The sequence below is a fragment of the Macaca nemestrina genome, chromosome 1 (genome assembly GCF_043159975.1).
Source record: "Macaca nemestrina isolate mMacNem1 chromosome 1, mMacNem.hap1, whole genome shotgun sequence".
NCBI lineage: Eukaryota > Metazoa > Chordata > Mammalia > Primates > Cercopithecidae > Macaca > Macaca nemestrina.
Genome location: NC_092125.1, coordinates 148,859,804 through 148,990,119, shown reverse-complemented (window position 1 = coordinate 148,990,119; position 130,316 = coordinate 148,859,804). Strand labels below are relative to the sequence as shown.

General features: G+C 40.0%; 1 protein-coding gene and 1 long non-coding RNA gene across 13 annotated transcripts; both read right to left on the bottom strand.

Moving 5' to 3' along the window:
• Positions 1-40,289: 40,289 nt before the first annotated feature.
• Positions 40,290-43,146, bottom strand: LOC105482756 (uncharacterized). The gene is made up of 3 exons (XR_011618399.1): positions 41,130-43,146; positions 40,883-40,930; positions 40,290-40,407 (listed from the first exon to the last, which is right to left on the bottom strand). It is a non-coding gene; the product is annotated as an uncharacterized lncRNA (long non-coding RNA).
• Positions 43,147-47,927: 4,781 nt separating this feature from the next.
• On the bottom strand, positions 47,928-101,985 carry SSX2I (SSX family member 2 interacting protein). 12 transcript variants are annotated; one of them, XR_011618365.1, is made up of 18 exons: positions 101,637-101,792; positions 82,290-82,421; positions 81,751-81,920; positions 80,780-80,992; positions 77,236-77,346; positions 75,543-75,678; positions 73,261-73,336; positions 73,004-73,181; positions 69,101-69,251; positions 67,111-67,247; positions 66,594-66,767; positions 66,222-66,343; positions 65,976-66,102; positions 62,432-62,546; positions 60,906-61,071; positions 57,056-57,294; positions 54,810-54,893; positions 47,928-54,147 (listed from the first exon to the last, which is right to left on the bottom strand). XR_011618365.1 is itself a non-coding variant. In XM_071088897.1 (16 exons), exons 2-16 carry the CDS (start codon positions 82,330-82,332, stop codon positions 57,120-57,122), a joined length of 2,094 nt encoding a protein of 697 aa, XP_070944998.1. In that variant the 5' UTR covers positions 82,333-82,421; positions 101,850-101,985; the 3' UTR covers positions 54,165-57,119. The 12 variants fall into 12 exon arrangements, 8 of the variants coding, with proteins under 8 accessions (XP_070944998.1, XP_070944948.1, XP_070945104.1 ...); XR_011618336.1 differs by having other exon boundaries at positions 54,810-57,294; XR_011618368.1 differs by lacking the exon at positions 54,810-54,893.
• Between the last annotated feature and the right edge of the window lie 28,331 nt (positions 101,986-130,316).

Sequence of the window (130,316 nt, the reverse complement as noted above, 5' to 3'; positions counted from 1 at the left end):
GGTTGCAGTGAGCCGAGATTGTGCCACTGCACTCCAGCCTGGGTGACAGAGCAAGACTCTGTCTCAAAAAAAAAGCTAGACAGATTTTAAGTTAACAACCTAACATCACAACTAAAAGACCAAAAGCAAACAAACCCCAAAGCTTAACAGAAGACAAGAAATAACAAAGATTAGAGGTGAACTGAAGGAGATAGAGACATGAAAAACCCTTCCAAAACATCCATGAATCCATTAATTTTTGAAAAAAAATTAATGAAATACATAGCTAGACTAGTAAATAAGAAAAAATAGAAGATTCAAATAAACACAATCAGAAATGATAAACGAGATATCACCACTGACCCCACAAAAATACAGCCATCAGAGTTGTTTGTATAAATCCTCTATGCACATAAACTAGAAAATCTAGAAGAAATGAATAAATTGCTGGAGACATACACCCTCCCAAGAATGAATCATGAAGAAATCAAATCCCTGGATAGACCAATAATGAGTTCTGAAATTGAAGCAGTAATAAGTAGCCTATCAGCCCCCAAAAAAGCCCAGGACCAGATGGATTTAAACCTGAATTCTACCAGAGGTACAAAGAAGAGCTGGTGCCATTTCTACTGAAACTATTCCGAAAAAATAGAAAAGAAGGGACTCCTCCCTAACTCATTCTATGAGGCCAGCATCATCCTGATACCAAAATCTGGCAGAGATACAACAAAAAAAGACTTTAGGTCAGTAACCTTGATGAACATCGATGCAATAGTCCTCAATAAAATACTGACAAACCAAATCCAGCAGCACATCAAAAAGCTTAAGCCGGCTGGGTGTGGTGGCTCATCATACCTGTAATCCCAGCACTTTGGGAAGCTGAATCAGGTGGATCATTTGAGGCCAGGAGTTCGAGACCAGCCTGGCCAACACAACAAAACCCTGTCTCTACTAAAAATACAAAAAAAAAAAAAAAATAGTTGGGTGTGATGGCATGTGTCTGTAGTCCCAGCTAATCAGAGGGTGAGGCATGAGAATCACTTGCTCCTGGAAGGCAGAGGTAGCAGTGAGCCTAGACTGTGCCACTGCACTCCAGCCTGGGGGATAGAGTGAGACTCTGTCTCAGTGGTGGCATACTCCTGTAATCCCAGCTACTCAGGAGGCTGAGACAGGATAATCATGTGAACCCAGGAGGCAGAGGTTACAGTGAGCCAAGATTGCACCACTGCACTCCAGCCTGGGTGATAGAGTGAGACCCTGTCTTTAAAAAAAAAAAAAAAAAAAGCTTAGCCACCACAATCAAGGAGCTTTCATCCTCAGGATGCAAGGTTGGTTCAACATATGCATATCAATAAATGTGATTTATCAACAGACCTAAAGACAAAACCCACATGATTATCTCAATAGATGCAGAAAAGGCCTTTGATAAAATTCAACATCCCTTCGTGTTAAAAACTCTCAGTAAACTCAGTATTGAAAAAACATACCTCAAAATAATAAGAGTTATAGATGAGAAACCTACAGCCAATATCATACTGAATGGGCAAAAGCTGGAAGTATTCTCCTTGAAAACTGACACAAGACAAGGGTGACCTCTCTTACCACTCTTATTCAACATAGTATTGGAAGTTCTGGCCAGGGCAATCAGGCAAGAGAAAGAAAGAAAGACTATTCAAATAAGGAGAGAAGAAGCCAAACTATCTTTGTTTACAAATGACATGATCCTGTATCTAGAAATCCCCATTTTCTCAGCCCCAAAACTTCTTAAGCTGATAAGCAACTTCAGCAAAGTCTCAGGATGCAAAATCAATGTGCAAAAATTGCTAGCATTCCTATATGCAAACAGCAGGCAAGTGGAGAACCAAATCATCAATGAACTACCATTCACAATTGCCACAAAAAGAATAAAATACCTAGGAATACAGCTAACAAGGAAAGTAAAGGACTCCTTCAAGGAGAAATACAAACCACCGCTCAAAGGAATCAGAGGTAATACAAACCAGTGGGAAAACATTCCATGCTCATGGATAGGAAAAATCAATATTGTGAAAATGCCCATATACTGCCCAAAGCAATTTATATATTCAATGCTAATGGTAGTTTAATTCCCATTAAACATTCTTCACAGAATTAGAAACAACTGTTTTAAAATGTATATGGAACCAAAAAAGAGCCCGAATAGCCAAGACAAGAACAAAGCTGGAGGCATCATACTACCCAACTTCAAACTACACTACAAAGGCTACAGTAGCCAAAACAGCATGGCACTGGTACAAAAACAGACACAGAGGCCAGCGGAACAGAATAAAGAATCCAGAAATAAGACCACACACCTATAACCATCTGATTTTCAACAAACTTGACAAAAACAAGCAATGGGGAAAGGATTCCCCATTTAATAAATGGTGCTGAAAGAACTGGGTAGCCATATGCAGAAAATTGAAACTAGACCTCTTCTTTACGCCATACACAAAAATCAACTCAAGATGGATTAAAGACTTAAATATAAAACTCCAAACTATAAAAACCTTAGAACAACCCTAGAACAAAATCTAGGCAATACCATTCAGGACATAGGCATGGGCAAAGATTTCATCATGAAGACTCCACAAGCGATTGCAACAAAAGCAAAAATTGACAAATGGGATCCAATTAAACTAAAGAGCTTCTGCACAGCAAAAGAAACTATCATCAAAGTGAACAGACAGCCTACAGAATGAGGGAAAATTTTTGCAATCTATCCATCTGACAAAGGTATACAAGGAACTTAAATTAACAACAACAAAAAAAAAAAACATTAAAAAGTGGGCAAGGGACATGAACAGATGCTTCTCAAAAGAAGACATACATGTGCCCAACAAACATATGAAAAAAAGCTCAACATCACTGATCATTGGAGAAATGCAAATCCAAACCACAATGAGATACCATTTCATACCAGTCAGAATGGCTATTATTAAAAAGTGAAAAAACAACAGATGTTGGCGAGGTTGTGGAAAAAAAGGAATGCTTTTACACTGTTGGTGGGAGTGTAAATTAGTTCAACCATTGTAGGAGACAGTGTGGCAATTCCTCAAAGACCTAGAGGCAGAAATAACATTTGACCCAGCAATCCCATTACTGGGTATATACCCAAAGGAATATCAATCATTCTATTATAAAGACACATGCATGCATATGTTCATTGCAGCACTATTCACAACAGCAGACATGGAATCAACCTGAATGCCCATCAATGATAGACTAGATAAAGAAAATATGGTACATATACACAATGGAGTACTATGCAGCCATAAAAAATGAGATTATGTCCTTTGCAGGGACATGGATAGAGCTGGAAGCCATTATCCTCAGCAAACTAATGCAGGGACAGAAAGCCAAATACCACATGTTCTCACTTATAAGTAAGAGCTGAAGGATGAGAACACATGGACACATTGTGGGAAACACACACTGGGGCCTGTCGGAGGGTGGAGAAGATAAAAGGGAGAATATCAGAAAGAATAGTTAATGAATGCTCGACTTGATACCTAGGTGATCGGATGATCTGTGCAGCAAACCACCATGGCACACGTTTACCTATGTAACAAACCTGCACATGCTGCACATGTACCCCTGAATTTAAAATTAAAAAGAAAAAAAAAAACTCTCCCAAAGATTTGACCAACCCAATTATTTTTGAGGAGTGTGTCTTCCTTCAAAATAAGAGATTATACTCTCAAAGCTTTAAAAATAAAACACCCACACTCATACACACAAACTGTCAGAGAAACATTTCCAGACTGTTAGTGGCACTTCTATAAATTCTGTGAAAAGATTTTGTGTCCTATTATATTCTTGAAAATTATTTTGGTTTTTTAGGATTCAAAAAATGAAAGGTTTCAAAAGCAAAGACAGCAGCAAAAGCAGCAGCAGGTCAGTGACACCTCGAGCTCTGACACAGCAGCAGCAGCCACAATAGCAGCCTCCATGGCCACGAACTTGTGTTATGTGAAACATAATTTTCCATATAAAACTATATTTAATTAGAGACATGATAGGGAATATTAGAATCCAATTTTTCTACTTGAATTTTTCTTTTTCATTATAGAGCCCCATGTTCTGGTTGAGCATGAGAAAAATGGTTTCATATTAACAGCCCCTGATTACAGCATTGAACTTTATGATGAAAAACCATGCAAGGTCCTCCTTCCTGTACTACTTTACTCCAAATAACTATCACCTCTCTTTGGGCTGGCTGTAATAGCCCCCTATTTGAACCTCTTATTCCCTCAAAGCAGCCATAAGTATCTTTCAAAAGCATAAATCAAATCTTACCACTTTCCAGGTGGGTGTGGTTGTGCACCCCTGTAGTCTCAGCTACTGAGGAGTCTGAGGCAGGAGAATCATTTGAACCTTGGAGTTCCAGTCCAGCCTAGGCAACGTAGAGAGACCTCATCTCAAAAAACTGAAACAAATAACAAAAACAAAAAAAAAGAAAAAAAAATCTTACCACTTTCCATCACATTCCAAATTAAATACAAAGTCCTTGCCATGGCCTCTAATGCTCTTGAACTCTGGCAGGTCTGGTGTCTGGTGAGGGTCCAGTTTCTGCTCCCAAATGGCACCTTTGTGCCACATCCTCACATGGCAGAAGACTGAAGGGCAAAGAGGGTTCAAACCATGTGTGAAGGCTCTTCTTTAAGAGCTTTAATCCCATCCATGAGGGAGGAGTCCTCACGACTGGATCACCTCCTAAAGGCCCCACCTCTTAATAGGATTGCATTGGAAATTAAGTTTCAACATGAATCTTGGAGAGGACACTTTCCAGTCATAATGATGAGGAACAACGAATACTTCAGCAACAGTTTCTTTGGGCCACAGACACAAATCAACCGATTTGACCACGTTTTTCCAATGAAATGACTGATGACCTTAAATTGATCATTTGTGATGTCAGGTAGACTTTTTGGGATATTTATTTCTTGCAATAACCTTTTGATGGAGTTATTATGACTCCCATTTTACAAACAATACAACTGAGGCCTAAAGAGGCAAAATGAGTTGTTCATAGTCACACAGCTAATAGCAGTAGAGCTGAGAATGAAAACCTCCTGATCCTTGATGTTCTACCATCCTGGGTCCTACTTTAATTGGGAAATGGCAACCTCATTCAGCTCATTGAACGCTGGGTCACTTGCTAGGTTACAACTTCAGTGATCAGGGCACTTCAGTGGCTCTTCAGAGTTCATTCGTATATAAGTGAAGCTCTCTCTTTTGTAGACTTCTCTCTGTGTAAGTACAAACCAACCAGAGGCATGGCTATTGCTTTCCTATCACTTAGGAATGAAATTAACGACTCCTTTATGTCCCATGCCAGGGAATCATCTCAATAGTTTCTGCAAGCTTAGCTTATCCACACAATATCATATCCACACAATATCAAACAGGCAATCACAGTTCCCACATGATGCCGGGCAAAACCGAACTTTGTTTCTCCTACACAAAAGAGCTCAAAATCACAGGTTTAGAAACCTCTCATGCTCAGTTTCATCTCACTATTATTGTGTTAAACATGCTTAATGGAAAATCTGGGCTGAGTTCTTTTCTGTTTTCCCAAATGAAAGTCACAGGAATGGAAACTCAGTTCCAAATGTTTCCATGTGGAAATTAAGTTGAGAGAAAGCAGTCTCATAAGTATGTGTTAAGTGCCTATGGAAGCAGCACCTCATGTTAGATGCCGTGATTTTCAGGAACAAATCAAAACACATATTCTTGGCCTCCTGAGCTATCATTGTTGTTTGAAGAATGGAGCATTTACCATCTAATAAAAAAGTGAAAGCCTAACATACAAAATCAATTTTAAGACAAAGACTAGGACTTCTCAATTTAGAAGAGGAGATACTTGAATTTGTCTCACACATCATCCATCACCAGGGCTCCTAAGTAGAACATCTCAGACAATGTAGGACATAGTTTGAAAACTACTGATCAAATCAGTACACCACTGATTAAAGAGTAGGCATTGAGTGCCATGCCCACTGGGTGTTGATCCAGGGAAGAAGCTGGGAGCCCTAGACTGGGAAACCACCTGAGGATAGCCTAGAATGTACATAGTTTCAACCTTTTTTTTTTTCAAGAGCTGAGGTCCCTGGTCTTGTTCACAATCATCCTGCTGTACTTTTGGTCTTCTTGGATGGCATATCTGGTGGGCAAACTCCAAAACTGCCAACTGCAAACAAGGAGAGAGAACAATCCCTCTGTCATCTGACCATCCTACCCTGTAGCTGAGGGGAGTGTCAGCAAACCTGGAGCACCTCCTACAGTTCACAGACTAGTTATGTTTTCTTGATGGTCACATGCAGCATGTGGAGGATACTACAGAATATGTTGATGATGGTTTTCAACATCTTTTCAGAAGCATAAAGTTTCCAACCTTCCGTGGTACGTTTAAATTTCACAGAGTCAGAGAGGTGGGCGCCACCATAGCGGTTTGGGGGCCAGAAACATTTATATTCATCAATTTGAGGAGATCAAATCTAGAAGCAAGATTTTGGGAAATGCTGACATTTTTCAAACAAAAGCGTTTGAAAGAAAACATGAGAAAACATCCTTAGTGTTTAAGAATTGTATATTTTTAGTTTACTCTAGCAGTCCATTTATTCTTTTATCCTATAAATATGTAGCAAGTATCTGCCTTGTGTTAAGTCCTGTAATGTGCTAAACCTTGGGATCACTTTCAAAGAGCTGGATGAGGTTTCCATGATGTCACACCAACCTGAAGATTTTCCAGACCATTTAAGGCCTTAACTTACTGTAATTTCTCCCCAATTCCCCTCCACTCCATTTCTGAAAAAAATACAAGCCTTTGGGAAATCCACCAGACCTGGGCAGAAGCGTAATTACCCTTTTGGAGACTCCCCAGTGGCTCCAATGGTCCTCATTGTTTTGATCTCAGCCTCCTGACCTGGTTTAAAAGCAAATCTGGTGTTGCGTGGGGTAGCATTTTACCATCTGCAGGTAGAGATCTGGCTAGTTCCTTGCACATGAGAAAAAGAGAACTGAGAGAGCCAATTTCAAATTGAGTTGGCAGAAACCAGTGTGCAGGAAGAACTATTCTGGCAGTTTTTAAATGACTTCCAAAGTATTTTGCATTTGAGAGAGCAACTAAACTGGTAAAATAAACACTTGGATTTTACGGAATTGACTCAAGTGTAAAATAATGTGGCTAATTTTCTCTTTTGATTTGGGATGATTGATGGAGTTGTGTGGAGGAGTGTGAGCAGAGAGACAGCCTCTTCCTCTCCTTTCCCTGCCCTCCCCCAAGTTCCACCTTACCAGACCTCTCTGGGCTCCCTTTAGGAATGCTATACAGGCTTAGCTCTCCCTGCATACTTGGGGGTGAGTTTCCCCCTGTGTTAACTCTGAAAAATTCAGGAGGAGAGCATGAGCATTTAAGACCATAGGCTTTCTGATCTGTGACTCAGATCTGTGTTTAAAAGAGGATTTACTCATTTTAAATAGAAGTCCATAACCCTAGAAGATTCTGATCATGATGGAAGAAGAATTTGTGCTATTCTCACTGATTAGACATGGAAAATCATTAGTTTTGCTTCTAGGGAAGAATTTAAACAATTGAGAAAGCTATGGATTTTGCAGTCACAGCAGGGAGAAAGTGGAGGAAAAACATTTAAACAAGCAAAATTATTGATAAGAAATGGGCCCCTGTCTGGTTTCTGTAATTTAGTTCTTCTGACTCATAGATGTTATAAAAAGCACCCTGCCTGAGTCAGAAATTTATTTTGGAGATATTACAGCTGCTTCTTTACTGTTGAAAGGCACTTATGAAAAAACTGTATATGACTAAAGACTTATAGCAGCATTAGAAATGGTCGAGGCCGGGTGTACCCGTTATACCAGCGCTTTGGGAGACCAAGGTGGATCACTTGAGGCCAGGAGTTCAAGACCAGCCTGGGCAACACGGCAAAACCTCATCTCTACAAACACACACCCCCAAAAAGAAAAATTAGCCAGGCATGGTAGCACACACCTGTAGTCTCAGCTGCTCAAGAGTCTGAGGTGAGAAATTCACTTGAGCCCGGGAGGTCAAGGCTGCAGTGAGCCATGATTGTGCCACTGAGTAACAGAGTAAGACCCTGTCTCAAAAAAAAAAAAAAGAAAGAAAGAAAAAGAAAAAGAAAACAAGAAAGAAAGAAATGGTCCAGAAGAAAGGTGAAAGTACAAAACAGAAGTGTGGGCTCTCTGGTTATTACTAATACTCAGAAAACGGCCTATTCGAGAATTAGGCCAATTCCTGTTATATATCCAAGAGCTTGAACTATAGTCAATGAATGTTCTATATTTATTTAGAATGATTGGTTGAGTGAGGAATTCTTTAAGAATAAGATTTGTTTATGCTCCCAGGGCTTGACAAGCCCCATTTTTATCTCAGGTCTCTCAAAAAATTTTAAATGTAGACACAAGCAATGGACAATTCATTATAGTATGCTCCATTATAGTACTTGATACGAAGGTAGATAAATCCTGTTTCTAAGGAGCAGACAAACAGACCAGGAAAGTTAAAACATACAGCTCTAGGAATTATACTTTACTTAAGCCTCATTTTAGACAAATTAGACTATGTTAGTTAAGTTAGGAACAATAATATATTCTCGTCACATGTGAGTCTTCTGTAAGCTGTTTTGAAATAGAAGGTTAATAAAAGCTTGGAGGCCTAAACATTCAATTCTGTTCTGGTATTTTCAAAATTTATTAACTATTTTTACTGGAGCCCTTCATATGGAGTTTTCTTAAAACACTTTGGTGGTAGTAGGGGTGGTGAAATTAAGGTAAAAAAGAAAAACAAGTTGCTATTTCATTATAGGGTTGGTGACAGAATGAGACTGAAGGGGTAGGAACCAAGGGTAAGGAAATGGGGCAGGCAATTGACCACTCACTGAGAAGATTTTGGTTAAAAAAATACCAATAATAGCACACAAATGGAGTAGCTGGGTAGTGTGACTCGTGGAACTCTGTGTGTGTTGAAGGTTTGACTTAAAACTATGCCCTTGGGAGGCTGAGACGGGCAGATCACGAGGTCAGGAGATCGAGACCATCCTGGCTAACACGGTGAAACCCCATCTCTACTAAAAAAATACAAAAAATTAGCCAGGTGTGATGGTGGGCGCCTGTAATCCCAGCTACTCAGGAGGCTGAGGCAGGAGAATGACGTAAACCTGGGAGGCAGAGCTTGCAGTGAACGGAGACAGCGCCACTGCACTCCAGCCAGGGTGACAGAGTGAGACTCTGTCTAAAAAAAAAAAAAAAAAAACTATGCCTAACAGAAAGAGCATGGGGCTGGGGCAGGGTTGGGGGGTGGGAGGCAGAGGCGTTGTGGGGAAACGCTGAAGGCTGAAGTTGTCTGGAAGAGGGTGAGACCCGAGGAAATGAAGTCATGAGATGCAGGGCATGGGTGGAAGCTTTAATCCTGTGATCAGGAAAAAGGAGCAGCTTAGGGGGAAAGGCTTGGTCTTAGAGGCTGGGAACTCAGCACAAGCCTGCACTCTGTGCCCAACAGACCACCCAAAACTCACTTGGACTCAACTCAAGTGTCTTCCCTTCTGAAGCTCTGTGCCCTTAGAATTCAGTTTGGACCAGGTATGGCAGCTCACACCTATAATCCTAACACTTTGGTAGGCAGAGACAAGTAGACTGCTTGAGGCCTGGAGTTCAAGACCAGCCTTGGCAATATGAGGAAACCCCATCTCTACAAAACCTACCAAAAATTAGCCAGGTGTGCTGGCATGTAGTCCCAGCCACTCAGGAGGCTGAGGTGGGAGGATCACCTGAGTCTGGGGCAGTTAAGGCAGCAGTGAGCCATGATCATGCCACTGCACTTCAGCCTGGGTGACAGAGCAAGACCCTATCTCAAAAAAAAGTCAATTTATGCCACATAGATCTGATCATATGCTTTTCTCCTTAAATACTTCATTGCTGTTTTTTTTGTTTGTTTATTTAAGACGGAATCTCACTCTGTCGCCAGGCTGGAGTGCAGTGGCACAATCTCAGCTCACTGCAGCCTCCACCTCCCGGGTTCAAGCAATTCTCCTGCCTCAGCCTCCCAAGTAACTGGGACTAGAGGCGCATGTCACCACATCCAGCTAATTTTTGTATTTTTAGTAGAGACGGGGTTTCACCATGTTGGCCAGGATGGTCTCGATCTGCTGACCTCATGATCCACCCGCCTTGGCCTCCCAAAGTGCTGGGATTATAGGCGTGAGCCACAGTCCCCAGCCCATTGTTTTTAAATTATAAAGTCTAAACCTGTGAGCTAGCATGTGAAGCCCAGTTCTGTTTCTCACCACTTTCCTCTAACCAATTCCACTCACTATGCTCTGGCCTTCCAGTGGTTTCAGAGTGTGGTCCCTGGACCAGCAACATGAGTATCACCTGAGAACTTGTTTAAAATGCAAAGTTTCAGGCCCTACCTTAGATTTAATGAATCAGACACTCTGGAGAAGGGATCCAGCAATCTGCTTCTTAACAAGGCTTCCAGGGCCTTCAGGTGCAGGCTCAAGTTTGAGAACCACTGGGCAGGTTCTGCTGAACCACTGACTCTTCCCTCCACCCCACTGTGTGACATCTCCCTGCCTTTGCGCATGCTGTTCTCTCTGACTAAAAGTCTTTTCTCCCTTCCACTCCTTTTTTTAAAAGTTAAATCAAGGATTATTCCCTCTATACTTCATTTCCTGTTCAGCTCTTTCTTTCCTGATTATGGTGACTGCCACTGTCACCCTTGCATCCATGGAAACCAGTGAAAATGTCTATCATTCATGTGCCATGCTTTGTTGTCCTCATGGTTTATGTGTCTGCCTCCTCAAAAGACAGCAAGCTCCCCAAGGTAGTGACCATATTTGTCCTGGCACAGTGCTAGGACTCAGAAAATGTTCATTGAGTTGATATGTTACTAAAAAGCAAAGTGCAGAGAGGGGAAGGAAGAAAAGGGAAAGTGAAGAGTGTGCAAATGATCAACAACTACCACAATTAGAAAAGCTGTCACTGATTGAGTTCTATCTGTGTGCTGGGTTCTGTGCTAATGCTTCGCAGGGACTGTGTCATTTAATCTTCCCAACAATTCTGTAGGTTTGATTATCCTCAATTAACAAGAGATGGAAATTAAGGCATCGAGAAGTTACAGAATGCACCCAAGTTGCCCCTGGGTGTACATAGTACAGCCAAGATTCACACACATAGTTTTTTCCTCCAGGGTCTATGTTTTTTTTTTGTTGTTGTTGTTGTTGTTTTGTTTTTTGAGGCAGGGTCTCACTCTGTAGCCCAGGCTAGAGCGCACTGGCATGATCATGGTTCACTGTAGCCTTGACCTCCTGAGCTCAAGTGATGCTCTTGCCTCAGTTTCCCAAGCAGGTAGGACCACAGGTGCCACCACGCCTGGCTAATCTTCAAATTATTTGCAGAGATGGGGTCTCACTTTGTTTCTCAGGCTGATCTCAAACTCCTGGCCTCAAGCGATCCTCCTGCCTCTGTCTCCCAAAGTGGCGGTGTTATATGAGATAGAAAGAAATTATTTAGGTAGACAGTTAGGGTAAAGTGAGTCCCAGCAGAAAACGTTCCTTCTAACAAAAAGCAGCTCAGAAATAGCTCCCTTTCTAACCTCATACAATTCAAAGAAATCACTTCTCTTCTAACAAAGAACAGCTTGAAAGATCAGGCTGTATAAACACAGATAAACAACTCAGGCACAGAAGGAGGTGGGGAGTCTCCTAGGTAATCACCAAACTTCACACTTATAAAATGGACCCCAGTAAAAACAGTGGGCCTTAATAAGCACATTCCTTTCCTTTTAGGCACACTAAGATAGGGAAACTAAAAGCGGATTATGGGGCGATGCCTGCAGCTGCAGGAAGATGTCTGGGAACAGACACAGAAACTCTCCCTCCCAGATAAGCAAAACAAAGCAGCACAAAGCAGCACAAAGCAGCACAGACTGAGAGTCTGCCTACATGATCGAGGAGTGAGGTGAGAGCTGATAGAAAACTGCTCTGTGCACATAGCACACCTGGTCCCAACCAAATCTTTGGGCCTCAGTAAGATAAGACACCCCCTCCTCACTAGCCCAATTATAAAAACTCTGACATTTTTACTGCAACTTGGCAACCCGCTCAGGATTCCTCTCTGTGAAAGAGCTGTTCTTTCCTTTTGCCTATTAAACTCCTGCTCCAATCCCACTCTGTGTGTGTGTGTCCGCGACTTCAATTTCCTTGGCCATGAGACCAAGAACCTTGGTATTTACCCCAGACAATCAGGCTGCTTCATTTTGGGGGCCCGTCCAGGATTTGAAGGTGAATTTATTGGAATGGTGAGTAAAGGAGTGGACTCTCTACTTTCATTTCCAAGGCTTCTCATCCCCAGTTGTTATTCTCTCAAAGAACTATAAAAAAATGAGGCATCTGTTGGCTAACTAATGAGTCACAAGGGCTAGCTGCCAGTGTTAAAGACTCAGATGTGAAGCTTGCTGGGGAGGACTTAGTCAATCCCCCAGTGCCCTCAGGGTGCTGGGAATGTTGGCTCTGTCCAAACCAGTTTCCTTTCACGGAGAATTTTGCCATCACATGGGGCTGGAATAGGTCCTGGGGCAACTGAGGATTTCTGGCCAGGGCTACACCCTGGTGTTGCCCAAAGGCTCCTGGACTGACACCAGCCTCCGACTGCCCGACTGAGTGTCGGCCACAAGATTGCCAAGCTTTCCTATTGCAAATCTCATTTTCCTCCTTTCCTTTCAAGGTCACCATGTCTCCCATCCCCTCTCTGTATGCAATGCTGCGGGAATTTTACAGCCCAGAGAAATAATTCAGTTAGGCAGGCTTAGCAACCACCTTAGCAACCAGAAATGCAGGTCAAGGGATTGCTGTTTTTGTGACTTTCTACTGACAGGGGGATTTCATGATCCAGATCTGAAAGGCTAACTCCTAATGATAGCACTTCTGGGGTTGGGTACAAAGTTATCTCCCCACCAGTGAACATCCCTCTCTCCACCTAGGCTGTTTGTTCTCCCATGTGAGGAGCCAGCACTACCCAGCTGGACTGGATAGTCCCTCTATGAGGCGAATTAACTTTCTCCTGCTAGGAGGCATGCCATAGGGATAACCTGCCACATGTCAGACTTTCCCTCTCCGTCCCTATGAAGGCCAAGTTACTGCCGGGTATGTCAAAGCTTGCAGCGCCACCTAGTGGAACAGGAATCCTCTCCATTGGCAACCTAGTCTGCCCTTTGCCAAAAGCCTCTAGCTTTCCACTTTTTCTCCCTTTTACATCCCTCTAATAGAGATCAAACCTTATGTCCCTCTGACAGCGGGAGAACTCTGCTTTCAGCAGTGAGGAGAAAAATGTCCTCCAAAACCAAATTTTAGTCTCAATACTCTCTCCATTAGCACGACGGCTGCCATTTGACCCTCATATTCTCTTGAGACACCTATTCTGCTTGCAACTAGTATTTCATCTAAATAGAAAGGGGATTTTCTGTTTGGAACCTAACTGGAACCACCACCTAAAAATAAATTCTCTAGTCCGTTCCATAACAGCAGAGTATAAAGCTCAGTACAGTACACTCCCATTAAGGGGCCTTGCTTAAATGCAACTGTTACATAATCTCTCCCGATACCCATCCATCAAGGAGACACACAGATCACACAAGTCTGAGAGGTCAAAGGGCAATTATCAGGCAGAGGACTAAGGTCACATGGGTAAGTGTGACTATCCCCATTACTTAGCTACTCTGGGACCATGGTTTGAGGGTCACGCCGGCAACCATGAGGAGGCACACACTGTGCTGGGACCCAGTGACCAAAGAGAGAGAACAGTCAGGGAGACACTTCCACTGTCGTCCCCTCCACCCTGGGTCACACCAAAAAGAACCAGGAGACTGAGGGATGCCTCTCCTCTTGTCTCTTTTCTAGGATGGGTAGCAAGCCATTTTGACTTGCACTCTGCTGGAGTACATTTTGAACTCCTTTGACGCCCAAACTCTGAAGAAAAAGCAACTCATTTTCTTTTGCACAAGGGTGTGGCCTTTTTACCCTCTCAGGAATGAACACACCTGGCCAGCTGAAGGGAACCTTCACTTTAATTTTATCCAGCAATTAGATCTCTTCTGTAGACGGAAGGGCAAATGGTCCAAGGTTCTCTATGTGCAGGCTTCCTTTGCCTTGCAAGACAACCCAGACCTTTGCAAGCATTGCACAACCGAGTCAGCCCTCTTAGCAATCATATCAGACAGGTCTGTGGAGAGTAGTTCCCCTAAGTCAGAAGAGCAAGTTTTGGAGGAGCTATTGGAGGCAGCTTATAAGTGCCCCAGTCCTTCCAGTTCCCTTTATCCAGGGCCCCTTCCAACTGCACCATCAGCTCCTCTAGCTCCACCATCTCCAAAGCTCCCCACTGCCCCAGCTTCACTCCTACCCCTGCAAGAAATGCCAGATGGAAGGGGCACCATTAAGGTACTTGTTCCCTTCTCGTTGCAGGACCTTAGGCAAATAAATGGGCTGATTTCTTGACAACCCTAATAGATATATAGAGGTCTTCCAAAATTTAACTCAAGTGTTTGACCTCACATGGAGGGATGTTATGCTGTTTCTCAGCCAAACCCTCACTGCAGCTGAAAAGCAGACAGCTCTGCAAGCAGGAAAAAAGTCTGGAGATGAACAACATGTTCCCTATAGTAGACCAAAAAGGAAAAGGGGAGATAAGGAAGGTAAGGAAATAACAGAAAAACCATTCTCAATAGGGAGAGAGACTATACCTCTTGACAATCCTGACTGGAATCCCTGTGACCCCACAGATGAATGGAAAGGGAAACACTTTTAATGTGCATATCAGAGGGCCTAAGAAGGACTAGGACCAAATCTCTTAATTACTCTAAACTGTCCTTGTTGAATCAGAAACCAGATAAAAATCTCCCTACCTTTTTGGAAAGGCTGACAGAAGCTATAATAAAACACACCTCCGTGTCTTCCAATTCAATAAAAAACAGGTTCATTACTCAGGCAGCCTTGATATCAAAAGGAAGTTGCTGAAACAGGCCATGTCTAAAAATCTTTCTAGTTTTTCTCACTCTCAAGTTGAAACTTTGCAGTATGTAAATGACACTCTCCTCTGTGCCCCAATCAAGGAAGTCTCAGGAAGGCACTAAGACTCTCCTCAATTTCTTAGCTAAAAGGGAATATAGAATCTAAAAATCTAAAGCTCAGCTCTGTCAAACTTCAGTAAAGTACCTAGGCCTAATCTTATCAGAAGTGTGGGGGATCAGCCAGAGTGGTGACAAAAACTGTAGGGAAAGGACACAAACCTTCTGAAAGGTCAGAAGTTTCTGCAGAGAACCAGAGGAGAATGGCTGAAGCCAGCTGTTCTATAACCCAGAGGCAGAGGGCAAGGAGTAGGTACAAGGGAGTGTGGGGGAATTTATCTTAAACAGCTTTGTTTACTTAGGTTGACCAGGAACTGACCTTGAATCATCCCCGCATGTGACATTCTCTGGAAGGGGAACAATAAATGTTAATTACCTGCAGGTTGTGTTGGCTCCAGGTTTTCGGCATTGTGCCTGCACTGAATAAAAGCAAGCAGCTTCAGCTTCTCAGGGCTGCTGTCTGGCCACTAGAGCCAGGCAGTCACCTAGCTGCTCTTAAATTGCATACCTGTGTCTGAGTACTCATTTCATCCATTGGCCAGGGTCTGTGGGACAGACACGGCACTGAAGGAACCAGAGTACCAGGTGAGGAAAAGATTAACCCCGTTTCCTTTAACAGTTAAGAAAATTCTTGGGCATTACTGAATTTTGCAAAATGTGGGCACCTGGGTATGGCGAACTAGCTCATCCTTTATACCAACTCATAAACTCAAGCAGCTCCCTAACTTGGGATCCTAAAACACAAACACCTTAGACCAGCTAAATCAAGCTTGCTTAAAGCACCAGTTCTCAGTCTTCCTGTAGGGAAAGTATTTAGTCTTTACATATATCAGAAAGGAAGAAAATAGCCCTGGGAGTTTTGACTAAGACTGGAGGTCCAGCTCTACAGCCAATGGGTTAACAATGGGGAATAACTAAACTGTTTAACTCCACACAATATAACAGGACTACTGTACTCTAAGGAAAGTCTCTGGCTAACAGACAATTGCCTCCTCAAATATCAAGCTTTGCTGCTAAAGGGATCCTGCAGTCCAGTTGAAAACCTGCCCCTGCCTGAGCCCAGCCACTTTCTCCCAGAGAAAACTGGAGAACCTAAACATGATTGTGAAAAAGTAGTGGTGCAAACTGGGGGGAAAATGGTAAGAATCACTGTTTATCTTCTCTATAAAGTTTTATTTATGATAAAGGATTTTCCTAAAGAGCGCTCAGCTTAATCGAAAGTAGATATCAAACCTATGGGTATATTTAAAAGGTCTTTATGTTTTTCTCTTTATAGATCTTGTTTTCCTGGAAAAGGGAATTTTTTTCTCAGTCAACTGAATTCTTTTTTTCACTGTGTCTTACCACTCTTGGTGCATGCATGAAAGACCCTGGAATGACTTCTGGTGGCCTGATACTCCTTGGGAAAACAGAAAAGGTGCCACAAATCCCATTTTGGGAAAAATCTGTTTTCCTCATGGAACCCCTAGAATTCAAGGTGAATAAGTAGTTCTCAAAATCTATCTTTGTCTTCCAGCTTTGCTTGTTTATTAGGCCCTGGAAACTGTATTCCTAGCTCTGTTCTTAAAGGTCTCACCAGGAGGCCAATAATCCATTGGGAAATTAGCAAATGAAAAATTTTATAACCACTGGATCTTTTTCTGTTTGTGTGGTTATATATGTGTTATGTGTGTAATGTCTATTTGAAAAGAGCTATAATTAATTGGCCTAAGAAAAATAATCACTTAAATAAAATATTTTTAAAGAAAAAGTAAAAGCTGTGGTACCTTTCAGTTCACACAATTTTAATCATCAAAAATAAAAACAGTCTTAGAAACTGTTGGTAAAATACAAATGTCTTCAGGGTGTAAAACTGTGATCTAAATTATGCAGGTCAGATACTAGGTTTGATAAATGTTTTAAGGTTGTAACTGCCTTTTTAGCCTTTAAAAATTGCCAACTTGCCTGCTTCACAACTGGTAAGGCCTGGGAACATATGGAAGTAACCATGCCCCTAACTATGCTGAAAGCAGTCAAACTTTATCTGCATCTAGCACATAATTAAAACAACCTACCAGGTTTTACATCAAAGTTAAAAATTGCTAAGAGTTACCATTATGACATGTAATTGAGACTACTGAACATGGATTTGCATGCAAAGTGTGTGAAAAAATAGTAAAAGCTGTTTTTAATTAAAGATAGGAAGGCATGGAAATATACATTTTGCCTAGAAATAAAGGATTATCTTAAATAAAATAAAGCAGAAGGTTTAAGCAAATTGTAAAAAGATTGTGAAAATTAATCTTGCAAAGGAAACTCTGTGTATGAACATATTAACTAATTTCAAAGGGGTATTATATAGTTTTATAAATTAAGGATTAAAATACAAGCACAAGGTTTTCTTAAAATGCTAATCTTTAGCAAAATTTGTAGAGGGTCATAAAAGGTTTGTGTAAATCTCACCTCATGGTCAAACTGATTAAGATTGAATAGGATTGTCTATAAAGTTTCATTTAAAATCAGGGTTAACATCAATAGCAAACGAATGCAAGGGTGAAATTTAACATTCTCTCTTGGATAGAATTTTCATGTAATAGAAAGGGCTGATGAATGGTTTTTGCTTTTTCAAATTTTTGACTCATCATTTTGGCAAAACAAAAAACTTATGGTAATCGAAAATTCTATTTCATAATATCAAGTGTTTTAAATGTTGAACATATTTAACAGGCTTCCCAAAAATCAAACTTTAGTTTCAAGGTTGTCTTTCCTAACCCCTAGGTTCTGGTTCTGCACAGGGCCCCTGGAACATCCGGAAGAGAGGTAAATAGGATTAGTTAACTTGTTTAGGTTCATCGAATTGCCAAAATGATGTCTAATACTCTTCAGGTTATATTTTAGGAAATAATATTAACATATGTTCCAAAACTCTATGGGATGTCTAAGGTTCTAGTGTCTGAATAATACATGCTGTTAATCACAATTAAGGTTGTTATGTTAGGTTATTGTAAGCCACAGAAATAACCAAATTTATCAATCATGTTCTTGACTATAACCACCCTGGACATTTTGTCATTTACAAACAATTGTTGTCTTGTTTGAATCTTCTTCTTAAAAAAAATAGTTTGTAATCGGCTATGGAACTTTAATAGGTGCTCTTAAATGCAGGTTTTTGATAAAAGAAAATGTATAGGACTCATACAAAGCTGAAATGTTTATGAATAACAACCAGACCAAGAGTTAATGGAATGGACTGAACTAATAGAAAACTAAAGCAATATTCTTGATTTATGCTTGTAACACTGGTGATCCTTATTTTGTTTTTCAGAGTCAAAGAAACTTTCTTAAAAGCCTTTAAGAACTAAGTAAACTATACTCCTGTAAACAAGGTTTGGAGCATGTTTGTTTCTCTCTGCCTAGTTCCTCTAAAATTTGGAAATTAGTCATAAGTATTCTTGAATTACAACGATACGGTTATTTGCATCAGTGCAACAAGAATCCATTTTCTTTTGCAACAAAACACAATTGGAAAAACTGGTTGTTTTAGCAAGGCTTTCACTGCATAGCTTTGACTTGCAGAGCCAATGAAAGCCTCTTGGGAAAACTGGCTTCATACCTTGTCTACACAGTCTCTGTACAGGATTCCTGACCTGTGGTGAGTAAAGAATGTCACTTCCTAACAGGCCTGGAAACCCCATGCTCCTGGAGCCTCAAGAAGAAAGAAGTTTATCCAATTCACGGGTATTTGAGTGTACAAACCCATGGCTGGGCTTGGCTTCAAAAGGTCCTATCCAAGATTCCTTGTGGAACAGAGTTCTATCAAAGCCAATCAAAAAGACCTACACAGGGGTAATTATTCTCGCTGCACTTTTTGCAAATAATCAGGCCACGTATAAAACTAAAGTTTATTTTGCAACCATCTCAGTCCTATCATAAGTTGTTTTTAATAAAAATGAGAACTGGAGAGAGAGAAATTATGTTCCAAACTTATTGTACATCTGTGATATGGTTTGGCTCTGTGTCCCCACCCAAATCTCATCTTGAATTGTACTCCCAGAATTGTGGGAAGGACCCAGTGGAAGGTAATTGAATCATGGGGGCAGTTTCTCCCATACTGTTCTCATGGTAGTAAATAAGTCTCATGAGATCTGATGGTTTGATAAGGGAAACCTGTTTTGCTTGGCTCTCATTTCTCTCTTGCCACCAACATGTAAGACATGCCTTTTGCGTTCCACCATGATTTTGAGGCCTTCCTAGCCACGTGGAACTGTAAGTCCATTAAACCTCCTTCATTTGTAAATCGCCCAGTCTCAGGTATGTCTTTATCGGCAGCGTGAAAATGGGCTAATACAATCTGTCATTGACTTCTAGTCTCATTTGTTGTTTTTAAATTCTTGCCAATATTTTAAACTAATCATGCTTATTCCTGTAGACCAACCATCAGTCTCCAGCTGTGGCTCAAAGGAGACAGAAAGGAATGGGTAATATAAAAATCTGGAACAGTGTTCTAGTTCTGGGCACTTATCCTACAAATCCCGCTAGGTAACCTATAACCCTGAGGTTTCCTTTTGCGGGGGATGCAGGGGAGTAAGACCAAGGAAACTAAACAAAGGCAAGCCCCAGACACCCACTTAAAACAGCACAACTCATCTAAATGGCTCACAGGTATCAAACAAACTCTGTTGTCATGGTTATGGCCTATAGTGCCTCACTAATAATGGTAGTCTTACATGTATTTGGACCCCATATTCTAAACCTCCTTGTAAAGTCTCTCTTCTCACCTAGAAACCATCAAGCTTCAGATGGTGCTGAAAATGGAGCTGCAAATGGAGCCAAAAATGAAACCACCCTTCTACCAGGGACCATTAGATCGACCCCTATGGTCGGAGCCCTAGCTGCTGTTCCCATACCACGTCCCTCTCCAGCGGGAAGTAGCCAGAAGAAGCTGTTGCCCAATTCGCCCTAACAGCAGCTAGGGATTCCATTCCTGAGGGGGAAATATGTTATATGAGACAGACAGAATGTATTTAGGTAGACAGGGTAAAGCGAGTCCCCAGCAGAAACTTTTCGTCTAACAAAAAGCAGCTCAGAAATAGCTCCCTTTCTAACCTCATGCCGTTCAAAGAAATCACTTCTAACAAAGAACAGCCTGAAAGATAACGCTGTAAAAACAGATAAACAACTTGGGCACAGAAGGAGAGGGGGAGTCCCTGGGTAATCACCAAACTTCACACACCTACAATGGACCCCAGTAAAAACAGTGGGCCTTAATAAGCACATTCCTTCCCCTTTAGGCACACTAAGATAGGGAAACTAAAAGCGGATTATGGGGCGATGCCTGCAGCTGCAGGAAGATGTCTGGGAACAGACACAGAAACTCTCCCTCCCAGATAAGCAAAACAAAGCAGCACAAAGCAGCATGGACTGACTCTGCCTGTGTGATCAAGGAGTGAGGTGAGAGCTGATAGAAAACTCTGCTCTATGCACATAGCACACCTGGTCCCAACTAAATCTTCGGGCCTCAATAAGGTAAGACACCCCTCCTCACTAGCCCATTTATAAAAACCTTAACTTTTGTTTTTTTTAGACAGAGTCTTACTCTGTCGCCAGGCTGGAGCGCAGTGGTGCGATCTTGGCTCACTGCAACCTCTGCCTCCCAGGTTCAAGCAGTTCTCCTGCCTCCACCTTCTGAGTAGCTGGGACTACAGGCGCGTGCCACCGTACCCAGCTAATTTTTGTATTTTTAGTAGACACAGGGTTTCACCATCTCTTGACCTCGTGATCCACCTGCCTCGGCCTCCCAAAGTGCTAAGATTACAGGTGTGAGCCACTGTGCCCAGCCAGCCCTGACATTTTTACTACAACTTGGCAACCCACTCTTGGACCCCTCTCTGTGACAGAGAGCTGTTCTTTCCTTTTGCCTATTAAACTCCTGCTCCAATCTCACTCTGTGTGTGTGTGTCTGTGACCTCGATTTCCTTGACCGTGAGACCAAGAACCTTGGTATTTACCCCAGACAACAAGGCTCTTTCAGTGAGATTAGAGGCATGAGCCACCACATGGCCAGAGTCTATATACTCTTAACGCTTTGGTCTAAGAAAGGAGGCAGCTTTGGAGCCATTATCAATATTCATGAGTTCGACAAACATTGCCTCAGCAACTCCACCTTGCCAGACTGAGAATACAAATAGAAATGCAGAAAGGGTCGGATGCAATGACAGCTGCTTATATTCCTGCTCTCAAGGAGGGTACATTTTATCAGGAAAGAGAGATCTGTAATCAATAAATATGATTCCTCTAAGAATGTTAACCAAAGATTGTTCAAAGTGCTACTCAGAGCCAGCAGTAACCAGGGTGGATTTGCTTTGCTAGGGATGATGTTGGATTTGGATATTGAGAGAGTAGCATAAGCTCACAAAGCAGAGAAAGGAGGGAGGGAGGAAGATAAGATTCAGGGCAGTAGGAAATGCAGAAATGACTTAAAGGAAGCCTTACCATCTTAGGAAGTCTGGCAAAGAATGACTTGTCTCATGAGGCTGGATTGAGGGATGTTTGCCAGACACTCTGGATCGACTCACTCAACATCTGTTCCCAGTGTTTTGCCTGTTCTGCAGATCTAGAAATAAAGCTACATTTCCAGAATTCCTTGAAGCTGTGGTTCTGGATGTGATTCTGCCAAACAGATATACTTTGCAAGGCCTACCAGTCTGTGGTACGCAGTGACAGAACAGTTATTTAAATTATCACTTGCAGACCAGGCATGGTGATTCATGCCTGTAATCCCAGCACTTTGGGAGGCCAAGGAGGGTGGATCACCTGAGGTCAGGAGTTTGAGACCAGCCTAGCCAACATGCCGAAACCCCGTCTCTACTAAAAATACAAAAATTAGTCAGGAGTGGTGGCAGGTGCCTGTAATCCCAGCTATTCAGGAGGCTGAGGCAGGAGAATCGCTTGAACCCAGGAGGCAAAAGTTGCAGTGAGCCAAGATCGCACCATTGCACTCCAGCCTGGGCAAGAAGAGTGAAACTCCATCTCGAAAATAAATAAATTATCACTTGTAGTCACCTGGGAGAAAAAGTATCCATGGAAATCAAAACGTTGGAAGGTCAAGTGGCTATGGTAATAAATCTTCATGGCAAGAGTGAAGAATTCAAAGATTGTGGGGTTGGCTAGCTTCTTGAATTCTTATGAACATAAAGAAAGAAAAAGGTAAGCATGGAGTGACCTGTAGCATCCCAGATCTGATACCAAATTCTTTGTCAATTAGGATTAGGCACAGCAGCAAGGGACAGATACTCAGAATAACAGTGGCCTGACCAAGTTAGAGGTCTTTTTCTTTTATGGAAACACCAGGGGTTCAGTCTAGGTCCTGCCGCACAGAAAGCCAATCACTGAGACAATAAGTATTGCCAAGGAAGAAGGCTTTAATCACATGCTGCAGCCAAGGTATGAGAGCTCAGTCTCAAATCCATCTCCCTGACTGACTAAACCTAGAGGCTTACATAGCAGGGAAGATATGTAACAATGTTTAAGAAAACAGGAACTAGGGAGGGACAAGGAGGCATCTGGTGAGTGTCAGTTCTCTGATACTTTTTTGAGAGGACTGAAGGTCCTTTCCTGAGAAGGGAACTCAGATAAAACAAATGCAAATTTCAAGCTTTAACAGCAGAAGGGGCCATTTCTATGTTTATCCAAAAACAACAGTTTATGGGACTGTTGGGCCCATTTCATTTCTCACAGAAAGTTCCAGAGGTAGGTAGTCAGGCTGTGGCAGTTCTGCTCCATAGCACCTTCCAGCTTGCTGCTTCTCCTTCCCTTGGGTGTGATCCTCATGTTCATAGTCCACGATGGTAGCCATCATGTCTGTATTCCAGGCTATAGGATGGATAAGGGAGCAAACAAAAAGGTAGGGCAAGGACATGTGTCTGCTCCCTCCTGAAAAAGTTCTTGGAAACTCTCACATGATACTTCTGTTTACATTCCACTGTCCAGAACTTTGTCACCTGGCCACATCTAATGGCAAAACAGAGTAGGACATGTACTCAACAATTGTTATTATTTTAATCAGGAAGATGAAGAGAATGTAAAATTGGGGGGCAATCATAGGATGCGTGGTAGAGAGTGTCAGAGGAGGTAGCTGGGATGATGGGCACCAGATGGGGAAGGACTTGACATGACAAGCTAAGGTGTTTGGACTTTATCCTGCTGGCAATGAAGAATCATCAGATAAGTTTAAACAGCAGAGAGATATAAACTGAGCTGTTTTACTGCCATCTCTGACAGCTATATGAAAGGGTTCTGGTGCAGTAATACCAAGCCCCAGAGACCTGTTAGAAAGCAGTTACCCCAAAATGACTGTTTCTTCAATAAATGGTGCCGGGGAAGCTGGACATCTACATGCAGAAGAATGAAACTAGACCCCTATTTCTCACCATATACAAAAATCAACTCCAAATGGATTGAAGATGTAAATGGAAGACCTAAAACTATAAAACTACTAGAGTAAAACATAGGGGAAATGCTTCATGACATTGATCTGGGCAAGAATTTTTTGGATAGAACCTCTAAAGCACAGGCAACAAAAGCAAAAATAGACAAATGGGATTACATTAAACTGTAAAGCTTCTGCACAGGAAAGGAAACCATCAACAAAGAGGCAACCTACAGAACTGGGAAAAAAAATGTCTGCAAACTATGCACTGGTTTAATGGGTTAATATTCAGAATATGTAAGAAATTCATTCCCAGCACTTTGGGAGGCTGAGGCAGGCAGATCACGAGATCAGGAGTTCGAGACTAGCCTGGCCAACGTGGTGAAACCCCCTCTCTACTAAAAATGCAAAAATTAGCTGGGTGTGGTGGCAGGCACCTGTAATCCCAGCTATTCGGGAGGCTGAGGTAGAAGAATTGCTTGAACCCAGGAGACGGAGGTTGCAGTGAGCTGAGATCGCACCACTGCACTCCAGCCTGGGTGACAAGAGCGAGACTCCATCTCAAAAAAAAAAGAAAAGAAAGAACCAGAATATGTAAGAAACTCAAACAACTCAATAGCAAAAAAAAAAAAAAAAAGCCCATATAATCCAATCAAAAATGGGAATAAGACCTGAATAAACATTTCTCAAAAGAAGACATAGAAATATATATATATATATGAAAAAATACTCAACATCAGTAATCATCAGGGAAATGCAAAGGAAAACCACAATGAGATATCACTGCACCCCAGTTAGAATGGCAAAAAAAAAAAAAGAAAAAGAAAAAATAACAATTACTGTTGAGGATGTGAATAGGGTTTTTCATATGCTATTGGTGGGACTGTAAATTAACATAGCCACTGTGGAAAACAATATGGAAGTTCCTTAAAAAGTGAAAAATAGGACTGCCATATGATTCAGCAATTCCACTACCGGATATATATCCAAAGGAATTGAAATCAATAAGTCAAAAGAGATATCGGTACTCCCATGTTCACTGCAGCACTATAGTAAGGGCTTAGCACAATAGCCAAAAGATGAAATCAAGCTAAGTATCAGTGCATGAATGGATAAAGAAAATGTGAGATATATATCGATCGATCGATAGATAGATAGATAGATGCAATACTATTCAGTCATAAAAAAGGACAAAATCCTGTCATTTTCAACAGCGTGGATGAACCTGGAGGACATCATGTTAAGTGAAATAAGCCAAGCACAGAAAGACAAATGATCTCACTCACATGTGGAATCTATAAAAGCTGATCTCATAGAAGCAGAGGGTAGAACAACAGTGACCAAAGGTTCCGGAGGGGATGGGAGTGGGAGGGCAGGGTTAATGGGTACAAAGTTACAGTTAGATAGGAAAACTAATTTGTGGAGTTCTGCTATATAGTAGAGTGACTATAGCTAATTAACAATGCATTGCACATTTCAAGATAGCTAGGAAAGAAGACCTTGAAAGTTATCACAAAAAATGATAAAGGTTTGAGGTGATGGACAACTATTCTGATTTGACCATTACATTATATATATATATATATGTATTGAAACATTACACTGTACCCCACATACATGTATACTTATTATCAATTATAAATAAAATTTTTTAATGGAAAAAATAAAAGCAGTTGCCCCAGTCCAGATGAGAAGTGATGAGAGCCTGAAATAGGGCAGTGCCAATGGGATGGAAGCAAGAGAATGGAAGGGTGAGATATGCTAGGGTAGGAGGGGACAGACTTTGGTGACCATTAGACAATGGAGGTGAAAGAAGAGTGTGGAGTTTAGGCTGACACCAGCGCTTTTGGCTTGAGCAGTTTGGTAAATGACACTGCTACTAACCAAAATAAAGGAATAAGAGAGTGAAGAAGGCTGCCGATAGCGAGCAGAATGTGATTAGTTTGATTTGGAATATGTTGAGTTTAAAGTGCCTGTTGTGTGGAAGATGTTTGGCAAGCAGAAAAATACACATGTCTGGAGCGCTGAAGAGAAGTCAGAGCTGGAGGTACCAATTTAGGAGGTGTGCGGCTCTAAGTGACAGCTGCAGCCACAAGTCTGAGAGGGCCTGACCTAGAAAAGAATGAGGGAACAAAGGCAAGGATGAAGCCTACGGAAGCACCAATGTTGTGTGAGTCTTCTGCAAAGTCCTTTCTGATGGTAGCTTCTTTGAGAATCGCAGTTCAAGAAATCTGAGGCTGCAAATGCACGCTGTTCCCAGACATCCAGGACCTGGATCAAAGATTTCCATTTCAAGACAATATAAAACTGCTAAAGGGTTTTTCTTTCCCTGGTTGAAATACTTTAACATCAACTAATTTCAAGTTTGGAAAGAAAGTCATATTTAAGGTTGAGGTTGTTATTTCTACTCTGTAATACAGTAGAGCCTGTGCCCAGAAAACCTCCTGCCTGTCTCATCCTCCACGGAGCTTCCTTGTATTTATTCTACCAGGCTTGTGTGCGGGGACAATGTCAGCAGGTTGAGATATGAGCTACGCGTTGCAGGCATTGACAAATCAGGAGAGCTCTCCTACAGACTGCATGCCCTTTTTATTGTTTTTAAGGCATGAGAAGATGAATGTTGTCCTAGTATCTGCTTCAGTTCTAGAAAAGGTTAAAAAAATTGTTTGTATATAGTACACCTTTCGTTTCAATGGATTCTTACTGTGCTTCGCCTCAACTCATTTAAGTTGTTGGCTAGTACAACCCACCTTCAAAGCATTGCTTGCTTGAAATTCAATGATTATAATTCGAAAGAGACTTTAGGCCAAAGAGTATGATATCAAAATTCTCTGTTCGTTGGGTGGTCACTAGCAGAGCGCCTTCAACAGACAAGAATCCAAGTAAAAAGACCTTCAATTATAATACCTAGAAAGTACTGTACAACTCAACGGAAACAAAAACAATCTCATCTAAATTAAAGTAGTATACTTATCTAAATTCAAAAGTGTGCTTGCAGGATTCGTATAAGATCCCGGAATTAGTATGAAGTCAGTCAAATATCTAACATTTCTCACCTCAATGTTCTTGATACTGTTCAATGATACTCAGTATCATGGCCCTAAAATGTTAAAGACTAGGTCCCATCAAATAAAGATTCAATGATAATCACTGGGCTATAGTGACGAAGTCAGGCAAATGGGCAAAATGCAAGTTGGTAACAACATTTTCATTTTGGAAAAATGAAAAATTAAGGAAAATATGGCAAAATATTCTATAAGGTGAATTTTTCTTTTAAGAGACAGTCCTTTATTCTGAGATCATGTCCATTTCTTGTGGTCAACATGTCTTTCTTTTGTAAAAAGAGTAGTGCCAGTAGATGGCAGGTTCCTAACAATTTCATTTGACAAACTAAAAGCTGGCATTCCAGGGCCAATTCCTAAAGTTGTTTTGCAATTTTACTTGTTGGTGAAATGTTAAAGTCTGAGAATGTCCCTGGAGTAATGGCTCCCTGCTGCTGATCATACTGGCTGGTGAAGTAGATACTCTACAGGAACTTACTAGAAATGGTTGATCCACAGGGAATGAAAGGCTTACACAGGGCTCTTGTTTGTTTCCTCCCTCTGTTACCAAAATGTTAAGCATTTAATTTACCTTTAAAATTGTGATTAAAAAATACATGTATTTAAAATAAGTCACTTACGTGTACAAGGTCAAATCAGAACACCCCTGCCCAGCAGCACACCCAACAGGGTAGTCTCTCAGGCTTTGCACACATGCTTCTCACAAACACCCCACTGCAGGCTTTGGTTTAGGGTTCCATGTGCTAAGAATACAGCATCAAAGGCTTTTCTGCTGGGAAGGAAAGGAAGAGACTTGTAATGTCTATATAGCTCCCAAAGACAAAAAGACTCTAGGTTGATTAGAACAAGCTTCAAATCCGAATTTGGGTTTTCTGCCTTCAAAAATCAAAGAAAATTTTCAAAATTTCTTTTGAAGACTCAAAAAGAAACAACGTGGCTGGGCACAGTGGCGCATGCCTGCAATTCCGGCACTTTGGGAGGCTGAGGCGGGCAGATTACTTGAGGTCAGGAGTTTGAGACCAGCCTGTCTAACAGGGCGAAACCCTGTCTCTACTAAAAATACAAACATTAGCCGGGCGTGGTGGTGGGCGCCTGTAGTCCCAGCTGCTTCAGAGGCTGAGGCAGGAGAATCGCTTGAACCCAGAAGGCAGAGTTTTCACCCAGCCCAGATCACAGATCATGCTCCTGCACTGCTGCCTGGGCAACAAAGCAAGACTCCGTCTCAAAAAAACAAAAACAAAAAAACCAAAACAGAAAAAAAAACACAAAAAAACAAAAAACAAGACAAAAAGAAAGAACGCCCCTTTGTAAAGGTTTTTTAATCCACAGAGACTTGATAGCGTCATCATTGTGTTTGTTATTTCCCAGAAGCCAGCAGGGAACGTTCTCTGATTAATCTGCTCCTGGAGGTGGTAAAAATACAGGAAGTAGCCAAGGGCATTATAATCATTAGTCACTGAGATACAAACCTTCAGTTCTGTTACCAGGGGACCTAAAGTGCTGCTTGGTGTGGGTGGGAGATGATGGATCTCTCCGTGCACGATAAAAAGACTCTGAGCTGCCACCGTGAGTTAGTCTGTTTATGTAGAATGAGGACAGCCCCAAGAGTAGATTGGATTTAAAAATAGCAACAATTCTCCCCCAACCCCAAATACACCATTTCTGAATGTTGTAGAACATTCAGGAAACAAGAATCATTCATAATTCTACCCCTAGAAGTTACCAATGTTAACATTTTAATACTGTAAACAGAAAAATCAGTCTGTAAAATATCTGAAAGAGAGGTTTAGTCAAGCCAGTATGAGTAACCTCCGCCCCCGGAAAACACAACCCAAGAAGCCTTGAGTAAGTGGTCCCGAGGCAGCTGCATGTGTTTGATTTTATACATTTCAGGAGGGCAGGAGTTACAGGCGAAGATGGAAATCAATACAGGGAAGGTATACATTAGTTCAGCAGAAAAGGCAGGCGATCTTGAAGCAGGGGGCTTAAAGATGGAAGCAGGGGTTTTATAGATTACAGGCAGATTCAGAGATTTTTAAAATTTGCATTAGAGGAGTAAGGCTCTAAAACTTGGAGTCAGCAGAAAGGACTTATTTTTTGTTTTTATTTATTTATTTGAGACGGAGTCTCTGTTGCTAGGCTGGAGTGCAGTGGCGCAATCTCGGCTCACTCCAGCCTCCACCTCCCGGGTTCAAGCAATTCTCCTGCCTCAGCCTCCCAAATAGCTGGGACTGCAGGCGCCCACCACCACGCCCAGCTCATTTTTGTGTTTTCAGTACAGACAGGGTTTCACCATGTTGGCCAGGATGGTCTCGATCTCTTGACCTCGTGATCCGTCCGCCTCGGCCTCCCAAAGCGCTGGGATTACAGGCGTGAGCCACCGCTCCTGGCCGAAAGGACTGATTTTTTAAATATACACACGTTATTTGGATTTTTCACAACTACATACTATTACGTATTATCTCCCTCCCTCCCTCCCTCCCTCCCTCCCTCCCTCCCTTCCTTCCTTCCGTCCTTCCTTCCTTTTTTGCAAAACAAGCGCAGTCACTCTTGGGGTTTTGGGGGCAATGGGATCTTGTCAGGCTTAGCCGCTCCCCTGGGCGCGCGCTGGGTGAACAAGCCGCCTCCGGGCGAGGGTGAAGCTCCAGCGGGGAGGCTCTGAGCGCAGGAGGCTGGCCAAGAGGGGTCCGCGGCATCCCGGGCCTGCTCCGCGGGCTGTCCTGGGCTACTGGCATCCCACCCCGCGCTCGACGAGGCTGGCCCGCGGCGCCCTCTGCAGGGAAGCAGGTGGCGCACGCGCGCTGGGCGAGCCAGTATTTGTGACGGGGTGCCCTTCTGGTTAGGGTAACAACTGCATCCCCGCTTCACGGCGTACAAGGTGCCTTCCCCTCTGCGCTGGCTCTCTCCCACGACCCTGGGAGGGCTCATGTCCTCCACTGGAGAGGACGCTGAGAATCGCCCTTCCTGCCGAAGGGCGAGAACGCACCGGCGCCCGGCTCCGTAGCGCCCTCTGCCGGGGCCGAGGTGCGGGGCTCGCGGGCGACCCAGTGAGCCGGCAGGGTGGGCCTCAGATCCGCCTATCCCCGCGGGAGGAGCTGACAACCGGGTCATCCACGCGTGGCTTCCTGAGACTGGATTATGGCTATTTCCCACCTACTCACCACTCCCTCATTTCCGTCCACCTGTGTGTGTGTGTTTCTAAACCAAAACCAATTATTTTTTTCTATTCTCCAAAGTAATGCTTATTCATTATAAAAATTTTGGGTGGGAAGAAAACACAGAAAGCATAAAAAAGAAAATCAAATACCTTTAATCTCATCATTCAGAGATAAACACATGTTTAGGTATTTTCTCCTAGTGTCTTTTTCTATACACAATTATATATGATGATAAGTGTATGTTTAAACCAACTAGGCAATGCTGTTGAGGAGTCAGGCCCGGTGTCAAACTGGCTCCGTTGAAGAGAACACAGAACGTCCAAATGGCAGGGAGTAGGGGCTCCCCGGCCTTAAAAACGGGGCCTTGCTGCTTCTTGGTTTGATAAACTGCTCTGGTTCCCAAGGAAGCTTGTTTTTTCCTCCTCAGCTGGGGTCTCCTAAGCTGCGGTTACCCGTTGGCTGGGGGTAAGTAGGTGGCGGTGGTCAATGGGGCCCAGGAGGAAGAAAACTTGGTCTCAAAGTTCACTTTCATAACTAGAAGGCTCGGGCCGGATGCGGTGGTTCACGCCTGTAATCTCAGCACTTTGGGAAGCCGAGATGGTCGGATCACTGGAGGTCAGTAGTTCAAGACCAGCCTGGCCAACATGGTGAAACCCCGTCTCTACTAAAAATACAAAAAATTAGCTGAACATAATGGCGGGCACCTGTAATCCCAGCTACTCAGGAGGCTGAGGCAGGAGAATCGCTTGAACACAGGAGGCGAAGGTTGCAGTGAGCCGAGATGGTTCCATTGTACTCCAGCCTGGGCAACAAGAGCAAAACAACGTCTCAAAATAAAAATATAAAAAACTAGAAGGCTCAGAGAGAGTATTTCATCATATGATGGAACTTCAGCCCCCATCCCAACCCCTGGAGCCATGCTTCTTCCTGCCGAGTTTCACTGACCATGTGCCTGCCTTCCTAGGCTGTGAGTTCCTGACTGCGGGAACACTCTGGGCCTTTGCACCTTTTTCCTTCACCCGGCAGAGTGCTGAAGCCTCTTTGGTCACTGTCTTTGTCTTTTTTTTCCTCCACACAAACACTCTTTCATATAGTCGTGTTTCTGATTTGCCAATGTCACCCCAGATAAGCACACAAGCTAAATGGAAATGATGTGTTTGCTTTGCACATGCTGTGTCAAAACAAAGCATCCCCGTCCCTTCCAGCTAGACTGGGACCCCTAAGTGACACTCTTCCTTATGGAAATTCTGAACCTGCCCCTCTCTGCGGGATGTGGTTAGAGTTTGGATTACAGTCGTTGATTTGGGAGTGGTGTATCTACTTCACTGTTTACATGTAGCATCCTAGGCTCTGCTTCTCTCTGTCTTTCTCTCTCTCTCTCCTTCCTTCCTCCCTCTGTCTGGTCGTCTGCAGCCTGGTGGAGGCTGAGGCAGAGAGAAGAGCCTGTAGGAAAAAACCCATCTGTGGTGGTGATGATGATGTGGTGTGTGGAAGTACAAAGTCAAATTCTCCAATCTTTCTGTCCCCATGAAATGAAGTCTCTAGTGAGATCAACATTGCTCAGCAATGCTTAGTAGAGTATATTTTCCTGTGTGGAAGCATGAGGAAGGGGTACATTCCCCTTCTGCTTGGTAAAAATAAAGGCTTCAGGAAGTATTGGGTTGGTGCAAACGTAATTGCAGTTTTTGTCATTAAAAGTAGTGGCCAAAACCGCAATTAATTTTACACCAACCTAATACAAGCCAGCACCTGGGTGACACTGGTAAGACTGGTGGACCATGCCTGGTCTGGCCAGTTTGCCTTTTTTATAGAGTCAGCGAGTAGGGTAGAAAGTCTGCAGCATTTGGTTAAAGGCCCAGGTTCTTCTTAGGCTACTTACTAGCTATGTGCTTCTGAGTAAATAACCTAACCTTGCTTAAGCTTAGTTTGCTCATCCCAAAAGGATATAAAAATATTACCTGACAGTTATGTTTCCTGATTGCTGTGGGATTCAAATGAGCTAGAAGGAGGGAAGTTGTTGTCTTGAAGCTGCATTTGTATATTTTCTAAACTTGATAGCATTACACCTCCTTACATTTGATTCTCCCAAGCCTCCTGGGTAGCTTGATGGAGGAGACATGACAGAGCCTGACTGCACATGATGGCAGTGACTCACATTTGCCCAGATTTTGAGCTAGAATCGTCCTTATTGCAGTTGAAAAACTAAGCTTAGAGAGTTTGAACAACTTGCCCAAAGGATCACAGCTTGGCCATGAAAGGGCCAGTACCAGAATGTAGCACATTTTAGATGGTTCTTCCAACATCTCCAATAGAATATGGGAAAGGAGTGTTCCTTGAGATTACCCAGGGCATGACCGTCCCCTTGCAAGGGACACAGAGAAACGGATGGATGATGTCAGACTCTAAGTGTTCACTAGTGGAGAGGGTGAGCCCATTATTCTCTATGCCCTTAGAATCTTTTTCTCTTTAATAATGTTCTTCACATGCCATAACAAAGCTGAATATGCATTTAGAAGCCTTTTGAAAATTTTGTAGAGTGAAATTTCAAAATAGACAACTTAATAGGCTGCTTTTATGTTAAATGAGTCACTTAAGATACAAGTTCTCTCTACATTTCTCAGAACTGGTGGGATGATTATCTCTCTCAGGGACTGTTTAGACAGAGATACTCTGACCTGAACCTCTGTAACTATTAATTGACCAGTTTGATGCTCAACACTTTCTGGTGCAGCTTTATTTACCAGTTTCGAAGCCTAAATCCTGAGCTGAGTGGGGACACAGAAGCAGTTTTTAAGACGTGGGTACTTATACTTGACCCCATAGAAGATGCTCATCTAATTCTGACCTGGCTGAGCAACCAGTATGAATTTTTCCGTTAAGTCACATAGTTTACATCTTGCCTTATTCTTTTTGTTTGTTTGTTTGTTTGTTTGTTTGTTTGTTTTTTGAGACAGTTTCCCTCTTGTTGCCCAGGCTGGAGCGCAATGGCACGATCTCGGCTCACCACAACCTCCACCTCCCAGGTTCAAGCAATTCTCCTGCCTCAGCCTCTTGAGTGGCTGGGATTACAGGCACTCACCACCACACCTGGCTAATTTTTTATTTTTAGTAGAGACAGGGTTTCTCCATGTTGGTCAGGCTGGTCTCACACTCCCAACCTCAGGTGATCTGCTTGCCTCGGCCTCCCAAAGAGCTGGGATTATAGCCGTGAGCCACCGTGCCCGGCCACATCTTGCCTTATTCTTATTTGTGCATTTTTTGGCTGTTTAAAAAGTATACACTCAACCATAGGAGAATTGCATCCCTCCTGTTACCCTAATTTGGCATATTATCCTAAAGGGCGAGGGCAGACTCACCCCTTCTAGGATCAAACTGGATTGCAAGGACACCTATCCTCTGGCCCCGCTACACCCAAGTTTCTCTTGGGATACATATGAGTGAAGAAAGATAGGCCGTCTAAGCTTGAAAATAAGAAGCAGGAACATTTAGAGATGACTTTTGAGGACAGGATAAGGTGAAATAGCTCACCTAAAGTCAGAACTTTCACATTAGGATTTATTCTTCTCTTTCCCCAGGTGCAGAGGATGATAAACAGCTTTCTCACTGCCCATGCTAAGTGTTCATTGTGTTCAGAGGTGAGTCTTGCAGGCTGTGGCTCCTGTGACTATGAGCACAGATCAAGGACCAGTTTGGACACCCAGCCACCAGGAATAGAGCTCAAGCCACCATGCAGTTAATTGCTGTAGCTGAATCAATGTGTCCAGACAAAATGAACTATCTAAGATGACATTCATGTGCACACCATGCTGGCCCTGAGGGATAGCCCTTTTGCTCTAGACTACTTCGAGAACCCCTTTTCCGAGCTCCCTTTCTCACTGCAGTTGGTGACAGTGGGGGAATAGAACTTTGTGGGGCACAAGGACATCGTGCGCGTGATCCTGTCCTCAGGGAGAGAAGAAAATGAGGCTCCCAGAACAAGCCTCGCCAAACTGAGCCAATGCTAGCTCCATTTACCCAGATATTAAGTTAAGCCAAATATATGATACAATAATTCATCTTCTGAAAATTCACTCTCAGCCTTGGGGAGCTGCGAATAGGATTTCTGCGAAGGTTATTGTTTAAGGAGAGAGCCTTCCTCTCTCCAGTACATATGAGCAGAGCAAAAGGAAGGTAGGGCCTGGAGGCAGCATTTTCAGAGCTTCTACTATCTCTCCTGCCATCAGCACTACTGCCCCCATTCCCCTCACTTTCCTTTGTAGTTTATTAGGGAAAAAAGGGGTTTCTCAGAAGGTGGACGTACATGCACAGGCAGCTTCCAGAAAGTAAATACTCAATACAACTCTAGTATCCTGATTTGGGGCACCTCATTTCTGACCACCCTCCCCCAGCCAGGGTCAGGCAGCAATGGGTTTAAGTTAACTATTTTCTGCAGGAATTCCAGGAGGAAAGCTTTAGACAACTCCTTCCAAACCTCAATGAGAAGAATACCCTGTGACTTCAGTGTGGAAGTGATCAACTTCAACCTGCAGGTAAAAAGCTGCTATGGTTTGAATGTGTCCCCTAAAAGTTGTGTGTTGGAAACCTAATCCCTCTGTTTTCATAAATCGATTAATGGTGGCTCCGCTCTCATGAATGAATGGATGTCACCATCATGGGAGTGGTTCATTATTGTGGGAGTGGCTTCGTTGTGAAAGCAAGCTCTCTGTGGCTTTCTTGCCCTCTTGCCATGTCATGCCATCTGCTGTGTTATGATGCAGCAGGAAGGTCCTTACAGATGCCAGCACCATATTCTTGGACTTCCCAGTTTCCAGAACTGTAAGCCAAATACACTTTTTTTTCTTCATAAATTACCCAGTCTGTGGTGTTCTGTTATAGCAACAGAAAATGGACTAAAACGAGAGTCATCCAGTTCTGGAGAAAACCAACACCAGCAATCCATCAGTAGCCTGTGATCCAGGGACATGTGGGATGTAGAGTTACTTCATTGCCATTACCATGGTCTCTGAGGTGGTGAGCTCTGGGCTCCTACAGGACTACTGCGGTGGGTCATTTCTGTTTTTGTTTTGTTTTTATTTAGCGGGTCATTTCTTGATAGCAGTCTTGCATCTCAGGTGAGTGGTTTTTTTCCTCCAGTCCTCACCTGGTGATGTTTATGTGCACAGCACACATCCTGCATACTAATAGTTAGACCATACCTGACTCTCTCAAAAAAAAAAAAAAAAAAAAAAAAGAATAAACTGTGATTGTGTAGGAACAACAGTAAGGATATGCTTGAATTGGGCCTAAATCATATTAGAAAAATAATTCATTCACAAACATTAATACTGTATTATAGTTAATTTCCTGCCACATAGCTGTGGGTGAGAACCACTGGCCTGGCCCATGGGATTGGGTTTCTGCTCAGATGCTGTGAGGACTAGAACCTGCACATCGCCTGAAGTCCTGACCACTTCCATTGCCAACTCCATCTTCTGGTGGAATGAACCCCTCGCCTTGTATTTCCAAATGCGGGTTGGCATCCTGTACTGTAGATTGGTTGGGCCACATTGCTAATGCACTTTCAGTGATTTGTGACAGACCTCAAAGCAAATGCAATGAAAATTTCATATTTCAAAGTCCATTTAAATTACAATTAAAGAGCTTCACCTAATCTCCACTTGGAAGTGATTAATTTGGAATGTAATAACATACTAAATGACAAATATTAAGCCAAGAACCGAATTCTATAAGCACTTTCCAAACAATAAATATGTTCAATTAAAATGATATGTTCATGGAAAGATGTTGGTATTAGGCAGAACCTATCTGTGTGAAAGGACATTTTTAAGGACAAAATATGTAAAATCTCATTGCAAGTTGACATTAACCAATGAAGATTTGCAATTAATTTTGAAGGTAGAGAAAACTAACTTTAAAACGGAATACTGTTATTTGGTTATGAATTTCATCAATAAGAAAATTGTGGAAATTTGTTTTCTCTCTTATTATGTAAGTAACTACATTAATATTCTCGATTTTACCTCTCGGTTAGCAAAGCTTAAAATATTTATTATCTGGCCCTTGAGAGAAAAAACCTGCTAACCCAAATGTAGTCTAACGTATGCTATGTACCTAGAACTGTGTCTAACATATAGTAGACACTCTGTAAAGATTTATTGGATGACTCTGTTCTGAAATAAATAATAAAAGAGACTAAACATTAGGAATAAGAATGCCAGAATGCTTCTTTAACAAATTTAAGCAAATTTTTTTTTTTTTTTTTTTTTTTTTTTTTTTTTTTTTGAGACGGAGTCTCGCTCTGTCGCCCAGGCTGGAGTGCAGTGGCTGGATCTCAGCTCACTGCAAGCTCCGCCTCCCGGGGTTTACGCCATTCTCCTGCCTCAGCCTCCCGAGTAGCTGGGACTACAGGCGCCTGCCACCTCGCCCAACTAGTTTTTTTGTATTTTTTTAGTAAAGACGGGGTTTCACCGTGTTAGCCAGGATGGTCTCGATCTCCTGACCTCATGATCCGCCCGTCTCGGCCTCCCAAAGTGCTGAGATTACAGGCTTGAGCCACCGCGCCTGGCCAGCAAATGATATTCTTATTGTAACAATTTTTCCAGAGGTCTAGAGTTGTCAGTGGTACTAGTGTTCATTTTATATCTTTTATTATTATTATTATTACTATTTTCTCGCTCTGTCACCCAGGCTGGAGTGCAGTGGCTTGATCTCTGCCCACTGCAAGCTCCGCCCCCCGGATTCGCGCCATTCTGCCTCAGCCTCCCGAGTAGCTGGGACCACAGGCGCCCACCACCACACGCGGCTAAGTTTTTGTATTTTTAGTAGAGATGGGGTTTCACCGTGTTAGCCAAGATGGTCTCGATTCCTGACCTTGTGATCAACCCACCTCAGCCTCCCAAAGTGCTGGGATTACAGGTATGAGCCACCACACCCAGCCTATATATTTTATTATTTTAAGACGTAATCAGCTGGACCTAAATAATAAATAACAGCTTTTCAGAAAAAGAAGCCAAGTATATTTAATGTATACACTGAGCATAAAACATACCCCAGTTCATAAACTTTAAAATGTTAAAATAGTCACACACTTATAAATATATACAGATAAATATTAGTGTGGGTGTGCGTTTATACGTATGTATGCATATACATGAACAAAAAATTAGGAAGTCACATCATATTCTACATGTTCCATGCAGTTTGGGAATAACCTTTAAGTCCAGGTCAAATAACTATCCCGGAGTCATCTAAGGACAGGAGCTGCAGTGCCAGGAGAATAAGAGCTTGTCTTGTCTCTTATCTAAGCCAAGGAAGAGGCTGTATATTCGATGTGATCAGAGTCCCCTCCACTTCCCAGAACTTGGCTGGGGAGGAAGTACTTATTAGTAAATAAGTATATTATGTATTATGTTAGAAATGATTATTACAATAGGAAAAAAGATAAAGCAGAGCAAGGTAAAGGGATGTCAGGAATGTCAGGGGTCAAGGGGTTTGTTTGCAATTTGAAGTAGGGTGGTCAGGGAGGCCTCATTGAAAAGTAGTAAAGACTTGAAGGATAAAAAATATAAATGGCTAATGAAAATGGGGAAAAAATTCAAGTTCAGTAGTAAAAGGAAAAAAAAACAAGAAGAACAAGAGAATATTTTATTTATAAAACCAGCAAAGGTAACAACATAAAAAATACCAAATAGTTCTATCCTGTAGTGCTAGTGGAAGTGTGAATTGATAACATTCTTTCTGAGGATCATTTGACAAAACATAACAAAAGCCTTAAAAATATGCATATTTCTTGGTTTAACAATTCCAATTTCAGGAATTTATCTTAATCAAATAAATTAGCAAATACGCAAAGATATATTCTTTAAAAATCTTTATTGTCTAACTAGGAAAAATTAAACAATTACTAACCATTCATGCAGTAGACCATCAAGCAACAACTAATAATGATGTAGATCTATATGTATTGACCTAAAAGATCCCCACTAAACGTGTGTGTGTGTGTGTGTGTGTGTGTGTGTGTGTGTGTGAGAAACCCCCTGGAAACTCTCTGGATACTTGCAGGGTGATTCGTCTATATTTTTAGTTTTCTTCATGGAATATGGAAATACCATGGGTTGAAAGCAAATGCTATTTGGGAATAAGACTGTCATGGAAAGGACCTTGGACTTCCTGCAGGAGAGAAGAGGGTCATTGCTAGGAGGCTCCCCTCATGGTGTCCATGAACATGGAGCCCTGACACCATGTAGTTTCTGAAGAATGAGCCAAAGTTGACATGGTCATGGCCCACTGGGTGTTGTTTCACTCTGTTGATAACTTTTAGAAATTACTATAGGTAAATGCCGTGCTTTACAGTTGGTCTTTAATTTTAAACACAAGCTGCCATTGGTTTGCTTTGATTATTCCACAATTTCAATCACTCTCCCAAAAATTCGGCTTCCTTAATTTTCCTGTATGAACCAGATGAAGGTGTTCACAGAGGGAAACTCAGAAGAGTGTATCAACAACAGCTCTCTCTGCAAGTTGGCCATTAGACACATTTATAAGGGATCCTGATGATCCAGGAAATGATCCTGTGCTAACTGATGGGTGCCAAGGGTTCTGGTTTTCACTCTGCCTTCCCAGCCTCTCAGGTTCACAAGTGCTCACAGAACAAATCCTTCAAAAGCCAATCCTTCAAGATGAATCCCAAGTACCTAACTGGGCCAAAATTGTAAAGAGAGCCAAGTGGCCAGGCCATTTGCTGACTAGAGCTCACATACTCGGAGTTTCCCTGGAAACCCCAACCTTAAGTTTAACTGGGGCTTTCGGAGCTCACCTAAAGCAGCCAATCAGAGCTCATCTGAAAGAACCAATTAGGACTCAGTTCTATCTACTAGTCAGAATGCAGCTGCATCAACCAATCAGAACTAAGCAAATTTAAAGCCTTCATTTGCATAAAATGGACCTGATTGGGAACCTGAGCGTGAACTTTTACTATAAAACCAGGACCCTCCCTTTGTTCTCTGGAAAGTAACTGGTTTACACAGAAAGCTTGTGAACTGTTCCTGAATGAAGTCTTTCTTCCAAATTTCTTTTCAGAGAACTTTTGTTCACAGATCCATGCCAGGGCAGCTATGCCTTTGTTTGTTTGTTTGTTTGTTTGTTTGTTTGTTTGTTTGTTTTTGAGACACAGTCTGGCTCTGTCGCCCAGGCTGGAGTGCAATGGCACGATCTCAGCTCACTGTAAGCTCCGCCTCCCGGGTTCACGCCATTCTCCTGCCTCAGCCTCCCGAGTAGCTGGGACTATAGGCGCCCGCCACCACGTCCGGCTAATTTTTTGTATTTTTAGTAGAGACGGAGTTTCACCGTGTTAGTCAGGATGGTCTCGATCTCCTGACCTCGTGATCTGCCCGCCTCGGCTTCCCAAAGTGCTGGGATTTACAGGCATGAGCCACCACGCCCGGCCCAGGGCAGCTATGCTTTTATTTGATTCACCCAATGGGGCACACGCCATCTAAATTAGGCCCCTCCCCCGAAATCTAGCCCAAGAGAATGAAATATGGAGATTAATTTAAAATTAATTGTGCAGGGGGAAGGCGTGGTGGCTCACACCTGTAATCTCAGCACTTTGTGGAATCCCAAAGGAGTACGAAGCAAGCGGATCACTTGAGCCCAGGAATTTGAGACCAGCTTGAGCAACATAGTGAAACCCCCTCTCTACAAAGAATTTTTAAAAATTAGCTGGGCATGGTGGTTTGCGCCAGTGGTCCCACTGGGGTGGTCCCAGGAAGCTGAGGTGGGAGGATCTCTTGAACCTGGGCTGGTTGAGCTTGCAGTGAGCCGAGATCGCACAACTGCACTACAGCCTGAGTAACAGAATGAGACCATGTCTCAAAAATAAAAATAAAATTAATTATGGGGGTAAAGATATCATCATATCAAAGAGTAAACTCCGTGAAAAGACTGAAATCAACCTGCTACCCTGGCAAACGTCTAAATGACAGGCAGGAATAGTGGTGCGGTTTATATTTTGTGAGCTCTGTCCTTTCTACTTCAAAGAGGATTTCCAATGACAACAGATATGACTTAAAATACCAAAAGGATCAATATTCTAGAAAGCTGGCACATGAAATAGCGAAGGCTGACTTAAGAGGGCTGATTCTCACTCCCTAACTAGTCCACACCCTTTGAGTGGGCCAAAAGAATACAGCAAAGGTGATGGAGTGGACGTGGTTACGTATGTGATGGACATGTCCGTGATTGCCTGCACAGGATTGCATACATAAGATGATAGAATGTGTCTTGCTGGAGTCTTTCGTTGCTGGCTTTGGCAAAGCAAGCTGAAATGCGTGGGCCGCCTCTGTGCAGCATAGACAAGTGGCAAGGAATTGTGGGTGACCTCTAGGATCTGAGGGCAGCTCCCTCACCCCGCCCCACCGCATAGCTAGAAATAAACTGAAGCCCTCCATTCTACAGCTGCGAAGAACCAAATTTTGCAAACAACTTAGGTGAGCTTGGAAGCAGGGTCTTTCCCTTGGAGCCTCAGTGGAGACCACAGCCTGGGCTGACATCTTGATTGAAGCCTTGTGAGATCCTCCCGAGCAGTGGACCCAGGTAAGCTGTGTCCAGGCTGCTGACCCACAGGAACTGTGAAATAATAATGTGTTATTTTAAGCCTCCAAGTTTGTGGTAACTTGTTACTGCTGCACTAGAAAAGGAATATAGTGAGCTGTGGGGAAATGAAAGCTCCAGAAAAGGTATAGGTGCATTGAGATAAACAGATGGTTAATTAAGTCAACATCACTATGCTATAGGGAAATGCAGTTTTAATTTTATCTTGGGGTCTTTGATTTTCTTCTCTGTGTTCACATAGCGTTTTTTAACGTGCTACATCTCACATGGTAACTATTGTAGTCTCTGTTTCACCAAATTAAGTTTCTTAATAATAGCAACCTTATCGTGGAAAAGAGGATGGAATTTAATGACAACAAAAAAGGTATTCCTATAAGTACTGCTAGAAAATAAGTTGTTTTTGCTTAATGGAAATAGAGTGTTTTCCCTTTAAATATTCTTTCTGGGTCCACTAGTAGAGCTGTGAAGTCCAATGCGAAAGCCTAAGTACCTGCGGTTATTGAGGCCTTGAAAGGTGGCTGGTCTGAACTGAGATGTGCTGTAAGTATAAAATATACACTGGATTTCAAAGATTGAGTATGAAAAAAATGTAAAATCAGTTGGCAATTTTACATTGATTATAGTTTCAAATGATAATAGTTTAGATATATTGGGTTAGATAAAACCTATTACTAAAATGATTTCCACCTGTTTAATTTTACCTTTTTTAACATGGCTCATAAAAAATGGAAACTTACCTATGTTGACAGTGTTGCATGTCTGACAACAGGTGACCTAAATGCTCAGGTCCTGGCTGAACCACAGCTACAGTCACTTGGGCGTTGGGACCCAGCATTTTCCATGGCAGGTCACCATCGTGCCAGAAGAGCTGTTTCTGAAGCAAAGAAGCATCAGTTCAATACAAATCCAGCAACAGCTGTCCATTCAACATCCCAACTTAAGTTTTTCTCTCCCAGCGTTACATATGCTCTACCATGGTTTAGGTGGATACCAGAGTCCTGACCTTTCAGGTGTACTTCTGATCTTAAATATCAGTTTTGCCCTATCAGTCTGATGAAATACACATGTCTGATGAAATTTTTGAATAAGAACATATATGCTTACTTTTCTATGTCATAGAGCATGTTGGGTTTTTAATAATCCATAGATGAGTAAATTCTATTTTTTCTCTCTTTTTAGCTCCAGGCATGTTTTTAAAGTTTTAATTTTAAAAAGGCACAGAGAAACCTAGATTTTGGAGGCCCAATTTATACTGCATTTCTTGCAGAAAGCCTTTTTAGGCTAGTATAACCAGGAGTTATTACACTCAAAGCTGCTATGAACAGTTAACTTCTTGGTGGGTTACACACAACCATTATCACCGTCCTCTAAGAACCAAAATGTCAAAGCCAACAGTGGACTTCGGCTGCCAGCAGAAACTTGTTCTAGATATGACAGGTGCCCAGCACTACTGATTATGAGATGCACCAATCAGAGTGTGGTTACTAAACAACTGGGTACTGCTGGTGATCTCTCCCCAAGCTCTCCAGGGAGCACTACAGGACTTCCCCACAGGCCCACATTCACCTAACATGGCTGTGAGCTGCCGAGGGACACCACCAATGATAGCAGTACAGACTCATCATTAGGAGTTTGCCAGGGGTCGGGTTTTAGTTCTTCTTCCTAGGATAATTCACCCATTATCTAGAACTAATCTGATTAAAATAATGCTAGTGCCTCTGTCCATTTTCTTGATATTAATAACGGTAGGGATGAATAAACCTTCATGTCAATTAAATGTAGAAAACAGAAATGAATTCTTTCTGAGGTCCAGCTTAGTCATGTGTATGACAGTAAAAGATTTGCCTTCTAATAAGGGCAATATATTTAGTCCTACAATGTATCTCAAATCTGAAACTAATTTTCAATGAGGATATACTTTCCACTTTCCTGAAAAGCATGCATATGTCAGAAAGGTTCCCAGTATAAAAGTGTATTTTCCCAGATGGCTCATGATGGACCACATGCTCAGCTTGGAGAGAAAGAGGAAATTTATAAAAGCATAAAACATGGTTCTGTTTTTCTCAGGGACCTTAGTTAAGGCAGAAAAATAAACTCATATAGGAACTGCAAATGAAAGAACTTCATACCCACACACCCAAACACCAGGACTGGTGCATTGGTCTTCTAAGAGCCCTTCTTGTCCCCTGATCTGTTTCCCTTAGGTCATTCTCAGAACTGCCAAGTGAATTATTATTTAAAGTGTGAGTCATCTTTTTACTCCTCTGTATTACATCCTTCAGTGTTTCCAGGAAATGCCTTCAGGATAATGCCCAAGCTTCCCTTGAGGGATCAGATTCCAGACTTTCTTGCTGGCCTGGTGTCTGGTCCCCTGCTTTGCCCTTTATGCTACCCAAAACCCCACTGTGAGTGGTGCCCTGGACATATCCCTCCTGGTTCACTCCTACTTATCCTTTAAGATACAGCTCAGGACATACAACCATCCTCCCACTCTCGCGAGGGACTGAGGAGTTCCCCACCGCTGCACTCTCTCCAGGGAGATACCCACTCAAGATAAAATAAATTACCTGGGAGTCTCCTTTTATACTGAGTTCATGAGGGCTCAGGACACAGCAGGTGCTCAATAAATATTGGTTACATTAGCTTAGGAAATGCAGAGGAACTCTCCTTAAAGTTACTAATGACCACAATACTGCCAGTGTTTTGTATATATTGTTTTCTTTATAACATTTGAACTTCCTTGGAATTCTCTCCTTCGTAAGGGTGCCTTTTTTTTTTTTTTTTTTGAGACAGGGTCTTGCTCTGTCACCCACGTTGGAGTGCAGTGGTGCTATCACGACTCACTGCAGCCTCAACCTGACCTCCTGGGCTCAAGTGATGCCCGCTTCAGCCTTCTGAGTAACTGGGACTACAAGCACACCACCATGCCTAGCTAATTTTTGTATTTTTTATAGAGGGAGGGTTTCACTATGTTGCCCAGGCTTGTCTCAAACTCCTGGGCTCAAGCAATCCGCCTGCCTCAGCCTCCCAAAGTGCTGGGATTACAGACAAGAACCACCATGCCTGGCCTAGATATATTCTTGATATTGACTCTCAACCTTCTGTCTCTTCACTCCATAAAAGGAGCCTTTGCTTCCATATTTGCCTTTTTTCTTTTTCTTTTCTTTTCCTTTCTCTTCTTTCTTTCTCAAGTATAGACAGGGTGTCACTCTGTTGGCCAGGCTGGAGTGCAGTGGTGTGATAATAGTTCACTGCTGAACTCCTGGGCTCAAGCAAACTTTCTGCCACAGTTTCCCAAGTAGCTGGGACTATAGGCACATGCCACCATGCCTGCACATTTGATTTTTGAATGCCAGTGATATCCAAGTCTCCACTTTCTGCTTCTCATTCTACCATCTATCTCTTTTTTGTGACCTCATGTATGCCCCTAGCTTCAATAGCCACTTATGTATTGGCTCTCAGATCTCAATATCTATTCCAGACCTCTCTGTTGAGCTCCAAACTTATATATCCAAATGCCAACAGTCGCAGTCACATGGGTAGGCACTGCTTACCTACCTGATGACCCCTAATAAAAACCCGAGTTCATCCACATGAACTTGAATGGCTCAGAGACCCTTAAATTCAACATGTCCAGAACAATTCATTATCCCTATGTCAGGGGTCCCTAAGATCACCCTTAAGCTTGATGAACTCACATGAACTAGAAGGACTCACAGGACTCAGAAAAGCTGTTATACTTGTGGTCATGATTTATTACTGCAAAAGGATACAGATTAAAATCAGCAAAGGGGCAGGCACCTGAGCAAAGTCTTGGAGAAAGCAAGCACAAACTTTCAGGTATCTTCTCCCAGTGGAGTCACAGCAATATGTGACAATACATGTGAAGTGTTGCCACAGAAGTTCACCCAAGACTTGGTGCTCAGGGTTTTTTGTTGTTTTTATCGGGGGGTCATCACATAGGTATGCAGTGCCTACCCAAGTGACTGATCTCAGCTACTCAGACTCCAGCCCACAGGCGAAAAAGGCATTCACCATAAATCACATTGTTAGGATAAACTTATCTAGTCACACTGGTACAGCTTGGCCCAAGGCCTCAGGAATGCAAAAGCACTCTTAGCAGGCAGAATGTGTAAGACTTAGAGGTCATTTTCCAGTCTTGAAGACAGACCTTTGCTGGGGTTAACACACAGGCAACCCAGGTCTGCTGACTAGACTATTTTCTGCTCAATCCCTTAAAGCTGTTCTTTGTAAGCCCTTTCATCCACTGCTATCTGAGCCGGAAATCAACCTAGATTATTTTACTTAACCCCGACATCCAATCAGAGTCTACCTGTAGGACCATGCCTTCCTCTCAGTCACTTCTTGCTTGGATTACTGCAACCTGGTCTCATCTCCATTTTGCTTTCTCTTCAGCAATACTCCATTTGGAAATTAGAATTGTGATAAATGCTATGACAGAAGGATATGCAGTTAAGGCATTTGTAATAAATGCTTTAATAGAGGGATACGCACAATGCTGTGACAAGAGAGAGAGGGAACACTCTGGGTCACAGTTGTGCTTGACCAAGCACATCACTAAGCCTTCAGGGTAAATTCAAAACTCCTTGAATCTGAGACCCTTTTAACCCGGCTCCTCTCTACCCCTCCCACTGGTCTCCCACACCCTTCACTTTGTTCATACAGAGCCATTTGTAATTTCCCTGAAGGTCACATGGTTCCACACCTCTGACCTTGTATGTTCTGTTCCCTCTATCTGTACTGTTCACTCTTCAATACTTACCTCAAGCATCCTCTCTGACCTCCTATTCCGCAGGCTAAACATGCTTCTCCCCTTCTTCCCTGCTTCAGAGCCCTCCAAAACTTTTATTGAGCACATATTCAACTGCTCTAAGTGGCCCATTGGCTTATTTCCTCCAGTAGTTTGTTAGTTTCTGAGGACAATGGCCAAGTCACCTTCCATGTTAGAATCCCAGCACCTAGCATAGCAATCCTAATAAGTACTCAATAAACATTTGCCAAATGAATAAAAGAAAGTTCAGTTCTGAGAGCAGAGTTGTGACTGCCTCCCTACAGAGTCAGGAAAAGCTTTACAGTTGTAAGAACCATTTAAGCTGATATTAAAGGAAAATAAAATTTCATCAATTTTTTATTTGTCCGTAACCAAAACTTTATTGAAAAACACCAAAATAGGAGATCACTGCCGTATACCTTACAAAATCAAACACACTTATCTTGGTAGATTAACCAGAATTACTGAATTTATGATAAGGCTTTCTGGGACATAACACAAATTCAGGATGTTGTGTGGATCATTAGTGTTGCTTTCTTCTAAGTGAACACCCTTCTGTGAGCTTAGTGTTTTGTCCTGTAGGCCGGCACAACACTGTTGAATAACCTACACAAAGATCCACTGTCTTGAGTGTAACTGCCAAATTGGTTCATTTTGCCCACTGCCTATATAGAACCAATTTATCAAGACAGAAGCATTGCAACAGAGAAAGAGTTTAATTCACACAGAGCCAGCTGAACAGGATACTGGAGTCTTACTCAAATAGGCATCCCTGAAAATTTGGAGGCTAGGGTTTTTCAAGGATGGTTTGGCAGGCAAGGGAATGGGTACTGCTGATTGGTTGGGGGTGCAATCATAGAGGTGTGCAGAGTTTGCTTCTTGGTGGGGCCACAGGACTGGTTGGCAGGTCCAAGTGGAGCCATGGTAGTCAGAAATATAAAAGTCAGAAAAGACATCTCAAAAGACCAATCTTAAGTTCTACGATAGTAATGTTATCTGCAGGAGTAATGGGGGGAAGTTGCAAATCTTGTGACCTCCAGAAAAATGGCTAGTAATTGTTTAGGTCTACACCTTAGCAGAGTTCATGCTCCTGTCATCCACCTAACCTGGTGGTCTTTCATTTGCTTTACAAAGGTGGTTTAGTTTTGGGGAAGGGCTGTTATCATTTAAACTATAAATTTCTCCCAGAGTTAGCTTGGCCCAAACCCAGGAATGACTAAAGCAGACTGGAGGTTCAAGGCAAGATGGGAGTTGGTTAGATCAGATAGATCCCTTTCACTGTCATTGTTTTTTCAGTTATTTTTGCAAAGATGATTTCATGGACATGGCTGAAAAACATCATAATCTTGTGGCAACTAGGACATGTTATATCCACAAAGTAAGAATTTGAACTTTTCACTGGCCATTTCTTTTCCTTTTCCAAGGATGGATGCAGTAAGTCTCTAGCCAAAGGCATGTTGATCCTTTCTCAAGCTCAGCCCATCCAGACCTCTCAGGCAACACCCCTAGTGAGCAGCGTGCAATCAGGCACTTGCTAGTTCATCAGATTCAGTAGAAAATGTGCTATAAAATGATTCCTGGTGTTCACATGCCTTCTTCACCACATATTAGCTGTGTGGCGCTGGGCAATTTTACCTTTCTTTGCATTAGTTTTCTCATCTATAAAGTGAGTGTAACAATAGCTTCTGCATAGAGAGTTGTTAGGAAAAGTCAAATAAATGGCTTACTAAGGCTTAGTATTGTGCCTGGCACAGCAAGGGCTTGATGTATTTTTGATGGTTGTTTTCAATTTTTAAAGTTTCTGTCCCTCAAATAATACTTTGTTACAGATGTGTAGAATCAGGAAAGCTGGCATGGAATTTTGAAAGACTGTCAGCAGTCAGCATATGGTAAGTGGAGGGACAAAAGGCGCTCTTTTTTATCAACTCTACTTTAATACAACACATATGTCCCAAAAAATCATGTTTTGCAGAATTAAAGTAAAAATAACAGGACCTATGGGGAAAATGGAGTTAGGTGCACAGCAGTAAAAAATTTCATCAGGGCCGGGCTGGTGGCTCACGCCTGTAATCCCAGCACTCTAGGAGGCCGAGGCGGGTGGATCATGAGGTCAGGAGATCAAGACCATCCTGGCTAACACGGTGAAACCCTGTCTCTACTAAAAATACAAAAAAATAGTCGGGTATGGTGGTGGGCACCTGTAGTCCCAGCTACTTGGGAGGCTGAGGCAGGAGAATGGCATGAACCCAGGAGGCGGAGCTTGCAGTGAGCCAAGATGGTGCCACTGCACTCCAGCCTGAGGGACAGAGCAAGACTGCATCTCAAAAAATAATAATAATAATAATTCATCACTGACTCATTAAAAAATATGATCCTAATAAAAAATGGTAGCAGAGTTTTATACATGTTAAGTGGTTAAGAAATGCAAAAACAATACCACAAACATGATACTCTACCTTGAAAAAGACTGGAAGTTAGCTTGTGGAAGTAGGGGTTGGAAGGGTTGCAGCTTGTATGTTATGAAGTGGTAGAAGGAGAGTTGTCTAAAATCCCAGGGGAAAATTGTAATGTCAGATAGGCATGAGTATTGTTTTTAATGTACATGGGAAACTGAGATAGATGGTGGTGTTAGTGGTGGTGAATATCCAAATTACTGATGGGCCTGCGGCAACCTAAATTCTTGCTTCCTCAGAAGAAAGAACTCGACAGAGGGGCTTAAGGCAGAAAAAGAGACTAAGGCAAGTTTCAGAGCAGGAGTGGAAGTTTATTAAAAAGCTTTAGAGCAGGAAAGAAAGGAAAGTACGCATGGAAGAGACACAAGCAGGTGACTTGAAGGATAAGTGCGACATCTGACCTTTTGACTTGGGGTTGAACATACTGGCATACTTCCAGGGTCTTGTGTCCCTTTTCCCATAATTCTTCCCTTAGGGTAGGCGCTCACACGCACAGTGCCCTCCTTGTGCTCGGGAGGTGAGCATGCACAGTGTGTTTAGGAAGTTGTATGCATGCTCACCTGAGGCTTTCTTCCCTCTTCTAGTGAAATGCCCCTGGGAGGCCATACTCCGCCATTTTGTCTCTTAATGCATATGTTAAAGCTCACTCACCTAATTCCTGAGATTTTACTGGAAGCTGATTACCAATTTCAAGTGTTTTTAATCTGGGAAATTGCCTCTCCCTGGTGCCTGCAATCAATTATCACGTTAGTGTGACAACCATGAACCATCAGGAAACTGCCTCTCCTAGGCCTGGCTGCCAATGATCATTTTTGACAGAGGCAGTGTGGTAACTGCCATACCTGCCATCTGATGGTCGCCTGACCTCCTGGTGGGTGGTGGGGGAGCCCTCTCCTGCCCTGCTCATGCCTGACTACCTATCTACTGTAACAGTAGACATTTGAGATGTATATTTGTTTTATGTGTTACTGTTTAGTTTGGATCAACTGGGCAGTTTTCTGCATTCACTTAGTGTTTCTCACTAACAGAATCACATATAAGCTAAAACAAATTTTGCATTATGCTCAAATTGTTTCCTAATATGTCAACTGCATTGAGACAAACTTGTGCTTTTTTACATGGTGTTTATGAGTGTTATAGGAGAGCTGACTATATATTAGGTTAGACCACAACTTGATTCCATCTTTTAGAAACTATACCTGAGGCATGAATTAAAGGAAGTACCTTTGTAGGGATTAGGGTTTGTGAACCCAAAAATATCTGAGATAGGTCTCAATTTAGAAAGTTTATTTTGCCAAAGTTAAGGAGGCCCATGACATAGCTTCAGGAGGTCCTGGTGACATGTGCCCAAAGTGGTCTGGGTGTGACTTGCTTATACACTTTTTAAGAAGATGTAATATATCAATCAATACCTGTGAGATGTACATTGGTTAAATCTGGAAAGGTGGGAAAACTTGAAGCAGTGGCTTCCAGGTTACAGGTAGATTAAAAATTTTTCTGATTGGCAATTTGTTGAATGAGTTACATTATGTTGTGTTGTTATGTTATGTTATGTTATTTTTCAGATGGAGTCTCCCTCTGTCACCCAGGCTAGAGTGCAATGGAGCGATCTTGGCTCACTGCCTCCTGGGTTCAAGCGATTCTCCTGCCTCAGCCTCGTGAGTAGCTGAGATTATAGGCATGCACCACCACGCCCAGCTAATTTTTGCATTTTTTTTAAGTAGAGATGGGGTTTCACCATGGGTCAGGCTGGTCTCAAACTCCTGACATCATGATCCACCCGCCTCAGCCTCCCAAAGTGCTGGGATTACAGGTGTGAGCAACCCTGCCACCTGAATGAGTTATTATCTAAAGACTTAGAATCAATACAAAGGAATGTATGGGTTATGATGATAAGGGGTTGTGGAAACCAACGTTTTATCATACAGCCTCCAGGTAACAGCCTTCAGGGAGCATAGATTGTAAATGTCTCTTGTAAGACTTAAAGTCTGTGTTGATATTAATGCTGGTTAGCTTTTCCTGAATTCCAAGAGGAAGGAGGGTATAATCAGGCATGTCTGACCCTTCCTTCCCATCATGGCCTGAACTAGTTTTTCAGGTTAACTTTGGAATGCCCTTGGCTGAGAGAAGGGGCCCATTCAAATAGTTGGGGGGGGCTTAGGATTTTATTTCTGGTTTACAGGTTCAACAATCAAAACTCAAGTTAGAGTTCTGCTTACTTAGACAGGGCTTCCACTATACACAGGGTGACCATTTGTGCCAGTTTCCACTGTGGTACAGGCCTAATCATGAATAGCTCCCCATTTCAATATCAAAAGTTTCTCATTTAGATAACAATTTATAGTCACTCAAGCTATAATTAGTGAATCCCAGTTGTACAGTACTTGGGGGTCTGCAAAACAGAAGGCCACCAAGTCCAGAGAAAGATTGTTGAGTCAACAGGAATGTGCACCTCCAGATTTTGGGAAACCACACCACAAGCAACTGTGTCTCCGACATACACCCCCTTCTGGCCCTCACTGCCAAGGCCAGAATTTGCCTCTGAGATTTACCATAGTCTTTTCGTTCCTTGTCAAAGAATTTCAATTAAAAGCATTTATGAGGCCAGGTGCGGCGGCTCATGCCTGTAATCCCAGCACTTTGGGAGGCTGAAGCAGGCACATCACTTGAGGTCAGGACCACTCTGAGACCAGCCTCACCAACATGGAGAAACCCTGTCTCTACTAAAAATACAAAATTTAGCTGGGCATGGTGGTGCATGCATGAAATCCCAGTTACTTGGGAGGCTGAGGCAGAGAATTGCTTGAACACGGGAGGCAGAAGTTGCAGTGAGCTGAGATCACACCACTGCACTCCAGCCTGGGCAACAGAGTGAGACTCTGCCTCAACAACAACAAAAAGCATTTATGAGTTGTTTCCTCAGATCTTTGCCCTTGATAAAAATGAAGACGAGTGCTTTGGAAATAAAAGGGCAATATGATTTTTAAAACTCCAGTTAAAATTTTTCATGGTTTAAGATCAAAACAGTTTCTTTAGAACATATGTGCCAAGGCTTTATGTGTGGCTAGTTGTTGGATTTCTAGTTTTCTTTGGGGCATTAACACAGAATCTCAAAAATTATTTGTTTGGAAAAGTTGAATTTCACTGATATCTAATTTACAGCGATTTTCCTTATTTATTTATTTATTTATTTTATTTATTTTTGAGATGAAGTCTCGCTCTTGTCCCCCAGGCTGGAGTGCAATGGCACGATCTCAGCTCACTGCAACCTCCCCCTCCCAGGTTCAAGCAATTCTCCTGCCTCAGTCTCCCGAGTAGCTGTGATTACAGGCACCTGCCACCATGCCCGGCTAATTTTTGTATTTTTAGTAGAGATGGGGTTTCACCATGTTGGCCAGGCTGGTCTCGAACTCCTGACCTTAGGTGATCCACCTGCCTCGGCCTCCCAAAGTGCTGGGATTACCACCGTGAGCCACCGCACCCAGTCTTCCTTATTATTTAATACCTCTTTGCTTAAAAGGAATAACATTACAAAATCAAATCAACTAGTTATCAAGGTAAAAGATTTTCAAGATAAAAGAAACTAAAAGTGGTTAGAAATTAAATTGATATTCCACAAAAGCTTAACACTCTTTTTGAAAATTGCATTTCATTGAGCCTCTTCACTAATTAAAAATGCAAAATACAAGTTTAGTTTGAAATAATTCTGGGCTGAGAATTACAGAAGAAAAAAATCTCAAGGTAGGGTAAATAAATTACAGCATGTTATAGTCAAGTAAAAACTATACTTAGAGGTTAACAAAACCAGCCATAGTAGTCATGGCTAAGCACTAGCAGAGTCTAAACCTAGGGAACTCAGTTGTCTGACCCTATGCCTGGCTGGGATAAACAACTCACCACCTCGGTTTAGACATCATATATAATAGAAAATTGGATCCAAAAAGCCAGAATGGAGGGTTCTTGTTATCAGTTTTAGGGTTCTAGGGAATATGCAAACGTTTACTTTTTTCTAATGAGTACACTGGGCAGGGGTATGGTTTGCTTTAACAGAGCACTGTCAACAGGAATTAAACTGTCATGAGAGACCAGAAACAAGAAAATCGATCTAAATGCAGATGCAACAGGGAAACTAGAAAATATCCAGCTGCCCTACATCAGCTGTATTCCTTCTAAAACTGAGTAAAAATATTCACGTTCTTTAATTCTACTACTATATTTTTCATGAAAAAATGTCTGCAAAAGGTGACTGAACCTTTTGGACAAAATGAGATATTTCTGGTCACTGTGACTGTAGCCACAGTGGGACACGGCACACAAACTGCCAAGAGTGAACAAAATGGCAGGGCAGAAAAATACAGGCTGGCCAGAGGCGGTGGCTCACGTCTGTAATCCCAACCCTTTGGGAGGCCAAGGGGGGCGTGGATCACTTGAGTCTGGGAGTTCAAGGCCAGCCTGTTCAACATGGTGAGACCCCATCTCTATAAAAAAATATTAAAAACTTGCCAGGCACCACTGGTGGCACACACTTGTAGTCCCAGTTTTGTAGTCCCAGTTACTTGGAAGCCTGTGGTGGGAGGACTGCTTGAGCCCGGCAGAGCAAGGCTGCAGTGAGGCAAGATTGCACCACTGCACTCCAGCCTGGGTGACACTGTCACACACACACACACAAATTGCAGACAATCTAGATGTATCTTCAGATTACTCAATGGCCTTTTGAGTAACATAAACTACTAAAATAGCTATTTCAATGAAATCCTTAATACCTTAATTACAAAAAGGTAGTGGTCCAACCCTGAATAGATTTGCCATGGTAACCAACCACAAAAAAATGAGGCCAAGTCTTGCACATGCACCAAATGATCACTGTTTTTGATGTAGATTATAGGTGGCAGCTAATGGGTGAAGAATTTCACTTAGAAAGCCCTCCAAGCAGGCACTGCAGCAGTGTGGGAAAAGGTGGAAATTTAGCAAACCTAAGATATGGGTTAAAGTCTGGTCTTATCACTTAATAGCAGTTATGTGACCTTGGGTTCATTATTTAACACTTGAGTCTGTTATCAACTCTAAAAATAGGAAGGTTAAGATTCCCTGACAGTTGAAAAATAAAAGTGTTCTGCGCACTGTAAGATATTTTAGTAACTGAGGAAAACTACCATTTGAACATTGAGAAACTTGTATTATAAAAAGGCTAGAATGTGTGAGAAGCTTTAAAATACATTCCTTCCAAAAATTAAAAATACTTGCTTTAATAATCAGCACTAAACCCCTTGCAGAGCAATGTGCATGGATGAAATATCTAGCATCAACTACATTCGGTAGCAGACTGTAAGTGCTCACCAAATAGCTACATGTTCTATCTATACCTCCAGTTTTGCTTGCAGTGAGGCTGTAGGTGGAAGGCATGTCTCTTTCAGGTCTGGCCCTTAAAAATATCCTACACCATCTGCTAGTCTGCTTGCTGTCTGATTTGGCAATGTTGGAGACCATGTGTTCCAGATGGCATAGCTAAAAATGGAGGATTGCCCAGTCCACACTGGACATTTCATGAGCATAAATTAAATTTATTAAGCCACACTGACTTAATGTTTAATTGTAGCATAACCTACTCTATCATGATACTCTATATGCAAGGAATTGAGATAGGGTTGGAAATACACATGCATAAGGATTCATGACAAGGTTCCTACCCTCTAGAGAAAGAAGAGTTTTAGGATTCTAACCCCAAATTCATAGTCCATTCACTCCAGTAAAGAAATGTGTTGTTTCATCAGTATTTCATATTTCTCATCAATAAATATTCTGTGCTGTTAAGCATTATATACTAGGTACATGTATTTCTGAAGCTCAAAGATATGAATGAGGTGGATCTTTATCAGGAGCTTCATGTTACTGACATTACAGTACTTCCTGAGCTCTCAGCAATCCATTATTTGTAAATGTTCAAAAAAACCTCAATCATTTGATTTTATATAAATCAAATAATTTAATCAATATTCACCCACTCTAATTTATATCCAGCTTGAAAAACACTGTATATTTAGAGAAAGGATTAGAGTGACCAGTTTCATTATCCTCATCTGCATGGGCCAAATCTTTGGGAATGCTTTTTCTACTAGATAATACATGTTCTTGAGGAGAGAAAATCCTACGCTGCTTTGCAGGTCAACATTTTGATGGTAGAAAACAAAATCTAGCAAACAATCATCTATTACATAGTACTTCACAAAGGAAATACTGCTAAGACTTATAAATGGAAGCCTAGCCACGTTACTGTTAGGAAACGAATGTGGCCCTGGAGCAGACCCATCAGTCCATGTTTTATGAACAGATTGAATGTGTCATTAGCATCTACCGTTGTTTATTACAATGTAGGTTTAATAGTTGGTCTTCCACTCAGCTCAGATTCTCAATAGCAGGCAGCATGCTTATCTGTCTTCGTATCTCCAAGGACTGGAAAGTAGTTGTAACCCTTGACATACAGTAGGTACTTCATAAATGCTTATCAAAAGACTGAAAAAGGACAAACATAGAGAAAAGTATATTTACTAGACTTCCATAATCCATACTTACTTAAAATCCAATCTAGAAATAACATGACTTATATTAGGCAATATACTTGGAAGACCTGTACAACAGCGTAATCACAGCAGGGTCTTGCTAACTCACAAGTGTGTTCCAGGCATACATGCTGCAAAAACCTCTCTCCTGGGGTCCCAGGGGCTTTCAAATGTTCCACCAGGGGCAGTCAAGACTAGATTAACGGTGCTCTCTTCATCATGCGCACGAAATGTTTTCCCATAACACCATATTATCACAAGTCTATGAACAATTCTGGTTTGCTAAGGTAAGCAATATAGAACTCTTTCCAAATAATAGTATTTCAATTATGCCACATAAGTAAACAATTTGCTGTGAACTGTCCTGTGTTCTAATCATTTAATACATTGCTTCTATAAGAAAATACTATTTGTTAAATTTTAGTCGTAATTTAATATCATTCTCATTATAGATTGCAGATGCAAATAATAGTGAACAAAATGTTTATCTCAATTTTTCTTTCACATTTTTATGCTTTGAAAATTCAGAATGGATAAAAACAAATGAAGTACAAAATATTTCAGATTTACATAGTGATAAACAAGAAAGCGCTTAAGATTATCAGGAGGACTTACAAATGGAAGTATACTCTAGAACCATCATCTATCATGGCTAAATGTGAGATTAGCACAGCTGTATTATTTGTACATTGCAAACACCTAGAAAGAGATGGGAAACAAAATCTTAGCAGTTTTGTATGTGGAGTCCTGGGTTTTCCAACAGACATCATTCCAACATTCTGAGATTAAAGTGACTGGGGATCGTTTTGGAGTTGGAATGTTTAACAAAAGTGATGTTGTTAGGTAAAATGTCCAACTTCTGGATCTATGCAGACATCAAAGGTGCAATGAGTCTGGCTTTCACTCTGCTGTTTCTTTCACACTTTAAAGTAAGTCTCAAGGAATTTTTCTTTCCAATTTGAGAACTCACTTTAAAATGGAAACACGCAACGAAAAACAGATGCTGCTTTCCAGAACTCCACTGTCATAAAATACAATATTTGCTAAAGAGATTTAAAAATTAGAATGCTTATTTCTTGCAAAGTACACCATGGAAAACCCTGGGGGGGAAATTCTTGACAAATGTATCCATTAACTGCATTTAAAACTTCTGATTGCCTTTTTTGACCATGTTATTGCTAAACAGCAAAACAAACAAAAAAACAAAAACAAAAACAAAAGCAAAAACAAAAAAAGCCTACATCCCAGCTAGATTTCTTCCTTTAGAATATGGTAGTGTGTTCGATATTTTGTACCATGTGTAGTAGTTTAAATAGTAAAGAAGTGACCATGCATCAAGCTGAAGGTACTAAGTGACTAATGCTCAAGAGCTAGCTCTTTAAAACTATAAATATGGTTACTGTATTATGAGTATATCCACTAATGTCTCATAAGATACTCTTAATGATATCCTATCAGCCCTGAAAAAAATGGCTGCTGCTATGCAACTCCAAAGAGTTACATAGTTATGTATAGTGAATGGATAACACAAATAAGTGGCTTTTTTTGTTTTTTTAATAATATGAATTTAAAATAGCCACAAAGAGGGTGAGTGCATGTAAATGGCTGAACTGCCAGTACAGGGGAAGGTAAATGGGCCTAAACTACGATACCTAGCAAGGACTGGATCTGTGCAGGCTTCTATGTACAGAGACAAGCAGGGTTAGGCACTTAAAGCTTTTTGATGAAAATCCTGGGAAAGAGCTGAGCCTACATTTATTACTATCAAAACAACAACATATTTTTCATGAAACATGCAATCAGAAACATTACAGAGACTGAAGAGAGCCTAAGAGTTTTCTGAAAATGAAATGACACATTTTTCCAGAGTATCATAATATCTCAATTATAAAATTTGATGGTTTTACATTATATTTCTTTAGTGGCAAATACCTCATTAAAAAATTATTAAAAAACGATTGACAATACAAAGCCCTAGTTAGTATACAGATATTACTATACTGGTACCCATCTCGTAAGGAAAATATCACCATCTAGATATCTTAAATATCTTCTATCATCCAATATCTTAAACCAATTTCTTAAATTGTTTTATTCAAAGGTACTTTTGTTGTCTTGCCCCATTCCTCTATCAATAGTCCTTTTAAAAATTATAATATCTTACATATACAAAATAAAAATCTAATGTCATAAAAATCTCAAAAATGTACTGTTAGTAGTGTTGATTATCTAAAGAACTCAGCTTCATGGAATAGCTTTCAATATTTATTGCCCAGATGTATTAAAAAGAATTCTTAAATGTAATGCATCAATGGTCCTAATACATCTGTAAACAGAATACCACTAAAAAAATTTTACTGGCATGAAATACTATACTTATGGTTGTGTGAAACTTTTAAATCTTAAAGCCTCTTAACATAATCATGTATATCTATGTACAAAACATACATAAATTTCACTTTAAAACATATGAAAGAGGTAATTTCAAATCACACTAAACATAATAAATATAGAACTTGCTTTGTTAAAAATCTACAGTATACATTCAAGTAAAGGCTAAACTTCCAATGCCAACTATATTTGAGACAAAATTAAACATTTACAATAATCAGTTTCCTAAAAGTGCTATTTTTAATACCTATAAGAGGAAACTCATTCTAGTGCTTTTGTTTCCATCCAAACATCTATACATTCCTTTATTCACAGAACCAGATGCTTCTGTTACTAAAAATACATATCCAAAGCTTTTATATCCTTTTAAATAGATTTAAGATTTCAATTCTTTGGGGGAAGACGGGGAAGTCCAAACAAACAACTTAGACCATCTTAAGTTATTAGAGATAATTGACTTTATGACACACCCTGTTTCAAGTTAGATGTGAAATTTGATGAACATGTTAATGAAAACAATTCCAGTCCACATGTCTAAGGTAAGTCATCTTTTTCTACATGAGAATTTGTGTAGGTCAAGGAGCATCCACTATAGCAACCTTCCTGTGATCCAGGTCTTGACGCCACACTCCATTTTTGATTTGTACATTCTCCTCCAACCTGATTTGGTTTAATTTCTTCAGGAGTCATATTCAGTACATTGATTGAACTGTTGGGAAAAGAAAGGCAGATCTTAGTGACTACCCTCTCCTTCTTTTATACTGTACACATGCCTGGATGTCTAAGGTCTCATTGCTTCCATGTCTTGTGCTAATTTACGTACATTTGGAGGACACATGATCAAAAACAGTAAAAAGAAGTGTTTCAAAATGGCGTAATTTATCACTTTTATCTATTTATTTTATTTATCCCTTTAGTCTACTTTGATGCATGCTGCCAAGTGAAGTTTAAGGTAGAGAAGCTTAAAGTAGAGCTTAAGGGTTTTGAAAGCTAATATTCCAAATGCCCCCGTTTTTCTGCCACTATTACTTATCTTTTTATATCTTCTTTCTTTACATGTCCACTTGTTAAAGTATGCTTTCATCTATCCATTCAGACAGATAGTTAATGAGTGCCTACAGAAGTGGCTAAAAGACCAGACTCTATAGCAAGATGGTTTTGGTTCAGTCAGCCTCAAAACAATAAATCTGCTTAAACAGTAACTTTAAGATCTTTTTTTTTTTTTTTTTTTGAGACGGAGTCTCACACTGTTGCCCAGGCTGGAGTGCAGTGGCGCGATCTCGGCTCACTGCAAGCTCCGCCTCCCGGGTTCCCGCCATTCTCCTGCCTCAGCCTCCTGAGTAGCTGGGACTACAGGCGCCCGCCACCGCGCCCGGCTAATTTTTTGTATTTTTAGTAGAGACGGGGTTTCACTGTGGTCTCGATCTCCTGACCTTGTGATCCGCCCGCCTCGGCCTCCCAAAGTGCTGGGATTACAGGCTTGAGCCACCGCGCCCGGCCTGTAACTTTAAGATCTATGCAGTTGAGCTAATGAATACTTTTTAATCAACTGAACATGTAATTTTTTTCACAAAAACTTTTCTAAATGTACCTTTCTTGTGACTTTTGTTTAATAATTCAACCTCATAATGTGGCAATCTTTAAAAAAAATTAAGTTCAATTCTAAAAATCTAAGCCAAAAATCTAATTTAAAATTTTACTTGGAAAAAAAAAAAAAAAGGCTGGGAGCAGTGGCTCACACCTATAATCCTAGCACTTTAGGAGGCTGAGGCAGCCAAATTGCTTGAGCCCAGGAATTCAGGACTAGCCTGAGTAACATGGTGAAACCCTGTCTCTACAAAAACTTAGCTAGTAGTGGTGGTGCATGCCTAGTTTAATCATTTGTACAAGGGATTCTGATGACCAAATTACTATAAATTTATTTACCAACAATTACAGTAATTCGGTCATCAGAATCCCTTGCACAAATGATCAAACTAAGTTTTGTAAGTAACTTACACACAAGTCTCCTTGCCTGGAATCTAAGGCACAGCCTTTATGCAAAATTCCATTCTACAGTGAAAGAACAATGAGGATGTTGTAGAAATTAGCTACAAATACTCCTAATTATTTTGTTGTAATATTAATATAAACCGAGATCCAAAATGCTTCGGGAGCAAGAGAACCAAGTTTATCAAATAATTTAAAATGTGAAGAACCATGTCAGGCTGCACAGCTTCTCTATTAGTCATAAAACTTTTTTCTGTTTGTTTTACTCTTACGGGCTAGTTAACAATGAATAGTTTAATTCCTTTAAGCTCCAAAATTATTTCTATGCCACTGATGTTGTTCAGTGGAGCACTTAGAAACAAAAAAAAGCATGTTTATATTTGTGTACATGTATTTTTATTTTTATGCTCACTAAATGTTTACAATGAACTAGGTACTGCTTTTAAGTACTTTACATATACTAACACTTAACTTGCAACACCCTATGATTTAGGTACTAAATGCTGAACTTTATTAAACGTAAAACAAGGTCTTCAAGAGATATTTGTCAAATATTTCACAACTAAAAACAATGATATAAAAAGCTAAATATGTAAAATATATAAAAACAACTGAGACAACTATGTTATGCTATCTCTTAGATATAAAATGCATTACTTGTCAATGGTGGCTAGAATTTGCATTTGTGTCTATACAGATAGTTCTGATTGGTCAAATTTGGAAGTTTGATTAACATTCTATGTAAGAAAATACTATGAGCTTACACATTATCTTTTGATTGTAAAATAAACAAACTTTCACTTCCCATATTCAATTCATCTACTGGTCTAACTTCAAAATAGGTCCCAAATTCAAGCATTTCTACCTTCACATTATGACCCTAGTCCAAATTACCATTGTCTTTTCGTTCCCACTACAATAGTGCCTCCTAACTGGATTTCCTGGTTTCTATTAGACTCCTACAATCTGTTTTCGGCATTATAAAACAGTACTCTTTTTCACTCTCTTAAAACTAATGTTTTTTCTACTCCCCTTAGAACAATATTTGACCTACAAATGCACACTAAAATATTTTGTAAATGAAATCCCAGATGTGTTGGGGGTGGGGTGGAGAGCGAGCAGAGTGGGATTATGTATGAACAATATTGATCATGAGTTAATAATTGTTGAACCTGCGTCATAGGTACACATGGGTTCATTATTTTATCCTCTCTGTATTTGTGCGTATTTGAACTTTTACATCTCTCCATCCTCATCTCACACCTCTAGGTCTTGGTCAGCACTGCAAATGAGGTGTGTCCCACCTCAGGGTCTCTACACTTGCCTAGAGTGCTCTTACCTAGCTCTTTTTCATCCCCTCTAACATTTACTTGGAGTCCTAATCCCCGCACCTCTTAAAAGTCAACTACAACTTATAGTGTGTCCTCCTCCTCCTTTTAAAAGCTTCCTTTCTTGTTTTAAACTCCATCTATTTCATAATTCTTGGCCCAAGGGCCAGCTGGCTTCTTCAACCCTTAGTTCCACTCCAGTCTCTTAACACAGGCCGAGTTTGCTTCAAGCTCTGACTATTTTCCAAGGCCATTGTCTCCTCCTTTTAATTAAGAGCAAAGAGATTGCCACCATACTTTCTAACTTACCCCTCTGACCTTTTCTATTCCTCTCTATCTTACTAGGAATGGTCTACATGCTTTCTCTGCTTTGTTTAAAATTAATCTGGGAATTGGCGCTGAAGCAGAGTATTGGTATTATTTTAGAAAATGATATAGTAACTTGAGATAGAGGAAAATACCAAAATGTAGTAATTAAGAGCAAAATATGGGTTTCCCAGGGTGGAGAGCCACGTTTTTTTACACTGTCATCCTTGGGCACAGATTTTATCACTCAATATGAACAGGCATTTCTCAGTTCTTTGCCCTTCAACAACAATAAAATGGGCATGCCAGAAAAAAATGTTAAGATATGTACTCTACAAAAACTGTCAAAACAATATCCATCTATTTAATACAATTAAAGTACTTAAAATATTAATTCCTATAATTAAGATTATGTTCTAAATTATATCTTAAATGTGAAATAAAAAGACACACATCACATGATTTACCTCCAAGAGGACAAGGAACAGATCTACCTGTTCACCGTTGTATTCCCAGCATCTAGCACAGTGTCTTTATATACTGGACACTCAATATTTGTAGAATGAATAAATCATCTACTAAATTCCTCTCCAAAATCTCTATTGTTCCTAATACTACAGACACGCCACCTTCTCCTCAGCAGTGCAACTTTACCAATTTTTAGAAATATGTGAAAAGATCACCTATAGACAAATACCTATGTTCAGATACGCAGGAACGTGTCTGGCAAAAGTCTGAAGTGGAAGGTGAAGCAGGAAGAGATTTAGTAAGTTTAGACATGCAAACTGGAGACCCATTAGATACATTGTGAGGCTTCTTTTGCGGCTGCCTCGAGTGCACTGTAAGATTGTCCCGATCAGAACCTGTTGTAAAACAAGGAAGGGAAAAAGGCAGTACATACAGTGAGGCATTAAATATAGTGAAGGTAAATCATCAGGATGATTCATCTGCAGTTCTGAGTGAGGTAAGAGATGGAACAAATTCAAATTAATATCATTAATCTTGCTATCTTTGTTGCATAGTCCACATGTTTCAAAGGATTTTTTTTTTTTTTTCTTTTTTTTTTGAGATGGAGTCTTGCTCTGTCACCCAGGCTGGAGTGCAGTGGTGCGATCTTGCCTCACCACAAGCTCCACCTCCCGGGTTCACGCCATTCTCCTGCCTCAGTCTGTAGCTGGGACTACAGGTGCCCGCCACCATACCAGGCTAATTTTTCTGTATTTTTAGTAGAGACGGGGTTTCACTGTGTTAGCCAGGATGGTCTCGATCTCCTGACTTCGTGATCTGCCCGCCTCGGCTTCCCAAAGTGCTGGGATTACAGGCGTGAGCCACCACACCCAGCCAAAAGGATCTAGTTTCAAAAATATTTCTAGGCTGGGTGGGGTGGCTCACACTTGTAATCCTAGCACTTTGGGAAGCTGAGGTGGAATGACTGCTTAAGCCAGGAGTTCGAGATCAGCCTGGGAAGTATAGTGAAAGTTTGTCTCTACAAAAACTTTTTTAAAATTACCTGAGTACGGTGGTGTGTGCTTATAGTCTCAGCTACTCAGGAGGCTGAGGCAAGGAGGATTGCCTAAGCCCAGGACGTTGAGGCTGCAGTGAGCTGAGATGCACTCTAGCCTGGGTGACAGAGCAAGACTCCATTTTGAAAAAAAAATTCTAGATGTAAATTTTCAAAAACTTCACATTATTACAAACTCACAACAAAAGTCACTTTGGGTATGCACAGTCCCCCTCTCATCCTCACTTTGACTACAGTAAATAAAATATTAAACTTGATTTTTAGGCCAGGTGCAGTGGCTCATGCCTATAATCCCAGCACTTTGGAAGGCTGAGATGGGTGGATCACCTGAGGTCAGGAGGTCAAAACCAGCTTGGCCAATACGGTGAAAACCCATTTCTACTAAAAATACAAATATTAGCCGAGCGTGGTGGGCACACACCTGTAATCCCAGCTACTCAGGAGGCTGAGACAGGATAATTGCATGAACCCGGAAGGCAGAGGTTGCAGTGAGCTGAGGTCACGCCACTGCACTCCAACAGAGCAAGACTCCATCTCAAAAAATAAATAAATAAATAAAATAAAGTTGACTTTTAGTTATAATTAGAGAGCTCTAATTGGTGATTTCCAAAGTTCTGTATTAACAGTACATAATATTTTGTGATATGTAAATAATTTTATTTATATGCAAGTTCAAATTAAAGAGTTTATAAAGTACTCACTTCCAGAGAAGGCACTGAAAAGTTTCACATTTTCTGAGTTCTGGTGGTCAAAGGTAGTCATATTTAAAAACTGCTGCTTTAACCAACTGGCTCTTTCTTCTTCAAATGCCTTTCTCTACCATAACAAACCAAAGGAATAATGATCAATATTTCAACGTCCACACAGTTGCCATTTCACACGATTGCTCTAGCTATCTGTGTTTGCTCTCTGGCTATCTATACATACTTCTTATGTCAAATGAGTTAACCTAAAAAAACTAAGAATAATTTTGGCTCTCGTCTGTAATCCTAGTATTTTGGGTGGCTGAGGATTGGTGGAGCACTTGAGCTGAGGAGTTCCAGACCAGCCTGGGCAACACGGCAAAACCCTGTCTCTACACAAAATACAAACATTAGCTGGGCATGGGGCACAGGACTACAGTCTCAGCTACTTGGGAGGCTGAGGAGGGAGGATGGCTAGAGCCAGGGAAGTTGAAGCTGCAGTGAGCCAAGATAGCGCGACTGCACTCCAGCCTGGGTGACACAGCAAGACCCTATCTCAAAAAAAAAAAAAAAAAAAAAAAAAAAAGCCAGGCGCAGTGGCTCATGCCTGTAATCCCAGCACTTTGGGGGGACAAGATGGGCGAATCACAAGGTCAGGAGTTCGAGACCAGCCTGACCAACGTGGTGAAACCCCATCTCTACTAAAAACACAAAATTTAGCCAGGCATGGTGGTGCACACCTGTAATCCTAGCTACTCAGGAGGCTGAGGCAGGAGAATCACTTGAATCCAGGAGGCAGAGGTTGCAGTGAGCTGAGATTGCGCCCCTGAACTCCAGCCTGGGCGACACAGCGAGGCTCTGTCTCAAAAAGCAAAACAAAGCTGGGCATGGTGGCTCACACCTGTAATCCCAGCACTTTGGGAGGCTGAGGTGGGCGGATCACAAGGTCAGGAGATGGAGACCATCCTGGCTAACACGGTAAAACCCTATCTCTACTAAAAATACATTAAAAAAAAAAATTAGCTGGACGTGATGGCGGGCACCTGTAGTCCCAGCTACTCCGGAGGCTGAGGCAGGAGAATGGCGTGAACCCAGGAGACGGAGCTCACAGTGAGCCGAGATCACGCCACTGCACGATCCATCACAAAGCAAGACTCCATCACAAAAAAAAAAAGCAAAACAAAACAAAAAAAAACTATGAAAAAATTCACTTAAGAAAAAATTACATTTAAAAAATAGAAATTCATGTTTCACCTACTAAACCAACCATCACTGTCTTCATATCAATTTTAAGTTCACACGAACAATGCAAAAAATGGAATAGAATATTAGCCTAACTTTTGAACATACAAAACATTACGAAGTTACAAACAAAAGAAAAACATTCTATATTGTAAATTAGTCACTTGAAAAAAAGGACCTATGACTTCATCAAGCATTTCTCTCATCCTCCAGCCATCTACCGGTACTGGTAAGCCACCACCACTAAACCACAAGAGGGCATATGCAAATTATGTCAAACCTCCCCCTTCTGAACAGCTGATGAATCCTAAACTAAATTCTCCATCAGCCCTCAGGTCTTGCATGCCTCCCTCCTATCCCTCACTATGCACACCATCCCAGTGACCAGACGGAGAAAGATTCTCATGCAGGGAAAGGCACCTGGCAACTGGGAGCAATATGCAAAGCATCAAGAGTATCTGTTGGAGTACTGTGGGGGATATGGGCTCGGAAACAGGTAGGACACAATGCTGGTGCAAATGTTGTTCCCTGAAGATAGCTACTGATGAAACAGACATTTAGACTGGAACTGAGGAAATCCATGTCAGCTACTTAAAACAAGCAACACACAATCTTTCATTCATAAATATTGATACAGAATTATGCATCACCAAACATTTGAGAAAACTAGTAATAGAAAAAAGGTCAAGATAAATAGAAAACTGACCATGGATAACAGATAATTCAAGAGATGAAAGAAATCTTTAAAAAAAAGGTAACACATATTATCAGACAGATTAATAAACATCTGTAAAATATCATCACGCTATATAAAGAAAAGCAAAAATTAGGGACATTAGAAAATTTTAAAGATAAATTCTGAAACAAAAACTCAGTGGCTAAAGCAAATAATAAAACTGACCCTGAAAGGCCAGTTTCGTGATCTCTAAGACAAAGGTAAGAGAATATTCCAGAATTGAGAACAAAAGTCAACCTGTAGATATATATTCAGAAGGCCAAATGCATTTCTAACAAAAGTTTCAGAACACAGAGAAGTCAAAGAAGGAAAAAATAAAGATGAAAATTTCCCTAAATTAAAGAAATACAGAACCTTTAGGCTGAAAGGAACTCTCCAGACATATCCCGGTAAAATGTCTAAACTTTAAAAAAATACCCAAGCTTCCACAGAGGGAAACAGAAAACAAAACACAGATATCTACAAAGTAACACAGGTATATTACAATCAGGCTTCTCATCAGTAAAACTAAACACTAGGAGAAAGGGAATAATTCAAAGTTTTGAGGGAAAAAAATGTAATCTAAATTCTACACCCAGTCAAACCAATCATGTATGAATATATTTTTGAATATTCCAAAATTCAGAATGTTTATAGCTCATGCACTATTTATAAAAAAAATTACTCAAGAAGGTAATACAGCAAATTGAATAGAAACCCAAGAAAGACAGTAACATGAGATATAAGAAACATGGCAGCCGAATCTGATTCAGGAAATCACAAAGGAAGCTACAGAGAAAGTCAAAGAATTCACTAGATAGTGATATATCTCTCTGGGTGGCAAAGTCTTAACAATACAGAGTATTTTCTGTGTCAAAACATATTTGGTTATAGAATTATATTTACATAATTGTAATGTTATCAATTTTCTTTCCTGGTTTTCCAACTTTGAAGTCTCAAGTTTAGACAAAGTACTTATACCTGGATTGTATTGAAGGACAAACTATAAATGTGATAACAATGAAAAATAGTATCACAAACAAAAACTGCAAAGTAGGGGAGCAAGAGAGGTAGAACAAGAGTAACTACAAGAATGTCCTCAGCTTTCACTGCAGGGATGAACTGACACTGACTGAAGTTGAACAAACATAAAATGAAATGGAAGCTTCACATTATTTCCTTAAAGCAAAAAAAAAAAGGCAATCAGAAGAACAAAAGGAACAACATTATGAAGACATGAGATGTGAATGAGGAAGGGTGTAGGCAGGAGATACAATAAGGACACAGAATTCCTTATCTTTCATAGCAGAGAATCAATACACTGATAAAGAAGAAAACTTGAAATACATTAAAAGTTAAAATAGTACTTCCTACAAGAATTTCCAACAGATACTTTTAACAAAAGTTACCTCTAAGGACTGAAACTGGGGATGGGAAAGGAGGAGACTTTCTCACTTTGTAGCTTTTTTTATGAGTTTTGTTGATTTCTTTTAACTATAGTCAGACATTACTGCTACAATTTTTGAGGGGGGAATATGTTAGAAGACACATTGCTAAGTAAAAAAAGCAAGCTACATGGAGAAACCCTGTCTCTACTAAACATACAAAATAGGCCGGGTGTGGTGGCACACGCCCGTAATCCCAGCTACTCAGGAAGGCTGAGGCAGGAGAATCGCTTGAACCCGGGAGGCAGAGGTTGCGGTGAGCCGAGATCGCGCTATTGCACTCCGGCCTGGGCAACAAGAGCAAAACTCCGTCACAAAAAAAAAAAAAAAAAAAGCAAGCTGTAGAGCATATATATAACAATAGTGGACTGGGGAGAAGAGAACTTAATTTTTTTATTATACTTCCTTTTTAAACAGCAACGCAGTCTTGGTTGCACTGTCTTCTGACACCACACCTACTGACAGTGGATGAATGATGGATACCAAAAGAGATTTCTTGTGGAAATCTCTCAGCAGGAGAAAGCCAATCTGAAAGGAGTAATAAATGCTTATAGCCTTTTTTTTTTTTTTTTTTTAGTTCAGTTCTCAAATCTGGTAAGGGGAAATAATCCCATTCTATATGCTCAGCCTCTCTTTCATTTCAAATTATTTATGAGATCACCAGTAAATATTTTAGAAAATAAGTAAATAGCAAGAAACCAAAGTAGACCTTAGAAGCATTCTACTAAGGCCCACCCACCCCCAGTATTTTCAAAAGCACTACCATTATTTAAAATACCTCCAATCCCAGGCGAATAGCGGCTTCTGTAAAGCTTCGTCTTTCTCTCTCAAAATTCTTTTTCTGCTCTTTAAAAAGCGACCATTCTTCTTTGAGGCGTTCCTTTTCTTCCAACAAATAACAGTCTCGTAATAGTGAAGTGGTATCATCATCACATGCAGTAGCAAGCTGCTGCTATTAAAATTTAAAACATAGTAAGTTCCTGAGGGGCCCTGCAACACTCCAACAACTTGAAATGAAAGCAAAGGAAGGCGGGTCAAACTTCAGGGCAGGAATATAAATTATTAAGAATCCAAAAGTCAAACGAGAATTCCCATTTCCCAAAAGCTACGACCCCAACTAGCAAAGTATGGACTATTTAAGGAATGGTACACAATGTATCTGTTAGCAGGAAACGTAGACTAGAAAACTGTCAAATACCAGGGCCTTATGAAATAAAGGAATACAAATCTGCTAAGGTTCAGCACAATTCTGGCTTCTCATGGAGAACAAGTTTTACAAGGTAATTCATATTCACCTGCAAAAGCTGTTGCTGAGTTTTAATCATTTCTTTACACTGCTGAATTTCTAACTCAAGTTTTTCAGTTTCTTGTTCGTGGTCTTGTCGTGAGATAACATCTTCATCATTAAAACCTTCCAGGTGTACCTTTGAAACTAAGACAAAATCAGTAAGTTGACATAGGTTTTATAGCCACCATTTAGTTTACAGTGTTTCTACACATATCGTTAAAATAAGGGCTCTCAGAACTTTTATCTTTCTGGAATTTTATAGGTTTTCTAAAAAGTAGTTATGTCCTTTGGCTTTTTAAAATTTCATAAGCTATAACAAAATTACATTTATATTATTTTAACATTATAAAAAATTTTTAAGCAGCACAGCAACTACAGGAGTTCATGACAATTATATATTTGTACAATTTTAAGACTAAATGATATGCTTACAAATGGAGATCTATTGCCAAGATTTAATTTGTAAACCATATTTATTCAAGATTATGTCCTAATTAAAAACAGACAAAATGGCCATATTCAGAGAAGAGAAAAATAAAATCATTATGTTTTTGTTGACACTGCTTCAAAGATCAATGACGTGTCACAAATCTTGCTCTCAAATATTACATTCAACAAACACAAAGTCCAAACACACTTGCTATTTGCTAGTAGACAGCACTGACTCAAATGAACAAAATCTCGAGTATATTCATTTTGGTGTTGTAATAATAATTTTGCCGATTGCTCTTTACTACTTAACATAATGGCATTGAGTTCATATTTTGACAATTTAAATTTTTTCTTTAAATAGGCTTCATTTACTGAGCAGAAATCTTCATTTTCCTAATTTAAAAGCAAACTTTACCAAGTAGAAAATATTAAGAATATATTCATCAATGTAGAGCTATGTATAAGGAAAAAGAATAATGTCTGAAATAATAAAGTGAAAAAAGCACACTAAACAAAAATATAGGTGATATTCAATTTTTAAAAAATTTTTAAAAATAAGTATCTTGCAAATCCATAGAGGAAAGTCTAGAAAAATATACACCCAACTGTTAAGTGTTATATGTATGGAATGGAGACCTGGATATTCTACTTTATATACTTCCAAATTAATATTTTGCATTAAACATCTATTATTTTAAAAATAATTTTAAGTGAATTACTAGGAACACAGTAATCTGCAAGCATCTAGAAATAAGCAAAAAGTTCCTATCTATACTATGATAAATATTTCTTGATTTTTTGAGAGTCAGTAAAAGAGACTCAGTTTTCTCTCTTTTTTGGGGGGGAACAGGTGGTGTGTGGTTACATGAATAAGATCTTTGGTGGTGATTTCTGAGATTTTGGTGCACCCATCACCCAAGCAGTATACACTATATCCAATGTGTAGTCTTTTATCCCGGCTCAGTTATCTTTATTCGATTGTATACTGCATCCAGAGCAGATGGATCCATGATGTCCTCTTTTCAAACATTCACCCTGAGACCAAAGTGTATTTTTCTCAGTGAGGTTCAAACCTCACATCTAAATGTATGTAAAATCTTGGCTGTGCACTGTGGCTCACACCTGTAATCTGGACACTTTGGAGAGACCAAGGCAGGTGAATCACTTGAGGCCAGGAGTTCAAGATGAGCCTGGCCAACACAGCGAAACCCCATCTCCACTAAAAACACACCAAAAAATTAGCTGGCTGTGATGCGCGCCTATAGTCCTAGCTGCTCAGGAGGCTGAGGCAGGAGAAATCACTTGAACCTGGGAGGCGGAGGTTACAGTGAGCTGAGATCGCACCACTACACTCCAGCCTGGGTGACAGAGCAAGGTTCTGTGTCAGAAAGTAAAATAAAATAAAATGAAAAAATAAATGTATGCAAAATCTTGCTTTCAAACCACCAAACTGAAGTATATAGTACTTTAGCTCTGAGCCTACAGATATAGCTTTCTAAGTGACTGAAAATCAACACCTTACCAAATGTCACAACTCACTTTACATGCAGAGAAGCAGTGGTTACCTTGGTTATCAAGTTTTTCTACATGACTTTTCAAAATTCTCCACTGTTTTCTGATGCTGTTTGTAAGCTGCTCTCTCACAGTTTCACAGGAAAGGTCCCACATGCTCTCTCTGCTCAGTTCCCCGGCATCTTCTTCAACATCAGAAATAACCTACAAGTGGAGAGAGATGAAGAGGAAAGGCTACCACCTTACAATGGCTTTAGATGCTCAGGCAAGTAGTCTTCAGTTTGATTTCCAGAGGGAGCCGCATCCGAAGCATTTCTGTGCTGTGTCTTATGCACGTATGACCCAGTATTTAACATAAATGTCTTGGAAAAAAAAAAAAGAAAAAGACAGAGACTCCTAAATTCAGCTCGCTCTAAACCTGAATTTGAATCCAAATACAGTTAATGACAAGAGTCATGAAGCTGTCTGAGGAGATATCAATAGCTGTCTAATGTGTTGGATGTTTTCACACGTTATTTAACCCTCAGCTCATTACAATGTAGGAAAACTGAGGCTTAGAGAAGCAGCATTACAACTAAGAGGCAGAACTGATATTTGACATTAGATCAACTTGTTTCTAACCCTAGGCTGCTTAAAGAAACACATTTGTGAAATAATCTCTGAAGTACTTAATAGAAGCAACTGTTAATTCTATTTTCCTCATGTACTTTTGTATACAACTGGAGATATTTTTCTTTGTATTCTGCCAAAACATGAAATCATAAAGAAGTAGCAAACTTTACTGATATATGATCATACAGAATCAAAGCAGGATAAAGAACATGGGGAAACAATACTAAAATGGATATATGTCATAATAACCCACATCTACATAAAGTAGTTCTAATTTGTCATTAATATTCAGGAAGGTAGAAAGATACGCTTCACTAATTTGAACAATAAAAATCTTGCTGGGGTAAAAAGGAAGACAAAAGCTGAAAAGAAAGAAGGGCTGATTTGACTGCTCTCACATAGAGATCAGCAGATTGAGGGAGCAACTGAGTCTGAAGAACTCTATCAGTAGTTGAGGTCAGCAACGGCTAGTAGAGGTCAGGGATTCAGAGGCAGAGCAGACAGGGGAATGGCCCAGGATCTGGCTCATGGTGATTCTAGCCCCTTCTAATCCTCAAAAGCTACTTGCCAGTAACTGTTTCAAGGAAGCACAACTTGTCTTCTGAACATTTTAAAGCCTATTAGAATACTACGAATCTGTTAGAAAAATTATTGGCCAGGCGCAGTGGCTCACACCTGTATGTAATCCCAGCACTTTGGGAGGCCGAGGTGGGCAGATCACAAGATCAAGAGATCGAGACCATCCTGGCCAACATGGTGAAACCCTGTCTCTACTAAAAATACAAAAATTAGCTGGGCGTGGTGTTACATGCCTGTAGTCCCAGCTACTCAGGAGGCTGAGGCAGGAGAATCGCTTGAACCCGGGAGGTGGAGGTTGCAGTGAGCCAAGATGGCACCACTGCACTCCAGCCTGTAAACAGAGCGAGACTCTGTCTCAAAAAAAGAAAAATGAGTAATTATTGCACATTTCTCAGATTGAACAGAACTCTGTAACCACAAAATGAAAATAAAAAATTTGGCTGGGCACAGTGGCTCACACCTGTAATCCCAATACTTTGTTAAGGCCAAAGTGGGATGACTGTTTAAGCCCAGGAGTTCAAGACCAGCCTGGGCAACAAGACCCTGCCTCTAAAAAACCAAAAAACAAAACAACAAACTCATTTTACCTGAATTTTTGGTATATGTTTTAGCTACAAGTAAGTAGGTCAAATAATAAATGAAACCTGGATGCTACCTAGGCATTCCAACATTACATCTTATTTCTCTTGCTATAATGCTTCAAAAATCTTTCCCTACAAAAATGAAAGAGAAAAGGGAGCTAGAAAAATGGATCTTTTAAAACTAGAAAACATATTCAAGAGATCGTTGTTAGTCCACTTAAACATCTGAATTATGAAGAATTATACAGGATACTACCCACTGGCTGAGTAATGGGGGTGAGGAAGGTTTAATCACTGGAGAAAGATCTCCCTGATTTGCCACATACTTTTGCTGACTGAAATCTGGTGATGAGACGTTAAGGTTGGACCAAAAACTGAAGACGCTGCAGGAGTAACGGACACTATGCTAACCTTTAAGAAGTATTAGTGAATGTTAAGAACTGACTAGAAGTGACAGAGTTTGAGATAAAAAGGTTAACTACATATAAGAGGTCAAGCAGGCCTCAAAATGGAGAATGTAAAAGATATTCGGGAATTCAAGACCAACCTGACCAACATGGAGAAATCCCATCTCTACTAAAAATACAAAATTGGCTGGGTGTGGTGGTGTATGCCTGTAATCCCAGCTACTCCGGAGGCTGCGGCAGGAGAATCACTTGAACCCGGGAGGTGGAGATTGCAGTGAGCTCAGATGGTGCCACTGCACTCCAGCCTGGGCAACAAGAGCAAAACTCCGTCTCAAAAAGGCCTGGCGTGGTGGCTCACGCCTGTAATCCTAGGACTTTAGGAGGCCGAGGAGGGCGGATCACGAGGTCAGGAGATTGAGACCATCCTGGCCAACGTGGTGAAACCCCGTCTCTACTAACACATACACACACACACACACACACACGCACACACAAATTAGCCAGGCGTGGTGGCGGGTGCCTGTAGTCCCAGCTACTCGGGAGGCTGATGCAGGGGAATCACTTGAACCCGGGAGGCAGAGCTTGCAGTGAGCCAAGATTGTGCCACCGCACTCCAGCCTGGTGACAGAGCAAGACTTTGTCTCTTAAAAAAAAAAATATTTTTTTTAAAAAACGTTAAGGAATAAAAAAGAAAAGGTAAGTGCTGGGATGGGTTTATCAGCTGGACTGATGCGTGATACCACAAAATAAATAATCCTCAAATACAGGTTTAAAAAGTAAGTTCTGGTACCTTGCTGTTTGTTAACTAGCATTTTCCATCAACATTATTTTCAGATTTTAATTACTAATGTGAACTTGCTGAAACCTAAGATTTTAACTTATATGTAAAGCAATTAAGTAAAATGAACTTTTCACCATTATGTTATTTTTTTTTTTTTTTCAGACCTCTGCATGTATTACTCCCGTTCTCTGGAATGCTTTCTCCATGTTTGTTTGGTTTTTTTTAACCTCAAAAATACTTATTTTCTAAGAAGCAGTGAAAATGTCACTTTCTCTGTGATGCCTTGATTGCCATAACTGTTCTGCACACTGCACCACCTTATTACAGCACCTAATAATGTAATAATCACGTCTCCACATCTGTCTCTCCCAAAAAGAGCTTCTTGAGGGAAAAAGTCAAAATCTTTTTAGCCTTTCCTTTCCAGAGACTAGAACATAAAGAACACTCAATAAATTTATGAACTGATTATTTGGTTCCCAAAGTTAACGAAAGTTTCACTCTGTGAAAAGTAGAGTACTTAATACTAAAACAACTGAAAGGATATTTGACATAGTGGTTATGATCGTGAGCTTTGGAGCAAGGCAAACTTGGATTCAAACCCTAGCACTCTCACGTGTGATACTGGGCTACTAAGTATTATGCCTTAGTTTCCTTATCTATAAAATGGGGATATTTATAGTATCTAAATCATCAAATTATACGAAATATTCTCATATGTTACAAGGAATATTATAAAATGAGACAATGCTCATAAAGCACTTCTTACAGTGCTTGACATGTATTAATTTCCTGGAAAATCATCTGCAGCATTTTTCAGGGAATGTCTGAAAACATATAGGAACAGGCTTTTTGGTTGTCACGGTAACTGAAAGTAGCATAGCAGTGAGTGTTCTATTCAAAATACCAATAGTGTCCCCATTGGGAATGCCTATCACATGTTTTAATTATTCTTATTAGCAATCTGAAGACTATATTAGAGAGGAAAGAGCCACTTACAGTTCCTGTACTATCATCTACTCTTTCTCTAGGTTTCTTCTTTTGGGGAGAAAGAAGGGAAATCATTTCCTTTTTCATCTGTTGAAGAACCTTCTTAAGTTCGGCATTTTCCATTAGGATTTGTTTCTGACGATATTCATAATCATTCAAGAGAATTTTATACATTTCATCTTCATTCCTAAGAAAGAAACTGTCAGTATGAAAATGCAGGATAGAAGGAAGTCTGATTACATTTATCAATTTAAACTGGACTTTACCTGGCTTCAGTTTTACCAGTCCTCCAGGAGCCTCTTTTTCCATCAGCTCTCCCAACATAATTCAAAATGTCCATAGCTACAAACATGAACACAGAAAATTAATTCTTACCATACATGCTTAAGCGTCTAAAACTCTAATGCACTCTATACACATAAATGGTGAAAGTGAACCTGGTATATAGGTTAGGATTTAGGCTTAAACAGCCTAATTTTCGAGTTTCTAGTTCTACACTTGGAAGCAATGAGATCTCGGCACATTATTTAACTGCTAAGCCTGTTTCTTCTTGGACACTGGGAATAACAAAAGTATCTACCAAAGAGTTGTGAAGACAAAGAAATAACTGTTAAAGCACCCAACACTGTAGAGTGAACACAGTATCTGGCGCACGGTAAGTACATAATAAATGTTACTTTATCACTATTAATTTCATTATCAGGGTCGGCTGATAATCGCCCACAGGCTGGCTGCCTGATTTTGTAAATAAAGCTTTATGGGAACACAGCCACATCTACTTGTTTACATACTGCCTATGGCTACTTTTCCTGTTATAATGGCAGAGATAAGTAGGTGCAACAATTAAGTTGTAGATCCCGTAAAACTGAAAATGTTTACTATATGCATCTATACAGAAAAACTTTGCCATGCCCCGTTAACATTAACATCTTCAACTTCATCAAAGGAGTCAAAGCCCCTGGTAGTAGTAATATCTTCTGCCGCAGGTGGACATGGAAACATTTGGCATAAGAAGGAAATAAGAGTAAATTATTGTAATCTTAGAGTTAATAAAATCATTATGAAACTGTCACTTCTGATTGGACCAGGAAACAGTTAGGCCCCTATAATGGAAGAGCTCTATTTCCAGAACTAAATCCTTAATAAACTTCTCTGTGTTACATTTTATACTTTCAGCATTTCGGCTGGGCGCGGTGGCTCATTGTAATTCCAGCACTTTGGGAGGCCGAGGCAGGTGGATCACGAGGTCAAGAGATCGAGACCAAGGTGAAACCCATCTCTACTAAAAACAGAAAAAATTAGCCAGGCGCGGTAGTGGGCGCCTGTAGTCCCAGCTACTGGAGGCTGAGGCAGGAGAATGGCGTGAACCCGGGGTGCGGAGCTTGTAGTGAGCTGAGATCACGCCACTGCACTCCAGCCTGGGCGACAGAGCAAGACTCCGTCTCAAAAAATTAATAATAATAATAATAAAATAAAATAAATTTAAAACAATACTTTCAGCATTTCATCCTGCTTTTTAATTGTTTTTCCTTCATGAATGAACATGAGGCTAACTAACCTTAAAAACCAATGATTCTCCAAATGAGTAAGATTAACTCAGGATACCTAAAGCTTTCCAATCTTAATTGCATATTACTGAATCTTCATTTCTATTTTTCAATAATTTAAAAAATAAAGTATTCGGCTACCTCCAACAGCTCTGCTGTAGAATGACAGCGATGTAGTCAACACTAAACTGCTTGCTGACAGCAGGCAGAGTGTACCACATGACAGCCTGAAACGTATGCTCATCGTCTGTTTTTCAAATCTAAGGTAAGACAGTTTAGGGGTGTCATGGTATAATGTATGTTAGAGGACTACATATGGTCACTTGGAAACCACTCTTCAATAAATAAATACACACTTCTTGTGTCTCGTATTTATACCAGGCCAGCAAAACTGTATTGTAAAGATCTACTTTCATATTTCTTTGCTTTTTAATTTACACTATCTACTTGAAATTATCCACATATTTGGATGAAATGGTTTAATGTTTTGAAAAAGCCTACTATTAGCAAAAAAGTATACTTTAGACACACACACATGCCTAACTTTCAAAGTCCATCCTTTTGACTAGTTTCTCCAAAAATGCACAGCTAAACTTATTTAAAGGAACTCAAACGGACATGAACGATTTGGTCTGATGATAAATTTTATGAGGTTTACTCTATTTTGACACTCAGAAACTGACCCTGATTTTTAATATTATCAGTTCTTTGATATGGAAAATTAGAATGTCCTCTGGCTTAGTTTTTCTCTATGGATTAATTCTACACTGGTCATGTTAAAAAACACATGTAATTAAATAAAGCAAGGCAAAATGACTTATTTTCCACTAACCAGCTGTCTAAATTTTTTATATAAACCACCACCACCGAAAAGCAATTGTATAAAGCATGAAAATAACATTTCACGAGTTACTGTGTTCAATCCTTTTACAATTATTTCTAAGCATAGTATTAGCTGATTTATTCCCTTAGCTGATCTTTGCCAGCTGCCAGCTGTTTACCTATTTTCTTATCTTTCTTGTTCATAACAAGTTGATGTAGACGTTCCTTCAGTTTATTATATTCACGCTCTTTTCTCTTCATATCATGATTATACTGAGTAGCTCGACTTGCAATGATATTTTGTAATTTTTGTACCTGAAAAAGGCATTTGCTATTATAAGCCCAGTTACAATTCACAAATTCAAAAGAGAAAAATCCTAAAATTCATCTCCCCATATAGGTTTTAAAATCCTAGGATGATTCTTCCTTATTTGTAACCAGTAGAAACCACTTTTTAAAATATTATATGAATCATATAAAGCTTAATTCTGAAATTTCTAGAAGTGCTAATTTTCTGAATTATCTCCTGTACCTTTTACCTTACATATAGACTCTGAACATTTGAAAACCAGATATTCTTATGAAAGTATTAAAATGATTAAAGCTTCATCTGAGATAAACTGAATTCATCTGATCATTTTAAGTGAACTCCTTGTATTACTGACTTAAAAATCACTTATACTTTTTGTTAATCTGTGACAAAGTGAATTAAGCCTGTGGCACATGGCAGCAGGTAAGCAGGCTCGTTTTTCTAATTAAAAACAATTCTCAAATAAGAGTAAGTCCAAACAGCAGAATAATCCAGTCCAAATATTTGCTGAGTATGTATTACGTGCCAGACACTGCTGTTCAAAGTTCAGATCAATTACAGTTTCTCAGGCAGCCCCTGATAGAGTATGTCCTATTCTTTTATAAAGCCATTCCCAATCCCTGCTAGGGATTAACATGATTAACTTAATCCCTACTGAAGACGAACTGTATTCAAACCGTTTAAATGTAATCAACAGATCTAGTCAGAATTGTCTGTGAACTCAAGGAAACATGTATAAGCAACCTTACAGTTTAAATACTAATTACCTACTTATTAAATATACTACTAAATAAACAAATATGGTAAAACAAATCTATCTAAACCACTCCAGGGTTCTTTAAAGAAATACACTCCTCAGAAGTCTTTAATTATAGTTCAAACAACATAAAACACTGAAACTATTATATTTTTATAGTTATTAAATGGTCAGAGGTCATACTTTAGAGCAATAAAAACATAATGGTTTCTTCCTACAAAAATGAAAAAAGAATATTTTGAAATGCATTCGTGCTATAGGTCCAAGTAACCACTAAAGTCGAAATTAGAATTCTGCTAAGTAACCACTAAAGCAGAAATTAGAATTGTATCTTTTGTGTTAGAAATTAGATTTTTAATGTGAACTGCTTCTGTGCCCATTTAATGAAGAAACTGCTTGACTAGATGAACAATGTCAGTATTTAAGACAGTGCATGCAAGAAGGGGCACCTCGGCTATCACGTACAGGTACAGCAGAGAATAAAAGATCTGCATTTAAAGCACTCTTGTGCCTCAGAAAAAGTGACAGTGAACATGAGTCCAGGAAGGGCAGTCCAGGACACTGGCTGTTACCAGCTATGAACTAATATCTAAGCCAAATGGATCCACTGGTGGCGGGGGCTGTGGTGGAGAGGGTTCCTGACCTTCCAGTTAAATACTATACACAAAGGTCTACCATACCAATTCGGGGAAAGATGAATAAATGGTTCTTTCTTTTTTCAAGTAAAGTGGCTCTTATGGTCATCTCATACTACAAAGAAAACAAAAATTCACTTAAACTTCATCAGCAGTAACTGACAACTCACCTCATCTTTCTCATTCTTTAGTAGCTGATGCAAATTCCTGTTCTTACATTGTAACTGTCTATCTCTTTCCTGAAGCCCAATCATTTCCCTCCTGGAAGTTTCCAGTTGTTCCTAAAACATTTACATGCAATTCTGATTAAAATTAACAAAGGATTTAGAATAACTGAATCCTTAAAAGATCAGTAACAAGAAGTTACACATCCTACTGTTTATTAGTCAAAATCAAATGTTAGTGGCACGTGAAATGTTTATTTAAAGGAATTATTACAAAGCACACTATAAAATTATAACATTTAAATTTACACATCAAATTTTAATTTACATATCAAATTTTGTACACATATAAAAAAGTGCTTCAAAATGGATCCCTGGAAAGAGCATCACTCCCATGATGCTGCCCCTGAATATTTTTAAAGTTTATTTTTAATACTTTTTAACACTTCTATACCACATTTTTTAAGATCTCCTCAAGTACAGCAATGTCATCATCCTTCGAGAGTGTACTTGGCTTTGAAAAAGAAGCAAAAGTGATTTGGAGCTACGTCTGAAGAAAAAGATGGGTGACCAAGCAAAGTGGCAACACGTCGAGTCACAGAAATGGGACTTCTGTGTGACACCACTTCTCCCTGCAGGTGGTAAAGTCTCTGAAGGTACTTCCCAGAGAGGAATGGCAGCAAATCCAGAATTAGTATGAGACAAGATGCTCCTTTTCAACTTACTGCATTTCCTGAGGAACTGTGCCAACTTCTGCATGAGGCCACCCATACGGAATATTTTTTAAATTGTACTAATATTTTTATAAAATTCAAAAGCCAATCAAGTTATGTCATAACCGACCATAAATAATAACTTGCACAATTTCTGTAAGAACAGATCTCAAGAAGATACAGAAAATGTAGGAGTATAACCTGGATAACTAAGGTTGTCAATTTTTGGCACCCTTTTTTTGAATGTGTAAAACTTACTATTACTGCTAGGACAGATTAGTTGGCATGATATAACTTACAGGCACTAGGCCAGGTGATATGTAGCATATACATCAAATCAGAAATTCGCTCCGCGTGATGATCAACACTTTACCTGAACTCAGCATCACCCCTGAACATCCGCATGCACCCCTCCTTCCTTTCTTAGTGAACCACATCACCACCCTCAGTAACTCAAGGCAGAGACCTGAATGGGGTCTTGAATTCATGACTCCTATTCTCCAAATTCAATTTTTCATAAAATCCTACCCATTCTACTTCCTAAGTGTTCATCAGATCTCAATCTTACTATCCCCATTAGCACTACCTTAGTTCAAGTCCAAGACCTCAGCAAAGGGTCACTAACAGGCATCCTTATCACTAGGGCTTTCTGAGCCCCCTAACTCCATCCCAAATACAAGTCTGCAATTCCCCTATAATTTCTCCACCCCACTGCCAGAATATTTACACATTATCTTCCTCCTGTTTACAACTCCTCAGTGCTTCACTGTTTTCATACAATTCCTTTTATACCATCTGGAGACAAGGCTCCAGTCTTACCTCATATCACTCTTCATACCCATCACATACCCATCGCAGCCCCAACAGAGATATTTGTGGTTCCTCTAAAGTGCAGTGATCTCATGCTGCTACACATTTATACAAGTCATATACTCTGCCTAGAATGACATTTCCAAACACTAGCAAATTTCTACTCATTCTTCCAATCTCAGATCAGGTGTTACCTCTCCGTGAAGCCTTCCCTTGCTTCCTACCCCAAGAACAATTAATGAAGCAAACAGTTATGTTTCAATATGTCTCCTTTCCCTGGACTGCAATCTCCTCGTGAACTAAGACTGGGGTTTCACTCAGCTTTGAAACTCAGTGCCTAACACGTACGCAATACATTTTTGTTCAACAAGTTGAATTAATCATATGCTAGATCTAGAAACTTTTCCAGATAGATTAGCAACTTTCCCCACTGAATACACATTTCTGTCCACAGTTGACTCAAAATAATAAGATTCTGGCCTAGATCAAATCCCATATTAGAAGACATCCTGAAGAAACAGTCTCTGCTCTGGGTAGTCCTAATAAATGGGACCACTCCTTGAAGGAAAGGCTCAATAGCCTCAGATCACCAACATATCATAATGATTTACTAGCTACTTATAAGACACATGGCCAAGGGTTACAACCTCTGGATCAGCCCAATCCTTAATAAGACCTTCCATAGGTCTCTCTGATCTGGATTAAAGTAGCATCCATAACTCACAACCTTTTCACAAGCCTGGGGGGCACCAACTACCCTTTCCAATCTACCACAGTTTCCCCAAGAGACATAGCTGGATCATCTCTACCCCTTAGGAATATAGGATGTACGAAAGCCTAAAAACATTACTGCGAGAAAACACACTTTTATCATTGTGTATGAACCAAGAAGACAACATAAGACAGCATTATCAATGACAGGCTGGTAGGCACAGGTGCTCGTAAAGAGCAAAGATGTCTCTAAACCAATCCCCAAGTGTTTCTAGTGTTCCCATGTAGGCCAACTCTATGCCACATCATCACGGCACATTTCCTGCTACGGGATTTTTAAATATTCTATAGAGAGGTCCTATTATTCCCTCACAGAGCTCAAAGATTCAAGATCCTGAGTGGGTTTTTTGATTGTTTTCTTAGACAGCGTGCAGTGGGGGAGGATGTACACAAAGAAAAACAAGGAAAAGTAAAGGGGCATGGACCAACAGATGAAAAACTAAAAGGAAGCTGATCATCTGACAGTATACAAATGCAAAGGCTTTGATTTTCACAAATAACAAAACCCAATATAGAATAGTATATTTATGAAAAAATTTGACTTGATTTATATTACATCCTTAATAATATACAACTATAAGTCCCGACCACACCATGATTTTGAACACCTTGTTGTTCCCTTCTCCCTGGATAAACATTTTAAAAATACAAATGAAAACATAAAAGGAAGAAAAAGAAAGAAATCAAAACAGAAACCACTATCAAATATTCTACATTTTAAAGTTAGTAGGTTCAATGGTCCTGTGAAAAATACTTCCTTTCTTTTTTAAGAGAAAAGCAAGTTTACTAAGGATTTTTCTATAGTCTTTTCCAGAGACCCAAGGCTTCTAAGAGAAGTTATCTAGTCTGCTTTAACTATTGAGCCTTAGCTCATGTGGCATCATAGATGCCTCAATAATATTTTTCTTGGAATTAACTTGTGCAGCCTCTTACAATAAGACTTTTAAATGAAGCATATACTTTCTTAACCAAGATTGGATGACAGAATCGTTATTTTATTTTCCCAGAGCACAGAATATTTCCTAACTTTTTACAGATTCAGCAAGTCATTAAACAGCTCAAAAAATTAATGCCATCAATATACTGTAGGTATTAGGAAGCAGATGTGTGCAAATTATAAGTTGACCTTTATTTACCTGTTTAAAAAGAAAACCCTAAAGCTTAAGAAAACCCTGAAATATTTAATAAAGTCAGTAAAAATTTATAGTATTCAATTATATAATTATGGCATCAAAATACAGATACGCAATTTCTACCTTAAGTTTTGAGTAGCAGCTCTGTAGATGGTCCATATCACTTCCCAGCTTCAAATTCTGTGTCTCCACATTTTCCTGAGCTAGAAGGTTCTTCCGCTGAAGCACAAGCAGCTCATTCATACAATTTAAAACAGCCACTATATTTAACTCTCTCTTTGTCTCTTTACCTTTGGATTCTTCATATAATGAAGGAAAACCAAAAGTAGTCAATTCCTGGTAGGAGAAAATGTTTTCTTAAAGTTGGTTACAGTTGAGGAGATACAGGTCAGAGGATATCTAACTTTCAGTTAGATAGGAAGAGTAAGTTCAATAGATCTATTGCATGACACGGTGACCTCAGCTAATAACTACGTACTATATTCCCGAAATTGCTGAGAGAGTAAATTCTACCACAAAAAAAATGATATAAGTATCTGAGGTATGCGCACTGCGCCATTTCACAATGTGTATTCTGAAACATCATGTTGTACATGACAAATATATAAGTTTTGTCAATTAAAAATTAAAAATATATGTGAATTATTTTAAAGGGTTGGTTACTGGACAACTTAGTTTAAAAAACACAAAAGATAGAAATCTTTTCTGAGAAAAATAGAAAACTATCTTGAAATAGTTAAGAAAATGGTCAATATCCCAAAGGACAAAGAGATAAAAGGACGGGGCTCTTTTAGCCTCTGCTATAAATCTGTGACATGGAGCAAGGCACTTGGGTTTCTGCATCCATAAAGTGATGGCTAGACTCTCAGTGGAGGAGCCCCTGGGACAATGAGGAGGCCAGCCTGCTCCAGATAAAAAAGTTAGACTTGCTATCTCTAGATGAGATAATCACCCTTAAGGTTCTCTGAAAATCTAAGTCTCAGGGGCACTATATAAACAAAAAACTTGTGTTTGACAAATGTTTTTCTCGTAACTTTGATACATTCTATTATATAACATGATTTATGCTACTGTTTTTTACAAAAACATGTTACCTGATCAAGATATGAAATACTCTGTTCAATATTATCCTCTGTGCAGAAGGCACTGAAAAAACTGTGCACATTTTTTGATAAAGGTATTGAAGAACATAGCACTTGCTGTGAGTATAAACTTGATGGAGACATCTTTATTTCTGAGGTATACTGAGAGATAGTTTTGCTTTCTGAAAGAATAAAAGGCACTTATATAAATAATTTAGAAAAACGTATGTAAAGCTAGCATAATCTCCATTACTAAAGACTTGAATTACATATATACACATAAACATAGATATAATTATACTATATACATATATATTTTAAGGTATTTTCAAATTAGGGCAAAGCCTCTTTTTTATGAAAACTATATATTTTTTTTTCCAAAAAGATACAAATAAAGTGGTGTTCTCAGCAGGCATGAAAATAAGTATTTTATAACCATTTATCTCTCTTTAGTCATATCTTCAACATCTGCAGTAATTATTTTATATTTTCATTGAAAAATTCACCTTTACAGTTTCTGCTTTAGTTTACAATTATTTAGACTTAGTTACCTGAAGACAGACCTCGATCTGTAACAGTCATCCAATCTCCCATAGCAATCTCTAGAGCCAGGATACCTGAGGAACTAGTTCAGCAGTTAAACATTCAGTCCAGCTGCTGTCACTCTTCTATGTAGGCATCTCCTTAAAAAGCAGATTATAGAATAATAGCATCTAATTTAAAATATGAAAGCCAATATAAACCCAATGCTTAAGAATTAGTTGTATGTGCTTCAAAACGAAGGATTTTGCAATATTTATTCCCATGCACAGAGACAGAACATGGTGTGTGTGTATATACACAGAAATATAAATAATATGTAAGGATCAAGGTTAAAGGCTTCCCAAGTTCTACTGAGGTATTCATATTCCTTTATACACAAGATACATGGTACATGATTTGACTCAACATACATCTAAGGTATAGTATTGTACTAAGTAGTATTTCCATATTATATCCTTTAAAATAAAATACAATTACTTATGTAGATGAGAAGATGAAAAACTTCTTGGCCAGCATTTCCATTTTTTTGTTGTTTTTACCAACTATATTGGCAAAACTTGTAAATTACAATTCCCAGTGTTGGCAAAGATGTAGAGAAATGAACACTTCCATATACTCTCTCCAGATTATAGCGATTTATACTACTACCAAGAAAGCTGACAATATGTATCAAGTCTTAAAAATGAAAATATATTTTGATCCAGAAAATCTACTTCTAAAATATTATCCTAATAAAATGATGTGTACAAAGATTAATCTAAAATTTGTTATTCACAGTATCAAAAAAACAAAAATCACACGTGCTTATGTTTCCATAGAATGGCTAAAAAAACCAATATATTTATACAGCATTTAAACGTAACTGTTGTGTAGAATTAGATGGCTAACAAACAGCCAAAACTACAAATGGTATGGACTAAGTATAAGACACCCTTTCTGTTTCCATTTATGTTTTCACTTTTTTATAGAGACAACGGAAGAGATAAATATTTCTCCATCATAAGAAAAGCAATTCAAACGAAACTGTAAGTGGCAACTGGCAATTGATTTCAAGGTCAGAGGGAAGAGGAGGAAGGGTGAAGACTGTATGCAACCTGGGGAACACATGTCAATACTGTGGACAGCTGCTTCTTGGCTACAATAAATTGAGGTCAAGGGGAAAGCAGTTGTGTTGATCTTAGATGTTTTTATGAGATACTGGAACTCCGGATTTTTATGTGAAGTCTCCCAATTTTAAAATGTTAGTAGCTAATTTTAAAAAAACCTCTATGTATTAAGTTATCCTGTGGGAAAGAGGAGTGCCTAGAGAGGGAAATGAGTGAGGCTTCTGGGGTGCCAAGACTTTCTACATCTTGATCTGAGATGTGGTTACACCGGTATACACACGTTCAGTTCATCGAGTTGTACACTTTTTAAGATCTGTGCACTTGGCTGTAAGTTAGTTATACCTCAAACAACAGCACTATGTAATAAGCCAAGTAAAATGTGTCTTTAGGCCAAATCTGGACTGTGGATCAAGAGCTCACAACCATTGTTCTGAATATTTAAGACTGTGGTAAAATATTCAAAATATAGTGTTAAATGAAAATTTAGGCCGGCTGCAGTGGCTCACACCTGTAATCACAGCACTTTGGGCGGCTGAGGCGAGTAGATCACTTGAGGTTAGGAGTTTGAGACCACTCTGACCCACGTGGTGAAACCCCCGTCTCTACTAAAAATACAAAAATTAGCCAGTGTAGTGGCGGGCATCTGTAATCCCAGCTACTCAAGAGGCTGAGGCAGAAGAACCCCTTGAACCTGGGAGGCAGAGGTTGCATTGAGCTGAGATCGTGCCACTGCACTCCAGCCTGGGCGACAGAGTGAGACTCTATCTCAAAAAGAAAAAAGAAATTTACATTTTTCCAATAAATACTAATTGAGCTCCTACTATGTGCTACTACATTTTTCTAGGCACAGGGGAGGCCATATGCTCTCAAGAGGTGAAGTTCATATTCTGAAGGAGGTAGAAATAAACACCAAACAAGTGAACAACAACTTAACAGAGTGATAACTAAAAGAAAATAAAACATGGTAATACAAGAGAGTATTAAGGTAGGGAGCATCTGGATCAGTGAGAGAACCTCCACTGAAACGGTGACATCTGAAGTGAAACCTAAATGATACAGAGTCAGCCACAAGAAAATCAATGACCAGAGCAGTCCAGGTAAAGGAAACAGCAGATACAAACACTTAAGATGGATATTAACGTGTTATGGATGAAAAACAGAGAGAAGGCCAGTATATTTGAAGCACAGTAAGCAAGGCTACAGCGTAGGACGTCGGATTTCCTCTGAACTGCAGTGAAAATCTATTGATGTGTTTCTTGTAGATAGGAAAGCAACATGTTCTCTTTTATGCTTTAAGAAAGATTACTGTGGCTACTCTGTGAGTAGACTATAGGTAGGCAATTGTAAAAGCTGGAAGAAATCAGGAGGCTACTACAATAGTTCAGGCAAGACAACCAGTGTTAAACTACAGTTTTAACAGTGGAAGCAGAAACAGGCAGATGAATTAGGGATGTGTTTTGGAGACAGAACCTTCAGGACTCAAAGATGGATTGAAATGTGGGCAAAAAAGATATCAAGGATGATTTCTAAATTGTAGAGCAGCATACAATGTATACTGAGACAGATGATGTTATGTGTCTACTACATGTTATGATGTTACACACACACATATAACACAGGAAGTAATTCAGTCTGGCAATGGTCTTTTGCCACTTTTCTACTCGTGTGCTTGGTAAGGAAGGGCACCTTGAACTATTTTGTTCTTCCTACTGTCCTTAAATGGGTGTTAGCAACAGGATGAGAAGGATAAAGACTGAGTCTGTACCAACTAAGAAAGACACTGATTTTACTTTTGGCTTTCTCAGATAATCACTATAAGTAAAACAGAATCCAAGGGACAATAAACCCTTCTACTCTAATATAACTCAGCTTTGGGTAAATTCCTTAACCTCTCTGAGCCATAGTTTCTTCACAGGTAAATTACCATAACAATGAAGAATACCTCCTAAGTTTCCCAAGAGAAAAGTCATAAAGTATTTAGCACACTGCTTGGCACAGAAGACACACATAAGCTAATATTAATCATCATCATCATCATCATCATCATCATCTAGACACAGGGCTATTTGGTATAAACGACAGGCTTCTAAAACCTGTAACAAAATGCACCACTGCTCTTAATAAAGGTTGAACACAAATTATTGAACGATGTAGAGACAGATATCTTTATAAAGACGCAGTACGCAGTGAGCTAATTTCATAATCAACTGGTTGGGGGAAGAAACAAGGTCAGAAGAAAACAGTAATAGGCACCTTTCCAATTTCTCTGTGTTCTTGTTAAGGTATCTGTAAGACAATAGTGCTTTAAGAGTCTTTTCTCCTCATACAGAAAGAACACCAAAATGTGTCTATTATATACCCATTCTTTAAAATTGTAAATTAAGTCAGTTACCCTTTCTCTGTGAATTTAGCTCTCCTGTGCCTACAGGCTAGACAGTGAATTGTTCCTTGCCCTACTGATACAAACTTTGCAAAATGTTTGCAACGAAAACCAAAACCCCATTTTGAAGTCCTATGAAACAAAAAACTTAACTAACAGTAATGATTTCACACAATCTAAAAGTTTCCATGAATCCTCTTCTTTTCAATGATGTAACAATTACATGCTAGGAGACTTGTGATAAAAGAAAAGTTACCCGACCAGTTTTTCCAAGAAAGGGGACTTACGACTCTTTATCAATACATAGCCTAAAACTAAGCAGTAAATTTAAGCATATTATTGTATTTCAGCTCAAATACAGCTAAAATTGCATTGCTGAAGGTTGCAAAGCATTTTTTATGAAGATGTTAAACTAAGTCAATGTTAATTTCCAAAGAAAAAAAAGGTAACAGAACCATATCTGTTTTGCATAAATATAATACCATCACAAGCCCATTTCAATTTGAAAGCGTCAAATGCAACCAAGAAGGACTCCATTACAAAGTCAGTGCAGGAAAGCACGTTCATAATATAGATTAATCAAATAATAGTAAGCCATTATATAGTGGACATGATTATTCCTCAGAATTGGAGTAAGAGCAAACTTAGTTATTCTAGCACTGTTACCATAGTTACTTTAGGAGAAAAAAGTAGTGATTCATGTTTTAGTTCAAGTAACCTGTAACCTGAAATTCTCTCTACTAATATGATTTGTTAGAGTATATGAAAGGAAAATACGTCTTGGGACCCCAAAATCACTAAGCCAAAGGGAAAAGTCAAGCTGGGAACGGCATCAGGCAAACCTGCCTCCCATTTTACTCCTCAATAAAATAGCTACAAAGATTAAAAAGCTACATTTGTCCAAAGTTCCTTGTGGGCCTCAAGATTTTCACCCTAAAACAGTTCTGTTGGATTTCAATCTTGCAGTGTAAATTGATAGCTTATTTTCCAAGGTGCGGGACAAAGGACAGAACTCAAAGTTTTCCCTCTGCTTACCTGAGACAAATGCACATCTGATAGATTCCTATGCCCTATTATTTACATAAAAATGTAGATTCAATGAATCAGACTAAGGCATAAGTGGCTATTCCTCTACTTCCCTCTCACATGTAAATTGTGTATTCAGTGAAAGGCTGATCAAAGACCCAAAAGAAAGCAATCTTTCATCTCATCTACCTGTCCTAGAAGCCCCCGCCCCCTTTTCCGTTCCACTTCAAGTTGTCCGGCCTTTCCAGACTGAACCAATGAATGTACATCTTATACATACTGACGGATGTCTCATGTCTCCCTAAAATGTATAAAACCAAGCTGTGCCCCAAGCACCTTGGACATACGTCGTCAGGTCCTTCTGAGGCTGTGTCACAGATGTGTCCTTAACCTTGGCAAAATAAACCTTCTAAATTGAGACCTGTCTCAGATACAGCTACCCAAATTCCAAGATGGATCAAATTCATGAGTGAATTTTATGAGCAAAACTTGAAGATTAAAGAATTTAAATATCTTGTAAAAGGCATTTCATTCATTTAAGATTGTCACAGAACAATCTTGAAATACATCAAACTAAGAAAAATGTATAAAGTAATCCATAAATAGGAGATACAGTTTTGTTCATTAGTGGTACAAAACAAGTATATAGCCATCTAATAAACTTCCTTGTTCAAAGTACTTCTCAACATAGATTCCAATCAATGTCTTTATACTGTAATAGAAAATCTTACAATAATTTTGGTAAAAGTGTTACCTTACTACTTTTGAAGTAGTAAGTACTTTTTAAGTACTCTGTCTTCCCTATATGTTGCTATGGGTTGCAAAGTACCAATGCCATATACTTTAGGTATGAAATAAGAAAGGGAACTCTGGTCTTTTCTGGGTAAAATCATACAGAGCTTAAATCTATCATTCTTCATAACCAAATGTTTTCTCTTTTGCTTTCTGTTATACAGATAGGAACTAGGGCTCAGAGAGATCAACAGGTTGGCCCAAGGTCACATTTCTAATTGGTTGTGAAGCCAGGAAACAAATCTGATTTCAAAACTCTGTGCTCTTTTCCTTTATTGAAACAGTCTCACTCTGTCACCCACGCTGGAGTACAGAGGCACAATCTCAGCTCACTGCTACTTCTGCCTCCCAGAGTCAAGCGATTCTCCTGCCTCAGCCTTCTGAGTAGCTGGGATTACAGGCGGGTGCCTAGCTAATTTTTGTATTTTTAGTAGAGATGGAGGTTTCACCATGTTGGCCAGGCTGGTCTAGAACTACTGACTTCAAGTCATCTGCCCGCGTCGGCCTTCCAGTGTGCTGGGATCATAGGCGTGAGCCACCATGCCCGGTCAACTCTGTGCTCTTTTCATTCTATCACTATTCAACCTTTCAACTTTGTACACGTAAATCTCTATCATGCATGCACATCGAACTGAAAATAGAATATAATCAAAATGATTTCCACTGTTTCTTTAGAAGACTGTGTTCTTATAATCCACTTTAAATGAGTCCATTCAGAGCACACAGTTCTCACTGGAACTTATATACTACTTAAATTGAGGCACAACTATAAAATTGGTCTCTGCTTGGCCACAAAACAATAGCTTTGTTCTTGTTTATACTTCTCTATCGTAGAGTAAATATTAACATAACATTGAAACTAACTTTACAGACCTTTAGCAAAAACATCTTGTAGTTCTGGTTAATCAACCTGTTTTTTTTCCATCAGAAAAGTTCCTTGGCTAGCTATCTTTTTCCTTCTAACCCAAAGATGAAGAGGTTCTCAATACACAACAATACCTTGAAGAACTTTGGGTAAGCAGTCTCAAAGATGGCTCTCGGTTATTTCTGCCTCCTGATGGACACGCCCTTGGGTTATTCTGTTCCTTGAGTATGGGCTAGATTTACTAACTAGCTTCCAACAAATAGAATATAGCAGAAGTGAAGGGATTTCGCTTCCAAAATTAGGTTATAAAAAGGCTGTGGCTTCCATCTGAGGTTGTTTTTTATTCCTTGCCCTCTTACATACCTCTTCCTGGGGAAAACAAGCCATCACGTTGTAAGCAACTCTATGAGAGGTCCGTGTGGCAAGGAACTGATGTCTGAGGTTGACAGGACCTGAGGCCTGCCAAGAGCCATACAGGTGAGTTTAGAACTAGATTTTACCTCAGTCAAACCTTGCGATCATTGCAGCCCTGTCCAACACCTTGACAGCCTAGTGAGACACCCTGAGCCACAGCACCCAGCTAAGCTGTGCTCAGATTCCTGATTCATCTGTTGTAAGCTGGCTGTTTAAGCTGCTAAATTTCAGAGTAATTTGTTATGAAGCAATAGATAACTCATACAAGTTTTTAAGTATATATGTTAAATATATATAAATTTATTGAGAAATTCCTGAGTCCCTTCTAAAACTTACACCATAATTTACTGAAACATAACTAAAAATGATGCCAATGCCACTGATCAGGTTTTTAACAATGATATCAACCAGTATTACAATTAATCATTCCATACTATTACAGTTAGATGCTTTCCCCACTAGTTTATGAACTTCTAGAGGGCAGGGAACGTATGCGTCTTTGTAGCCAACAGTACCTGAAACACAGCAGGTGCTCGGTAAATGTTCACAATATGAACTGAGTCCCACGTACGGCACACTCACTCAGCCTCTGTGCCTCCACCTGTGCTTTCTTCTCGCACCTATCTCAAAACTAATGCTTTTACAAAACAGTGCACAACCACCGTCCCCATCACATAACCTCCTCCAACTACTCCAGCCCACCAAGTTCAATCTCTAAGCCCTCCACATACTTGGTTTGTCTCATCTTTCCCAGCCACACTCTCCAGTACCACACATTTTACATTTCTGTATCCCCTCCACTAAACTTAAAGGATGGCATAATCAATGAACATTCAAAAACTGGTAACCAATTAACATGTTCATTCTGGCAGGCAGAAGTGGATAAAGGAACAGAGCAATGGAAAAGTAGCAAAAGAAGAGTCAATCCTTTAGAGAAAAGAATTACTCTCAATTCCCATTTGTCTTTTCGTCTTCACCACCAAATCTCTGCAGCCACAAACTGAAAGAGAGCTCCGCAGAAACACGGTATCCTGATTACAAGATTTCCCTCACAAAGTACACTACTTTTAAGTGTTCTTTTCAAACTCACTTGAAATTCAAACTTGAGAAGGTGCAAATGCCTACCTACTCAGAATTCTAAAACAATTGCAGTTGACAGAAAATAATAGCTTTCCATTACACAGGGACATGGTAACTTAACACCATCTGGGCTTCTAAGTATTGCACAGAATTTTTCACAAATAGAGCTAACTAAAGTCTTTGCTAAAATCTCACAATGTTAGAGTTACCAGACTGTTAGGTTAAGAAGATAAAACTAAGTCTTGCAACATTAGTCCTATCTTACAAATTCAGTCCTAAAATTTAAGAATTTAGTTATCAGTATTGACTCTTAAAAACTAGAGATATTACAATTATTTAAAACTGTAATATCACTTTCAACTATGATTTTGTTATAAAGGAGACTGTAGCTTTGAATTCCATTAGAAATATCTCTGCATCTGAAAATTTTTCAGATGCGCACATCAGTACAGAAACATTAAGTCCAACCTCTCAGAAAATCTACTCTTTACGAATTTAAAATCTAAATTATTTCTTCTGAGTGGTATAATTTCATAGATATTTTCCATAGAAAAACACTCTTCCTCAAAAATCTAAATATACATGAATGGTACGAACTCAAAAATTGATATTAATAATGTGCCTTCCTGATGTTCTGTGGCCAATAGAGGATTTATAGTTGCAAAGTACAGTGCAAACAATGCAAGCCTCAGAGGCCCGGGTCAACAGACTGGGTCATATCTTGACAAAAACATTTATTTCCAAGACTCTCTCTCCAAGATGGTTTCCTCACCTGTAAAACAGGGTGATGATAATCTGCTTGTTAAGGTTGTGGGTATTTAATGGAGTAAGAGGTGGAAAACTAAGTACACTATAACTAGGACATAGGATACTGGTTTAACAACACATGTGCCAGGAGCTATTCTAAATGCTTTACGTATATAATTAAGTCAATCCTCACAACAACTTTGTTATTTTTTCCCTTTTACAGATAAGGAAATTGTGGCAGAGAGGTTAATTTGCCCAAGATCACAGAGCTATCAAGTGGCAGAGGCAGGATTCCAACCCCCAACCCCACACTGGACTGCAGAGCCCATTCTCTTAACCATCACACATTGTTGCTTCAGTGGGTGAGGGGCTCAAGAAGCAGCATCTCCTACCACCACTCCTTTAAGAACCAATAAAGACAGAACTCAATCTATCTCCCAGTTGGGCTCAGACTGCATAAAATAGTGTGAACACACAAATTATGGTACAATAATTCATGTGTATCTCTGGGTTAAGGGATATAATCTCAATGAAGCTCCTGGCCAAAATCTGCCATTACACAGCTATCCTCAGCTTAGAAAGTCGGGAGCTACATGCTGTTCTTTAAATTCCTTATATGTCTTTGAACTGATCATTGCTGTAGTATGAGAAACAGTACAGTAAAAGAGTTAAAATCCGAAGTCAGACCATCTGGTTCCAAACCCCGGCTTCTACACTTACAGACTAAGTGGTCCTAAACATAAATCTTCTCTGGGCCTCACTTTCCTCATCTGCAAAAGGAGAGTAAAAGCAGTTTACCTCAAAAAATTATGTGGTTACATAGTAAATTTATCAAATTTCTTTAATAATTTTATTAAATAAGGTTATGCATGTAGAGGGCATAAAAAAGGGTCATAGGTACACAGTAAGTGCTCAATAAATGCTAGCTATTATTAGCTATTTTACTCTTGGAAAGGCTTCCATGATATTTTGTTAAGTAATGTAAAAAAGTTACAAAACCATATCTAACATGAGCTTATTTAGTCCTTAGAAAAAAACAAAACAAAACAAGTGTCAGTAGATATGTACAGGTACAAATTCTGCTCTATAAACACTAAAGTTTTTATAAGGACAGAAAAAATTGCAAGGAAAAACCAACTTAAAAAATAGGGAAAAGGCAAGGGCAGAACTTTCATTCCTTTATGAATTTTCATGCACAAAAATGTAATTTTTACTTTACTGTCTTCCAAATTTTCTATAAATGAATTTTTTTTCATACAAAGAAAAAATCTATGTTTTTAAAAGGCAATTGTGGTGATAAGCAGAGGAAAACGGGGATAAATGGCACCATTCTCAAACGCCAAAACTAATGGTAGAATGGCATGAGTGATAAAAAATTCATAAAATAAAACGGCAAGCAGCCCTGTTAGGCAAAAACTGGTTAGAAAATTATACAAATGTCCTAGAGTTTTTTAAGATAATCAATTATGTAAGGGAAATAGCTCTTTACCAGAGATCAGTAGTTTGTTGTTTTAGAGGGCAATTCCAACAATTAACAAATATTTGAAATGTGTAAATCTTCCCACTAATCAATTATACTTCTAAGCATATAAGAGAGCAAGCATAATATATATTGAGGACATTGTTGAATTGCAGTTTTATTTGAAATGGCAAAAACTAGAGATAATCTTAATATCCATCATGGACAAACCATTAAAAACCAACGCATATGGTACAGCCAGTCTATTCTGGGATTATTAAAGATTAAAGCAAATCTGCATGTATAGCACAAAAAAAGAAGTTACAGGTTAATTAGAACAGTATGATCGCCATTTTTTGTTAAATCAAACTACCTTTATATATTTACGGGAAAGTTCTGGAAAAGTTACAAACTGTTACAAATGACATTCCTGGGGATGGAATGATTGGGTATAGGGAGGGGTGGAAGGCCAGGGCTTTCACCTCTTCCACAGCATATCTTTATACAGCTTGAACATTTTAGGAGCATGTATTATTCTGTAAAATTTTTAGCGGCAGAGTATTCAAGCACAATTAAATGAGATAATGTGTGAAAGCACTCTTAGCTCAATCCCTGCCCTTGAGTGGAAATCTCAACTAAGACCAATCCCACCACCAATCAAGTACACTTCTAGCACCTATTCTACATATGCACACATACCCATGAGCAAGGGTAATGCAGTCTTTACTTCAGTGGGAATGTCTGTGGGAACCCGGCCCATCGGGAAGACAGGAAACAGAAATGCAGAGGCCAGACTTTCCCCCAAGTATCGTCAAGGGCAAAGCCCTTGGAGTACTGGCAGACCTGGCAAACGTGGACTCTCCCCCTGGCTTAATGAACAATCCAACCTTGGTAGGAGGAAAGAGGGAAATTTTAACTATTAACACTCTCTTCAAAAACAAATGCTCTTAATCTTTCAACCTTCGATGATATAACTAAGAAGGTGCATTTCCGCTTCAAGAGAGCAGCTCACAAAGTTAAAGACAGTAGGGACTTAATCTATGTATACCATTTGATATTCCATTACACACTGACTTTTTATTGCTAATGTTTTCATCTGTTTTGGAGTTGGCTGCCAATTAAACTGTTCGTTTTCCAGGGTGCTGTCACTTCAGGGAAGCTGCACAGGGTACTGAGAGAGCACTGGACTGAGCAGCATCAGAGGCCACGGTTCTCAGCAACATTTCTATTATGTACTGAGCAACCTTGAACCGGTCATCATTTCTTTGAGTTTCAGTTTCCACATCTGTAAAATTATGAAGTCAAGCTAGATGACCTTTAAAGAATTTCCAGTTCTATTATCTTTTGATTTTTACATTTCTCATGGGACCCAATATGGAATTGACTACAGCTATGTATATTAAAATTATTTTTTCTTCACTTTTTTTTTTTTTTGAGACGGAGTCTCGCTCTGTCACCCAGGCTGGAGTGCGGTGGTGTGATCTGGCTCACTGCAACCTCTACCTCCTGGGTTCGAGCTATTCTCCTGCCTCGACCTCCCGAGTAGCTGGGACTACAGGCACATGCCACCGTACCTGCTAATTTTTGTATTTTTAGTAGAGACAGGATTTCACCATGTTGGCCAGACTGGTCTTAAATTCCTGACCTCATGATCCACCCACCTCAGCCTCCAAAGTGCTAGGATTAGGCGTGAGCCATCACTTCCTGCCTTTTCTTCACATTTTTATAACAATGTGCACACATTGTCTTTATAACCCAATGTTTAGCAAATGAGATTCTACCTAATTTTAATAACAATAATTTATTAAGCACGCAGCACTTACTTGGAACACTTTTAAGCATTTTATGTGTACGAACTTATTCAATCTTACAATGATCCAAATACTTTCCCTCATTACAGATAAGGAAACTGAAGCCTGGAGTTTTCTTGACCTAGGACACAGAGCTAGAACATGACAAAGCCAAAATTCAAACCCTGGTAGTCTAGCACATTTCACATTACACCCTACTATCTTTCGTACAGGAGAGGGGGGAGTATACAATATTCAAGCTGCTTTTTCTTAAGTTCTGGGATACATGTGCAGAACGTGCAGGTTTGTTACATAGGTATACATGTGCCATGGTGGTTTGCTGCATCTATCAACCCGTCATCTAGGTTTTAAGCCCCGCATGCATTAGGTATTTGTCCTAATGCTCTTCCTCCCCTCAAGCTGCTTTTTCAAACTGAACAAGTATTCTCTTCTTGACCACCTCACCTGAAACTAAATTACAATCAAATAATTATGCCAACTGAATAACTAGAATGGGAACTATACAAAAGCAGACAAAATATTAAATTCTGTACGTAACAATTCAAAAAAATTTTTGAAAAATCTAGCAAATATATTGCCAGGCTTTCCCTGCACTGCCATCCCTTCTCTTTGTGCTTCTAGAACACTTAATATGAACTCTACTACAGCACAGATCTAACAGGAATACAATTTCTCTCCCACCACCTCAACTGAGTTCTTGGTTGGCAAGCTTGTCAGCATATTCTTTGCACTCCATTTCGGTATTAGGCATCATCACTCATTCAAGGTTGGAGCCCAGTCGAGACTGCCGAACAAATGTCCAAGTCCAAGGACGTATTCGTATTAGTGTAAGGTTTGCTGCTGTCTTAATATGATAGACAAGTCAACACTTTGGCCATGCTGCAATTTAGAAGGGCTTACAATCTAATCTTGATTGGTAACAGCTCAGAGAAGGAGCAAGGTGATTCAGGGTATGAATCAAGAGCACACTAGCCCAAGGAAGAAGTAAAGATAGCACTGGTTTATTGATGGAAGAAACTGAGGCAACAGATTAGGTAACTTACAGTTACAAACCTGGAAGACAGAAATAAAATCCAGCTATTCAACCTGGAAAGACTAATTTCCAGGCAATTTAGAAACTGTGTATCAGTTTCAAATTCTTCCAATGTACACACAGCAATAGCAGCAATCATATTCTTAGAAGAAGATTATTAAGAAAAAAGAAAAAAAGAGTCACTTTTTAGAAGTCTATCAACTTTTAAGGTTTAAAGTCAGCTAAGAAGTCCAAATCAAATTCTTAAATTACTATTTATTGGTATTTCACTCCTCAAATAATGAAATAGTAATAACATCTACTAAAGGCATTGGAAATAACAAAGAAACCAAACATAATTAATAAATCTACTCATCATTTTTTTCAATGATTTAGCCCAAATTCAATCATTGGTTATAGTTCTCAATGTATGACCCTGGGACCAGCAGCATCAATATCACCTGGGAACTTGTTAAAAATGCAAATTATCAAGTTCTGCTCCAGACCTACAGTTCAGAAGCTTTAGTGGAAGGACCGAAAAATCAGTGTTTTAGCAGAACCTCCACGTAATTCTGACATGAAGTTTGAGAATCACTGCTGTGTTCTATAGAATGTTGTTCAATATAAATTAGCATTCTATTTATATGCACTTTCAATTAGAGAAAATCGAAAAGGAATTCTTATCTATGGGTCCCACAAAATGGGTTCCAAGAATGATATAAAAGTGTTCTAAAGCAGTAAATGGAGGTTGAGAATAACAGGCCTAGGGAATGCCTGGCTAAGCAGCTTATTAAACCTTGGAAGATGGGGGAAACTCTGAAAAACAAATAGTTCATCAGCTGAACATTCATTTATCCTATTAACATACTCTACAACCCAGCAAGTCCACTCCTAGTGAAACCCAAGAGAAACTCTTGCCTATGTGTGCCAGGAGGTGTGCACATAAACAGCAGCATTCTTCACAATAGCAAGCAGCACAAGAGTATCACCCTGGAAACAACCCATATACCACCAACAGGAGAATGGATAAATTATGCCATATTCACAAAATGGAATATTATGCAGTAATCAGAAAACTTCAGTGACACATAATAAAAATGTTCAGAAGACAGGGCATGTAACATATACAGTTTTAAATTATGTGATGCAATAAAACTATAATTTAAAAGACACCAAGGGAATGATGGCCATAGGATTCAGTAAATAGTTGCCTCAGGTGAGGGAAAGAGGAAAAAGAAATGGAGGGGCCCATAGGGTTATGCAGAGGGTTAAGTGGTGCTTATTGTATTATTAAAACTATAAATGCACCAGTTAAACAAATGTGTCATGAGCCAAGGAATATAAACTAATTCTTTACACCTGAAGTCCTTTAAAATGCTTTAAATATATATATATAATGTTCCTCAAATATTTCAAACAATTCTAAATTCTACCCAGTTTGACTGTGGAGGCACCAAGAGCCCTGGGTCCTTGGCCTTACTGTCAACTCAGGGGTTAAAATGTTTTGGGCCCCAAAACCCAAAGCCAATGACCCTCTTCCTTTAAAAGTACAAGAACAGGCAATTTGGGCTCAAGTTTCAGAGGATCTATGAAGCCATCCATTTGCAAAGGATCCACGGGTGGCAGGTTAATAACTCCTGTACTAGCTAATTATGTGAAACTGGTAGGAGAGAAGCTAATGATGAATTCAAGAGCACCTAATGCATGCCAGATGGGGCTCCATCAGCTGCACCACTTAACCCTCACACTAGCCCAAGGAAGAAGTAAAGATAGCACTGGTTTATTGATGGAAGAAACTGAGGCAACAGATTAGGTAACTTACAGTTACAAACCTGGAAGACAGAAATAAAATCCAGCTATTCAACCTGGAAAGACTAAAAACTAGCTATTTATGATTCCAAAGCCTCACAGGCCTGGTTTCCTCCTGACACTCAACAAATATGCTGAGCAAATGATATCAATTCTCTGAGCCTATCGCCTCATTACAAAACAACATGGCTAATGATGGGTTGTACTTACAGATTATTTCTATGATGATGGCTTGCTTTTATAGTCTAGATCCTATGCATGGAGATATTCCTAAAATTTGGCTATAGAATAGAGAATCAAATCAAAGGAGACATCTTTCAGACAGGAAACCACAACCAGACTACAATTAACAGGCAAATGAAAAGTATATGCAGTGGCTGGAACCCATCTTGAATTTTAAGTATCTACTGGACACTATTTAGGCTCTATATACGATTTTAAAATCGTATTTAGTCCTACAATTCTTTTAGAACAATATTTCTCTACAAATCTCCTCCAAACTTAATGCCTGCAAAATAAGTTATATTTTTTAGCACCGTGGCACAAAAATATATTCTCAGTGCTCACTGTATGCCAAGAACTATACATAATTTAAATATTTTTTTGCTTTTTATCTTTTTTTTTTTTTTTTACAAAAAGCATACAATACTTTTATAATCTGAAAAAAAATCTTTGAGACAGATATTATAGTAAACTGGGCAATTAATGGTCAGGAACCAGATGGCTGACTCAGTCAGTGACTGAGGATAGCGAAGAACAGGTAAGAAATGATTCAGAAGTTGGACTGACAGGACATGGTGACAAGTATACAAAAGGGAGGCATTTACTCTCCCATGTAAAAAACCTGTCTTTGGCTCCTGACAGATAATAGTGTCATTTAGATAAAGGGAACAGAGGAGTAAGGTTAGTAAAACTGGGTTTGGGCAAATGTGTGGAGAGAATGAGCTTTGTGCAGCTTACTGGGTTTGGAGATGCCCTCATGAGACATTCACACGGGGCTAAACTCTAGGCCTAGAACTCACAAGACATCAGAGCACGTTTAGATAGACGAAATTCATAAAGAAAAAAGGGGCAGAAGAACGAACTCCGAAGAACATCAACATGAGTAAGTGAAGGAGACCTGGACGCAAGAGATACAAAGAGATGGGGGAACGGACTTCAGGAAAGCCAAGGGAGAAGAGATTTAAAGAGGAAGGGTGATACACAGCAGCAAATGCCATAGAATGGGCAGGTTTTGAATTTAAAAAACGTGTTGGATTTGGTGATTAGTGACTTAATGACAAAGCTGAGGGCTAAAAATGAAAATCAGACTTCAGAAAGATGATCACCAAATAAAAGGAAAATCACTTGTTCAAGAATCTGAGTTTAAAAGAATGTTAGTTTCTCTGAATGTACAGGTTTTATTAGATGCTCATGGATAGATTTAACATGACAAAAAATAATCCTGCCTTTAAAGTCAGTTCTTATTCAATTACAGCATTTTTATATCAAGTAGAAATATTAAGTGCTCAATAAGTATGAGCTATTTGTCTAGGCATTGTTCTGGATACTAACCTATTTTTCTAATCACACCCCTCCGAAGTAGGTATTGTTATCATCCTTCACAAATGCGACAACCAGGGCACAAGATCACATAGCTAGTAGTATGGTAGATCAAACACAAGATCACATAGCTAGTAGTATGGTAGATCAAATGTGACTCAAGAGAATATGAGAAAAGGGTATGTGTGAAGCAAGAGTTAAAAGACGAGAACTGTAGTTACGATTGCTCTGGATGTTTAACTGCTTGTAATTTAATTTCTATTTAAAAACTTATTTTTGCTAATTTGAAAGACTATTTCTTCTCTCATCTCAGAATCCTACATTGCTAGAATCTGACATCTTTATGTCTGACACCCAGATTCTGTACTGCATAATTGTGTTATTTCTCCTACTGAATGCAGGTTGCTTGAAAATGGGGAAGTATCTTATTTAATTTGTATCCCTATTCTTCCAGTCTTAAAAGTAGAAGATACTCAAGAAAGGTCTGTTGTATAATTATTTCTGCTTTTCTACAGTTTCTGAGGGTTTCAGCAAAATATACCTCAAGTCTAATTGCTGTGTGAGACCCCTGTCTTTCAGATATTATTTGGATTATGCTCAATACATTTTGGATCACTCAAAATGCTGGTTTTGGTGGAAATATCCTTCTAAAGTAAAAATCAAATATAATTCCCCTTCATAAAACCCTCTGAAGGTTCCCTGTAACCTACTGGTCAATGTTCACAGCACTGTTCTACAGCCTTATTAATATGGCAACCCCACCCTGGTCCAACTCTACCAAGCCACCTGTAACTCCTTAACTGTACACTGCCGCAGAATGCACCAGCTGCTTGATGAACTCCACTTCCTCTGTCAGACACAGCTGAAATTCTTTCTTTTCGAAAGCCTTCCTATATTTGCTTTTTGTGAGGTTTTTTTGCTCTCTCCTTCACTATGCTGATAATTTCCAAAATACAAATTCCTCAAGGCAACACTCATCTTTTTAACCTCAGGTCAGGCAAGTAGCCACTTACTAAGCATTTAATGAATGTTTATTGAAAGAATTATTAAAGCGTAATTTAGTAAATCTGTTGGTTCTACATATAACATTGGCCCACAATCAAAAGGCACGATTCTAGGATGTTTTTCATTACTAATAATGAATGGTGCGTTTCTCTATTCTATCTCATCCCATAAACTCATGAATTCAAGATAACTTGGACCTTCACTACTAGCTAACCATATCGCCATTACCAAAGCCACAAAACAAACCCACATCGTATCAAAACTTCTTTGTGTCATGAGCAAATGGGGAAACCAATAAGGCATGTTCACAGCTATTGTAAAAGACATGGAAAGAAAACTTTAAAATCTTTGAAATCGATCCAACTTAAGCATGTGAAATGAATTAAAATCACACAATTTTGGGGCGGTGTCTTTTCATGCACCTAATTTCTCTAGGTGCATATTACACAGAAGGCACTCAAACGCCTACTTTATGAAACCGGTGTCACGGCCTGCTTTGGCCAAAGAGCAGACTGTCAAGTACTAGGAGATCCCAAGTATATAATCGGACATTGTGCCAGACTTGAGGTCTTTAGCAAACAATTTCAGCATAACATTTAGTTTTCTCATATATCTGCCTCATTATGTTTAGAACATAATGTGCTTTAACAAGTCTTGTCACAAGGCACAATGTGTTATGAGGAGATCTCCACATTTCATCCTAGAATAACTAAGTCTTCACAGTTATCTTCAAGCTGTCTCACCCACGTTACGTAATCCATGAGCTTTATTATCTTCCCTGTACAGCTGGGGAACGAGAAGGGAAGGAAAGGTACAAAATGACTTGGTCTAAGAGGCTCAGCCAGTCACTAAAAGAGCTTTCGTTTTAACTATCAGTTCCTAACCCTCTTCTCAAAGAACCGTTTTGTTTGAGAAACTTTCATTGACAGCAGGCAAAACAGTGTTAAATTAGCTATTAGCTTTCCTTACTTGTTTAGTGTGAATGAATAACCTAAGCTTCCTAGGCCTGTAGGTTGATAGTTTTAGGAAAAGAGATTTGATGGATCAAGTTTTGCCGACTGGATCCAAATTCATAAATCTACCTCTAACCTCTAAATTTCAAGATAGCTTGACGCAAACTTTAAAGGCATTTTTCTCTCCAAATTTCTAATTCTTTACAAATTTTATTCAGTCTCCTAAATGATTGAACTCATACCAACCTTTCTAGTTCAGGATCAAACTGTAGGAGTACCAGAATTTTCTTCTACCCCACAGTAAGCCAAACCCCCATGAACCATGAAAGGCTCCATGACATCCATCACCCACAGCCAACTCTACACCTTGACTATAATCTGAATTGTTAGGGAGCCCAGGAAGTTCAAGAAGCCTCCACCCTTACACTTCTAAATCACCCTCTTTTCTAATCATCAACCTATTACAGCGTCCAGAAAAGAGAAATCTCAATTCCCTCAGATTCAAGAACTTTATCAGTGTTGCTAGAAATGGCAGTTTGGCATTTACAACGATAGGTCCTGAAACTGGGAAATAATCTAAAGATTCCCTTATTATACGTGCAGACATCAAATTATTTAATACATTCGATGTCCTGGGCCCAAGCGATTTGCCTAACTGGGCAATTAACATATAACATAGGCTCAAAAAATGTGCAGGGAGCTCACAATTCAGTTTACTGTCATTAACTACAAAATTCTGAACCAAAGTATTTTCATGATAAAATTCTAAACCAAAGTATTTTCACACATGCCTGCCTCTTGGATGATGTAAATTCTTCCCCTCGACTTTTTACTGGACCACTATCGGGGCTCTCCTCCACTGCAGCGGCCCCCGGCCACCCAACAACTGGTTTTGAAGACTGCCTCTTGCGGCTGCACTAGCAAATCGCCAAACCCCGCATGCTCCACGGCCGCTGCTGAGACTCTGCAGCCCCAAATCGGCCATCCCCTCCTCCCCGACGTCTCCGCGCTGCTCGTCCCCCGACGCCGGGCGCCACCCTCGCTCCATCCCAGGCAGGGTTTGGGGCTCCCCGGGTCAGAGCACTCCGCGGGCGCAGCTCCGCGAACGCCAGCGAGAGCGGTCCCGGGTCCAGCACCTACCTCCCACTACCTCCTCCAGGCGCGGCCCGGGTCTACGCTCGCCCGCACCCTGCAACGGCCCCAACAGCCGCGCGGAGCCTCGCGCCCAGCAGCAGGGCTCTGAGCCAGGTGCAGGCTCTCACCTCGGGCGCCCGCCCCTGGCCGGCGCCCACCCCCGCCCGCCCCTCCCTGGCGGGGCGCGTCACAATCCCCGCCGCGAGGCACGGCCGCTCACCGTCACGGCCCCCGGGAGCGGCGGGGAGTCACCGCTCGGCGTCCTAGCCCGGCTCCCGCAGCCCCGAGGGCCAGCAGCGCCTCCAGCCGGCGGCCCCTCCTCTGCCGCGGGCTCCCGCCTTCCCCGCCCCTTGCAGCCGCCTCCCGGCCTCCGCAGGTTCCCGAGGTTCCCACCCCGCCCCCGCGCGCCGGCGCCGCAGGCCCCGCCGCCTACCATTGGCTCCGCCAGTTGCTAGGCGATGAACAACCGCGGCCTGCATTGGTCGGGTGGGGGCCTCGGGAGTCTCCTCCTCACCTCCAAAAAAACCCGGAGAAAAAGAAGACCTTATCCCTGGAGTCCGCGCGCGCTGCTGGCGCAGCTGCGGCTGCGGCACCTGTTACGCCCTGTGATTCACCCGGCCGTTCCCTACTCCCCGCCCCCTCCTGACGCCTGCAGCGTCCGGGGCGGGGGCTCTGCGGGGACAGGGGTCGTGGCTACTTTAGAGCACGTTTTCCGAGCCCCACTGAACCCCAACACCCAGCCTAGCAGCAAAAGTGAAGCTTCCAGAAGAGCCATGTGCGTTTGCCAAAGTGGAGAAATAAACAGCCGGCACCTAGAATTAGGTCAGGCCCAAGGGACGGGAGGTTCAAGCGTTGGGAGTCGTGGATGCAAACAATCCAGCCGGGAGAAAGTTACTTGTAAAATTAGGGCAAAGAAATGGATCTGGGCAGAAGACCGCGGGCAAAGGAAAGACTAAGAAATGGCATTCGTGAACTCTTCAGTTTATGCAAAAATGTCTTACACCCACTCGACAAAATATCTACAATGAAAATGTATGCCTGCTGCACCCGTGGTCAGGGTCAGGCCGTCTCCTCCCTGGTTTCATGGCAGCCTAAAATTCACTGGGGAAGAAAAGAGGCCAGAGAAAGGAAGGAGATCAGATGGAGAAATCACAGGCATATGGGTTACACACAAAGATGTACTTTGATTTTTGTTTTGTTTAGTTTTGGTGAAGCCAAGGGATTTATTCAAAAGGCGAAAAACAGGTTTGATATTTTAAGGAGGCTCCTGAGAGCACTTTGAAACCAAAACAGTATGAGTGAAGAAGATACTAACACTGAAAAACAAGAGCGGGAGGAATGTCCGCCTGCCAGTTTGCATGCACGTATCCCCAATCCTGGATGAAAGATCAAGGCCAGAAAAAGCAGAAGAAGCGCGCCACGGTGACAACTTCAGGGCCCAATGAAATCCTCCTCTTTTCCTTTGGCCTAAGCAATCAGAGGCCCGACTACCTGCTGTTGAGCCCAGGTGGCCTTACCATTAACAGTTATATTTTTAAAAGGTTTGAGCCAAGCTTAGTTGAGCTCCGGAAAGTTTAGCTCCGACTTCAGCAACCCCAGGGAGGAATAAGATATGCCTGAATAAACCAGTGGTCTCAATCTTTTGGTCCCAAGACCGCTTTCCACTTGTAAAATTATTGAGGCCCCAAGAACTTTTGTTTATGTGGGCTACAGCTATTGATATTAAAACAAATTTTTAAAAAGTTATTTTTAAAAATAAAAATGTCAAATAGCACATTTTCATTAAAAAAACTATATTTTCAAAAAATTAGTAAAAAGAATGGTGTCACTTTAAAATTTTGCCCATATCTTTAATGTCTTGCTTAATAGAAGGCATTTGGATTTTCATATCTGTTTGTGCATTCAATCTGTTGTGCTATTTCAGGTAGCCTCTGGAAAACTCGACTGTGCACTCATAATGAGAGTGAAAAAGGCAAATAATGTCTTAGTATTATAATAAAAATAGTTTTGACTTTGCAGACTCCATGGAAGGTTCTTGGAAACTTGCCTCCCCAAGGTTCAGCAGACCTTTAAGAACCACTTGTCTAAACCTCTTGGTACTCTGTCCCTCTTTGTCAACCAATAACTGGTTGAGGGGCTAAAAATATGACCTAATTCTGTTCAGTCCATAAAGGGGAGTAGGGGATGAGGAGCTTCAGGGGAAGGATTTTATCCTGACAACCTAAGGACAAGTTTTTTCCTTACTTCTTGCCTTGGACATCCTCCAGTGAGCCAGACATGTTTGGAGCTATGGCAACGTATTCTGCAACCACAAGAGAAAAGCAAGAAAAATACATGCGTACCTTGTTTTATACTTCAATTTATTGCACTTCACAGGTACTGTGTTTTTTTTAATAAATTAAAGGTTTGTTTCTCAACCCTGCATTGAGCAAGTTTAGTGGCACCATTTTGTCTAAGAGCGTGTGCTCACTTGGTGTCTCTGTCACATTTTGGTAATTTTTGAAATATTTCAGACTTTTCCGTTACATATGCTATGGTGATCTATGATGTCACTATTGTATCATTTTGGGGTGCCACAAACTGTACCCTTATAAGACAGCCAATTCAATGTGTGTGTTGACTGCTCCACTGACTGGCTGATCATCTCTCTCTCTCTCTCCTTGGGCCTCCCTATTCCCTAAGACACAGCAGTATTAAAATTAGGCCAATAAATAACCCTACAATGGTCTCTAAGTATTCAAGTGAAGGGAAGAGTCACATATCTCTTACTTTAAACCAAAGGCTAGAAATGATTGAGCTTAGTGAGGAAGACATCTTGAAAGCTGAGATAAGAAGAAAGCTAGACCTATCGTTCCAGTTAGCCAAGTTGTAAATGCACAGGAAAAGTTCTTGAAGGAAATTAAAAGTCCTCCCCCCTTGAACACAGGCATGAAAAGAAAGTGAAACTGCCTTATTGCTGATAGGTAGAAAGTTTAAGTGGTCTGGATAAAAGATCAAACCAGCCACAGCATTCCTTTAAGCAAAAGCCTATCCAGAGCAAGGCCCTAATTCTTCAATTCGTGAAGGCCGAGAGAAATGAGGAAGCTTCATTTAAAAAGTTTGAGGCTAGCAGAGTTTGGTTCATGAGGTTTAAGGAAAGAAGCCATCTCCGTCACATGAAAGTGCAAAGTGAAGCAGCAAGTGCCGATGTAGAAGCTGCAGCAAGTTATCTAGAAGATCTCAGATAATTGATGAAGGTGGCTACACTAAACAGATTTTCAGTGTAGACCAAAAGAAAGCCTTCTATTAGAAGAGTATGCCACATAGAACTTTTCTAGCTAAGGAGGAGAAGTCCATGCCTGGCTTCAAAGGACAGGCTGACTGACTCTCTTGTTAGGGGCTAATGCAACTGCTGACTTTTTATTTTTATTTTTAATTTTTTGACAAAGGGTCTCACTGTGTCACCCAGGCTGGAGTGCAGTGGTGCGATCATGGCTCGCTGCAGCCTTGAGTGATCCTCAAGCAATCCTCCCACCTTAGCCTCCCGAGTAGCTGGAACTACAGGCACACACCACCGTGCCCAGCTAATTTCTGTATTTTTTGTAGAGACAGGGTTTTACCATGTTGCCCAAGCTGGTCTCAAATTCCTGAGCTCAAATGCTCCACCTGCCTCAGCCTCCCAAAGTGCTCTAAGCCACTGTGCCCGGCCCCGGCTGCTGACTTTAAGTTGGAGGTAATGCTCATTTGCCATTCCAAAAATCTTAGGGCCCTTAAGAACTATCTAAATTGACTTTGCCTGTGTTCTGTGAATGGAACAACAAACTCTGACTGACAGCACATCTGTTCACAGCATGGTTAGTGAATATTTTAAGTCCACTGTTGAGACCTATGGCTCAGAAAAAAAGATTACTTTCAAAATCTCACTGCTCGTTGATAATGCACCTGGTTACCCAAGAGCTTTGCCTGCTAACACAAGATCCATTCTGCAGCCCATGGATCAATGAGTAATTTGGGCTTTCAAGTCTTAATTTGAGAAATACATTTCATAAGACTGTAGCTTCCATAGATACTGATTCCTCTGATGGAACTGGGCAAAGTAAATTGAAAACCTGGAAAGGATTCACCATTCTAGATGCCATTAAGAACATTCATGGGCATTGAAGGAGGTCAAAATATATCAACATTAAGAGGAGTTTGGAAGAAGCTGATTAAAACCATCATATATGACTTTGAGGAGTTCAAGACTTCAGTGGAAGAAATAACCAGAGATGTGGTAGAAATAGCAGGAAAACTAGAACTAGAAGTGGAGCCTGAAGATGTGACTGAATTGCTTCAATCTCATGATAAAACTTGAACAGATGAGGAGTTATTTCTTATGGATGAACAAAGAAAGTGGTATCTTGAGAGGGAATCGACTCCTGGTGAAGACGCTGTGAACGTTGTTCAAATGACAACAAAGGATTTAGAATATTCTATAAACTTAAACTGATCAAGAAGCAGCAGGGTTTAAAAGGATTGACTCCAATTTTGAAAGAAGCTCTACTGTGGGTAAAATGCTATCAGACAACATTGCATGATACAAAAATATTTTGTGAAAGAGTCAATCCATGTGGCAAACATCATTGCATTATTTTAAGAACTTGCCACAGCCACCCCAACCCTCAGCAACTACCATCCTGATCAGTCAGCAGCCGTCAGCATCAAGGCAAAACCCTCCACCAGCAAAAAGATAATAACTTGCTGAAGGCTTCAGATTTTTTTAGATTGTTAGCATTTTTTAGCAATGAAGTATTTTTCAATTAAAATATGTACATCGTTTTTAAAGACATAATGCTATTACATACTAATATATAATAATATAGTATAAACATAACTTTTATATGGACTAGGAAGCCAAATATTGTGTGACACACTTTATTGTGGTATTTGCTTCATTGCTGTGGTCTCGAACCGAACCTGCACTACCTCTAAGGTGTGCCCGTACAGAAAAGGCAACCCTAAGCCCAGATGTTACTGAGTGACTACATTAGTCTACCTTGGCTCTGTGTATCTCTATACTGAATATCATGTAAGACAGTAAATGGCCTATTGCTTAAGCCACTGTAGGCTTAAGCCTAAGAACATTTTTAGCCCAGGGCTAAAAGAAATTGGGCTTGATAGAACTTTACTGTGGTAAGTGTATTAGGCCATTCTTGCATTGCTGTAAAGAAATACCTGAGACTGGGTAGTTTATGAAAGAAAGAAGTTGAATTGGCTCACAGTTCTGCAGGCTGTGCAGGGAGCATGACACTGGCATTTGCTTCTTGGGAGGCCTCAGGAATCTTTAGTCATGGCGGAAGATGAAGTGGGAGCAGGCACATCATATGGCAAAAGTAGAAGCAAGAAAGAGAGACAGCAAGATGCCACACACTTTTAAGCAGCCAGATCTCATGAAGAGTCACTATTCTTGTGGAGGACAGCACTAAAGGGATGATGTTAAACCATTCATAAGAAACCACCCCCATGATCCAGTCACCTCCCACCAGGCCCTACCTCCAATACTGGGAATTACAATTCAACATAATACTTGGGCAGGGACACATATCCGAACTATATCAGAAGGAAAGATAAGATCTGAAAATTTTATTTTAAAAATGCTTACTTTGGCTGCTTTCCACTTTTTTTTAGCAAAATTAAGAGGATGTGACTATGAAATGCTGCTGTTGTTGTTTTCCAAAACATATCAAAACTTCTACCCTTGCTCCTCTATAGTCTGTTTATATCACGGTGGGCAGAGTAATTCCCTTAAAACGTGAGATCCTGTCACGTCTCTTCTTTGGCTCCCCTAACTCAGTGTTAAAGCTGAAGTGCTAACCATGGCTGCAAAGCCCTTACAACCTCATCTTCACCACCTTACCTCTCTGACTCCATGTCCTACAATCTGTCAACCATTCAACTAAGCACTCAACCAACCACTAGCCACCTCACTGTTCCTCAGCTTTGCCAAGCACATTCCTGCCTCAGGGTCTCTGTTTGAATATTCATCCCCTTAGCATCTGTATTACTTACGTCTTCCCTTTAGAGTCTGCTCAAATGTCGCCATCTTGGTAAGGCCCAACCTGACAACATTGTTTAAAATTGGAACTCCCTTCCAGCTTTCCAAATTTATCTGACTTTGTTCCTAAACAATCTTAAACCATAATAGATCATTTACTTATTTTGATTGCTCATTTGGTCTGTCTCCCTCCACTAGAATATAAACTCAGCAGGAAAAGAAATTTTCTCTACTTGTTTCATTAACGTATCCCCAGTGCCTGAAACAGTGCCTGATGCTTTGTGGCTGGCACTCAATAATTATTTGGTAAATTATTTTTTTGTTGTTTTGTTTTCAATTTATAAAAATTGAATTTTTATAAATTCAAATAAATGTTTTTCATTTCAAAGTAAGCTCTTTAGCAGGCTGTATACACATTCCAGTGTATACATATTCAAAAAGTATCACATCAGTATTTACTGTAATTTGTTGAAAATAATTATTCCCTTTGAGCTGGAGTTGCAAGGTAAAAAAAAAAAAAGAAAGAAAATAATTATTTTTTAAGAATAAATCTGATTTCTGGGACAATCCAAAAGTCATTCAAGAGCCAAATCTGATGAACACATTCTGGAGCAAAATGTTAAAATCCCAAACCTGTTTTCCTACTAAGTTACTGCATTTGAGTGGGTAAGGAAAGGTCAAAAAACAAAATGTGTGTGATTTTTCTAAGATGCAGCAAACTGATTTTGAGCATAATTTCAAAGAGTTCTAAAAATGTACACCAATAACTAGTTGCAAAATAAGTACTATATGTCACCATTTTTGTTTTTAAAAATAGAAATATTTATTTCTGCATGTCTGCGTGTATGTGTGAATGAATTTCTTGCAACCTGTCTGAAGACTTCATTTTTGCCCCCATTACATTAGAGGCATCTTTCAAAAGTGAAAATCAAATTCTGATTCCCCTTCCCATTTAAGAACCTTCAATGGCCTCTCGTTGTATTTAGTAACTTCCCACCTAGCCCTCCCTGGTATGACCTGGTCCCTGTTCCCCATTCTCCTTTCAGAACTCTCACTTTGGCCACAAAGTGCCAACCATAGAGGCTACCTTTTCAGTTCCCTTGGCTCTTTGTACTTGCCATTCAGTCTGCCTAGAAGGCTCTTCCCATAAAGATTCAAGACTGATTCTTTTTTTAATCATTCAGATCCCACCTCCTTATGTAAAGAAACCTTCTGAGGCTGGGTTTTATTTGTTTTATTTATTTTCTTGCTGTGATCTTTCTCCTTCACCTAAAACATAAGCCCTCTGAAGGGAGGGTCCTTGTTGGTCATGTTCACCTCTGAAGCCCCAGCTCCTCAGTGCCCGAGATAGTGATGAGATTGAGGGCCAAAAAGATGAAGAGCTGACACCTCATCAGAAACCATGGAGGCCAGAGCCTGTGGAATGACATATTCAAGATGCTGAAAAAAAAAAGTTAACCAAGACCTTCTAGCAAAACCATACCTCAAGAACAAAGTAGATATTAACACATCCCCAGATAAATGAAAACAGAATTTGTTGGTAACAGACCTGCCCTACAAGATGTTCTAATGGGAGTCAATCAGGCTGAAATGAAAGGACAGTAAGCAGTAACTTAAACCCATACAAAGAAATAAAGCTCACAGGTAAAGATAACTACACAGGTAAATATAAAAAAGTCTGGGCATGACAGCTCATGCCTGTAATCCAAGCACTTTGAGAGGCTGAGGCAGGAGGCTTGCTTGAGCCCAGGAGTTTGAGGCTACAGTGAGCTATGATTTTGCACTGCATTCCAGCGTGGGCAACAGAGCAAGGCCCTGTATCAAAATAACAACAACAATAATAATAGTGAGATTGGGAGGAAGGCAGAAAGGAGCAAAGGAACATTTGCCTTACATTTTATTAACTTGTTATATGAATTTTTATAAGTATGTAGTATTGTGATCTTAAAATATTTTAATTTCGCTGTAAAAAATAGGCTCTAATTTTAATATGCATTAAGCTAATGACCCACCCTTTATTCTACTTATATGTTTTCCTCAGGAACAAGTGTTTCAAATACCCCAGCCAGTATTCAGGCCACAGTGCTTCTACTAACATGCATATTCAGATTTGGATAATAATGGGCCAACTTATAAAGGCTTTCTTCTGTAATGCATACCATCTGGGTTATTTCAATAGGAGCAACAATTTCTGGATCTGGTAGAGAACATTTCCTGTTAGGGCCTTGTGCTGTAGCAGATGAGAATATGGGCTGAGTCACCTCTGCTTAACGGCCACGTTTTCATTAATTCTGTGTTCTGGCCAGGACTACTTTTCCAGAAATAACAGAATGGATAAATAAAGTCTTGCTGAATACTGTGCTAGGCACTTTCATATCCATGGCTTCATTTTATTAGCAAGACCAACTTAAGGCTGTTTGTAATTTACTGCAAAACAGTACGGGGCAGAGTCCAAGGGCCAAGAGACTTCAGAGTCTTCTCAGTGTGCTAGAATTATCAGGGAGTACTCCATGGAAGAGAAAAATCTAGGCCAGGGCCTTGGGGCAATCTTGACTCTGCAAGCTTCACAATAGTTCTGTGAGTTAAAAAAACTTCGAGACCAGACTGCCAGCTCTGCTTTCTGACTTCTAAAACATGGCCTTACACTTAGCTGGGATTGACTCCTCTGACTATCTTAGTGAATTTCTGCATCATGCTGCATTTCCAAAGATGATTCATTTCTAGCTAATCCCTTTGGATTTTGGCCAGTAGTAGTAGTAGTTGCAATGACAGTATGTGCTACTTACAAAGTGCTGACTGAGTTTGCAGGAAAAACAGACCACTGCTATTCACTCTTCCTCCCACCTCCAGCCAGGTGAAAATCTCCAGAAAAGGAAACTGTCCCTCCTCCGTCCTGCCATTTCCCCACCCCACTACCAACCAACCCTGTCATACACAAACACACAGATCAGCAGACAAATGCCTAGGTGTTCCATTCTGCTGGCTGTTCCATTCTTAGTACTTTAGATTTTTGTCTGATCTGCTGAGTGTTTTGCCTTATGATTTCTTCTGAAAGGACTCTTTCTGAGTAAGAACACCTAATGAATTTTATCAAGCGCTAACACATTGGTTCCCAACTCTCCAAGTGTCCCAAAAGTGATTTACTAGTTTTAAATATGACATGTGAAACTTGATTATGCATAAATTAAAGAGTTGATAAGGTATTATCATAGAAAGGTGGTCAGGTACCAAAGAGAGTAGTTTTCAAACTATATTTCCAAGAGAGAAATATATCACCTTTAGTAAATGCACTGTGCACATATGCAAAACGTGGGTGCGCACACACACACACACACACACACACATACACATGCACGCACACATAATAGGTAATCGTTTTAAGGATTTAGGTGGACTGTCCTAAATTCTGATATAACATTTCAGCCATGTTAACGCAAGTCCTTGACACAAACTCATCTTCATCAGTATCCAACAATACCAAGTATCATATAACTTTCATAGACTTACTGGAAACTTGTGGGGTCTCATCACACAACCTATAACATTTCACTTTTTAAAAAATCACCAGCAAACATATCACTTCTCGGGTCTCTCCTCCAACTATTTTGTTTTTGCTCAATTCCCTCTTCCTTTCCAGTACACACACACACACACACACACACAGAGCTAACCTTGCTGACTCCAGAGTCAGTCTCTAAACCTTTCTCACGCAGAGCAATTTAGCGCAGTGTACTCTTCTAAAGTTGCAAATTTAAACCCAGGGTCATTCAGTCAACAAAGCTTCAAGAAAAAAGTGGGGGACTATAAGTGACCCAAAATGTCTTCCGTTTATACTGAAATCTCTTTAAAAACTGCAGAACACAAAGATCCAGCATTAATTTGAATAATCTTAATTGATTTAGTTCTGTACCTAAGCACCTTTTTATTTCACATAGTTCTAGTTTCCCTCTTCCTGTTTAAAATTGATCTCACTGGTTTAATGAATATTTATTGATTACTGTGTGTCAAGCACTGAGGAATATAAGGAAAGAAAAGATCTCTGCCCAAAACAGGAACTCAGTCTCCTAGGACAGAGTATTGAAAATGTAAGTATTGCAGAGAAGTAGAGTGTGCCATGTGCACATAAGTCAGACTGCCTAGACTGAAATCAGCTCAGCCACCTGGGTCCATGTTGATAGCACTGAGCTCCCAAACCAACCTGGGACCACCTTCCTCTGGGCATTCGGTTTAGTGAACAATAAACGCTTTGAGTTCTCAAACACTACTGGGTTTTTGTTACTTGCAGCCAAAAACATCCCTGATAGTACACTAAAAAAAGGACATTCATGAAGTGACCTGAGGCTATGATATTTCATTTCATTGGTAAAAATATGCTTAAGTGTCACAGATGGAAACAGTCAAGTGAGCAAAAAAAGTGAGAAATGAAGTATACAAGTTATTACAGAGCGCTGCATGAATGGAAAAATTAAATAAGAAACAGGAAATATGTGGGGCTCTTTATGCTTTATATTATCAGCATATATCTAAGATATGAACATTTTTCTGAATAATATTTTCTTTCTTTACTAATTTAATTAGGCCAGACAAATTAAAATATATTGATAAAAACAACTTTTCACAAAATGATTTTTTTCTTTCTGAACTTTTCAGGCCACAGCACTATGTTTTCTTGCTAGTACTTTCTTTATGTAATAGATATTTTCCAGGAAAAGTCATGTGTAAATAATGTACTTATAAATCAAATCATATTCTAAATGTACTAGCGAAGCTAGATGTTTAAAAGAAAACTATGGTAAGTCTTTTTGCATGATGAATAACACCTTTGTAGAACACATAGTCTCTTTATCATTTATCTATTCTATAAGATCATATTTTAATATGCTGAATTTCCTTTCTTTCCTTACCTATTACTTCAAATCAGACTTTTGTGCAATTATTTTAATACAGAGTTTTCCGTAATGTGAATCACACTACAGAAGGCTAAGATGTTGCAAACAGTTCATATGTTTTTATTCTGTAATTCTCAATTTAATTTTTATCTTATTTACAAATTCCCATTTGCTTTCATTATTCACTAGGCAAAGTTTCTTTTTCTGCATTCTCAGTGAAGAAGAAATCTGGAGGCTTGATTCCTGATGGATTACACTTTCTGCTTTGTAAACCTTTATCAATAATGTTATCAAATAATTGCTCAAATTGAGGTATAGTGGAATAGAATTCTCTATGTACTGAGTAAAACACCCCCATAAAATTTTAGATTTGAAAAACTTTGATGTCAATTGTGTTTTGAATAACAGCTTAAGACTTAAATCATATATGAATCTGCCTGTTCCTTTAAGAAACGAAATCACATCCTGCTTGCTGGGCTCTCTTGGATTTATTTTATCTTAGCAGCTGTTCCCGAAGTCGATGTTATTCAGATGTGGGTTTTTAAGCTCTTTGTTGTGTTTTTCAACTTACTGTATACGCTATCAAACATAAAACCCAGATTTAAATGAGGTGAGGAGGGGGACAGCTAGAAATACTGGAAAAATAAAATAATACTGGGAAAAGGACCTCTCATTTTTATTTAATAAAACTGTTGATCATGATCTGCTTGAAGCCCCAGTAAAAGCTGCAAGGCAAAACCCCTGAACTTCTAGGCACCAAAAGTTGGATGATATATTTAGTAATAAGTGTGTGCGTGGTGGGGGGCGGGTTGGAGAGAAGTATCTGGAATGAAATAATGGAAATTTCTGTGGTTATAAAAGGTAAGGAAAGAACACTTTTGCTACTCTGGAAATAAGCATACTATAAATTTTGCTTAACATATGCTACTTTGATCTAGAAAGAATAATTTTACAACGTATATGCCTCTTATATCTTTTATTTTTGTTTCATTTATTTTTCAAGAGGCAGGATAACACAGTCCTTAACAGTAGAAACTCTGGGTAAGAATATTGGCTCTGCCACATGCTTACGGTGGAACCTTATACCTTTTTGTTTAGTTTACAAATTAAAGCAGTTAGCTTAGGTAACAGCAAAGTACATATCAAACTTATGTGGGGGTTATTGTCCTAATTTTTATGTCATATATAGTCATTTCCTTGTACGAATGTGATGATTTATTGCATGACTACTACTTGTCAAGCACTGCTCTAAGTGCTTTACATATTAGCTCATTTAATCCTCGCAACAACCTTATGAGGTAGGTATCATTATTGCCTTGATTTCTGGATGAGGAATTTAAAAGGTTAAATAATTTGCACAAGATTACATATATATAGTTAGTTAATTTCAGAGCTAGGATTTACAGAGCTCTCCTCTTACCCACCATGTCATTACCAATCTGTTTAGGACTGCTTAATCTCTTTTGCTCTCTGTCATTTTTATTCAAAAGGTGATGATTAATAAATGGACATCTTCGGTCGGGCATGGTGGCTTACGCCTGTAATCCCAGCACTTTGGGAGGCCAAGGCAGGCAGATCACGAGGGCAGGAGATTGAGACCATCCTGGCTAACAGGGTGAAACCTGTCTCTACTAAAAATACAAAAAAATTGGCTGAGCATGGTGGCGGGCGCCCGTAGTCCCAGCTACTCAGGAGGCTGAGGCAGGAGAATGGCCAGAACACGGGAGGTGGAGCTTGCAGTGAGCCGAGATGGCGCCAGTGCACTCCAGCCTGGATGACAGAGTGAGACTCTGTCTCAAAAAAAAAAAAAAAAAAGAAAGAAAGAAATGGACATCTTTAAACTGGGATAAACCTGCACTTCCCTGCAGCTCCCAACCCCAAGTACCTCCCCCAGGATACATGAAGACTCTCCTCCAGTGGTGCAGAGCAGGATAGTTTCAAGAGAATCAATTCTATGTCCTTGATCCTTTTCTACGTTTTCCTAAAACCCATCCGCCTGAGAACGTGTGTGTGGCCTCCATTCCATTCCCCTTTCACAATGTCCATATCCCACTTGGCAAAAAGTCATTCTTCTCACACATCCCATATCTTACTATGGTGTATTGTCCCAGGTGCACACAATATGGCAAAGTAGAAGCCTGTGCAGGCATTGAGAAAGAGAATGCCTATGATAACTGGGGAGCAAAATTGTCACCTGATAGAGCATTAGAAAGAATGTAAATAATCTATCATTGCATGATATTTGGCATATAATTGAAAGGAATTCACAGAATTGAGCAACACTGCTACAACACATTTCTCCCATTCCCATCTACTCAATTTCTGTGAACAAAGTACCTTAGCATTTATATCTACAAAGACAGAGTCAAACACATGAATACAATTCGGGAGGAGTTCTGTTTCCTTCTAGCTATAAATAATATTCATCCATCACTACCTTAGAAAAGAAAAAGTTCCTTCCATATAATCAATGCATACACTTTTATTTTTTGTTTAAATATACTTATTATTTATAATATAGTTGCTGTTTGATCAATTGTATATTACTAATAATTATTAGGATAACTCCACCCAGAGATTTTTTAACACCTTAGTCTTTAGAGTCACAAGAAAGTAAAATTATATAAATATGTAGTTATAATGCCCGTTGTAAAGAATGACATACTGATCAATAGAAGTTTTTCAAGCATGAAAATATGCAACATGATAACATTCTGTGGGGAAAATGCAGTGAAAATATGAGTTCAAGAAGAAAAGGGAACAATGCAAATTTTCTGACTGTGAAAGAAGAGCTGGTTCATGTATATTTAAAATGAATAATGTTGGGTAACAAATCACCGTGGGATTTAGATTCTTCAGGATAAATTTAAAAGAGTGAGCTAACAGCTTTATTTTAAAATATCATGAATTGCAATATGCTGGAAATAACACCCTTTGCAAACTTGTGATGAAAAGTTATAGTGTAGGTGGCAACAAAAAATGTGGAAGGGATGCAAGGTTTTCCAAGGTTTCTCAGAGCAGCATGTGGGCAAAAATGTTTGAAGACCACTGATCTTGAAGACCACAGAAGATCTCCACAGGATGCTTAAAATCTAGTCCAAGTAATTGTTAACACAAACATTTTACACAGAAAAACATAGATCCCACGTGAAATAAAATGCCATTGGTTTCTGCTTTGAATGCCCGAGGAATTCAGCCAAATGCTTGCAAATGAGAACTGGGCTTTGAGTCGTGGCAATCACTTTTTCCTGTGCTATCCTTTTATCTCTAGAGTCACCGTGTATAGCTATGTCTGCCACATTGTGTGTTTCAAGAACACGATAACACAAACACAGCCTTTAAGATAAAGAAAAGTGCCACAAGATTTCCATGTGAATTCCCTGTCAGTATAAGCCTGGCCTATAAGCTATTTGAGATACATGTTTTCCTAACTCCAATTTAGGACCCAAGACCTGATACATGAAATTGTTCCTTGGAGGTTAAACTGGCAGTTGACTGGAATTGGAAATTTCCTGACAATCCAGAGCCCTGGGACAAAATAAGTAGATATAATAAGCATCATGTCTACTATCTTAGAGTGACCATCTTATAACTTACCCTAGTACCAAAATTGGACTCTGGAAAGTTTGGGTTCTCATTTAATGCTGCTGACTAGTTGTGAAATCATTAGTAAATAACTTTTCTGGGCTTCATTTTCTTTTTCTGTGAAATAAATGTGAATGCTTACATTTCTTTTGCTTTTCTTCTGCACAGAAACTCTATTTGTTCACAAATTCAACAAATCTCTATGAGCCCTTCCTCTGTATTGGCACCGTGCAAGGGGCTGGAGATACCAAATTGAGTTAGACAAAGTCTCTTACCTCAGGGAGCCTCTGGGCTGTGAGGATGGTAGGACTGCTTGCTTGTTTGCAGATACTTAACAATCTAATGTGGTAAACACTGCCACGGAGCTGTGTGGAGGGCACGGTGGTAGTTCAGTGGAGATGAGCATCAAGGTAAAGACTTTCAGAGGAGGAAACACTTGACTCTATCTTTCTGGGGGTCTATTTAATGCTTAAAATTTTTTTTCAATTCCATTGCTTAAAAAATGAAGTAATACATTCATAGAATACAAAATTCAAAATGTACAAAGGACATGCTGTGAGAAGCTTCTCTTCTACCTCTCACCAAGCCGCCCAGTTTCTCTTCTCAGGAACAACCAGGAGTGTCTGTTTCTTGTATATTCTTTCAGAGACTTGAATTATTTCTTAAAAAGAATGTATACAAGGTACTCAAAAAAGAGGAAGCTAAGCATTGCAGACAAAGAGAACAGCATGAGACTGTTGGGAAGTGGGACCCATGAGGCTGAAGGCAGTGAAAGAGTCCTTTCCAGGAGGGTCCTTACCATGCTAAGGAATTTGGGTCTGATCCTGAAGCATTAGGAAAGCCATTAGTGGATTTAGGGCAGAGGAGCTGCCTGATGAAATTAATGATTTACAAAGACCACTCTGGCAGAAATGTGGAGAATGGATTGGAGACAGGCATGATCAGTGAGAGAGACCAGTTAGGAGGCAATTGTAACAGTCCAAGGAAGAACTAATGAGGACCTAAATCAAGACAGAATCAGTGTGGACTGGAAGGAGGGCCAACTCCAGTTGTTAAGGAAGAAGGATGAACAGCATTTTTGGATCAATTGGCTTCCAATGAATTTAATTCCTGTTCTCTCCTTATCTAAGAATTGCCTGAGAGTCACGTGCCAAGAATAATCAGAATTAATTGCCCTCTCCCTTTAAGCAGCCACCAAGGCACCCAGTCTTGTCTTAAATATTTATCTCAGTGACCTTAAGATGTCTAAGCCTCCCAGGTCAAATTTCATCACTCAAATCTCTATTTCCCTCTGTCATCAGAAAAACTCTTCCAACCACACTCCTCTCTGAACAGTCCCTTCACCTTGCAGCTTGAAAGGAAACTTTCCCCTGAGCACTCGGAATTCCCTACAGTGGTGGCCAGTTTTCTCTCACCTGTCACTTCCCACTGGGCCAGAGGTGATGCAGATGTCCTCCCTACTCTTCACTGTCACTTCTAAACTGCTGTCCCTTCCTTGCCCTCCCCCATTGGGTCCTTTGACACTCATGCCATCAGCCTGCTGCTCCCTACAGGCCTCCTTGGCTGTAGCCCTCCCCTGTCCTCCTGGTCACTACCACACATTTCTTGGAGATGTCAACACCAGGTTTATTGTCTTTCTTGCGTTCTTTTGTTGTTATTCCTGGTGATTTCAGTATCTACACAGATGATCCAATCCCACGGCTTCTCCATTCCTCTATCTCTTTATTCCAGTGTATCTGGCCTTCTACCATTCCCCTTCAGCCACCATCCTCCATGGTTAGCTGCAGACCTTGTCATTTACAACAATTGCATTCCCTCACTTATATTAGTTTCAAACATCTCATTTGTGTATTTTCAGCTCATGCTTGTACCCCAGCTCAAAAAATTCTTTTACTCCACTAGATACCTTGTTCATGTGACTCCTGACCCTGATGGAGATAGGGGTTTAAGTGATGAAATTTGACCTGGAGGCTTAGATATCTTAAAGTCACTGAGATAAACATTTAAGACAAGACTGGGTGCCCTGGTGGCTGCTTAAAGGGAAGGGAACAATTAATTCTGATTATTCTTGGCACTTGTTTCTTAGGCAATTCTTAGGTAAGGAGAGAACAGAAATTAAATTCATTGGAATCCAACTGATTCAAAAATGATTTTCATTGTTTATCTTCATCCCTCAAAACCCATTCCCTCCATGGCTGGCTTAGATTCCATGGTCCTTTATGCAATCACTCCTTTAAATATGCTCTTACCTTTCTTGGCCCTGTAATATCCCATTATATTATTCTGAAAAGAGTCCCAACTCTGGTAATAGTCCCATCTCTACCTTCTGTGTTCCTTCTCCTGAGAATCTAAATGTGTCTCAGGACAAACATGGTTACACTGACCTCAAACATTAAGTTGGCCCTCAATGCTGCTTGGTGATCCTTCAGCATTTTCCTAGTCAATTTATTCTTTGACTCTCCCAGACTATTTCATTCCTCCTCCAAATTCCATCACCCTCCTCCTCATCAATCATGAATCTTATTTCTCTCAGAAATATATAAGCAACAGAAGAGGCTCTTAGCAACACATCTATCCTTTCTTTCCTCTCTTCCTGTGTGCACACTCTGCTTTTCCTTCTGTTGCAATGGATGATCTGCTCACCTTTCTGCCTAAAACCATCAACTTCACTTGTGCACAGGATGCCACCTCTTTATCTCACTCCCATTGTCACCCATTGCTTTCCTATATTATATGTGCAAATTTTTCTCTCTCAGTTGAATCATTTCCACTAGCAAATGAACATCATTTAAAAAAAACTCCTACCTTAACTCCATAACTCCTCCAACTACCACATCATTTTTCTACTTCTCTTTATAGGAAAACTCCTTAAAAGAGTTGTCAATGCTCAGTGACTCCAGTTCTTTACTAATTAGGCTTACATTCCACCATGGAAACCTCTTTTGTCAAGTTCATGTTACCAAATCCAATGGTCAGTCATAGGTCCTCATCTTCTCATCTTACTCAGTAAGTGACACCATTGAAACAATTTTTTCACTTGATTTACATACGCCATCAATCTCCTGTTTTCCTCTTTTCTCAGTGGCCATTCTTCTATTTCTCTTGCTCATTCTTCTTCTTTGACTACTAAAGTTTGGAGTATACAGTAGACACACTCTAAGGTGAGTCTCAATGAATCATGTCTTGTATAATACACACCCCTTGAGTGTAAGTAGAACTTGTGTCTTGCTTCTAGCCAATAAAATATGGCAACAGGGGAAGGGCTTTGCAGATATAATTAAGGTCCCAAATCAGTTGAATTTGAGTTGACTAGAAGGAGATTATCCTGAGTGGGGCCTGACCGTAATTCTTTTCTAAGAATGGTAGCCTAAATTCTTTTTAGGCATAAGCTCAGGGGTTATTTTTATGGTGGGATGGGAGATGGGTGAGGGTAAGCTGGGATAAAGAGTTTGAAGAAGTGATAAGGGTTTAGAATAGCTGTTGTAAAGAATGAGTTTCACAAGAATGCCAAGTTCTTATAGCAGTGGTCTACGTGGAATATCTGGCATCCTCTAAATAGTTAAAATTCCTAGTCTTTTACTGAATAAAGGATATACAGTAAAGAAAGTAATAAACGGCTTAATTAAATACATGTTATCAAATTCCTCATCTTGAACCATTTTAAAGGTTGTAGGTTATGTCCTTTAACTTGGCAAATAAACTAAACCCTTATATACAATTTATTTTTATAACATAAACCTTTCTATTGCAGTTTATTTTTCACTGTGATCCTTCTAGCCCTGATGGCATCCAAACTACCTATCCTTCAAGCTTGGGCTTGAAGGCAAACAAGGCTTGGATACTGAAGGCAGAGGAAAAAGGAACTCGGAACAGTGAGAGGAGAATGAATAAAGACTAGTAGCGACAGCTCTGCTTGCATTAGTCGGAATTCCTTCTGTTGCAGGTGTCAGGAATTCAACTTAAACCAACTTAAGCAAAAATTGAAAATGGATTTCGAAACTGGGAGTACTAGAGATGGATCTGGCCTTAGGCATGATTTTATCTAGGATTTCAAACAGTGTCACTGGGACTCCCTGCAGTAGGACTGCCCTTACACTCTGGCAAGTAAGGCCCCTCTGCTGGGCCCTGAGCCTCAGGGAGTCCTGTCATTTGGACCTCCTTTGACATTTTCAAGTCTTCCTTTGAACTAGCAGTGCCAATTGGGCAGAGTACCCCGGGCTAGGACCAGATACCACATGCATCCCAGCTGCTGGGAGCATCTTCATCAAAATATTTTAAGTCCTCTCTGTGACTGGGATTGACCAGGGCCAGTAGAGTTACCTGAACCTGGATCAGAACCCAAGAGGGCCCCTTTCCCTGTTTTGTGCTTTTGGGGTGGTCTCAAACCTGCTATCCTGTGTGTGGAGTCAAACAGATGCCCCGAGAAGCTCCAGGACTCATACTCCTAGGGTCATCCTCAGGTTCTGAGGCTGGGCCCCAGTTCCAGGAAGGCAGCCTGATAAGAACCATTCCCACTGGCCAGAGTGTTAATTCTTTTGTGGGATTGTGTGAGATTGGGCTGCCAGAATGATGCTGACACACTGATTTTGGATGACACTCAGCCACTTCAGACAAGATGAATTCAGGTCTTTGGGGGTACTAACAACTCAAGTTAACCCTTAGCTTGAACTGCACATGTGGGCCCTTACCTATTGTCCATCCAAGTTTCAGCCACAGTGCTGCTTTCAGGTTATAGTACTTGAGGGTGGCTTGGTGATGGCAGACATCCTTTACCTTGTGCCCCCACCACTGGCACCCAGGGCAGTCATCCCACCCTCTCTGTTGACTCCATACTTTGGGTATCCTCTGGGGTGGCCATGCCTCTTCTCTGAGTACTTTTGAGATCATTACCATGCAAAGCCATTGGATCATTCGGATCAATGTCCACACTTGCCCCAAGTTGATAAGGGCTGTGCTCTTCTAACTCAGTCCTAAGCTGTGCTAGACTAAGGACATGCATTCCTTGTGAAAATGAGGCCACACTTATCTTCTACCTCATGAGTTCATTGCCTATCCCCTGTTGTCAGAAGTATATGGAGGACATGGGTGTGGTCAAGATAGAAAGAGGTCACATTCTACAAATGGAGTGATTATGGCCAAAAGAACTCAAGAGAAAATGTAGTTGAAATATGTGCTGTTATGTTTATGCTTTAAAGTTACAAATGGTAAGTTTAACATGAGAAGAAAAACAAGTGATCATTCATATTTTCCTGCATCCACTGGATAAGACTTGTGTTTGTGGCCATGATGCATGAAGCAGAGTAATCACCTCTGAGAGAATCATTGGAAGTCACTCTTTATTTGTGGCACCATGGATGATGCAGCTTAATGAGCAATAATGCAATTAGCTTTAAGTAAATTGTATTGGGAAACTTGCAGGGGCCAGAATATCTATATTCTTCCAGTATGAATGAGGTTCTAAAGAGCCATGACAGCGTGAGTAATGAGAGCACTGTCACCTTTTTCTCATGGTAGAAGATGTACTATTAGTGAGAAACAGTGCATTCAGCAATAACAAAAATGAAGCCAGGATTCCTGAACCTGAGCAGAAAAGATGGTATCTGGACGCTACAAAGACTCTTCATGTAAACAGATTGGACCATAAACAAATACAAAAGTACCTCTTCTCTACCCAGTATTCTAGATCTTCAGCAATAAACTTCTATACCTTACATGGGCCCAAGAATTTTGTAAAACATGTTGAGATTCAGTTATTTATATAAACAGGGGTCCTGCAAAAATTCTTTGCCTGAATTCTCTGTCTCCATCTCTTACATGTGCCTCGTTTGGTACATTTGGCCTCATTCTATCCTGCAGACAAGATTCCTCCATAAGGCAGGGAGTGTGGATGCAAGTGTGGCTCTTGGGTTATATCTTAACGAGAGATAAGAATGATATCTATTCCAGAAAATTCTGGAAGACACTGTTTCAGTGCGGGGGATGTGCTCACTCCTTGAATCAAGTATTGTGTCCAGAGGAATGTGGTCAAAACTAACCTAGCTTGGATCACCGACTAAAATCCTCTGCCAGAGGCAGCATTAACATACTTGACAGTCCCACCAGAACCACATGGAGTAAAGGAGGAGCAGTTGAAGGACTAGTGCTGTGTCCGAAGTAAAAGGGATGCAGGACAAAGGAAAACAGCAGATGCACCTACTAAAGTTCCTAACGTGGAATAGGAACCTGGAAAAGTGAGTGGCAGACGAATCCCAGAAGACATGATTGTAGTACATTTAGATTACAATGTATTTCATAACCAAAGTGGAGTTGGTGAAATAAATTAAAATGCCCTGTCCAATCACCTATAAAGTTCATAAAATAGTATTAAGCAAAGGCTCTATAAAGTAAAACTTAGGAAATGATCAAAGGAGTCTTAAGTTTTATGTTCCAAATCGGCAACACATGAGACACCTACCCAAATCAGAACAATATGATTAATACTCTTCGCTTTTCGTTTTTATAAGAAATATACCTTTAAATTCACCTTCACTTTCCTGAAAACCTAGTTTAGAAAATCAAACACACAAATGAGTTCAAAGTTATTCAAACAAACATGGCCTTTAGAAGCAAAAGTAAGTATTTGAAGTTTTGATTTCTACAGAAAGTTTTGCTATATCATTTATTTAGTGTAAGACTAATTGTTGATAATAAATGTCTTTTTTTAAAACTATGCAAAAAAGCAAAACAAACAAAATAAATAAAACAGGAAACTCTATAAACCCTGCTGAAGGTTTTGAGAAGCTAAGTTTTCAGAACTGCTGTTTGCATTTCTAAAATATGATGAACTATTTATAATCCCAACATTTCCAGAATTCAGCATATTTAAATGCTGCTAACTGACTTTACAAGCCAAGGGATTTAAGCTAGAATTGCAAGCAACATGGATAGAATAGTCAAACCCAGACCAGATGGCTCTTTAATGCAAGTGAAGTAGGCTGGTGGTAATGAAGTGTTATCTAAGGATTGGGGAAAAAAAACGCACACTTCAAAAATATCTCTCTTATTCAAGAGTCTTGGTGCCTGAAACTCCACCTTTAGCAAATGGGAAGGCAAAGGACATATGTTGCTTTTTGCCTGCCCAGCATCTATTCCTCCTACTGGTAACAAATCCAGTTTTGTTTTTCCTTAGGAAAACTCCTTTCTCCAGCTCTTCTCACTCTCTCTCTCTCTCTCTCTCTCTCTCTCTCTCTCTTTTTTAAGAAACTATGTTGCCTAGGCTGGTCTTAAACTCCTGGCCTCAAAGCACTCTCTCACCTTGGTCTCCCAAACTGCTGGGATTACAGGCCTAAATCACTGCATTTGGCCCTTCCAGCTTTTCTTGAAACAATTAAGTGTAGTTAATTCTGATGCTAAATTTGGAGGTGGGCATCATGAGAGGTAGTCTTGACCAATCAGAGAACTGCATCTTTCTGGCCTCAGCAAATGGTTAATGGACAGTCACATAACCTGATGAGCTCCTGCTGTGGGATTATCGACGGAGGGACTGAGAAAGAGATAGTACTCCTTCCCTGGGAAAGCTAGCAGCAAGAGTGATATAAGCTTGGTTTGCCCGGGCTGTTCTCCCTTCTCCCCAGCCACTCACTTAGATGAACCACTGTGGTGATGGGATTAGGGAATGCCTCTGTAGGCTTCTGCCTAGGCCTTAGAGTCAACCATCATGGCTCCCCAGTGACATTTTTCTAGCCCTCTTAGATAACTTAGGATGATTCATTGACGTCTATAAAGTACTAACTTCCATGTTTTCCAAACAAATCCTAAAATACATGTTTCAGGAGAACCATGTTACCCTATGTAAATGTGTGGTATTAATATTGCTGCTAATCCTCACACAAGAGGGAAAAAGAGATATCCATTTGTAAGGAATCACTGGAATTTCCTTATTTGTATCAGTCGTCTTGGAAAGAAGCTAAATGGACATTCATATTTTCCCATTATGAAAGTAGAATATAAATATTGAATTTACTGTATATACAGTAAAGAAGTTCTGTATATTGTAAAGGTCTCAGAGTATTGTAGTCAACAAGGACCTTTGAAACAAATCCATTTTGTTCCACTCTTGGAAATCTTCCGTGGTGACTGACAAAGCCAACAGTGGGAAGAAAGGCATGGTAAGATTATTTCTCTGAATATGTGTCTCTTCTCCCTCATTTCCAAATCCGGCAAGGTTCTAGAAGAAATCATCTACAGTGTGAGGGGAGGTGGCTTCACAGTGGGCCCATCTTATAAATGTTCAGGAGTAGAATGACATGAGTTTGTACATATGTTTTGCTACTTCCGTTCCTACCTTCCTCCAAATCACTTACTGTACACCTCCATTGAGATAGAGGATACTGTGTGACAGTTTCCTAGGCATCATGGATATAGCAATAAAAAAGACAGATAAAATTCTTCTCTGGTGGAACTTATACTTTCTGTTGAATGCTACAGGGAGAAAACAAATAAATCAACCAACAAGGCAACTTCAGGTGGTGATCGTAGTATGAAGAAAGTAAAATAAGGCGTGTGATAAAGAATGATGACCATGTGTGATACTTCAGGTAGGGTGGTCGTTATACAATTTCAGGGCAGAGCACTCCAGGCAGAGGGAACAGCAAGTGCAAAGGCCCAGAAGCCGGAACAAACTTGGTGTGTTCAGGGCATGGGAGAAGATCAGTGAGGGAGGATGTAGTGGTTTCCCATTGCTACTCAAATCATCAGAAACTTAGTAGCTTAAGATAACACACATTTGGGCAGGGCATGGTGGCTCACACCTGTAATCCCAGCACTTTGGGAAGCCGAGGTGGGTGGGTCATGAGGTCAGGAGTTCAAGACCAGCCTGGTCAACATGGTGAAACCCCATCTCTACTAAAAATACAAAAATTAGCTGGGCGTGGTGGAGGGTGCCTGTAATCCCAGCTATTCAGGAGGCTGAGGCAGAGAATTGCTTGAACCCAGGAGGCAGAGGTTGCAGTGAGCTGAGATCGTGACACTGCACTCCAGCCTGGGCGACAGAGTGACACTCCATCTCAAAAAAAAAATTGGGGATTTTTTGCAGTGTTGCAGCTTCAAATTTCTGTTACTGCCCCCTCTCTGCCTTCTTCTTTTCCTCAGAAGGACCCCTGTGGCTACATTGGGCCCATCCAGATAATCCAGGATAATCTTCCCACCTCAAGTTCCTTAATTTAAACAAATCTGTCCCTTTTGCCATGTAAAGTAACAGGTTCTGGGGATTAGAATGTGGACATTTTGGGGAGGCTATTATTCTAACTACCACAGAGTATGAAGGAGAAAAAGTGGTGGGCAGTTTGAGCTTTAGTCGGCTAAGTGAGAGGGGAAGCCATTAGGATCTGCTATACATTTTTAACACGATCGTTCTGAATGTCGTGTGGATAATGGAAGTAGTGATGCCAATGAGGGAGCAAGGAGACCAATTAGGAGACTCTTGCTGTGGTTCAAGGGAGAGATGATGGGGGCCTACCCTTTGGGAGATCTGCTTGGCTTCTCTGTGGCTCAGAAGTCTTATCATAAAATAAGTTAATATTGCAGGGCAGTATTGAGTTAGCAACAATCCATGTAAAAGATTCAGAGTAGTACTTAATTCCAAATAGTGCTTAAGAAATGATAGCTATTATTTTTATTATGCTTTAAAAGTTAAGTTCTAATAAAGAATTTGAGCATTTCAGAAGTAGAAGAAATCTTCAGAATTAAGAAAATGTAACCCAGCGAGGAAAAGCAACTTGCCTAAGGATACCTCGTAGTTAGCAGACAGCTATCAAACAGAGCATCACAGAAGACAAGTAAGTTACTGTCCTTACAGTAACCAGGAAAAGAAATTCAGAGCTCAGCAGGTAGGGACCTGGGGAGGCTGATACCATGTGGCCATTAAGCAAAAGGCTTGTGGTAGGGAGAGATGTACAGATGGCACCCAAAGACCTAGTTTTAAATCCTATTACTTATTGGATATGTGATTTGGAACAAGTCATTTAATCGCCCTTTACCTCATTAATTTCTCTTAAAAATGGGCACGACAGCACACTCCCCAGGTTGTCATGAAGTTAAAATGAGAAAATGTAAGATAGAGCATTTCGTAAACTGCCAAGGCTATGAAGTTTATTATGCCTCTCCTCCCAGTAGCCTACTTTCCATTCCCTCAAACCTTTAAAGGCATGGGGACATGCTTCTTTTTTCAGTTGTGTAGCAAATCTCCTTTTTTCACAGGATTTTTTCCTGAGTAACAGCCTTCTGATGCTCCTGTCTAGATAATGGTTCCAGCTGCGCTCACCAGTTTCTACTTCTGAGTACATCATTATTTCCCCTCAAAAGTTGACATCCAAATGCAAAATACGCTTTTTCCAGTAATATGGTTCTGGGTTTTCATTTCTCCAAGGTTTTTTTTTTTTTTTTTTTTTTGCTTGCAAATTCATTTATTATAATGGAACTCAGAGGCAATAAAAATAACTGTACTCTTCCAAAAGATAGAATAGATTTGAAGCTATATGCAACTGGGAATTATTTATAGCAAAGTCAGTTTAAGGATGTATTTAGCTAACTAGCATATCTATGTCTTACACAATACAGTTTGGAGAGCATTAGAGATGACAGAGTTTTCAGGCCAAATAAATGGATATAAGCCAGTGCTGCTGTCGCCCGAAAGGCCAAAGCTAAAATAGTAATATTGCCTTTCACTGTTCACACACATGAGCTACAATAATGCCAGCTTGTGGATGGCTGATCTGATTAGTAAACTGCAACTACCTGCTCTGAATACAACATGGCACTCTCCCTCTTCCACCTGTTTGTTTTCAAGAGTTCACAGTTGTGAGTATATCAAATGCTGTCTAGGATTAGGCCCACCTTGTTTCTCCCAGGGGAGGGTCCACTGGTCTGTCTTCTCTATGGAGGCCTGAATGGAACTAAGTCAGCCATTCAATACATCTAATCAGATGAAAGTCTATTCCCTGAGGGATGACCTCAATCCCGCAGTGAATGAAGAACGGATCAGCATATCATGGATCCCAGGGCACCAGGCATTGTCTGGTAAACAAAAAGAAATTAGAAACAGAGGGGTAGGACACAAAAGCCAAGACAAATTAATGCTTTATGTATGTTAATGTTTATCTTTGTTTAAATGAAAGTTTTTGAGACAAATGGTGAGTACCTGTGAATAAACGTCTGGTTAGACTACAGTGTGGGATGGAAGAGGAGAATGCTTGCTCAACAGAACCTGTGAAATTTAGATTTCATAGGTGAAAGCTCTAGAATCATTAAAAATAAAGCAGACTTCCTCCTACCACCAAACCTGTGCTGTACAACTGGCCTTGTTTTTAGGCAGGGCTCCATTATATTGCAGGCATATGTACAGCTGAAAGGATGAAGAAAACAGACAAAAAAAAAAAAGAGACTAAAGATTAGCAGTAACTACAGGAATCAACAGTGGCCAGGGGAGGATGCTAAATGATATATGATCAACAAAACTCAAAATGTAGACAATTTTGCAGAACAGATGACCTACATTTTTCAATAAATAAAATGCAAGAAAAATTAAAAGAGGAAAGGAAACCTATAGAATAAGAGACATATCAATCAAATGCAGTATGTGGACCAAGTCTGGATCCTGACTTGAAAAAACAAGTGTTAAAAAATCCATGAGACAACTCAAATGAATTAAAGATTTAGAAATGTAAGGCCTGAATTATAAAACTCCTAGAAAAAAAAATAGGGAAAAACTGCTTGATATTAGTCTGAGCAATGATTTTTTGGATATGATACCAAAAGTACAGGCAACAAAAACAAAAATAAACAAGAGTAACTACATCAAACTAAAAAGCTTCTGCACAGCAAAAGAAACAATAAACAAAATGAAAAAGCAACCTACAGAATGGGATAAAATATTTGTAAACTCTATACCTGACAAGTGGTTAATATTGAAAACATAAGGAATGTGTACAACTCAATGGCAAAAAAACAAATAGACCAATTAAAAAATGGGCAAAAGATGGCGGGCCGCAGTGGCTCATGCCTGTAATCCCAGCACTTTGGGAGGCAGAGCAGGGAAGATCACGAGGTCAGGAGATGGAGACCACAGTGAAACCCCGTCTCTAATAAAAATACGAAAAATTAGCCAAGTGTGGTTGCAGGCGCCTGTAGTCCCAGCTACTCAGGAGGCTGAGGCAGGGGAGAATGGCGTGAACCCGGGAGGCGGAGCTTGCACTGAGCCGAGATAGCGCCACTGCACTCCAGCCTGGGCGACAGAGGGAGACTCCGTCTCAAAAAAAAAAGAAAAAGAAAGAAAATAGGTCTGCAATGTTTTTACTATTCCTCCTATTCCCCACAAAATGGTAACTATGTGAGATGATGGATGTGTTAATTAAATCAACTGTAGTAATCACCTCATGATACATACATATATCAAATCATCACATTATACACCTTAAATATATCCAATGTTTGTAAATTATACTCTAATAAATCTGGGGAAATAAATTCATGAGACCTTTGGGAAGATTTGAACACTGGATATTTGATAAAATTAAGCCATATTTCTTAGAGACATATATTGAATATTTATAGATACAGTGATATAATGTTCAGGATTTGGTTTAAAATATGAAACATTATTGTCCATAGTTGATCATTATTAAGGCTGGGAGATGGATACATGGGGATTCTTTATATTACCCTCCTTACATTTGTATATGGTTACAATTATACATAATAAATTTTTTTAAATGAGCAGTCTTTGAATAATAAAACAGAAATTAGAAATACTTTACAGTATTTTTAAGTATTTTTGTATAAGGATACTACGAAGGTCAAATCAAAGTTTATGAACAGAGAAGCTCTTTTCTAAATGAGTTAATACACATAGAGCACTTAAGATGCTGGGTACACTACATGCTGAGTGCTCAGGAAGGTTAACCATTGTTATTATTTTCTTCAATGTAATGCGTCTAAACCTTGATCTACAAACACAAATATATAAGAAACGGAGCTTTATTTTTCTACAGTTGGACATAATCCCTTTTTCAATCCCACTTTGTCCTAGGGTGATAGAAAAAAACCTCAGTCAAATTCCAGGATTTTCCTGAACTTTTACCTGTAATTGTATCTAAATTGCAAAAGGCTTCTAGCTTCTAAAGCTCCACTTGGACTTGGAGGTATGCGGGGAAGTCTATCTGATCCTCAAAGTCTTCTGTTCGCATTTGCCATCTGCTGAGACATCCGTTGTCCCATATGACTCACTCACCTGCGTGTTCTCCCTTTCCCCTATCTTTGGGTTGGATGGGTCTCTAATCTACTTCTAGGCCAATCTCTGGTCCTGGGGAGTCTTCTGCTCCTTTCAGTGATGTTTCCATGAGACACTCCAAGGTCATTTCTTCTCTGCGTTTTCCCCACTCTCTGAGGCTCCATCTGGGAGACAACACACTGATTTCCTCTTCTTTTGAACCTCATAAACATAGGCTAGATTTTGCACTTTCATTTCCCTCCCCTGCTTCCAGTCCAGGCTGAGCTCAGAGAACTGGAGCAGGGCCTCCTTTCTTTCAGACCCACCAACAATGATCTCTCACGAGCCTTCCATTTCCCCTCAACACTACCTTCTCTTCCAACCTGGGAAGCCCTTGTTCTTATTCAGCTGTTTTCCCTCACCTATTTTTCTCAGCCCTTTAAAAACCCAAACACCAGGAAAAAGGTGCCTTTTTCTCTACTTTCTCTTATCACATCCCTTCTTCAAGGCAATGATTAGAAAAAGAGTAGCTGACTACAAGGGGAAAGGAAATGATGGGGGAGTATGTCCTTAAAATATTTCAGTTATTCCTCCTTCCATTCCAACAATGCATGAGTGGAAAAAAGTACACAGCTGAGTTACTTAACCTTATTCAAACTCCCATAATTAGTTTAGACAGCCTGGCTATGTTTCAGAACGTCCGGAATGAAGAGCATATTGAATATCTCCCCTCACTCAGCCCCTGAAAGAACAGATAAAATCTCCATTGTAGGTTTACAGCTACAAAGATTTCTACTTCAAATTTTTCCAAAAACACACAAATTCAATTCCAGTAGAACTAATAAAAGGTAGCAAGCTCAGATCAAGAAAAATGTAGCCAGATAACATTCACCAGTTGCTGCACTTTGAGTTTTAGTTTAAGTGTTCGAGTTTTCAGGAAAGTCCCCCATCCCTCCATTCGTGCCTTTTTAAAACACGAAATAGAAGCTAGTGAAAGTAAATTTTAATGCGTTTAGTTCTGGATTGTCCCATCCTGCTGCACATTTGGATCTCATGCCATGCTAGCAGTTGCATTCATTTTTCCATTCATGCATTCAGTAAATATTTAGTGAGTATGTGTTAGGACTGTGCTGAGAACTCATAGTCACAACTGAGCATGCAGCAGTTTGG

Excerpts from the sequence above, each read along its gene's own strand:
- SSX2I (XM_071088897.1), bottom strand. The coding sequence starts at position 82,332 with ATGGGAGATTGGATGACTGTTACAGATCGAGGTCTGTCTTCAG. Across the intron at positions 75,679-77,235 it reads TAAAGAATGAGAAAGATGAG|GTACAAAAATTACAAAATAT; the intron begins GTGAGTTGTCAG and ends TGCCTTTTTCAG. Across the intron at positions 61,072-62,431 it reads TTTCAGTGCCTTCTCTGGAA|GTTCTGATCGGGACAATCTT; the intron begins GTGAGTACTTTA and ends GTTTTACAACAG.